The 121896-nt window shown below is 39.9% G+C and overlaps 2 protein-coding genes and 1 non-coding gene across 3 annotated transcripts; 2 read left to right on the top strand and 1 right to left on the bottom strand.

Annotated features, from left to right (window-relative positions):
• Nucleotides 1–41923: 41923 nt before the first annotated feature.
• TRNAD-GUC lies at nt 41924–41995 on the bottom strand. Its single transcript has one exon. It is a non-coding gene; the product is annotated as a tRNA-Asp (tRNA).
• Nucleotides 41996–42485: 490 nt separating this feature from the next.
• LTA4H (leukotriene A4 hydrolase) lies at nt 42486–79528 on the top strand. The gene is made up of 19 exons (XM_031940960.1): nt 42486–42731; nt 50555–50685; nt 54160–54280; nt 55686–55754; nt 56955–57059; nt 61403–61455; nt 63670–63742; nt 64098–64238; nt 64956–64979; nt 65750–65820; nt 66682–66793; nt 67779–67923; nt 68792–68895; nt 69697–69767; nt 70954–71008; nt 73739–73834; nt 76057–76139; nt 76961–77065; nt 79256–79528. The coding sequence occupies exons 1-19, from the start codon at nt 42573–42575 to the stop codon at nt 79371–79373; spliced, it is 1836 nt and encodes a 611-aa protein (XP_031796820.1). The 5' UTR covers nt 42486–42572; the 3' UTR covers nt 79374–79528.
• A 3221-nt stretch (nt 79529–82749) lies between these two features.
• HAL (histidine ammonia-lyase) lies at nt 82750–121526 on the top strand. The gene is made up of 20 exons (XM_003771045.3): nt 82750–83144; nt 86141–86201; nt 86289–86316; nt 87590–87664; nt 87759–87831; nt 87931–87997; nt 88407–88444; nt 88538–88663; nt 90996–91135; nt 93151–93198; nt 94412–94559; nt 97096–97191; nt 97279–97337; nt 100302–100382; nt 107753–107818; nt 107900–108065; nt 114307–114441; nt 116270–116378; nt 116593–116662; nt 118556–121526. Exons 1-20 carry the CDS (start codon nt 82898–82900, stop codon nt 118715–118717), a joined length of 1995 nt encoding a protein of 664 aa, XP_003771093.1. The 5' UTR covers nt 82750–82897; the 3' UTR covers nt 118718–121526.
• The last annotated feature ends 370 nt before the right edge of the window (nt 121527–121896 follow it).

Genomic DNA, 121896 nt, shown 5'->3' on the forward strand with positions numbered 1-121896 from the left:
AATTTTTAAGCCATGTTTTCATACGTGGCCTGTCAAAGGCCAAGCTGATTCAGTCAGATTTTACCGATGTTATCCTGTGGAACTCAGTCTTGTGATATATTAGTGCCTGACATCCTGACAGAATATATCCTGAAAAAATCACTTGCTATTTGAACTCTGAAAAGGAAACACATCATCTTTACAAGGTGCCTCATGGGCATAAGTAGAGAGGGCAGGGAGGGGGTATTTTAATCATTTGCTCCTGTCAAATTGAGGGCTTTCAGCAAGGCCATTTTCATATCGAGCCAACTGAGGAAAACATACTGTCCTGTCAAAAACACTCCCTTCATTGTCACAATGTAAATTTCCCTAAAATCTATTTATCCTACAGAATGAAGGCTCTTGAATCATAGATCTAAAGGTCAAGTAACTTCTCCTACATGAGGAACATCCTAATTCCTTCTGTTTAGTGTTCTGGTCAGTAAATACTTTGTATTTACTTTGTATAAAGAGCTCTGTGCTCACTCCCCAGTGCAGCCTGGGTCCCCCGAGGTGATGGACTATTACTCTCCCACAATTCTAGGGGTAGCCCTGAGGGCTCTGGTACTATCCTCATGAGCCCTCATTCAGCATGTTCCCCTATTCCTGATTAACCTGTTGATATCCAAAATAATATTTACTGAAAAGGGATAAAAAAGTGATAGAGATTATAATCCCCCCACCCACCCACACACACAAATGAGAACACATTTTTCTTTGGGTACATAATCAGTTCCTGGAGAGAGTGGGTTCCAACTTGGATCCAAAAAGTGGCAAGGCTCCGGAAGGTCACCCCTGACCCTAGAAGTCCGCTATAATATCCCCATCCAGTCCATTTCCGGATGTGGCAGAGCCAATGGCCAAATTATTTCCTTGTTCAGCTATTTCCTTTCAGGACTTGTCTGAGCTGATGGATCAGTCAGGTCAAACTCAATTCCTGCTGCTTTCTCCTCAGCTGTTGTCCGCCCTTGACTCCAGCGGCTAAGGAGACCAAGATATCAAAGCTTATAGGTCCTAACCCTATGGAATTCTTTCTTGAGATACTCACTCACCTACAGAAGGTAAGGTGAAGGGCCACATACAAGTCCCTGGCTTGGCCGTCCACTGCAAGCTACCGAAGAAGATCTCTCCTTGAACCCTTACACACAAAGATTATGATACACTAAGTTATGGCTCCTAGCCTATTAGAAGAACCTTCCCCCGGTTCTGGTTTTCTCTTTCCTCTGTTCACAATCTACCTCTGAACACATGCTCTGCCTACTTTGTTTTTAAACAGTTTTTGTTCTTACCTCCTGTGGCTGCCCCTGGTTAGCTATTCTCTGTCCTTCTCCCATCCATCCTGCTTACCCTCCAGTCTTTACAAGGAAGGGATCAGCATTATATACTTCAACAACAATACTAGATGATGACCAGTCCTGATGGATCAGGCCATCCTCAGCAACGAGATCAACCAAATCATTTCTAATGGAGCAGTAATGAACTGAACTAGCTATACCCAGAAAAAGAACTCTGGGAGATGACTAAAAACCATTACATTGAATTCCCAGTCCCTATATTTATGCACACCTGCATCTTTGATTTCCTTCACAAGCTAATTGTACAATAATTCAGAGTCTGATTCTTTTTGTACAGCAAAATAATGTTTTGGTCATGTATACTTATTGTGTATCTAAGTTATATTTTAATATATTTAACATCTACTGGTCATCCTGCCATTTAGGGGAGGGGGTGGGGGGGGGGTAAGAGGTGAAAAATTGGAACAAGAGGTTTGGCAATTGTTAATGCTGTAAAGTTACCCATGTATATATCCTGTAAATTAAAGGCTATTAAATAAAAATAAAAAAAAAAAAAAAAAAAAAAAAAACAAGGAAGGGATCAGGATGAGGATGGGGAACATGAATACTAATTTATTAAAATACATTATGGAGGAGGTGAGGCTTCCAAGGGAGTTTCTCACTCCTTTCTATATCTATCCTTCTATCACACTCCATCCTCCTTCATTAATCTTTTAGTTAGGAGGGTTAAGAGGCAATCCAGCTGAAGTGGGGGGAGGGATGGTCCCAGAATATCATAGGCCTCCTATTCTGGTTTCCTATTTGCAATTAGCTGAATAAAAATAAATTCCTTTTCTTTTAGACACTCACAAACAGTTCTAGGCTCTCAGTCACTTGTAGTAGGAAACTGACCCCCTAAATATCCATATGTTTGATTGAAACCAATTGAAAAACAAAAAATAGTAGTTACATGATGTTTTAAGGTGTACAAAATGCTTTACAAATATTATCTAATTTAATCTTTTAAAAATATTTTCTTTCTTTAGTTACATGAAAAATCAATTTTTAACATTTTTTAAAATGTGAATTCCAAATTCTCTCTTTTCCTTCTTCCCTGAGACAATAAGCAATTTGATGCAGATTATACTTGGGCAATCTATTTAACCTTTATAAAAACCCTGGAAGGTATGTGCTATTATTATCCCCATTTTACAGATGAGGAAATTGAGGCTAAGAGGTCAAGCAGTTTGTCCAAAGCCACATAGCTGATAAGTATGTGAGGCAAAATTTGAACTAGGATCTTCTAGCACTCTATCCTCTGGGTCACCTACTTGCCTCTCACATGTGCCAATAAAGGAGTATTTGCACAAGCTCTAAGGATGGGGTCTCCATTGACTAACTTGTCATTATATATATTTTGATATTTATTTGTCTTATTACTTATTATACATACATATATACAGACATACAGAGACAGAGAGAGATACAGAGAAGAGAGAAAGGAGAGGGAGGAAAGAGAGATAGAGAGAAGAGAAGAGAGAGGAGGAAAGAGAAGAGGATACAGAGAAGAGAGAGAAAGGAGAGGGAGGAAAGAGAGAGAGAAGAGAGAGGAGGAAAGAGAAGAGGAGAGAGAGAAAAAAGAGAAGAGAGAGAAGAGAAGAGAGAAAGAGAAAGAGGAAGGGGAGGAGGAGGAGGAGAGATACAGAGAGACAGAGTTAGTTGATATTTATTTGTCTGATTACCTATCATTTTCATCCAGTAAAACACATGCACCACAAGTATGGTGGTTGTTTTCATTTTTGTGTCCTTCCTATCTAGCACTATGCTTGGGATAAAGTCAGCATTAAATAAATGTTTATTGACATGTCAAGGGAGAGAACAGCCACCACAAAAACAAACAAATCTGAAGACCAAGCTTAAAAAATGTTAATTGACTTGGAGGACTATGGGTACAGAACATTGAATAGACTCTCACATTTAGAGAATGGGTCAGTTCTTTTTGCTGACTTTACTCCTCCCACACTTTCTTTTTTCTTCCTTTCTTCCTTTTTTATTTTTGTTTTCATTTTTGTTACAAGGGATAGCTTCATGGGTAGGGAATGGGGAGAAATATTTCCAAAAATGAAGGTTTTTTAAAAAAAAGATTTCAATTTTTAAAAAAAATTTAATGGCTGACTTGAATTAGACTAAAATGATAAGAATTCAATTGAATTCACAATAGGCACAACCTTAATCAGCAAAAGAGCTGTGTTAACTGATGGGTCAAATTTGAGCTCTTGCCTCTGAGAAGGCAACTCAATATTCTGACCTGGTTACAATCCAAGGATGGTAGAGGAGAAGCAAAAGACAGAATGCTGGCATTGGAAGGAACGTCAAAACTTAACCAGTCCAGTTTGTGCCTGAATGCAAGTCCCCTCTACAATATGTTTGCCAATCAGTCATCCAGCCACTATGTCCAAAGGCAGGGAACTCACTACTTATCAAGGCAACCTATTTCTTTTTTAACTATTCTAATTGCTACTCATGTTATCATATTGGTATTATTATTGCTAATGATAGTAGCAGATGACACATATATGTGTATTTATCTACATATAATCCACCTATCTATGTTATAATTATCTGATTTTTGCCTTTCTAACTAATCTATAGATACTGTTATCCTCATGTTACAAATGAAGAAACTAAATAAATTAACTGCCCTAATATTAGAGCTGTCTAAAAATGGAATGGGATTCTTTGAAAGGGAGTAGTTTTCCTTCACTCTAGGTCTTCAAGTCACCTCAACAAGCATTTATTAAGCACCTACATTTTTTGGTTTTTAATGTTAACATGTGGTTTTCTTTTTTAAAAAATATTTTGTCCCCCCAAAAGTATATGTAAAAACGATTTTTAACATTTGATTTTTTTTAACTTTTGAGTTACATATTCTTCCCCTTCTTTTCTCCCTCGATGAGACGGTAAGCCATATATGGGTCTAATTAGAGATAATTTCAGAGGAAAGATATTGTGATAGAGGAGACTGAAGGACCTCTTGTTAGGTTTGCTATGGTAAGGGACATTTGTGGGTGGGATATGCTTTGGAAGATGTGACCAGTGAACTGAGAGTCTGGATTCTGGGGCTGAGGGAGCAGATGACTTATCCAGAGTGTCATACAGTCAGGGAGTGTCAGTAGCTACTTTCAAACTTTCAAAATCTCTGAACTTGAAATTCAATACTTTTCCCACTATTTTAAACTTTTAATTAAAAAAAAAAAACTCAAACTCTGATTTCACTGACAGTGAATTCCCAGTGTAGGTGTAGCTTTCACCTCTAAACTCTGTGATGTGGAAGGGATTCACCCCTAACCCCTATAATGTGGAAGGGATAACTGCATGCTAAAAATCCCAGGAGGCAGTGAGGGGTAGCTGCTATAGAGTTGGCTTTAGAGGCAGAAAGACCTAGATTCAAATGCAATTTCTGATATTCACCAATCATTGACTCTCTTGGTGACTCCGGACAATAAAGACAATCTATTGTAGGGTAAGGGCCAACCCGCGTGGTAGAGGGAGCTCGTTACTCAGAGTTCTTTCCATTGATTATATCACAAATCTAATTTAAAAAAAAAAATAGAAAGTGATTGCATCTGGCCTAAATTTGCCTCTAGCCAGTTTCCATGCTAGGAACTATGGTTCCTAGCACACCTTCAAAAACCCGCTTCCCCTAAAACTCCTGAGTTATAGGAAGTTGCCTGGCCCTCTCAGCAGGTGAAAGCTGCCTCTGCTTCAGTTAATCATCCGAGTGGTATGGGCATTTCATAGCTTGGCCGCTATCCCTTCTGTCCACCCTCGTCCTTTCCCACACTCCACCCACTCCAGAAGTTCCCAACGGGAGCCAGAGCCCAGAGCTGACAAGGCTATAGTGCGAAGGTCGCTTTCCTGTGACACCTGGCTTCCTAGCCGGGTCCCAGGGGGACAAGAAGCCCCAGCAGCATCCTCTTAACCACAACATCACAGGAAGCCAGTAGGAGTGGAGGCAAGGATGGGGACCCTCTGTCCACGGCCCTGAGGAGGCCCTTGGTGAGCAGGGTCAGTGCCTTTTCCGGGCCGTTTCCCGATCGGCTGCTTAAGGCCAGGTGCTGTTGAGATTGGCTGATTAGTGCCTCCTCAATCACTTTTTCCAGGAAGGGGTGGTCAGGGACCCGGCAGTAGCCAGGGACCTTGTCGGCCATTGAATGTTGGATTTTTTTTGAGTGGGGGCCAGATCATTGTGTGGTTCTGGGGCTGGCAAGCTGCCTCGTCTAAGAGAGACACATGTAACAATAAGGACAATTGTCCCTGCCAGTAACAGGTTTGTTTGAACTCTGCTGGGTGGGTGGGCATGTGCTTTGGTTCCCATCATGGGGGACTGAGTCTTTTTCTGTATCTTATGGGACAAAGGAACTGAGGGGAAAGTTTGAGAGACTGGTCAAAGACTGCCATGCTTTCACGTGGGTCATTTTATGTGGATCATTTCCAGACATGGGATCTGATACGACCGATCATTTTTTGTAGAAAAAATGGGTAGGGGCAGTACATAGAACACCAGTCCTGAACTCAGGAGGACCCGAGCTCAAATCTGGCCTTAGACATTTAACACTTCCTGGCTGTGTGACCCTGGGCAAGTCACTTAATTGCCTCAGGAAAAAAAGAAAGAAGAAATAGGTAGAAGGATCAGAGTATAGTTTCAAAGTTATGAGTTGGATAATAATTAACAAAAGTAACTTTCATTTACGTAATTCTTTAAGATTTGTGATTTTTTTACATTTGTTATTTTGTTTGATCCAACCTGGGGAGGTAGGTGGTATCATTTATCCCCATTTTACAGATAAGAAAATGGAGGCTGAATGATATTTGTGAAAATACGTATGAAGAATTGCACATGTTTAATATATATTGGATTACTTGCCATCTAGAAGTGGGGGTGGGGAGAAGGAAGGGAAACATTTAGAATACAAGATTTTGTAAGGATGAAAGTTGAAAATTATCCATGTATATATATTGAAAATAAAAGGCTTTAATTAAAAGAAAAAAAAAAAAAGAAAATGGAGGCTTGAGATAGTTTAAATCAGTTGCCCAAACGTTACCTAGTTAGTGATTGTTTGAGGGAAGATTCAAACTCGGGTCTTCTCCCATGTTCAGTACTCTTGTCTATTATGCTATCCAGTTGCCATGATCATAGAAGTGGGACCTAATTGTTTGATATTCACTCCTTCCTTACTTCTTCCTCTTAGAAGCTCTAGCTTCCAGACCAAGCCCAGAACTTAGATAAAGAGTTAGAAGGAACCTTAGACACCAACTAATCCATTTTACAAATTAGGAAACTGAGGCTGGGACAGGAAAAAATTAATTGCTTGAGCTCACATGGCTTGTGTGTATCAAGAATAGGATCAGACTCAGAATTAGGGTAACTAGGATTTGCCTCAAGGCACCACTTTTAAAGGATGTTCAGTTTAGAGAGATGGTGTAGAAACCACAGCCTGCTTCTTGGGAGGAAGAAAGGATTTGTGATTTCCTCAGCATAAGGAGAACTTCCCATCGAGGAAATGCTGTCTATCAATGCAGACAAAGATTCAGCGATTTATAATCATTCAGAACTGCCTGTGGACATGAGGCAGGGGACTGTTTGATATGATACTTGACCCCAGGCCAGCCTGACTTGGACACTATACCATACTGCCTCTCACTGCACCAAGTTAAAAAGAATAGTTAAAATAGTAAAATTATAATATAATTAAAATACAAAATAGTTAAAATAATAAAACTAGTTCAAATAGGAGCAACCAAACTGGGTTGCTCTTCCTTCAAACCGCACTGCCCCCCCCCCAACTGAGGGCACTTGCCCAGAGTGTAGTTAGTGATCATTGTCCAAAACCCCAAAAGTCCTAAGTGTGGCTCTGGTCTGGATTCGAACCCAAGTACTCCAAAGCCTGTGCTCTTCCCACAACCACACCCTCTCCTCCCTCCCCTGGTTGCTTCCCTCTGTCCATCAACACTCCAGAAAAAGGAAGCAGGACTTACTCAACACTTAGCCAGAGTGGACTCTGCCAAGTTCGATGGAAAGCGCTCGAAGGCTCCTGCCCTCGCTGTGTTTGGGAGTTTTATCATCCCACCTAGCTCTCATCGGAGCCAGGGAAACTCCCAAAGCACCTGTTGGCACCCACATCTTCAAGGCTGGCTCTGCCACCCCCTGAGCCCACATGGCTGGCTTTGCACAAGAGGCGGGAGCTGGCAGCCGGTGCCTCAGGTTGGTTAGACAGATTGCAGGGATGCAGGGGAATCACTGCCTCTGCCTGGATGAAGATTGAGTCACTAGGTTGTAGCCTGCCTTCCACGCTGCGGAAATCTCATTGAAAGGGCTGTTGCTGCCACCCACAGGTCACTGGCCAACAGCCTCGGAGCCAGTGTGCCGCTTCCCACCTCCCTTTCCAGGCCCATTTCATAACCTGCCTCCATCTGTTCCCCATACAAGGCATTCACCTCCAATGGGCGGTCCCCCACATCTGGCACACATTTCTACCTCCACTCCAATTCTTAGAACTCCCGCTTTTCCTCCAGGCCCAGCTCAGGAATTGCTACCTAGACCTAATCACTGACTGGGAGCAGCCTCAGGCAAACCTGTTGAAGACCTTAGCTTAAAAAGACCAAGGTTTCCCATTTCACCTAGAGCCATCTCCGGTCATCTTGAATGTACGCTTGCCAAAAAAATTATGGAGAACTTCCACAGGGCAAGCACTCAGAAGGTGATCAGAAAAGCCATGCAAGGATATTCTCAAGAACTTTAGAACTGATTGTATGACCCGGGAGATACTGGCACAGGACAGCCCAGCATGGTGTGCCCTCATCAGAGAAGGCGTTGTGCTCTGTGAGCAAAGCAGACTTGAATTGGCCCAAAGGAAATACAAAATACACAAAATTAGAGAAGCTGCCCCAAATGTTCATGTGGATTGTTCGTGTTTGACCTGTGGCAGAGCATTCTAAGGTTGTATTGATCTGATCAGCCATAGTCATAGTAATTCGATTCTAACATAGTGATGTCATTTTGATCCTCTTTGAAAATGAAGAACAAGAAGAAATATCTTGCCACGGGACCAGGTGGCTCTGGAGGGGAAAGTGAGGTAGGTCATCCTCCCTCACTTAAATCCAACTCACTTGCATGTCAGGGCATCACCTCCCTGATGTCATGGTCTTCTTCCAGAATGAAGGACAAACAACAATCCTATAGGAGGTTTTTCTTGATCCTCCCCCAGATATTAGTGTTGTCTCTCCATCTTGAAATCTTCTTATTTATTTGCATTACTTTGTATTTACACAATTGTATATTTAATTTTTAAATATTTACATGAAGGGCAGCAAGGTGGCACAACACATAGAATATTAGCTCTGTAGCCAGGAAGGCCTGACTACAAATCTAGTCTTTTATACTTACTAGCTGTGGGACCCTGGACAAGTTACTTAACCCTGCCCATCTCCCTCCTAAAATTAAATAAATGAATGAATACCTATGGGAGATGTAATGGGTTCTCTAAATATCTAGTTGAGGCTTGGGGATGGTGGATGGATGGATAATCCTCTGCAGAGGATTAGGGTGAAGACCACGTCAGAATGGCCTGTGGCCTGCTTAGAACAGAAGGGGAGGAGTCAGGTTCTCCAAGGCTGGGAGATCCCTCACTTCTCCAAAAGGAGCACTGGCCTAGCAAATCTACATGTACCACCTCTCACATATCTCTAGCCTAGGGTTCAAAGTCTGAGTTTTAGATGAAAAGTTACTAGCCTGATTGTTCTCAAAAGGGAAACCAGACCTTAACTGATATTTGCCAGCTTAGCCCCTTCCCAATAAATGCTGGCCACCCAAAAGACCATCTCAAGAGCTAATGGACCTCTTTCTCAAAGAAAGCAGCAAACACAAATTGAAGAAATTAAATAGATTAGAACATACCAAAAATCACATATTATCAATGGAATGCTTCATCCTGAAACAAGACAAAACATCTCAACCAACCAGGGAGAGAGGAAGCGATCTCATTGTAGCAGTCTCTGGGACTTCAGGTAAGGAGGTCAAGGGACAGGAAAGGAACTGGGTCCTTGACATATCTGCAACTCTGGGACTCCAGCTTACTATTCAAAAGTTTGTATTTTAACTTTATTGAACCATATCTTTTGAGATTGTGTCTCAAAGTATGCATCCAATAAAGTTGAGTGAAGTACCTTTCCCATGGGCTGTAAAGAACAACCTGATGTTCTCTCAGCCAATCAAGAGCTGGTCTTCTTACATGTATATAACACAATATCATCAGGGCAAAACTGCTCACCTTGCCTGGGAGGGAGGGGTATTGGGTATTAAACATATATATATATATACATACACATATATATGTGTATATATATATATATATATATATATATATATATATACATGCCAGTTTCTTCAATAGAATTTAAGGTCCTTGAGAGCAGAATCTGATTCATTTTCATCTTTATATCCCAGTCTAGTCCTTAATAAATTTCTGTCAAACTAAACTGAATTGGATGATCAAGTCTAAGATCTTGTTAGGAAACAATAGTCCAGGGTAAGAGAAGTTTATCCAAAATATTTATGAATTTTAATCAATCTTTAGAAAGGAAATTGAATGTTCCTAAAATTTTGATCCAGGGGCAAGATATCCTCCAAAGTCTGGACTGGCCACAAGAGTCGCAATCAATGTGGACCTCTGTATTTCGGTAAACACTCTTTGAATTCTAGACCAGGCTCTTTGACAAGAACCGAGGAAGGTGCTTATTTATAGAGTGAACAAACCAAATTCAGGAGAACCTATAGGATCCATTTTTGTGAACACCTGCCAAAGATGCCCTTTGTGAGGAATAAAACGTGGAGCTCAGTCACCAAAGCTGGGACTTGCATGAAGCTTTGCCCCAATGCCAAAATGATGCCCTGTTTATCTTTCCTTCATGAATGAGTTGACAACAAATTATATGCTTTCCTTAAGTCTTCCTAGGATTTTGAGCTGGAAATGAGCCTAGAGACCTTTGGTCCGATGGTGTCACTTAATAGATGAGGAAACAGGCCTAAGGAGGTGAAATGATGAACCCAGAGTCACATAGAAAGTAAATAGCAGAACTGAGATTTGATCTCAAGGCCTCTGTTCTTTTCACCACAATGAATCCAAATCTATTGTTTTGATTTGTTATCCAGATTTAAACTTTTCCCACCCGTAACCCTTTTTCACCCAAGAAATTCTAACACAATCCCAAGTATATAAAATAGATATAATAAATCAAACATTTATTAATAATAAATCCTAATTTTGTGATCCCCACATTATTATGAGATTCCATATAGGATCATGAATCACAATTTAGAAGCTGAGATCTAAATCATACTGCCTTTTATCAAGCACATTCAGTCAGTCAATAATCATTTATTAAACTCCTATTATGTACTGGAAATTGTTCTAAGCATTGATGTGACAACAGAAAAAAAAAGTCATTACATATGCTAATGGAAGAGACAAAGTAAAGAATCTAGATATTTACAGATTAGTTGGGAAAAGGAAGGCACCCCTAGCAGCCGAGGCATTGGGGAAGTATTCCTTCAGGAGGCAGAGCCTGAGCTATGTATGAAAGGAAACCAGAAAAAAAAAAAAAGACAAGAGATAGAGATGAAAAGGAAGAACTTTTCATGCACGAGACACAGCCAAGGCAAAGGTACGGAGGAGGGAAATTGTGTGTGTGTAAGGAACAGCAGGTAGACCAGTGTAGATAAAAGATCAAGGAATACATGGAGGGGAGTCAAGTCTAAAAAACCAGAAAGGGAGATAAGCACCAGCTTCTGAAGGGCTTTACGCTCCAAAAAATGGATTATATAACCTCCTCCAGAAGTCCAGGAGGCATTATGTTCCTTAGGCTGAGTGGAGCCCCCACCCTCACAGCCACAAAATATCAGAGCCAAGATTCCAACCCAGGACTCTAACTACTGGGCCACACTGTCTCCGGTGCTTTGTATCGGCTGTTCTTACACATGAATAAATAGCCTTTCTGAAGGCTGATCAGACTGGGCAGAATTGTGCGCCCTCATTCTTTCGGTTACTCTTGTACACAACCAGCAGTGAATCAAATGAGTGAACTGGATCAGGTGATTTCTGAGCGTCTTTTTGTCAGATCCAAATCTTGATTCTCAAGTTAGTTAGTCAGTCAACAAACGCGTATCAAGAACTAAAGACTGGGAAAATGCAGAAAGGCACAAACACAGTCCCTGTCCTCAAGAAGCTTGCATACTTGTGGGAGAACGAACGCGTGACTGGGCCACCAGGTGGCACCATAGTGCACGAATTCAGGGATTCAGGATTCTGTGCTCAATAAGGTGCAGTTAGCTCATCCACAAGCATCATATAGTGGTGCTATGTATAGCCCACTGGGCTTGGAATGATCAAGAAGACCCATCTTCCTGAGTTCTAATCTAGCCTGTGTGACCCTGGACAAGTCACTTAACCCTATTTATCTCAGTTTCCTCCTCTGTAAAATGGGCTGGAGAAGGGAACTGCAAACCTCTCTATTATCTTTGCTAAGAAAACCCCAAATGAAGCCATGAAGAGTCAGACAAGACCAAAAAAACAACAAAAACATGTGAATAACTAGGTTATTCCTAGTATAAAGATATAAAGTGCAATATATATAAATATATAAAATATAAAACATATTTATATGTGTGGTATATATACATAATTATATATAAACATATTTATACAAATAGAATATATATGTATATATTACATATACATAAAAAGTATAAAAATAAAGAAAAGATGAAAGATTCAGAAGATCTCCATTTCACAGGGCAGGAAACCATCAGAGGGTTAAAGGAAAAAGTCAAATCCAGAGTCCAGTGTTCTTTCCACTGAACCACACTGTTCTTCTCTTAAGAAACCGCTACTGTATTGTCTTTGAAAGAACCAAGCGACTTTGGATTTTCGTATAAGAAAATGAGAAATGGCAGGGAGCAGATCCGAGTATGGAAGGGCATTGTTTAATGCACCAAATGAAGGCTTTTGCAGAGGGAACAGCTCTGGAAAAGCAGGTGTGCAAACGGAAGTGGGCCCCAACAAAGCCTAGGGATTGAATGGGCTTTGATGTGGAAAATCTCCAAAGAAAAAGAGCTCAATGCAGGTGTGAGTAGAGTAACTCCAGGAACCCTGTGCGCCAGAAACATAAGGTAAGCCATCATTAGGTGTCTTAGAAAGGGGTGGGGAATAGTTTCTAAGATTGGATTGGGGGAAGCCACAAGAAGGTGAATGGCTCAGTTTGGCCCTCCAAGTGATTCTTAGGAAACTAATTTGTTTTGGCCCCAGGCAGGCAGATGGGAGTAATAAGTGGTTATTAATGTAATCTTATTTGTTCATCTCAATCATGCTAGGTTATGACTGTTAGCCCATTTTATAGATGAGGAAATGGAGGCAGAGAAAGATTAGAAAGCTTGCCCATGACCACACAGCTAAGTGACTATCAGGGACAAGATTTGAATTCAGGTTTTCTCACTCTAGAGCCAATGTCCCTCCCACTGTTCTTTGGTGCAACTGTTCTTTTGAGGCAAAGGACAGGATTATGGGGCCCTTTCCCATACTCAGAGCCCAACTACTCACCTTCAGAGTGGCCTGGAAGTTACTGTCCTTCCCAGGCCTGAACTGATTCCTCTTCCTCTGTTAAGGGCTATACACAAAGTCTGATAAAAGTAAACATTTGCTTTGCTCTGGTGTGGAAGAAGACTACTCCTTGTCACCAGTTACAATGACCGGCCCTTGGTGTCCTGCTTCTGGTTCCTTTCCTTCTCTGGCAGTTGCCACACAGGAGCAGACAGTCTGTAGTACAGTGATTTCTCTCATTTTCTTTCTTTCCAAGATTTGGAATAATCATTGGAGCTGACATTTCCTTAGGAAATTACAGTTGGCAGAGTCCTTGATATAAGTTAATGATATAATGAAAGATAAAGCATTAGACTTGGGTTCAAAAATCCTTCCTCTGATAATTAAGTGCTTACTTGTGTGACCTTGGGCAACTCACTTAACTTTTTGGACTTCAGTTTCCTCATGTATTAAATGAGAGGGTCAAACTATAAGATTTTTGAGAGCTAGAAGAGGGCTCAGTGACCTAGATAGATGGGCGTTGGAGCCCAAGATCTCTATCTAAATACTGCTTCAGAAACCTTTATCAGCCTCAGTTTACTCATCTGTAATCGGGATACCTTACAGGGTTATTGTGAAGATAAACTGAGGTAGCACATTTAAAGCTCTCTGCAAAGCCTCAATATTGTATAAATGATAACTACAATTATTGCTATTGTTATTATCTCTTACTATTAAAAGTAGCTAATAATAGGCTGCTTCTATTTCTAGGTGGCACAGTGGATAAAGCACTGGCCCTGGAGTTAGGAAGACCTGAGTTCAAATCATACCTCAGATATTTATTAGCTGCATGACCCTGAGCAAGTCACTTAATCCTGTTTGCCTCAGTTTCTTCATTTGTAAAATGAATTGGAGAGGGAAATGGAAACCACTCTAGTGTTTTTGCCAAAAAAAAAAAAACCCCCAAAAAAACATGGACAATATGATCAGAAAGAGTGGAGTCACAAAGGGGTCACAAAAACAAATTGTTATTAGTCCAATCTACACATGAATGGAATTCCCACTATAACATCCCTGACAAATGGTCATCCAAAATCTGCACGAAGACCTTGGAGGATTTCTCAAGGCAGCTGATTCCACTTTTGTCCATCTTTAATTATTAGGAAGTTTTCTCTTATATCCAACCTAAATTTGCTTCTTTGGAACTCCTCATTGCACTTGGTTCTATTTTCTAGGGCCAAAAAAAAAAACCAATTCTAATCTTTCCTTCATATGATGGTGGTGGTGTTCTATCATTTCAGTCATATCTGACTTTTTCTAACCCAGGTTTTCTGGGCAAAGATATTGGAGTAGTTTGCCATTTCCTGCTCCAGCTTATTTTGCAGATGAGGAAACCGAGGCAAGAGGTTACATGACTTGCCTAGGGTGACATGTCTGAGGCTGAATTTGAACTCAGGTCTTCTTGACTCCACATCTGGGCTCTATCCACTGTTGACACTGGGCTGAGGTTGGGTTCTAGCTGAGCCCCAACATAGAACCCCTTCAAACATGATCTATCATATATGCCCCTCCTGAGTAATCTCTTCTTGAGTATAACCATTCCCTTCAGCTGATCCTCATATGACATGAATTCATATGATCATATACTGGTCCTCAGATGACATATGGAGTAGATACTATGAGCTTCATTTGTTCAAGCTGAGTCTCAGTCAGTATCAGAGGCAGGATATCAAGTTCATTACCCTTTCCCCACTAGTTCTACATGCCGTCCCCATGGTTTTATGGGATCAGAGACCTAAAAGTAACTTTAGAGATCATCTAAGCTAACTGCCTCATTTTACAGATGAGTAATCTGATTCCCTGGGAATTTAAGTGACTTGCCTATGATCACAAAGGCAGTAAGCAATAACGAGGTGGATTTGAACTCAGGTCCTCAGACTCCAAAGCTACTTCTCATTCCACTGTACTGTGTTCCCTCCTAACAGGGGCAAGACTATTGTATAGCTAAGAGATGCTGAATTTTTCAAAGTTGCTTGTCTTTACAATATTATTATTTTATAAACTATCTTCCTGGTTCCACTCACCTCACTCTGCATCAATTCAAACATTTCTTTCCAGTTTTCCTTAATACTATCCCTTTCATTATGGTCTTTCATCATTTCTTTTTTTTAATTTTAATAGCTTTTTATTTACAAGTTATATGCATGGGTAATTTTACAGCATTGACAATTGCCAAACCTTTTGTTCCAATTTTTCCCCTCCTTCCCTCCACCCCCTCCCCTAGATAGCAGGATGACCAATACATGTTAAATATATTAAAGTATAAATTAAATACAATATATGTATACATGTCCAAACCGTTATTTTGCTGTACAAAAAGAATCGGACTCTGAAATATTGTACAATTAGCCTGTGAAGGAAATCAAAAATGCAGACGGGCAAAATTATAGGGATTGGGAATTCAATGTAATGGTTTTTAGTCATCTCTCAGAGTTCTCTCACTGGGTGTAGCTGGTTCAGTTCATTACTGCTCCATTGGAACTATTTGGTTCATCTCATTGCTGAAGATGGCCAGGTCCATCAGAATTGATCATCATACAGTATTGTTGTTGAAGTATATAATGATCTCCTGGCCCTGCTCATTTCACTCAGCATCAGTTCATGTAAGTCTCTCGAGGCCTTTCTGAAATCATCCTGCTGGTCATTTTTTACCAAACAATAATATTCCATAACAGTCATAGACCATAACTTATTCAGCCATTCTCCAATTGATAGACATCCATTCAGTTTCCAGTTTCTAGCCACTACAAACAGGGCTGCCACAAACATTCTTGCACATACAGGTCCCTTTCCCTTCTTTAGTATCTCTTTGGGGTATAATAAGCCCAGTAGTAACACTGCTGGATCGAAGGGTATATACAGTTTGATAACTTTTTGAGCGTAGTTCCAAATTGCTCTCCAGAATGGCTGGATCTTTCATCATTTCTTACAGAACCATAGTATTCAATCATATTTATATACCATGACTTGCTCAGTCATTTTCCTTTTGGTGGGTAGCTCCTATGTTTCCAATTCTTTATCATTGCAAAAAGAATTGCTAGAAATATTTTTGCAAATTTTTAGTTTGCTTTGTTTAGGATTAATCCCTCCATTAATCTACTTTCTTTCTTATTCTCCTTCCCTTCTCCCTTTTTCCTCATTTTCCCACTCAGCGAATTGTATTTATGCACCTAGCTTTGTGTGTGTTTTTCTCTCCTTCAATCAGTTCCAATGAGAGTGACCTTCAAATTTCTCCCCATCACTTCCCGTTTATACATCATTGTTTAGTTGTGAGCGACTCTATCCCACTGCTTGGGTTTTCTTGGCAATGACACTGAAGTGATTTGCCATTCCTTCTCCAGCATTTATTAGGATATTGAAGCAGAGTTAAGTAACTTGCCCAAAGTCACACAGCTAGTCAGTGTCCAACGTCAGATTTCAACTCATGAAGATGAGTCTTCCTGAACAGGCGCTCTAGCCATTTGCCACCTAGCTGTTCTTTATTTGTTTGTAAGGCTTCAACTAAGTCCAGTCAAGTGAGATCATTTCCCCCATTCTCATCTTCCTTTCTCCCTCCTAGGGTTTTCCTTTTTTCCTACCTTTCCATTCTTCTAACATCAACAGAACCACTTCCCAGTCCTGTCTAATTAGGCTCCCTCTACAATCTCTCACAACAACAGGAATATAAGGGGACACATCTTCCCACACTAGGATGGAAACAGTTTAACCTTTTTTGGTTCCTTAGGATTGTTACCTCATATTCATCTTTTTATGTTTCTCTTGACTCCTGTATTTGCATTTAAAACTTCTTCACTGATCTCATCTTTTCATCAAGGATCCTTGGAAGTCCCCTATTTCATTAAAGATTCATTTTCACTTCCCCCCAGAGGATTATACAGAGTTTTGCAATTTTGGTTGTATATCACATTCTGAGTTCTTTGCTCCTTTATAGTAACAGCTACTATATTGCACTTGATCCTGATTGTATCTCCCTGGTACTTGAATTGCTTTTTCCTGATTGCTTGTAATATTTTTTCTTTAACCTGGAAACTCGAGGTTTTACCTTTAATTTTTCTGAAAGCTTTCATTTTGTGTTTTTTTTTTAGGAGGTGATCTACAGATTTTTTTTCCCACTTTGCTATCTGATTCTCAGAAGCATGGGCAGTTTTCTTTTATGATTCCTCAGAATATCATATACAGGTTCTTGTTTTGCTTGGGACTTTGAGGTAATCTAATGTTCTCCTAGATCCACTTTCCAAGTCAGCTATTCTTCCTATGAGATACCTTACATTTTCTCCTATCATTTGAGCCTTATTACCTTCATTTAATATTTCTTGCTGTCTTTTATTTGATGTACTCTAAGTTTTAGGGAATTTGTTCTTGGGAAAGATTTTGCACCTCTTGTGCCAAACTGTTAATTTCCTTTCTAACTTTTCCTTCTAAAACCTAGGTGGTTTTTTTCTCCTGTATTTTCATATAATTTATAAATTCTTTTTTTGGAAAAAAAATCTTTTGCTTTATATTTTCCAGGAATTCCAGTTGAATTTGTGCCCAAATTGTGCTGTTCTTTTAAGTTTTTACTTGTTTTGGAATTTTGGGGGGAGATGTTTGGGAATCATTCTTTTTTTTTTTTTCATTTGTGTCTTTGGTGTCCTTATCACTATAATTTACTTATTTTTTTTTTTTACATTCTCTAACTTTGTTTCATGAATTTGGACCTCACTTCTGGAGGGAATTTTTTGGGCTGATCCTGCTATGGCTTGCTTGAAGTATTAAGTATTGTGCTACTTTGGGATGTCAGGGACAATTCCAGGTGCCTACATGCTTTCTGTAATCCCAAAGTGGTCTGATTTAAAGCAAAGTTTGATTTCTGTTTTTCTAGTTTGGACTCTCTAAATTCCTGACCTGGGTTTCAGTCTGAGCAACATACTTGTGGGTTTCAACCTTGTCTTATTTCCAATAGACTAATTTAGATGGACTCAGTCACTATTAGCCAATTGACTCATCTTAATTCCCCAATGACCAAAAAGTGAGGGATTCAGCCAATAAGTATTTATTAAATACTTACTATGTGCCAAGAATTGCGTTAAGCCCCGAGGATAAAAAGGCCAAAAAAAAAAAAAAACCCAAAACAAAACAAAACAAACAAACAAACAAAAAACCCAATTCCTGCTCTTAAGGAGTTCACAATTTCATGAGGGAGCAATATGTAAATAAATATGTACAAATAAGTTATATAGATGATAAATTGGAGATAAACAACAGAGGAGAGACATCAGCATTAAGATGAATCAGGAAAGACTTCTTATAAAAGGTAAGATTCAATCTGGGTCATGAAGGAAATGAGGAAAGTTTGGAGATAGAGATGAGGGAAAAGAGAATTCCATTTGTTTGTCCATTAGGGACAAACAGTGAAAATGTCCAGTTTATGGAGATGGAATTTAAGGAGGCACGATTAGTGTCAATGGATTGCAGAATATACAGTGGGAATCAAGGAGTAAGAAGACTAGAAAGGTGAAATGGGGCCAAGTTATGAGGAAAGTAAAATATAGGGTTTTAAATGTTTATCCTAGAGATAATAGGGAGCCATTGGAGTTTATTGAATTAGGGAGGCATAATATGATCAGATCTGTATTTTAGGAAGATCGCTTTGTCAGATGAATAAAGAATGGACTGGAGTGGGAAGACACCAAATAAAAGGTCACAGCAATTGTCTACTGTCTACATGTGAGGTGATGAGGGCCTGCACTACTTTGGTGACAGATCCAGAAAAAAGAAGAGGCTGTATAGGAAATTTGTCCCAAAGATAGAATTGGACTTAGCAACAGATTGGATGGGGTAGGGAGGTAAGAGTGAAGAAATATGGATGACACTTAGATTATGCGCTTGGATGACTAGGAGATTAATAGTACCCTCAACAATAACAAGAAAATTAGGACAAGAAAGGGGTTGGGGGAAAAATAATGAGTTCAGTTTTGAACCAATTGAATTAAAGATGTTTACAGAACTTCTTGTTCAACATAATCATTTGGAATTGATGATGAAAGACTGGAGATCAGGAGGGAAGGTTATGGTTGGATAAACAGATTTGGAAACAATTAGCATAGAAATGATAATTGAATCCATGGAAGCTGATGAGATCATCAAAAATGCAAAATGATCTAAGATGAGATCAAATTACCAAGTAAAATCTAGTTCTTCACAAAACAGAACTCACAAAAACATATTCTATAAGACCTTAATATTTAATTAAGATGACCAATGAATTAAATAAAACTAACCACAACTACTTTTTGATTCAGAATATTTATTTTAACAGACAATTGAAATCACAAGCTGCTCATTATTCACAAAGACTCTGATGGGACTATGAGCCAGTGGTATAACTACTGTTCTAACTATGCCATCTTAGTAAATGCTTTTGTTTTGAGCCATTTATGTCTGTTGAGACTTACTATTAAAGGTAAACTAAGTAATATGGGTTCTTGAACCCACAAGGTACCTTAGAACCTGAGATATTTGACTTCAGGAACTCAGCCTGCAATTTGTGATTTGATTTGGGGGCTAGCTCAGAGAGTAGAACACTGTAGGAAAGAGAAGATGGGATATACATCCAATATCTGAAATAATAATTATTTCCAAAATCCAAGTATTCCCTCCATTGGGAGGCCACTCTTTATGCCTTAATCTTAGGAATCAAGGTTAACAACAACAACAACAAAGTTGCAAAATGTTCGGCAAAGGAACTTTTCTGAACCTAAGTGATTCTCAGTTGACAGATAAGCTTTCTGTCCTAGAGCTAGTAGTCAAAGCCTTTCCAGCTCTATAGCACATGCTATATTTGTGTTCTTCCAGCATAATTATAAACAATCTCTTAATTACTAAATCCAGTGGCCTTTTCTCAATCCTATTTCTTCTTGACCTCTCTCAGTCCTCAACACTGTTGATCACCTCTCCTCCTTATACTCTCTTTCCCCTAAGTTTTAGTGAAACTATTCTCTCTGGGGGTTTCCTCCTGGCTCTCTGCCCTATCCTCAGTCTCCTTTGCTGGATCTTTGTCCAGGTCATGTCTGATAACTGCGAGTGACCCCAGATCTCTGCCCTGGACCCTTTTCTCTTCTCTATACCCTAGCTTCTTGAAACTGTGGTTCACAATCCCACATGACTTGTAACTGAATGTGGTAGGGGTCATGAAATTATGATTTATTATCAGTAAATGTTTGCTATGTCTATTTTATATACCTATATACTAGGGGTCATGTAAAAATTTCTTGGGAGAAAAGAGGTCACAAATGGAAAAAGTTTTAAGAAACTCTGATCTATTCTATCACACCTGGTGGTCTCATTCAGTTTCCATGGATTCAATTATCATCTTTATGTTGATGAATCTCAAATCTTTTTATCCAGTCCTACCCTCTCCGTTGACCTCTAATCTTACATATCTAACTCCCTTTTGGACATTTTGTACTAGATGTCCAGTAGACATCTTAAAACTCATTATCTTTCCCCAAAAACCCTCTCCATTTTCCCTATTACTTTTTTAGGAAACTACCATCCTCTCAGGTACCCAGAATAACACATAGATGCTATCCTTGACTTTTTACTCTCTACCTTTTTTCACATTTTTCACATTGATTTTCCTCCATATCTAGACTGTTGCCAAGGCATGTTGACAGTAGCTTTGCACATAATTCACCCCTCTGATAAAGGCTCATTTATCAGGATTGCAGTAGCCTGCTAGTTGGTCTCCCTACCTAAGATCTCTCCCCACTACAGTCAAAGTGATTTTCCTAAAGCACAGGTCTGTTCATGTCATCCCACCCCCATTCAAAAGTTCCAGGGACACTAAACCAGGGGTCCTCAAAATTTTTAAATAGGGGGCCAGTTCACTGTCCCTCAGACTATTGGAGGGCTGGACTATAGTAAAAACAAAAACTTTGTTTTGTGGGCCTTTAAATAAACTTCATAGCCCTGGGTGAGGGGATAAATGTCCTCAGCTGCTGTATCTGGCCTGTGGGCCATAGTTTGAGGACCCCTGCAACCCTCTGAGATCACACAGAAAATCCCATCTGGCATTCAAAGTCCTTTGTAACCAACCCTCCCCCTACTTTTTCAGTCTTATTACACTTCTACATGTATTCTGCAATCCAATGACACTGGCCACCTTGTTGTTCCTCAAATGAGATACTGGCATTTTCACTGACTGGGCTGGACTCCTGTGACCCACACTGGAGTGGCAGCTCCATGGAAAAAGAACTGGATATGGCACTGCCCAAAGTGGCAGTCACTGTCCTTGGGGCTGAGGTAAAGCCAAGAACTACACACCTGAGTCCAAGGCTGGCTTCCCTCAAACCGGTTTCAGCAATCCATAAATGTGTGCTGCAGAAAGAAAATAGAGATCTGGGGAGAGAATGAGAAGATAAATAGACTGGCTGGCAACAATGAACTCTGAGTCTAAGAGAAAGAGACAGATATCAGCAGGAAGCAAATAGAAATTTATCTTCAAAGCTGCCCTTTTAAAAAGTGAACAATAAGCCCTTTTTGTAGTGGCAAGGAACTGGAAACTGAGTGAATGCCCATCAGTTGGAGAGTAAGTTATGGTATAAGAATGTTATGGAATATTATTGTTCTATAAGAAACAATCAGCAGGATGATTTCAAAGACACCTGGAGAAACTTACATGAACTGATGCTAAGTGAAGTGAGCAGAACCAGATCATTGTACACAGCAACAACAAGACTATAAGATGGTCAGTTCTGATGGACGTGGCTCTTTGAACCAGTGAGATGATTCAGACCAGTTCCAATGGCCTTGTGATCAAGAGAGCCATCTGCACCTAGAGAGAGGACTATGTGGATTGAGTGTGGATCACAATATAGTGTTTTCATTTTTTGTTGTTTGCTTGAATTTTGTTTTCTTTTTCTTTTTTTCCTTTTTGAGCTGACTTTTTTTGTTCAGCATAATTGTGGAAATATGTATGGAATAACTGCACATGTTTAACATAAATTGGATTATTTGCTATCTAGGCAAGAGGGTCAGGAAAAGGGAGGGAAAAAATTTAGAAAACAAGGTTTTACAAGGGGATTGTTGAAAATTATCTATGCATATGTTTTGAAAATAAAAAACTTTAATTTAAAAGAAAAAGAAAGAAAAGATAGGTTGTAGAGGGCCACAGACAGTTGGGAACTCTGGGTGAAGTATAAGACCCTCCAGCCCAGAGGGAACCTGCTAACAATATGTGGTTCGGCTCCCCATCTCCCCTAAGGGCTTTCAGCCTTCCTGAGAAGTCAGGGGGCAGTGACAACCTGTGTTGTGATTGAAGTAGAGTATAGCAGGTGGAAGAGTGATACCAGGTAGCAAACTACATACAACTGCAAGTTGTTCATGTGGTCCCATGTGTGCAGTATATATTTATTTTATTATTATTTTTGCATTTTTTATTATAACTTTTTATTGACAGAATCCATGCCTGGGTAATTTTTTTTTACAACATTATCCCTTGCACTCACTTCTGTTCCGACTTTTCCCTTTCCTCCCTTCACCCCGTCCCTCAGATAGCGAGCAGTCCTATACATGTTGAATATGTCACTGTATATCCTAGATACAATATGTGTGCAGAACCGAACAATTCTCTTGTTGCACAGGAAGAATTGGATTCAGAAGGTAAGAAATAACCTGGGAAGAAAAACAAAAATGCAAACAATTTACAATCATTTCCTAGTGTTCTTTCTTTGGGTGTAGCTGCTTCTGTCCATCCTTGATCAATTGAAACTGAGTTAGATCTTCTCTTTGTTGAAGAAATCCACTTCCATCAGAATACATCCTCATACAGTATCGTTGCTGAGGTATATAATGATCTCCTAGTTCATGCAGTATATATTTAGCATATGTCCAGTGATGTTTTGATTACATAAGGATATTAGAGTATATAAAGGGAGAAGACCTTAGAATAAATGGACTCCATATTTCCACCATCCTCAGGAGTCCTGCCTCAGCACTTCTCCACTAGGACAGTATATTTTAACTCTGGCATGGGGGCTCTAGAAAGCAGGATACAACAATAGGTCACTGAAATAGTATTCCTATTGATAGAAGCAAATAAATAATTTATTTCAATTGTAAAAAAATAAAAATAAAAAGTGAGCAATAAAATACAATAAAAAATTGAGGAATATAAGGTGGAAGGGGACCCCCCCCGGGTTCTATACCCCTACTAAGCATGGGTCTCCCCAAGTTAGGTTCCTTTTTCTCTCTCTCTCCTTTCTCTCCCTTTCTCTTTCCCTTCCTTCCTTCCTTTTCTCTCTTATTTCTCTGTCTCTCTATTTGTATCTCTCTGTCTGTCTCCCTTCTTCTTTCCCTCTCTTGCTTCTTGGTCTGTTTTACATACATACATACACACACACACACATTTTAAGACAGACAGAAAATGCCAAGAATATCTCTCAATAAAATATATTCACAACAGGATATTTTTTCATAGAAAAATTTTGCCTCCATCAATCGGGGAACAAATAGCTAAGAAATCATAGTGCATGGAGGTAACAGAATTTTCCTATACCAGAAAACTGAGAAATAGAAAGAAGACAAAGAAAATCAGGATAATTTATATGAAATGATGCAAAGGGAAGAAAACAGAAACAACAGAGCAACATAGCTTTGGCTAAGATAATATGAAGACAACAATATCAACAGAACCCAGTTAAATTAAGAGAAAAGAAGAAGTTCAAAAAGAGTTACAAAAATCAAATAAGATAATTTAGGGATTATCTTATAAAAGTTATTCTACCATTTGTGTGTGTGTGTGTGTGTGTGTGTGTTTGCTTTAACCATCCACAAATAACATTTACTACAATATTTGATTTATAAGCATCTGATATAACCAGGTCTAAGAGCAAAGAGATCCCCCCTCCCCCCAAAAAAGGCTCCAAAATGCTAAGGGAGTAGACAAATGTTGGAAGCCTATGAAAATTCATCTTAAAAGTTGCTCCTTGCAGTTCCAATAGGTTTGTGATAGAAAGCCATCCACATCCAGAGAGAGAACTATGGAGACTGAATGTGGATCAAAGCATAGTATTTTCACCTTTTTTTTGTTGTTGTTTGGTTGATTTTTTTTTCTTTCTTTTGTTTCTCTTTTGATCTGATTTTTTTTTTTGCTCAGCATGTTAAATATGGAAATATGTTTAGAAGAATTGCTCATTTTTAACCTATATCAGATTGTTTGCTGTCTTGGGTAGGGGGGACAGAGGAGAAGAGGAAGAAAAATTTGGAACACAAGATTTTGCAAAAATTGAATGTTGAAAATTATCTTTGCATGTATTTTGAAAAATAAAATATTATTAACGTAAAAAAGATACTCCTTAGAGAAGTAGGTAGCTGGGAGACTGGATAATCCAGGGTAGAGATGGAACAAATAGCTTTATCTAAATCATCTGCCAAGAAGGATAACAAAAGAGATTTTCTTTCTCCCTTTCTTAAAAATCAACTAAGCATTTTTGGCACAATAATGGCTAAGGAGCTTTGGCCAGAAGGTTGAGAGGGTTGGCTCTCAGTAGCTGTTACACAATGGAACAGGGAGGGGGTGGGGAAAAACTATAAATGGAATAGATTCAATTTGTGGGGTTCTTTTGCCTTACAGCAGGGATTCTTAACCTTTTTCTGTGACATGGTTCCCTTGGGCAGTTGACCCATTCTTGGAATCATGTTTTTTAATGTATAAAATAAAATCCATAGGGTTACAAAGAAAATTGGTTAAATTGAAATACAATCATCAGAATAAGGTCAAGGACTCTTGATTAAAAATTTATATCCTCGAACATGTGTGAACCAGTGCTTGGCACACAGCAAGGGCTTAACAGATGCTTATTAACCCAGTGATTGATAACATCGGTTTGGTAGATGCTCCAGTAGCTTGACCTAGAGTTTGAATCCCCTCTCTGCAGTAATTGCCTATAATTCCCTTGACAAATCAGTTCATCATTCTAGATCTCAATTTCCTTCTGTGTAAAATAGATCGTAGATTCATATATTAAAGCCATAAAGGACCTCTACCTCTAGTTACTGTTCCTTAAGTCAGTTAAACATATCCCCTGCTAATACTATTCCTTTAATAAATCCTTTTCTTCCAACATCTCTAAGTATAAAATTAGTCCAGCCCGTGCTCAAATCAATCACACATTCAAAAGGGTCTAAAGTAATGAAATTCTACTATGTAATTTATTTAGGCTTAAAATTATACAATTTCATATATCACTCTATTGACCTATTTAGAAATAAGCTCACATTTGTTTAGGTCAGAATGCTCTAAATTTGGCTAAAAAGTTAATAATAAATTGTAGGTTCAAGTCTCACTCAGGATAACTTCATTTCTTTTCTTCTAAGAAGAAATGCATTCTTTAGAAATTTTACTTTCAAATCTGATATGTCTTGAGCAGCCTGTGTTCAATGACAGAACCTAACATCTTTTATCTTGCAGGATTAACTTCCAGCAAATGAAATAAGAAATTAAATATATACCCAAAAGGAAACAATTGGGGGAAAATTTGAGAAAAGGTTCTGGATTATGGCAAGCCAGGAAGAAAGAAAAGTAGGGACAAGAATGATAGCAAATCTCACTATTTTAAATGAGATTTTCTTTAAAATCTGAAAAAAGAAGTTTTGTCTAAGTTCTAAGATTGTTGCATGAGGGAAATATTCCCACATCATGTTGATGTCTAAAGAAGCTTGGCAGGAAATTACAAAACAAGACTTGACCTGAGAAATGTATATTTATACATTTAAGAGGAAACTTACCCAGAAGCCAAGATTGCACATTCTCCCAGTAACGTTTTCCCATAAATTGATTCTGGCTCCACTATCACTGGTATGGGTTTGGATTTGTGAGGGTCATATAAAAATATTCCTTTTTACCCCAATTTTTTAAACATTTTTATTTAGTTTTGAATTCCAAATTCTTTATCTCCTTCCCTTCCCTCTCTCCTTCTTGAGATGGTAGCAATCAGATAAAGGTTCTACATGTGTAATTACGTAAAACATTTCCAAATTATTCATTTTGTGCAGGAAGACTAATAAAAGAAAAAAATGAAAAAAAAATAGCATGTTTGTCTATATCAATCAATATCACTTCCTTCTCTGAAGACAGATAGTATGTTTCATCATTAGTCTTTTGGGATTGTCTAAGATCATTGTATTGCAGACAATCACTAAGTCATTCACAGTTCTTCACTGAACAACATTATTGTTATTATGTACATTATCCTAACTGTTCATTTCACTATACATCGGTTCACATATGTCCGTCCAGATTTTCTCAAGTTATCCTGCTTTTTAATTGGTACAGCATAATAATATTCCATTACAATCATATATCATAGCTTGTTGAGTCTTTGATTTCTAATTTTTAGATACCACAAAAAGATCTGATTTAAATATTTTTGTACAAAAGATCCTTTCCCCTTTTTTGGATGTCTTGGGATATAGACATAGTAGTGTTATTGCTGGAGCAAAGATTATGCACAATTTTATAGACCATTAAGCATTATGCCAGATTACTTTCCAGAATGGTTGGATTAGTTCACAACTCCACCAACAATGTGTTAGAGTTCCAGTTTTTCTACATTCTCTAAAATACCCAACATTTTCCTTTTATTAATCATATGAGCCACACTTGATAGATGTGAGGTGGTATCTCAGAGATGTTTTAATTTGCATTTCATTGATAAATAGTAATTTAGAGCAAAAAAGAATATTCCTGAAGCACAGATCTGGCCATGTCATTCCTCTGCTCAATAAATCCCAGTGGCTCTCTACTCCCTCTAGAATTAATTAAAACCCCCTTTGTTTGCCATTTAAAGCTTTTCATAACCTGCCTTCTGTTCTGTTTGTCTCCTTCATGCAATTCTCTTTCTGGCCAAACTGGCTGCTTTAGAATTACTCACATAGGACATTCCATCTCCTATTTCCTTGCCTTTGCCCAGCTAAGAATAGAACAAGTTTCCACATCAGGAATTCCCTAAATTGATCTTCATCTTCAGTCCTCAAAATGCATACACTTGTATTTGTTGGAAAGAAAGCAATTTCCATTCAAGCTCATTATACTGTTATCCAAACCAGTGTTTAGTTTTCACAGTGTAGTGATCATCATACCATCATATTCCCCTATTTTGGGAAAGGTCCCTGAACTGAAACTAGATGACAACAAGTTTTTAAGAGGTAACATTTAAAAAAGTCAGCATAATGTGAGATAAAGAACAATAATATTGAATTTAGGGTCAAAGACCTGAATTTGAATTCAAACTTTGTTTCTCATTGCCTATGTGACCTTGAGCAAATTATTTAAACTCTGAGGCGGGGTTCAAGTTCCTCATCTACCACATGATGTTCAAAGTTTCTTCCACCACTAGTTCCTGTGATCTTATCTTTTGTTGAGGGGAAGGAAATTTCCCCCCTTTAGAGGGGAGAAAGCATTCTAGAAACTCTGGATCTGAGGTAGTTGGTGAACTCAGTATGTTTCTATTAGGCTCATTTGGCTAGAAAAAGAAATATAGACAATGAAGTCACCCCTAGCTTTAGGCAATGAAGAAAATAACAAAAGGAAACCCCCTTTCTCAGCAACTTTATACCGGTATCTTTTAGGACTCACCTAGAGGTACCAGTAGCCATCAGTGTCAACTATGGGGACAAAACCTACCAAGGTGCTCTAGACTTTCTAGAATTCACTAGTAGCTACTAGTCTGCCTAGTATCTAACCATTGATGTCAACTGACTGACCAATGTGACCCAGTACTAAGACTAATCAATATGTACTATTATCTACCAGTATCTGTTAGTACCCACCATTATCCACTAGTGTGCACAGTTCTTCAGTCATTTCAGAGGTGTCTGATTCTTTGTGACCCCATTTAGGCTTTTGTTGGCAAAGATATTGGAGTGATTTCCCATTTCCTTCTCCAGCTCATTTTACAGATGAGGAAACTGAGGTAAACAGGGTAAAGTGACTTGCCCAGGATCACACACCTGGTAAGTATCTGGGGCCAGGGTTAAATTCCATCTTCCTGACTCTAGGTCTGGTGCTCTATCCACTGCACCATTTTGCTGCCCTAATATATAGTACTTACCACTATGCACTAGTATGTATACTAGGAAACATAATGTACAACTGTATACATCAATATATACTACAGCTCGATAGTGAGCACCAGTATCTACCAATGAGTACCAGTATTCACTTCTCATTACTATTCAACAGTATCCACTAGGACCCATCAATATGACCAGGATTCACTGAGAACTATGAGTATCCACCAACAGACAAAGAGCCTGCAGCTTGTGTGATTAGGTAGTAAGGGGTAGTAAATTAATCAAGATCATATAGGTAGTAAGTAGCAGAACTGTGATTCAAACTCAGGTCCTGTAATTCCAAATCCCATGCTCTCTCTTTTATAACTCAGCTAGCTAAATAAGAGGGCTATAACCTCTTCTGACTTGATTTGTGCACTTCATGACAGCCATGTAGACAAGTGCTTTAAATGTCAAGGACCCCCTAAGGCATGCAGACTGCTGACCTGGGAACAAAATCCAGACAGATGAAGGGAAGAATTGAAAGTCAAGTTCTGGCTGGGCATGGATCAGGTCAGGAAGGGAGCCAGTGGAGATGGCGTATAGCAAGAGTCAGATGGAGTCAAGATGGACACAGATGGACCAGAGCAAGGTTTAAGCCAGACCGTAGGTCACTCACAGACCTAGTAAGTCCACTGAATCTGAGAGGTCCAGGTAGATGCAGGGCAGGACCCTGGATAGCTCCCTAGGCCAAAGGTTGTTCTGGTATATAAAATCCTTTACCCTCAGAACCCAAACTTGTCTGATTTCCCTTTAGATGAGATAGTTTCTAGGGATCAAGGGATCAGCTTCATCCACGTAAGATCTTTCTGTCTCTATATCAGATAGGAAAGACATATTTTCTGCCTCCATACAAGACTTCTTGTACATATCTCCCAGAGTTCTAAAAGGCTGGTCATAGGGATGCTTAGGGGACCACAGAAGCATCAATTTGGAGCTGGGAAAAAACCCTAGAGAGCCATCTCATCTAGACTCCTCATTTTATAGAAAATGAAACCAAGTTCAGATAGTTTGTGTGCCTTGGATAGGATAATACAGTAAGAGAGAGGGTGGAGGGTGTAGAATGCAGGTCTTTGTCTCCAGATCCAGGCCACATTCCAACTGCAACACACTGCTTCTCCTAAGAGGTAGGAATATAGAAATTTTATCTGTCTTTAGCCAGCAATAGAGAATCAATTCAATCCAGGTTTATATTTTGTCCTCATTTTCTCTTCCTGTTTATATTATGAGGAAGGGAAGAAAGAGCTCTGAGAAAAAGTAGCTGTAACATAAGGGGACAGTTAACAGGCATGATTCCTAATCCCAAAGTCCCAACTGTAGGCTACTGAGAAGTAAGTAGCCAACAATGATTTGATCTCATCATTTGAAGGTGGAAAACAAACATTAAGATGTTTCTTTGTCCATAATCAAATATTAAAGTTGAATTGATAAAGAAAATGTTAGAACAGTGAAACTTAGCAAAATGCAATGAATCACAGTAATTTATTTTTCCTGCTTTCTGATGTTATTTTTCTCTATTATATGTAAACAAAAATTTTAATATTATTATTTTTTAAATTTTGAGTTTCAAATTCTCTTTTTCCAGATAGAGAGACAGAGACAAGGCCAGAAAAAATATGACAAATCATTGTTGTTAGTCCTTCCTTTCCAAAAAGGACTAATGACATCATGAGTGATGTCTTGGCTTGCATGTGAATGATATTTAAGTGAAGCAGGGTTATCAGTCTCACTCTCTCTTCCAGAATCATCAAAGTCCAGTGGTAAAACAAAAGTCAACATGGCAGTGGCTCAGAATGCAGTGGATCATCTTGGTATCTTCAAAGATAGACAGGAAGTTAGATGTCTCAGTTTCCAATAAAATGAGGAGGGTACACTTGATGGCTTTTAAGCTTCCTTCTAACTCAATCTATGATTTTAAGACCTCTGCCTTTGCATTACTTCATGCCTAGAATGCATTCACTCCTCATTTCCACCTCTTAGAATTCCTGGTGTCCATGAAAACTCAGCTCATTTTCCATGTGAGACTCTTCTTAATTTTTTTTTTTTGTTTCTTAGTATCACCTTTCCAAATCACTTTCTACTTTTTGATTAGATGTGAACTGTGGCCCAGAGGGCTCTTTCACAGAAAAGGACTCCAGCTTCAGATTCAAGCTAATGAGGTTCATTCCTGGGAGAGCCTAAAGAGAGAGGGGCAAACTTTCTCTTATGCTCACTGGTTAATCATTGTTAACAGCTGCTGCTATTGTTGCTGTTCGTCATACATTTTCAAAGGGGATCAATGACAACACTTGTGAATTGGATTTAAGTGAGGAAGAGTTCCACAAAGTCATCCTCAATCCAGAGAACCCATGGAAATCTCTTAAACAAAAGTTAAGTATGGACCATGTGTAGGGTTTAGGAGTGTAGGAGAATTAAAAGTTCTTTTTCTAGAAAGATATTCACTATATAAAATAGTAGACATCAGATATAAGATAGCAATTTACTTTTTCTACCTCATATTACTCACAATTCTAATATCCAGACTTCTCTTTTTCATTATCCCTCTTCCTACTCTAGAGAAACTTAAGGCCCCTCTCTCCTAACAGGTGATCACTTTCAGGAGGGGTCCAAGTCATGATCCACTTATGACTTGATCTTCCACCTCCTTTCCATCAAAGTATAGCTTCTTGAGGAGTATTTAGCACACTATGAACATAGTGAACATTTAATAATAATAATAATAAGCATTTAATAAATGTTCTATCTATTTATCTTAGTTTCCAAATGCTTAAAGAACTGCTTAAAACCCAAATGATTCATAAACATACTTTAACAAAAAATGGGTGAATGAAAAAAGATTCCAAAAAGTCTTGCCAGATTAGAACTTGATCTCAAGATTTGATGGTTGGGAGAATGGTCACTTAGAACACTGGGACAGCTGCAGGGTTAGAGACACAAATAATATGGGATGTTCACTAGCCTTCAAATCACACCATTGAGACCTTCTGCCTTAGGTACAGAATCAGCTCTGAAGGACACTGAGGAGGAGGAAGGATGGGGAAGAGAGAAAAATTGGGGAGGGGGTGGAGAAATAGCAGGAAGAAGGCAAGATGTAGAAGAGAAAAATGCAAAAATGATGGCTTATGAGGAGTTCTTAAGAAGTCTAAAAGAGCTATAAAAATGTGTCATTAAAATTGACAGGAAGTAATGAAGGTAGGGATTAGAAATAAGCAGGCAATGAAAAAGTTAAACATAGTGGAGGTTGGAGGGAGTGTGGTAGGGAAGGACTGGAAAGAAGACAACTCTAATTATCTCTAATTCTTCAGGGGTTAAGTTCACTAGCTTTGTTGTAGTTCTTCCCTTCACACTGTGGGCTTCATGTTTCTATAGTTTCAGTCAGTTAACTAACGGGTATGTTTTTAGTTTCTGAAGCAGCCCCAGAATTCTGCCTCATTTGGCTTTGAGAACTGGCTGCCTAGAGGAGTTCCCATCCCTAGGGGGAAAAAGCTTACAGGAAGTGAACCATTGGATAGAACCTATCATCTGGGTGGTATGTAATAGGAAACGATTCTTTGAATTGGTGGGAAAGGAAGAGAAAGAAGAGAACTGGATTTGGAGAGAAAGAAAGGCAAGGAGAGAGTGGAGAGAGACAGAGAGAGACAGAGAGAAGAAAAAGAAGAAGGGGGGAGAGAGGGAGGGAGAAAGAAAGGGAAGGAAAGAGAGGGAGCAAGAGAGAGGGAGGGAGAGACAGAGAGAGAGAAAGAGAAGAAGGGAGAGAGAGAGAGAGAAAGAGAGAGAAAGAGAGAGAGAGAGAGAAGAGAAGAGAAGAGAAGAGAAGAGAAGAGAAGAGAAGAGAAGAGAAGAGAAGAGAAGAGAAGAGAAGAGAAGAGAGACTAGGAAGGGGGGACAGAGGAAAGAAGAAGAACAGAAGAAAGAGGAAAGGAGGGAAGAGAGAAAAGGGAGAAATTAAAGGAAAAAAGGGGAAAAGGTACTTTTCCCCTTGGATTTTATATTGTTCTATAGTGATTTTCCTATTCCCTATCTAATGGTGCAGCTAGGAGCACTGGGCTTAGAATCAGGAAAACTCATATTCCAGAATTCAAACTTGGCCTCAGACATTTAGTAGGGATATGACCCTGGGTAAATCACTTAACTTTATCTGTCTCATTTCCTCATCTATCAAATGAGTGAAGAAAGAAATGGCAAATCATCTAGCATCTTTGCCAAGAAAACTCCAAATAGGATCATGAGGAGTCAGACACAGATTAAACTGCAACAAAAATCCCTACTCTAGAGCCAGAAGTCTGGGGTGTTACTGAGAGTATTTTGCCACTCAGTCTGAGGAGCAATCACTCCCAATCCATCCTTGAAGCCGTTTGCCTTGCTTTGGTGATCTCTAGCATCTAGGATCCATCATAGGATTAGAACTGGAGGGGACTTTAGAGACTAAACCAACCCCTTCATTTTCCAGATAAGGAAACTGAGACCCAGGGAGATTCAGTGATTCCTACAATGTTGGGTAGCTTAGAAAGTACAGTTAGGTTTTGAAGCCAGGTTCTAGGATCCTTTATCTAGACCTTGAAGAACCTCATTTTACATATGAGGGAACCAAAGCTCTAGGGGGTAAATGGTTTGCCCCAAGATCATCTGGAAAATCATGGTGTCAGAGGAATAATTTGATTTTAGATCCTTGGATTCTAAATCTGTTGCTCTTCCATCTCCACCATACTGCCTGAGGGAGAAAATGGGGGTGTGGAGGGGAGGAGAATGATAAGTCATAGACCATTTGCTATTAAAAGGTCACAAACTCTCAGGACCTCACTTTTTTCCTCTGTAAAATGGAATAGAAATCGTACTCTACCAGTCTCACAGGAAGGTTGTGAGGATCAAGTGAAGTGATGCAGACTGTTTTGTTCATCATTATTCTATAGACATGAAGAGTCATGGCTTTCGATTTCTTTTAGCCTTTTTAATATTTTTGATCATGAATATAACAAACATAAATTAACACAAACAGTTTCATATCCAAAGGGGGGGGGGACGAACTATATATGGAAGTGGTAATCTCTATTACCCATGGATCATTTATTTTTTAAAAGTGTATGTAAAATTTCCCAGATGCCTCATGGAAACCAGGGAGATCCAGGATCAAATCCTCCTTTTGATACATATAGCCTATGTGATGCTGGGCACATCATTTAATCTTTCACTGCTCTAAGCAATATTCTACTACTCTTAAGTCAGAAAAGGAGGTTCAATGGAGGGCCTCTCCTCACCTTAGAATTCCCTGTTCTAAAGAAATCACAGGTTCTGTCCCAGTCTCTATCACTGGTCCCACTACTCACTCCATCCCCATCCTGAATTCACATTCCTTGTATTTTGTAAAATTATTTTGCCTGCCTCCTTCCCCTCCTCATTTCCCTCAGCTGTCTAGGCCAATTGGAAATCTTATTTCTTTCCCCTAGGAAAACTAGGAAAAGGTTCCCACAGCAGCCATTTGTTTTCTAACACTCCTTGCATGTAAACAATTCCAGCCCTCAGAACTCCACCCATTTCAGAGCTGAGGTTGCCAAGAAAAACAAGGACTGTTTTCCAGAGGTTTGTCTCATATATGCAGTCCTAACTGAATGAAAGCCAAGCCTGAGGGACCTCATGATGCACTGGAGCTGCGGGCATCCCCATACCATCTGCTTCTTGGCTCCTTCCTCTCCCCAGCACCTAGACTCTTGAGGTATTTAGTTTAGCCTCGATATTAATCTTATTTTTTTTTATATATGAACTCTAGCTTGAAGGACAGGGATGTGGGCACACTTAGTCTGTAATTATGCATATCTAATAAAGCTTTTGTATAATGTTGATAGTAAGGAGGAGAAAAATTCTTGCTTCCACACAATACACTAGGTTCCCTTGCATATATTTTTCCACTCATGAGAACTTGCCAGAGTCTAAGCAATTCCCACAAAGGAAATAGATATCAAATAAAATGCATTTTAAACTTGAACTGGCTCTTAGACATGGAAAATCTTCAAAATAAGAACCATTCAACCAATCTACCCTGTGAGGACTGCCTCATTCAAATAGATAGACAGACAGATGGAGAGAGAGGAAGGAAGGGAGGAGGGGAGAGAAAAATGGATAAATGGATGGCTTGATGGCTAGATGAGTAGATAGTTGGGATTTATAGTCGGTTATGTGGATAGATAATTCATAAAAAGTGTGCTATGTGACAGGCATTGTGCTAAGTATTGGGTATAAAGATAAAGACAAAAAGAATTGTATCTACCCTCAAAGAGCTTACGTTCTAATCAGGAAAACACTTAAAAGGAAGCTATAAAGTAAGGGGCAGCTAGGTGATACAGTAGCTAGAATGTCCCACTTGGAGTCAAAAAAATCTGAGCTTGTGGAGGATTCTGGGAAGATGGTGGAGTAAGTCAGTAAATTTCATGCTCTCCAGATTTCTCTCACAAACAGAACATATTTGCGCCTCAGGTTAAACACAGACTGGTAAAAAAATCATGAAAACTTGGGGCAAAATAGGGGTCCTTCTGGCATACCCCAGAAGATCTGAAGAAAAACCTCAGGCTGGGGGTGCAGCCCCCACCTTCAGGAAGTGCAGACACCTCCGGGCTAGCTCTGCAGGAACACCAAGGGGGACCCCTGGAACCAGCTGGGTGTGGCTGGAGGCTCCACAGCAATCAGAGGAACTTTCATCTCCTGGACTGTTTCTGGAGTCCAGGTCTGAGTCCAGGAAGATAAAGTGAACCTTGGCTGATTGGGAATGCCAGGCCCACTGTGGGGCTGAGAGGGCCCTGAGCTAGAAGGAACCAGCACCTGGAGAATAAAAAAGCAGCAAGGCAGGGAGGGACACTGCTGTCTGTGAGCACTAACAGGAGGGTGGAGCTCTTAGTTTGGGGTTCCAGGGGAAAGGGGAAAACTCAAATGAAGCTAGAGGTACCATCCCTGTACCCCATGATTAGAGGAGCTTACATTAATACCTTTTATTTAACAAAAATGAGCCATCAAAGAAGAAACCTCCCCCTCCCCTCCCCCCAGAAACTTAATATGGGTACTATGGGAAGAGGGAAGACCGAGGTTAGTCTTCAGAGGAGAAAGTAAAGTAAAAAGTACTGAAGTAAAAAAAGCTTCTACCCCAAAGTAAAATGACACCCTTTCCAGTGAGAATTTATAGAAGAACTCAAAAAAGAATTTAGAAGTCAACAGAGAGACACTGAAGAAAACTAAAAAACTAAAAATAAAAAATAAAAACCATTCAAGAAAAGCAAGAAGATTATGAAAAAAGTCAAGCAACTAGAAAAAGAGATACAGTCACAAAGATGAAAATAACTCTTTGAAAATTAGAATTGGGTAAGGGGAAGCCAGTGAAGCTAGGAAAGACCAAGAAATAACAAAACAGAATACAAAGAATGAAAAAATAGAACAGAATATGAAACATAAGAAAAACAACAGATCTGGAAGCCAGGACAAGAAAAGAAAATATAAGAATAACTGAAATTCCTGAAAGTTGTGACCAAAAAAGGACCTTGACACAATAAAGAAAGAAATAATCCAAGAAAACTGTCATGGAATGATAGATAGAACATGAGGGGAAAGTAGAAATAGAAAAAAAAAATCCATTGATCACCACCTCAATGAGATCTTTTGTGAAAAATACATAGGAACATTACTGCCTAATTTCAAAATCCCCAGATCAAAGAGAACATTTTGCAAGAAACAAGAAAAAAAAAAACAATTCAAATATGCTGGACCTATAATTAGAATTGTACTGGATTTATCAGCAGCCACAATAAAAGACCACAGGTTCTGGAATTATATCTACCAACAATTAAAAGAACTAGGCTTGCAGCCAAAAATATCATATCCAGCAAAATCATCTATAATATTGAATGAGAAAAAGTGGACATTCAATGAATTTACAGATTTTCGGGACTTTCTATCAACCCTATCCAAACCTAAGAGAAAATTTAACATGTAAGAAGCAATATCAAAGATCAATCACAAGGAACTTAACATGGACAAATTGTTTTTTTTTTTTTTTTTTTACATGGGAAATGTATAGCATATGTTTAAGACAGACATCAACAATAGGGCAGCTCAAAAGAAAGACTGGAACAGAGTTAAGGTAAAAATAGTAATTATGTCATACAAATGAGGTACAGAGGAAGAACAGATACAGAGGCATGGGGGGGGGGAGGAGAGATTATAATTCTGAAAACCTACTGACATAGGAAATAGCGCCCTTCAAAATCTATAAAGAAATAAGGGCGGGGAGGGATGGGTATACAGGGAAGCAAAGGGTACAGGAAGAAGACAAGGGAAGGATCCATGAGGGGAGGGAGGTTAAGTAACTTTCAAAGCAAGTTAGGAGCAGAATTACAACAAAGGATCAACAGGGATAGGAAAGATGTGTGTGTGTGTGTGTGTGTGTGTGTTATCTACATCATCTCTAAATATCCATCTATAGATATATGTATATATCTATATCTAGATATCTAGATACATATACCCTTTCTTAACTATAGCCCACTTGGTGGTGAGGAGGGGGATGAAAGGGGGAAAAATAAATAAGGTGAGAACAAAAGCAGAGAACAAAAGAATAATTTACAAGGAAGTAAAGAAAAGATGGACACTCATGAATATAATTTCTTCTACATATATATATATATATATATATATACACACACACACACTTTCTTGAACTTTATTGTTATATATTTTGAATTCTCCCTGATATTCTGCCAGGCACATGACAATGTTTTGTTTTGTTTTATTTCATTTCATTTTATTTTGGTTGGGTTTTTTTTGTTTGTTTGTTTTTTCTTATTCTGTTTCTTTAAATAAAATAATTTTGAGACAAAAAAAAAAAAAAGATCTGAGTTCAAATCCAGTCACAGATGTTTACTAGTTATGTGAACCTGGGCAAGTCATCTAACCCTGTTTGTCTCAGTTTCCTCCTCTGTAAAATGAACTGGAGAAGGAAGTGGTAAACCACCTCAATATCTCTGCCAAGAAAACCCCAAACAGGGTCACAAAAAGTTGGCCATGACTAAAATGACTGAATAACAAAGTGGGAGGGAGTGGTGGTCTGGGAAATACAGTTGAGTTGCCTTTTTAATTCTGACTTTCTAATCTTTTCTTTCAAATACCTAAGGATGGCTATAGTCTTTCTCTGAGTCTTTCCCAAACTGAATACCCCCATTTTCTTTATCTGATATTGCTACAGTCATCATCATGGTGCCATTTGCCATCTAGGCAATACACTCAAGCTTATCAGCGTCCTTCCTGAATTAATCTTTCCCCTTCCTCAAATCTACCTTCCAGCTTCTCTAGCTCCCCTTGGGTCTCAGCCAAAGTCTCATCTTCTGGAAAAAGTTTTTCTCAGTCCCCTTCAATCTTAGTGTCTTTCCTCAGAGATTAACTTTCATTTATCCTCAGTGTACATGTTTGTACGTAGTGGTTTGCATACTGTCTCTCCCTATAGACTGTAATTTTCTTGAGGGCAGGGACTATGTTTACCTTTGTTTCTCCACTTCTTAACACAAGGCCTGACACACAATATGATGCTATTTGACTGACTGACTTGATCTGGAGACGGGGGATCTAGATGCTACAGATCTATCATTCAGTGCCAACTTTAGCCCTTTACTGAGCTATGGGATCACAAATTTAGAACTAGAAGAAATCGAGAAAATCATCCGGTGCTTCCCCATCACTTGACATACAGATGAGGAAACTAAAGCCCTATGAGGTTGAGACTTAACCAAGATCACACCAATAGTCTGAATCAGAAGGTCACAGGTAACAGGACCTCAAAATCCAGCCCAACCTTTTTCCCACTGCTACCTTCCATCTGATACCACCATTGTTCCTGTTTCCTATATGAACCAATTAGAAAAACACAAAATAATGGGCTTCCTGTTGGTTCAGGCTCTTATTGCTGTTTAGCTAGACTATGTTACAATGGCCTCCTAATTGGTTTCCCTGTCTTAGACCTTTCCCCTCTCCTATCCATTCTCCCACAACTGTCAAAATCATTTTCCTAACTATTTCCTCTAGGGTCAAGTACAAACTACTTGGTTTGATGCTTAAAGCGCTTTACAACCTGGTTTAAAACCACCTTTTAACCCTATTCTACATTATTTTCTTTGGCACACTCTATTTTACATCAAACTAGCCTTTTCTCTCCTCATATACAACACTTCTCACTCCATGCTTTGCCATTAAACATCCCTCATGCTTGGAATCCTTCATTCTGCTTCAAAGAATCCCTCACTTCCTTCCTTAAGCACCATCTTCTACATGAAGTCTTCCCTGATTTCCCCCATACCGCTAATATTCTTCCTCCCAGGCTAACTTATAATCAGCTACCTCATTTATTCTATTTATATAATTATATATATATATATATTATATATATATATATATATATATATATAATTGTTATTTGGGTATATATTCACATTTATATATGTACATATATTTATATATATTTGCTGTGCTCCCAGTTAAAGTACAAGATTATCTTTTCTTCCTAGAGGGCAGGAATTGTTTAATTTATTTGTATAATGTACTTATACCAGCACAATGCATGGCACACAGTAAATGCTTTTAGATTGAAATATGTTGGAAATATACTTCAAGGACACCAGCAAAGACCTTGTGGAGAAGGTTGTACTTGAGCTAAGCCCTGAAGAGAGCTTGGGGTTCCAAGGAATAAAGATGGATCAGGTGCGGAGTGAAGTCTATCCTCTCTCTCACTGATACAGGGCCGAGAGTTATTAACTATTAACTGATAGCATGTTATATTGCCCCTTGCTAACTCCTTTATCTCCATTGCTCAATAATGTTTTTTCTGTTTATACCACACCTTCCTTCCACTCATTTATTAATTTTCCTAAAGGGCCAAATTGTCCAGATTACCCTCCTTCTTCCTATTCAGTCAACTCCAATGGCTCCCTATATTACATTAAAGATTAAATAAAATCCTCTTTTTGACACTTAAATCCCTTCCTAACCTGCCTCCTTTCTACCTCGCCAGTCTTCTTCCACATTTCTTCCTTTCTTGTTTTCTTAATCCCATGACACTAACCTCCTTATTACTGCTCACACAAAACACTCCATTTCCCAATTCTGCCTTTTCATTGGAGGTTCCCCACGCTTGGAATTCCCTCCTTTTTCACTCTCTCCTCCTCCTAGATTCTCTGGCTTCCTTCCAATTCCAACCAAAAGCCTTTCAATACTAGTATCTTCCTTCCCTCTGCAATTACCTCCAAATTATCTTTTCTATATCTTGTTTGTACATAGTTATTTTTGCATGTTGTCTGCCCCATTATTCTAGAGCAAAGGGACTGATTTTGGTTTCTTTGCATCTTCAAAGTTCAGCACAACTCCTGGAACAAAGGAGGCATTTAATAAATGCTTGTCAGCTTAACTTGATACACAATATGGGTCTGATCCATTCATTAGTCAGGCTAGATTTTTTTTTTTTCCAACGTGTGCAAAAGAGAATGCAATTTTGAGCAGAATATTCATAGCTTAAAGTCCAAATCCTACAGGAAAAAGTCCTTTTTCTGAAGAACTTGAGTGGAATTCCATATGGCTTTCTGAATGTCCCAGAGCTGACTTCCTGTTTGTCTGAAAGGGTTACTGAAACCAGCAGCAACTAGAAAATCGTCCCAGCAGTGTTCTCAGCCCTGAGACACAAGTAGGAGATCATGGTTAAGAATTTTCACCCAGCCCAAAGATCCCAAACACTAAATCTCTCCCTTGCACGGCTCATCGTTGACTATGATTGGAGAGGGCAGCCTTAAGCCTGCCCAAGGAAGAAGCTACTTGTTGAATTGGTCCAAATGGAAGCTTGGGGGAAAGGGGAAAGTATGGGGGTCAGAGAGAGGAGCAAAGTTGCATGTAACCCTAGGCTTTCTCTCCCTCCACTTTCTCTTTTGGCACTCTCATAGCTTCAAATAGTACCTCTAAGCAACAATTCCTAAATATATTTATCAAGGTCTAATCTCTCCTGAGCTTCAGAGGGCATCCACAGATACCAGTAGTTTTAGAGACCTTTTCCTCTGTACTTGTTCTTTCCAACTTCACATCTTTCATTAACAGGACCCCCATTCTATTCAGTCTGCCACGTTTGAAAGCTGAATGTTACTGCTTATAGTCAATTGCTTACCAAGTCCTGTGGATTTCACCAATGTGATATTTTCTTTCTCTTTTAAGTTTATTACTATTTTTAACATTCTTTTTTTTTTTTTTTTATCTTGAGTACCAAATTCTCTCCCTCTTCCACTCATTGAGAAGCTAAGTAACAAGTCATCAGCAATATTTTTATATCAAGTCTATCCTAGTAAGGCCTACCAATAATAGACCATTCCCTTCTCTTTCTATTCATCCTTCAGACTCACCCACATGCTTGCCCTCTGCTAAAAAAATATAGGAACTCACTCTTGGGTTCCTATTGTTTAATGAGTAAAGTTCAGCCTCATTAAACTGCCATTCAATTCTCTTTGTAATTTGATCCTCCTCTGCCCTCCTAGTGTTAGCTTATATGATTTCCCTGGTGCATTCTGTGCATCACATAAATTGAATGACCCACCAGCCTTAGAAATATCCGAGTCTGATTTCTAATTGCCTTTGTTCAAGATACTTCCTATATTGAACGCCCTTCTTTCTTTTCTTGGTCTTTTGAACCCTTTTTTATCCCTTAAAACACAACTGATCCACAAAGAATAATTTGATATTTCCTCCTAATTAAAACTCACACACAAGCTAGATACTTCCTTATTGCACCTGTAACGTATTATTTTATATTGCCGGGATCTCTTTATGTGCATAGGATTCTTGAAAGGAACAACCATGCAGCATTTCCTTTGTTGTTACCCCCAGGCTCTTGCACAGTTCACTGCACACAGTAGGTTCTTCATAAATGTTCATTAAATTGAATTCCTCCAATCAACAGAAATCCATCAAATGCCTAGTGTGTGCAAGGAATTTAAATGTACTGAATCTCTCTGTGTCCTTGGAGCCAACTATAAATACTGGGTAACTACCAGCTTCTCTAATTTACCTAATCTCACTAATTAGCAGTGAGGTTAATTCTCTGTACCTCATTGCTATTTGAACAAGCCAACGATAGAAAGGACTAGGCCAGAGTTTTACAGCCTATTTTCAAATTTTTCTTTTAAATTCGCGGTTAAATTTCAGTTCAGTTGTTTAACTATTAAAAGCGACAAGGTGAAAAGGGTAGTTTTATTAACGATTAAATGATAATTATTAATTAAATAATTAATTAACATTTTTAAAGGGAAAGATTAAAAAGGTAGTTTTGTTAACTATTAAAAAAAGAAAAGGCAAGATTTAAAAAGTAGTAAAATTTTAAAATAACTATTAAAAAAAGAAAAGGCAAGATTTAAAAAGTAGTAAATTTTTAAAATAAATAACTATTAAGAAAAGAAAAGGCAAGATTTAAAAAGTAGTAAATTTTAAAAATAAATAACTATTAAGAAAAGAAAAGGCAAGATTTAAAAAGTAGCAAATTTTAAAAATAAATAACTATTAAGAAAAGAAAAGGCAAGATTTAAAAAGTAGCAAATTTTAAAAATAAATAACTATTAAAAAAAAGAAAAGGCAAGATTTAAAAAGTAGTAAATTTTTAAAATAAATAACTATTAAAAAATAAATAAATAAATAAATAACTATTAAAAAAAGAAAAGGCAAGATTTAAAAAGTAGTAAATTTTTAAAATAAATAATTAACTATTAAAAAAAGGAAAGGCAAGATTTAAAAAGTAGTAAATTTTTAAAATTAAGTTAAATTATTTTTAAAAATAAGGAAAAGAAGTCGCGCCTCCCCGTCGGGGAATCGAACCCCGGTCTCCCGCGTGACAGGCGGGGATACTCACCACTATACTAACGAGGAGTACATGCAAGGACTCGGGCAATTGGTTTCATAACCTGGCCCTTGTTTCCCCGCCCACGCCGACCAAGGACCAATGAGAGCGAGGGCTCGGTTCCGGCTGCCAATCCAATTCAACAGAGGCCCCGTGTGACACGTGGGAGTAGATCGCGGGAAGGAGAGCCACAAAGCCGATGTCGTTCATTGTTATGCTTTTTGCAGCCTCCGTTCTGTGGTCTCACACAGAGGGCCGCCTTCCCCTGCCGGGCTCTCTACCCGCTGCCCGAGGCAGACATCTTTTCTTTAGGGTCCCGCAGCGGTTACCGGAGGCAGACATCTCCCCCTTAAACAGGAAAAGCCCTCCTCACTCCGCCTCCGAGCACTCATAGCCCCTCCCAGGCGCGGTGCCTCACGGGATTTGTAGTCTGGCTCCCGCCGACCCGGCGCTCCCGGCAGCCCGCCAGGACTTCCTTTCCCGGCATGCCGCACTCTCCCCTCGTCACCCCTCCCCCGCTTTTCCCCGCCCTCCCCAGGCGCCGAGAGGACGCGGGCAGGCTGACTGAGTTAGTAAAGCTCCCGGCTTCTCCGGAGTGGACGAGCCATGGCGGAGGCTCCCGACTGGTGCTCCTTGGCCTCGCCGGCTTCCGTCTGCCATATCACGCACCTGCACTTGCGTTGCGCCGTCGACTTCGCCCGGCGGGCTCTGCGGGCTACGGCCCAGCTCACCGTGCGCTCTCAGGAGGACAGCCTGCGCAAGCTGGTACGCTGGGGCCCCGGACTCGCGACCCCTGACCCCCGGGCCCTCCCCCTCCCCCTCCCCCTCCCCCTCCCCGAGCTGCGAGCCCCGTCTCCGGCGCCGGAGCCCCGTGACCTTGAGCCGGCCGCTGACCCTCCTGGTCCTCAGTTTCCCCGTCCGCGCTCTGACCCCCGCCCCCCTTTTTTCATTTATGTCACTTCCCTTAGTTACATGTTATTTTCTTCCCTTCGGCCTCAGTTTCCCCAAATAGTAAAAACTAGAGGGTAGGACCAGAGAACTTGAGAGGTCCCTTACAGCTCCGTGACATTTCCCCCTTTATAGGTCATTTCCCCACTTTCGGCCTCAGTTTCCCCATCTGTAAAGTGAAAAGAGCTGGAGTGAAGGGTCTCCACAATTCCTTCCCGCCCCAGATCTGGGCTCTCATGACCTCCTTTGCAAGTCACTTTCTCTGCTGGGCCTCAGTTTCCCTATCTGTATAGTAAAGGAGCCTCTTAATCAGTCATTATCCATCCCTGGACCCCCCTCTGTTTAAAAAAAAAAAAAAAAAAGTCTCTGAGGATCCCTTCCAACTGTCAGCTCCTCCCTTTGCACCTGCAGACTCTGAAACTCTGCACCCGCGCACACCCCCATCATACCCTCTCCCTACCTCAGCTCCCCTCTCAGCTTCCTCTTTTTGCTCCATCCCACCCCAGCCTCCCGTATCCGTCCCCAAACCACCCAAATGCCCCTTGCTCCCAGCCTTTACAGCCTCCAGTTCCCTCCCACCAATCCTTTCCATCATCTCCTTCCTAACTCCAACTCTATTTCCTGCCCAACCCCCAAATCGTGAGCGCCCCATCCCTCTCCAGGCTCAGAGCCTTTCCCTGCCTTCCCAGCTTCCATTTCATTTAAATGATTCGGACACTTCCTTGATAATTTGTTCCCCACCCCTCACCCGTGTTCCTGCTCCATCACCTCACGTCCCCTGAGCCCCATGGGAGACACTTCCTCCCTCCAGTTCAGAACGCCTCCTCTTTTCCTGGGGGTCTGTAGCATTTTCTGGTCACCCTGTGTCCACCAACTTCCTTTCCGTGGTCTTCGTGCCAGTCCTGGCCAAAGCAACTCTTGTCATCTGTTCCTGATCCATTCCGGCTACATGCACACAATATGGGGGCTCTGGGTGGGGAGGGCTTTCTGGGAATTCCAGGATCCGTTTGCTTGCTCGGCCTGACGGCCACTTTTTGTGCTTGCAGTTAAGGACCGCTTTCTAGGGAAGACGAGCAAGACTTTGCCAGAAAACATCGCATTTGTACTGTGGGCCGGACCGGCAGTGGGGTTTGCTTAGCAGATTAGAGTGGGTCTTTGCCATTTCTTTCTCCATTGGATTAAGAGAGGGAAGTGACTTGCCTCACATCACAGGGCTGTTACTGTTTGTCTTTTATGGCATTCAAGTGAACTGGATTTAAGGGAGGGAGAGCCCTGCCAAGTTACCAGCTCACTTCCTCCTCCCGGGTCACACAGGTAGCAAGGGTCTGAAGCCACATTTAAGTCACCTCTTCCTGGGCCTCAGTTTCTCGTCTGGTACACAACTGCCTATTGTTGGAAAAGTAGCAGGTTTTTAACTATTGTCAAGAGTTTCTGCTCATTCATAATTAAGAAAGTACCTTTTATTTGAAGATTTCAGAGGAGAATTTTGGAAGTTAGAAGCAGATAAAAGGACCCGCTCCATTTACCACAACTGGCTACAAAAAAGATTTTTTGGCACATTATAACCCAAACCCCTAAATAATAGTGATAAGCAGAAGATTCCTGTGCTAGAGCAGACTTCTCAAACTTTTTCCACTTGTGATTCCTTTTTGCCCAAGAAATTTTTACATGACTGGATATATAGATATATATCATAGGTATACAAATCAAACATTTATTGACAATAAATCATAAATTTTCAATTCTCACATTCAGTTATGACTCACAGTTTAAGAAGCTGGACTATTGATGGGGGCAAGATCAAGGTTAAAACAAACTGGACAAAGTAGTCACAGCTAAGAATGTTTTCCCGAGTCAGCTTCCTTTTCCATAAGTTTACTGTGGACCAATTCCTTTTATTAGGGTCCTAGGTTTCTACTTAGAAGAACCATGGATACAATTTCCTTATTTTAGAGAAGAAGAAATTGAGACTCAGGGAGGATGGTTAAGAAAGTGGCCCAAGTTGACCTAGGTGGTAATTAGAAGCCAGGTCCTAGAACTCAGGCCACTGAAGAGACCATTCACGATGGCCTCTGGACTTCCAGTTCTAGGCCCGTTAACCTAAATGTGCCCCTTTTGTGCAATGTTACCATGAATGAAGCTCTTCAAGCACCAAGATGGGGTACTTCTCCCAGGCACCCCAGCTATCTGGCTTAGGCCTGAGTTCTAGCAAAGTACACTTTGTTCTGAGGGTCAGCTTGAAGTAAGGTATCTTTTGCTAAGATAGCAACGTTGCATGGGTAGGGCTAAAGCAAATTAGTTTCAATAGATCGTTTCACTAATGATTCATAAAGCATTTTAATAGTTTGAATTTGCCTACTGAAATTAAGAATAAACACGTTAACTGTGTATTTTATGACTGTCTTTTCTCATTATCTGGTTGTAGAAAACAGTCCACCTATTACTCAATTAAATATGAAAAGTACTCAGCCAGAAGGAATATAGTTAGCAATGCTTGAGATCTAGATGAGTGGAAAATAATGATTTGTCTGTTTCTAACAGTGGTGGTCTACCATAGCCAGAGCCCAAAGCTTGCATGATGCTTAACTGCAGATGATCAAGAGTGTTGGCAAGAAAGTTAAATCTTTTTTAGGTTTCTTTTTTTTTTATTTTTAAGTTTCAATTTTTGTTCATTTCTCTTTCTCAAGAACAGTTCAAGGATTATTTCTAAAAGTTCAGATCTTTATTTGAGAACATAATGTTAAAAAATCTTTATTAATTGTAATGTTTAATAATTAATCTTAATTGGCCTATTATCTTTCAGGTGAGTTCAAACTTGGTATTCAAGGTTCTCCTCAATCTGAGACTACCCTTCCTCCTCCTTCAGCCTTATTTATCTCTGTGACCTCCCCATGCAGGCTGGAAGGGTCCGCCATCACTATTCCTCAGCATCTCCCCAACAATCCCTGGGTGTCTTGTATTTTGGCCCCTTAATGTCCAGCATGCCCTCTCTCCCTCTCAAAGCTCTTTGAGTATCTTGTTTATTCTCAAATTTCAATTAAAACATTATGATTTCTCCTTGAAGCCTTCCCAAACCCTGTGGTTTGGGAACTTCTGCAGATTTTGCATTGGAAAGAGGGCAACTCTACAACTTCCTTATGCAAAACTGGGCAATCTATTTCTGCAGATGGCTTCTTATCCCCTAATTCTATTGTATCCCTGGGGGCATAGAGGATAGCTTACCTAACTGTGAATCTCAGCCCAGCACATGACTGTGCTTTTTACACATGTCATTTACCAAATCATTGTTCATTCATTCAACAGTTGAATGAATGAACGGCGAGAGCTGTCGAAGACCCCGGGAAGAAGAATTTAGAATGGCAAAATTCAAATATTTACTGTCAAGTAAATATAGTAAAAAAAAAAAAAAACCTTTATAAATTATCTTGTTTAATAATTCATCTTAATTGGCTCATTCTCAGATAAGTTCATACTTGATCTTCAAGACTTTCTTCAGGCTGGCACTACCTTCCCTCCTTGTCCAGCCTTGTAATTTTTATCTTGGCCCTGAAGAACACTTAATGAAGGCTAACTAGTCCATTAAATTTCTTAAAATTAATATTTAAAACTTATAAATTTAGGGTCTAGAGGCTTTGTGTAGATGTTCTAAAGATAACATCTAATCATTTGTTAGGACTTCCCACTTTTTAAGGACAGATCCAATTCATTGGAAAATATATTTATTAAATACCTCCCCTGTACAGAGAGCATTGTGCTAGCTAGACTTGGGGAAGATAGCTAAGAAGGAGGAATGTGGCCCAGTCTGCCATTTTGTTGGGTAGGACAGTACCCTTTACATTTCATTGGGTGGTCTCATTGCCCCTTGCATCCGTGCTGGTCCTGAGATTCTTTGAACTTGGACTGGTTCTCTGAATGGGCCGTCCGATGCTCCCCAACTCCAGCTCCTGCAGCTTGGTGGGACCTGCCCTTGACCTTCCCTTGGAGACCTCAGGGTATCTCGTGTGCCCTCTGATTGGAATCATAGGAGAGGAACATACACATGTGCCCATGATTAGAAAGTAAAGCAGGCAGGGCAGGCCTGCACATCTGGCCTCAGACCCTTCTAGATCCAGCATAAGCCCCTTCCCCTGCCAGCCCCCTCATCTATAACCTGAGCTGGAGAAGGAAATGGCAGACCTCTCCAGGATCTCTGCCAAGAAAACCCTAGGTGAGCTCATAAAGAGTTGGACCGAGCAACAAAACTACAGACATGGAAGGTACTAGAGAAGGTCTGAGGAATTTCTCACTTTCTGGGGAACCGGCCCTTTGCTTGGGGGACATTGTGTCGTTGCCAGCATCAGTTCTTAAAAGTCAGTTGGTCTGATTCCCAGGCACTCAACTCAGTCTTCTAAGAAGTGAGTCTCCTACTCAAAGACTCTTTCAATCCCGAGGTGCCTGGAGGGGTAGGTTTCACATACAGCTTTCTAGTCACATCTGTCTTCCTTCAGTAAATACTTCCTGTGTGATCCAAAGGGCTGAGCTAAGTGAAAATAGAGGAGGAAAGGACCAGGTGGGTTTCCACCTTTGCAGAATTTACAAGATAATTGGGTAAATGAGAAATAACCTGCATAGTCAAAGAAGACCAGAATTAGTTGTGGGTAAGTACTATTATGGAGAATATTACTTGAATATATGATCACAGGATCAACCCTGGAGATCTGGAAGTGAACTTAGAGGTTGTATCAAATACAGTCCCCTAATGTTACAGATGGAGAAACTAAGGCTGGGTGGGGGAGATTTGTTTGGTTTTGTTTTTAAACTTGCCCAGGGTCACTCAGCTACTAAGTGTGGGAGACAGGATTTGCACTCAGATCTCTCTCTTTCTGTCTTAAAACAGTGTAATCTGTAACAAATGGGATTATGTTTTTAATTATATGGAACCTATTTATAATCATCAGATTATCTGGTTTGTAGACTGTCTAGACTCCTTTATTTCCCTTCCTTCCAGTTACCATTTTTTTTGGCTATGCGCTGCTTACTGTGATGTTAACTGAGCAGTGTGCCAACAACAGTTTATTTGGAAACTTCCTGTCACGTTTGGAGCTGCAAGCTGAGAATTGATTCCAAGAGGCAGCACAGTGTCAGGAAGACCTGTTTTCATAATCCTAGAGCTTGTGACAGCCAGCAGGTTACTTAACTTTTTGGGTCCCCCACAACTCCCTAAGACCGTGGATCTCAGAGTGTGGTCTAGGACCCCTAAGGTGGCCTGCAACCTTAAAATTATGTTCATAATACTAAGATGGCTTAATTTCTGACACAGCAAATCACTCTTTTGATATGACCTACATAAACAAAAGCTATTTGGGGTATGTGGGGTGGTGACCCCTAATTTTAAGAGTTTAAAGGGGTCCTGAGACTAGAAAGTTTGAGAGCCACTTTTCTTGCTACAACTTGTTGGAAGCAGATGGAGGGTAGGGGAATTTCCCACAGGGAGGAAAACACTGGCCTAGGAAAAAATCATTATGGGAATGCCTGACAGAATAAGCTTTTAATAAAAGGTGATTGATAGAACTAAAAAGATGTCAGGACTAGGGAGAGAATACTAGCCAACATTCTGTCGTGTTCTAAGGTTTGTAAAGTGCCAACATTTATCATCTCAATTTGGTCCTCCCAGGATTCTTTTGTAGTAGGTACTCTTTAAAGGGTGTTATTGGAGAGGAGAACTGAGAAAAACCGAAGGACCCCGGCCTTCAGGGGCCCTTGTTAGAGGGGGTGAGAAGGAGAAGCAGGATAGTAGTGTCACAGAAGCCAAGGAGAAAAGGGGGTTTTAAAGAGGGCATGGTGTTAGATGTTGGGCATTTAGAGGAAGGAGTTAGTGATTATATCAGTGATAGCCTTCCAGGATACCTTTCTGATAGAGAGGATGGGAGGTCAGACGGGAGCCTTGGTCACAAGGAATTAAATTGAGAATAGAGAAGGACTTTGACCCACTACATGTACACAGTCCATTCAAAAAGGTATGACTGTGAAAACAGAAATAAAATAGCAACTAAAGAGGGCATCAGCATCAAATGAGACAGACTTTGAAGGCAGAGAGGGAAGAACCAGTAAAAAGGGAGAAATTGGACTAGTTGACCAGTTCTAGATCTGTGATTCTGTGACTTAGCATATACTAAGTGCTAATGTGTGTAATGCCCTATAGATATTTCCTTTCTTCATAGCTATTTTTTAGCACTATCATCTTTCAACATAAGGATATAATGGAGTCAGGAAAGTGGAACCTGGAATATCTGAAACCTAGGTTGGTCAATTTAGTGAATATATCGAAGAACCAGACAGACAAATAACTATACAATTATGGGAGGATTGGGGAAGCCAAGGCTTTCCTAAAAGAAGCATTAAAGGTTAGGAGGGAGGAGTTAAAATCTTTACATACAAGATATATAATTTTCAACCTCAAAGTTAGGAAAACCTTTCCTCTGAAACATCCTGCTTCCATATTCAGAGAGAGAATTGTGGAGACTGAGTGTGGATGAAAGCATAGTACTTTCACCTTTTTTTGGTTGCTTGTGGGTTTTTTTTTTTTCTTGAGTTGATTTTTCTTGCACAAGATGACAAATGTGGAAGTGTGTGTTTAGAAGAATTACACATTTGCTGTCTTCAGGGAAGGAAAGGAAGAAAAATTTGCAACACAAGGTTTTGCAAAAGTGAATGTTGGAAACGATTTTATGTGTATTTAGAAAAATTAAAAGTTATTATTTAAGAAAATTAAAATTTCCCCGTCACCCAAAATGGTAACAAAAGATTTTCCCAATAAAGTCCTATTTAATCATGTCAGGAACAAATTTTTATTTTTGTACATTTTAATTGTATGACTTCAAGCAAGGCAGCTCTCTCAAACCTTCAGGGGCCCTTGTTAGAGGGGGTGAGAAGGAGAAGCAGGATAGTAGTGTCACAGAAGCCAAGGAGAAAAGGGGGTTTTAAAGAGGGCATGGTGTTAGATGTTGGGCATTTAGAGGAAGGAGTTAGTGATTATATCAGTGATAGCCTTCCAGGATACCTTTCTGATAGAGAAAGATTGATAGGGGGAATTTACTCCTGTGAGATTTCCCTATTCCAGTGAAATTATCTGTTCCCTAATCCCAGTATTTGCTTAGATAATTCAGAATTGTCATTGATTGTCCATCTAGGGTGTTCCCCAAATCTCAGTGCATTTTTAAAACTTAGCTTCAACAGCTTACAATTATACTAAGCCCATCTATGTGTCCCTCCTTTGTTACATGCTGGCTGTGTAACAAGTCACTTAACCTCTAAGAGCTCTGGTTAATTCTCTGAGATCAGCACCTTCTCTGAATTGCTAAAAGGAGTTTCCTACCCTGGGAGTTCTGTATTCTGGTGAATCAAAGATTAATTCTGTAGCTATGTCTATCTGTATCCGACCTGTAGCCAAACTTTTTCCAGAAATTTACATTTAAATATCTGTTTAAATTTCGAATCATATTTAGAACAAATATGAACTCATTGGCCCCATTCATTTACTCAGCATATAACTTTATTTCACAATCAGTTAGATGTCATTCTCATGGTACAAATCTAATCTTCAGTTATTTGGGTACATGAAATAACATTTGTAATGTTTTAAAATATTGATTTTATTCCAGATTTTGGATACAAAGGATCTTAAAATAGAAAAAGTCGTGATTAATGGACAAGAAGTTCAATTCACTGTGGGTGAAAAGCAGAGCTTCAGAGGATCCCCACTGGAAATCGTTCTTCCTGTGGCACTGAGCAAGTATGGTCATCACTTTCCCTTGTAGTTCATAGAAAACAGGGTCTTAATTTTAGAAGAAAAAAATTTTTAAATGGGGGTGCTTGATTATTTTGTTACTGTAACCTTTCTCACTTGTTGGTTTCTGGGTCAAATGGAAATTTCAGTAGTAAATGTAGGATTTTATGATAAGCCAAATGAACTTGAATTTAAAGATTTGAGATAGTTAAGTCAACAAATAAATAGCTTAGTAATAGTGGGAAGAAATTTTAAGAACATTTAAACCTATGGTCAAATTTTAAAGTAAAGTCAGAGGGGAGTTCATTTAAAATATATGAGCTGATGCCCGGAGAAAGAACTCTGGGAGATGACTAAAAACCATTACATTGAATTCCCAATCCCTATATTTATGCCCACCTGCATTTTTTATTTCCTTCACAAGCTAATTGTACAATATTTCAGAGTCTGATTCTTTTTGTACAGCAAAATAACGTTTTGGTCATGTATACTTATTGTGTATCTAATTTATATTTTAATGTATTTAACATCTACTGGTCATCTTGCCATCTGGGGGAGGGGGTGGAGGGTAAGAGGTGAAAAATTGGAACAAGAGGTTTGGCAATTGTTAATGCTGTAAAGTTACCCATGCATATATCCTGTAAATAAAAGGCTATTAAATTAAAAAAAAAAATAAAATAAAATAAAATAATAAAATATATGAGCTGGAAGCAATCTCAGAAATCATTTAGTTCAACCCCCATTTTACAGCTAAGGAAACTGAGTGTTTAGTTGTATAGCTGTGTGGTAGAACCAGGATTAGAACCTGGGTCTCTTGATTTCCATCCCAATTCATTGCCATTTCTGGCTGTTGTCGAGTTCATCCTTCCACAATTCTTCTGTTTCACTGATAAAAATATTCATGTATGATCAAACTACCAGCTGGACTCATTTCCCTCTTTTCATTGTGAAGATTAAAGCCACCTGAGTTCCCTTTTTCCACACCCACTCTCTGCTCCTTTCTAGTTACAGAAAAGGTCTCCTCCCTCACATTGTCCGATCTTCCCTCTCTGTGCGCTTAGTCCCATCTCTTCTACCTCTCCCAGGCCCTGGATCTGGCGGCACTCATTGCCAGAGCAGGGCATGGTGGTACATGCCTGCAATCTTGGCTCCTGGTGAGGCTGAAGCTGCCAGATCTGTTAAGCTCAGGAATGCTGAGGTGCAGTGGGCCGGGTCGACCAGACGTAGGCACTATGTTTGCTATGAATGTGGTGAATTCCAGGGAACAGGTGAACCACGCCAATGAATAGCCCCCATATTTCCAGCCTAGACAAGATGGGTAGAGCCAGCCTGTGAGGAAAATCATCCCCTTACTGTCTATTCATTTTTACAACTTTAATTTTTAAATGAATAAAAATTAACTTTCTCTCCCTTCTACTTCCTTCATCCCTTAAAAAAAAAAGAAAAGAAAAGAAAAGAAAATCAACCTTTATAATAAATACACATAGTCAAACAAAACCAGTTCCTACATTGGCTTTGTCCAAAAAATATACATTAGGGTGTCCCAAAAATCATGGTGTAGTTTTAAGTTACTAAAACTATTAACAGCTAAAACTTCCTTGTCACTTTTGGGGTACTCTGTATGTCTGTACCTGAACAAAAATTAATTTCCTCTCTTCTACTTTTTTCACTTCTTAAAAGACTAAACCCTTAAAATAAATATGCACAGTCAAACAAAACCAGTTCCTACATTGACTTTGTCCAAAAAATATATACAGTGATGTCCCAAAAGTGTAGTTTTAAGCTACTAAAACTGTTACACCAAAACTACACCGTCACTTTTGGGACACTCTACCTCAGTCTGTATTTTGAACCCATCACTTTTTTTGTTTGGAGCTGGATTGCCTGCTTCATTATGGATTCCCTGGACGTGGCCTGAGTTGGCCATTGCATTGATCGTAGTTGTTAAGCCTTTCAAAGTTTTGTGTCCATATGATGTTGTGGTGCAGATTTTTTCTCCTGATTTTGCTCATCTTCCTCTGCATCAGTTATTCGCGTCCTCCTAGATTCCTCTGAAACCATCTCCTTCATTATTTCTTATGTCACAGTGGTATTCCATCATATTCATATACCATAATTTGTTTAGTTATTCTCCAATTTTGGGGTATTCCCTTAATTTCCTTTGCCACCAAAAGGGGGAGGAAACAGCTATAAATAATTATATTTTTCATTTTTATGCCCCTTGAATCTCTTCCCTCCCTGACTTCTGTCTACCCATAGACATGCTCAGGCTTATGCACTCTCAAGGAAATTCTGCTTTTGGTTCTTCTTCCCTGCTCCCATACTGGGTTCTGTGACTTTGACTGTTTGTTTCACTTGTAACAAAGTAGTTTACTCTCAGTGCCTCGAGTTCCTTTACACCCCTTCTCTTCTCAGGAGCCTGGCTTCTGTTCCCACCCCTCGAGTTGGACTTCCCTCTCAGAAGTCACCACTAACTTCCTTCTAATGGTCAAGTCCGCAAGCTACCCTTCAAGTTCTCACCGCCTTGACCTCTCTACAGCCTTCAGTATTGTTGGCCACATCCCCTTAGTGAATCACACCTCTTCCCTTGGCTCCAGAGACACAGACCTTCCTGGGTGGGCTTGGTCTGATCCCTGAGCGGGCCTGCTCCGGCAGAAGTCACAGTTTCAATGAGAGGGCGAGGGGTAGATCTCGATAATGCTTCCCGTAATTAGCTAGCAGAGCTTTCTGCACATTTGTTGGCTTGCACTGAGTGCTGCTTGATGCCCTAAGAATCTGCTTTCTACAGAAGGAATGATCCAAGCATGGTTTCTTCTTTCTTTCACTTTGAATGTAGCATAGAGCCATATGCAGAGGGGACTCCTTCGTGTTTGCTTTGGGCCGTAAGGAAGTTTGGTTTTAATTCTTACTGGTGGGTGGTAAATCATGATCAAACATTATTATTCCTGCTTAATCTTTCCTATGTGGCAGGGATTCCTTACTTTTCTTGAGACATGGACCCCTGTGGCCATCCAGTGAAGCCTGTGAAACCTTTCTCAGCGTTATGCTTTTAAGTGCATAAAAAAGTTTATGGGATTACACAGGACATAATTATAGTGGAAGATAGTTATCCAAATATCTAAAAATTAGGTTCATGCACCCACCTAGGGCTAAGAATCTCTGTGGTTTGATCATTCTCCAATTTTTGCACTTAATAAAAAATGGAACTGAAATTTAAAGAAATTCCTGATGTGGGGCTCTCCCAAAAGAGACATCCCCTGGAAGCCCCTTTTCTGATTCTCCCTGCAAAAGGACTTAAGTGCAGTTTCGAAGGGTCCTTTGGGGTTTGAGGTTGTTTTTTGTTTTTTTTTAATGAGTTGGAATGTTTCAAAAGCTATCATGCTAGCTTAGTAGTTATGCTCTCAGTCCCAGAGTTCTTTTCTAGCTGTGGCCACATCGCAGCTATAGGCCCTTCATATGTGTACGTTTTGTTTGCTGCAGAAAACAAGAAGTGGTTGTAGAGATTTCCTATGAGACGTCCCCCCAGTCTTCAGCTCTGCAGTGGCTCACTCCTGAACAGACGTCTGGAAAGAAACATCCCTATCTTTTCAGCCAGTGCCAGGTAAAGGAATCTCAGGATAGTTTGTCAGAGTCACTCAGCATTTATGAGGTGCCTGCTGTGTGTCAGGGATTGTGCTGAGCGCCAGAGGTACAGAGAAAGGCTCAGTCCCTGCTCCTCAGGAGCTCGTGGTCCGATGAAGGAGACAGCACGCAAACGGCTGTGGCCTAGCCAGCTGGAGGAAGGCCTTTGAATTAAGGCTACGGGAAAAGAGGGTGGGCTTTGAGTGGCTCTTGAAGAAAGTTGGGATGCAGGGCCGAGGAGGGAGAGCACTCCGGGCATGGGGCAGAGCAAGAGAAAATACCTGGAAAAGGCCACTGTGGAAGGGTCCCAGTGCGCATGGGAGGGGAAAGGGTACAAGATGCATGAAGACAGAAAAGTGAGTAGCAAGTTGGGAAGGTTGCTGAACACCAGAGTGCTTTATGTTTGGTCTTTGAAATACTAGGGAGCCACTGAAGTTTGCAAAGGGGAAGCGTGGCAGAATCAAGTCCATGCTCTAGGAAGGTCCTGTGGGCAGTTGAGTGGTGGGTGGATTGGAGGGAGCCTGGAGGGGCTAAGGCAGAGTCTGGTGGAGGGGGATGGCCCTTTGGCAGCCCCTTTTTAAATGGACAGTTTCTGCTTCATCTCTGAGTTTTCTTCCAGGTCTCAGTAGAGGGGCAGGATGGCATTTGGCTTTCCTGGTGGAACCTGGGACTGTTACTTGGCTGTCCTGAGAGGTGCTGGGAGTCACCCTCTCCTCCCTTTCCCCCAAAATGGTGATCTACAAACATGACATGGTGGGGTCTAGAAGCGGTTTCCGTTGACTTAATATAGGAGGATTGAGTCAAAAGGGTTACAAACCCTTAGACCTTAAAGGAAGTACTGGACCAAATGGCTGTGAGAAGGAAGGGCCCATTTTTAATAAGATAAAATGTGAATGAAGATGTTAGGATTAGGGAAGGTGGGGTTCAGGCCCCCTTATGTTCCATCCTAAGGTTGACCCTAGGATGGAAAATGAGCCAGACAAGCAGTCGCCCAGCAAACATTTATTAAGCACCTACTGTGTGCCAAGCACTGTGCACTTCAGATACAAAGAAAGGCAAACAGATGGTCCCTTGCTCTTAGGGAGCTCATTTCCTGTGGGGGCAGACAACATGTAAAACACCGTAAAATATACACAGGGAAAATGGGACCTGATCAATAATAGGAAGGATGTTGTTGCTTTAGTGGAACTGTGAAAGTTCATCCATGTATGAAAATAAAGGTTCCATTTCCATTTGTGGACAAACCAAATTTTGACAATTTGTCAAAATCCCAAGTTGCCATGAAACATGACTTCGGTTTTAACAGTCCAGTTCTGAATTGTCCCCAAGGTCTTCTGGAAAACACTGGCAGCTAAAAGTCTCTCCTTTCCCTTCCTCTGCCCCAGGCCATCCACTGCCGAGCGATTCTCCCCTGCCAGGACACTCCCTCTGTGAAGCTGACCTACAGTGCTGAGGTAGGAGAGTGTGCCTTCCAGGCAATGTCAGGAGCTGTCCCCCTGTCCGGGATTCTCGTGGAGTCATATTTTCTGATTGTGATGGATCATTACATGAAGATCTGATAGCTAAAAGAGGATTTGCCGTATTAAATCCAGGCCCAGGGCTGTGAACAGAGACTTCGGCTTTCAAGTGGAGTGAGATCAGTGCCCAGTACTCTGAATATAGAAAGGAAAGGACAGTTCTGAATTAAGAATAAGGTTTATACCCTTGGAGCCTGTTAAAAAATATCCAAGTAGGGAAAGGTTTTTAAAATAGCTAAAACTTAGAGCACCTTTTCAACATTACATTTTTTTTAGGTTCAATTAACACGGATATAGGGGTATAGAGATGTCAGAGAATATGTGCAGATGTTTTTAGTGGTAGAAGTTACAGAATTACGTAACATATAAGCATTTCTGACAGGCCAGTTCTTCTGGAGCTCTCCCAGAATCAGGAATCAAACCAGCTTAGGCAAATAAATGGGATCTTGTGTGGATCCTCCTGGATTTCTGATAACTCCAGGATCTTAACACAAGCAATTTAGTGGAGAATGCATAGCACCAAAGGTCTGGAGACCACCATTCCTGACCCTTTAGGATCTTTCTGGTTCTCAGTGTTTCATTTAAATAAGAGAGCTGGTGTTTTACATAATTGAAGATTGACTCTGGACTATTCTCTGCTCTTAGTTTTAAACCAGATGGTGGCCCATGATCTCCAGCTAAGAGATCCTGAAGGCTCATCACTTGGTTGGGCATGGAGTAAACCTTTAAGGCTAAAACCTAAATTCTGGTGTTTGTAGGAAACTCTGAGAATTATGGTGCTATAATGCCTCTGGAGAAAGCTGCATTCAGAATATGTCTATGACAGCTTGCTGTCTTTTTCATATGTGGCCAGAAACAATGTCTCAGTTATTTGCAGGCCATTAAATACTTCTGATGTCCAGAATTTCAATTTTGGGTTAACAGGGAATACGGAAGCCTGGCACAGGGACGGTCTGGTTCTTTGTCAGAGCTCAGGCTGGGTTTAGAGGTTCGTGTCCACATGGGTACAGATTTCAGATGATGAGTGGCTAAAGAACAAAGGAAGCAGGGAAAGGGAAACTCTTTAATATATGTATGTTAAGTAATTGTGGGTTGCGTTTCATTGTTAATGGGGAGCTCATATTTCTTTTTGATTAGGTGTCAGTTCCCAATGAGCTGGTGGCTCTTATGAGTGCTGTCCGTGATGGAGAAGCCCCTGATCCTGCAGACTCCAGTAGGAAAATCTATAAATTCATACAAAAAGTAAGATCATAGTCCAGACTGTATATTTGCAAGGACAGAAATGTCCATCCATACTGTAATATAAATAGGCGGTCTTAAAAGTCTTGGTGCGGTTTTAAGCTTTCGTAATTTCAGACTGCACTAAGACCTTTGTGGGGCAGTGTTTGTGCACACACGCACACATACATATTTTTCTTTCTGTTTCTTTCTGTAAAATCATAATTGTTTTTAGTGCAACATTCTAATCTAAAATAAGAATGTTTTCCATTCCCATTTTCTTTTGAAATTTTTTTTTGCTATTTTTAATCTTCAGAAACAAAGGCTTAGATTACCAAGATAAAGGTGGTGGTTGTGGATATCATGTTGCAATTATCTGATAAGTCAGCTCTTCAGTGCTCATTGAGGAAATGAGGAAATGTTGAATCAGTGAAATTAATTCTTCCTTTAAGAGATTTAAGCAAAGGCAATAGGGACTTCTTTTTGTCATTTTTACAATAAATGTATTTGAATGTGAATTTGTAGATCACTAAGTTTATCATAGGGTACACTAATATAAAATATATTTTACCTTTAGTAGAGTACTTAGATTATGTGCTTCAACAATGGAATATTTTTTCATATAAAAGAAGAGAAATGTTGGAAAATTCTCATCTGTGATTATGTATTCAAATTAGAGATCTCTTCCTGTTTCCTTCTGCCCATCTTCTCTCTTACTCTTCCCTGCCAACTGTCACTTTGCTAATCTCAGCTGGCCTGGATTCCAGCCTCAGCTTGCCTGCTAACTTGCTGGGAGAGCTCGGGAAGTTCTTAAGGGATGACCCGAAGACCTCTGCTATTTTTTTTAGGCCTCTGCTTCCTCATCTCCAAAATGAAGGGACTGGACTAAGTGATCTTGGGCATTGATTTGGGAGGAAGTTTCATTTTCAACTGTGAAATTCTAATTCTAGTATTTCAGAGTAAGTGGGATGGTGAGGGGAATGTGATCTCTGCTTAGAGAGAAAATAGCCATTAAGTGAGAAATTAAAATTGAGGTTCTCTCTATAGAAATATCTGTTCACGTTGTATTATAGACAGTGTTTTAAAAAGTCTTGGCATGGTTTTAAGGTTTCATAATTTCAAAGTGTACCAATGCTTTTGGGACGTGTGTGTGTGTGTGTGTGTGTGTGTGTGTGAGAGAGAGAGAGAGAGAGAGAGAGAGAGAATTTGTTTTAATAATGCAGACAAATGTAAACAGAACTAAAGCAAAGTATATACCCTAATGACAGTTAAGTAAAATGATACAAAAAAAGAATGAGGATTGATTAAGCACTTACTATGTTCTTACTCTTGTTAAACTATGAGGATCCAAAGCATTTCCTGCTTTTAAAGAGCTTGCATTTTAAAGGGGAAGGTGATGAATGAATAAATGAAAAGGTATTTATTAAAAATATTGTGTACCCAGGCACTATGCTAACTGGTGCCTGCCCTCAAGGCCCTTTTTTTTTTTTTTTTTTTTTTTTTTAAAGGGGAAGACAATTGCATAAAGTTGGAAAGGTGATGGGGAGCTGGATGGAAAGCTAGTGGGCAGGCCTATTGTTCGGAAGGGCACAGGAGTTGATCTGGTGACAGAACCATGTCACAGAGAAGGTTCCTCAAAAGCCCAGGGCACATCACAATCAGCATAAGCCTTCCAAAACTTTGGTCATTTATTTGTTCAGAGCAAGTAAGGCTTTATACCCTCACCTTTCCAAGGTAGCAGCACCAATACTGTCTGACCTATTTGGCTGGAGATTTGTTGCTGTTTTGTGTTGTCTTGAATTACTTAGAAGCAGTGTGGTATAATGTCTGCTCCAGGGAAACCTGTATTCAAGCTTTGTCACAGCCTGGCTTTGTGACCTTAGACTTCGGTGTACCAGATGGCTCTCTCAAACTATAAAGTAATGAGACATATGGGTGGTACAATGGATAGAGCACTCAACTGGGAGGCAGGAAGACCTGAATTAAAATCCATTCAGACACTTAGTAGGACAATTCATTATCCAGATTAACTGTGAACTAGCTGAATCTTATTGATCAAATAATATTCAGCTAGTTACCCAGTTAATCTGGATAATGAAATCTTCAAGAGGTCAAATTATTTGAATTCTCACTCCATATTTCCATTAGAAACCAATCACTATATTTTATATAAATATAACTTCACAGAGAAAAAATTAAAAGCCATGTACCCACTTTAGTATATTCCTTATTTGCACTAATAAAAATTGTATTGTAATCTATATAAAATACTGAAGGCATTATTAGCTTAATTTTTTTTAATTTTAGAGAATTTTAGATGTGCATTGGGAGAAAGAATCTCCTCATCCAGGAGTACCAGTGCAATCCCAGATCTGGCTCTAGTCCCTTTACCTTTGCTTTTTCCATTGTCATTGGTCTGTGTTTTGTTCTTCTCTCAACATCACTTGCTAACTCTTACCTCCTTTCTTTGAAGTCTTTGTATTTGTTGTGACTTATAGCCCATTAGAACTGTGATCTCATCAGTGGGTGCATTCCCTTCACACATGCAGATTGCAACTCATCCTTTCCTGCTCACACTGGGAGGCTATTGTTCATCTCATCCTACAGCTCAAATGCAGGAGGCCCGCTAGCAGCGCGCATTCCAAGACCTTTTGTCATTGAACGGATACCAGTTAATATTCTTATATGGCATTCCATTTATTATGTGCCAAGACAAGTCTTGGGAATGCTGGGAGAGAGAAAAGCATAAGCCTGTTTATGAACATATCAAAGTTAATATTTGTATTTATAATAATCTCTTCTTTTTAGCTATGGTTCTGGGCTATAAATTTTCTTAAATAGAAAATTCTCCTGCTACTTCTGCTTGGATCAGGAAAGGGCTCCCAGAATCTCAGCTTTGGAAGGTACCTCGGAAGCCATCCAGCCCAGACCCTCCCTGAAGCATACATCTCTATAACATATACTTCCGAAAAGAAAACTTCCTTAGGGCAGCCAGGTAGTACAGTGGCCAGAGATGCTTCCTAGCTGTGTGACCCTGGACAAATGTTTCACCCTGTTTGCCTCAGTTTCCTCATCTGTAAAATGAGCTAGAGAAGGACATAGCAGACCCCTCCAGGATCTTTGACAAGAAAACCCCAAAGGGGGTCCTGAAAAGTGGGACATGACTGAAAACAACTGAACAGTCACCTCCTCTCACACTTCTAATGATGGCAATTTCTTTACCTGCAGGTTGGTTGGGGGAGAGGGGGATTGTTTTTCAGATTGCTCCCATTGTTAGGAGGGTCTTTCTTGTATTGGACCAAAGGACTGGATTGCTGCCATAACCCCAGCGAATCCCTTATGTGGATTCAGCTCTGCGCAGAGTGTGTTAGGAAGGACATTGTCAAACTAGAGCATTTCTGGGGGAAGGGGGACAGTACTGGAGATGGGAAAAGGATATCTGTCCAGAGGAGGAAAGACTTCAGGGGGCCTGATAGCTGCCATCTTGGAAGAATCAGCCAAATGGGGTGAAAGACCTAGAGCAGTTTTTTAAACAGTGGTTGAAAACTTCACTTTACAACTGGGTGTAAGGCAGAAAGTTGCTATTCGTGAGAGCTGTCCCAAGTAAAAGGGGCTTCTTCAGGAGTCTGAAGATTCCCCATCCCTCGAGGTCTTCCCATGGAGTCTTGATGGGCTCCTAATCCTTCCTTTAGGCTGGGCTTAGCCTCCAGGACCTCACTGGTGTTTGTCAGATCTGAAGTTCTACATTTCATGTTGAAGAGCCAAGCATATTTTAAAAAATAATACCAGGAGTCCTTTTTTAGAACCCTTTAAATCAAGAATTGATTATCCATGGTATCAATCTGCCCATCATGCCTCAAGCTAACATAAAAGAAGTTTTGTAAAACCAGAAGTGCTTTAACAGGAAGTGGGTCTATCACTTCAAGAATTCTGGAAATATTTGTGTTCCTATGCTAATTAGTAATAAAGTAACAAGAGACAAAGGGAAAATATACCTTTGTAGATAACATTCTAATAAGACAGAGGGAAAATATATAATAGCCTTTTGTTTTTAAGAGATGTTTAAAGTGTGTTGTTACCACTAATGACATGAATTGCAAAATAATGCCCAGACAAGTCCATGAAGAAAAGCAGAACCATTCCTGGGAGGGGGAAGGAGAGAAGTCATTTTGAAATGGTTTGCACCCAGAGCTAGAGCAAGTTGGTCCCTCAAAAGGTGAATTTCTTCTGACAGACAGGTCAAAGACCATACTATGTGTTCCCCTAGAAAGGGGAATTTATTTATTTCATTTTAGGACATCCATTGTCTTGCTCATTGGTAATTTTTGGACTATAATGCAAGTGTTTGTCTTTTTGCTTCCCTCTAGGTCCCGATACCATGCTATCTGATTGCTCTTGTTGTTGGGGCCTTAGAAAGCAGGTGAATATTTTTGTATTTAGCTTGAAGTCAATGGGAAGATTAGACTTGGGGTAACAAGATGAATTAGCCCCATGAACTTTTCATGGGTTTTAATAATCAGCAACTGATTCATTTCTTTCTTAAGATATACACTACCCTTTGGGAAGACCTCTTCTCCTATTTAATAGTATTTTGTTGTTTCCATTTACATGTATAGAGAGTTTTCAGCATTCACTTTTCTGAGATTCTGGGTTCTTTGGGAAAGATCTTAAAAATCATCTTGAATATGAAATATAGATTTGGATGCACCACACATTGCAGTCTATCGTCCTACCTCTGGGACATTCTTTATTTGCATGAATAGCTACTTCACCCCCACTTCCACAATTTTCTCAGTATCTCATTTTTAAGAATAAATTCTTATTTATATTATTGTTTTCTACATCACCAGGATTTTCCCCAGTATCCTTCTGTCCCACATTTCAGAGAGCCATCTTATATAACAAATATTTTTTAAAGAAATGTTAAGAAAAGAAAAAACAAAACAGATCTGTCCATTAAAAAAGTCCGAGACCCATGCCTCTTCTGCCAAAGAGTAGATAGAGATATCTCCTCTGATCTCTTCTTTGAGATATAGTCTCATTTGTGAATCTTTCCAAGCCAATAATGCCAGTAACAAACCCATCCCTTTATATTAAGAGGTGCTGGAGGAGAGATTGGGAGCGTGTACAGACTTAATAAAGCCAAAAAAGATTATTTTTGTTTTGTTCTTACCATGAATACTCTAATCCATTTTAATAAGGAAGATGCTTCATAATTTATTTACCATTCAAGGAGAGACCCTGCTATCAATAATCCAAGTGGTTGGCCCCATTTGCCCCTTCATGTCTCAGTGGGATGGTTTCCTAGAGGTGTGGGAAAGAATTCATTTTCCTGAATTCTATTCCTATGTATTAGTTGGCAGAGTCTAGGGAAGCATAGGGATGGATTTTTCTGAATTATGCTTTTAAATGCATAAAAATAAAATACATAGGATTACAAAAGAAGTCAATTATAATGAAATATATTGAGGTGGGGTTTTTTTAAGTTCACAAACCCCAGGTTAAGAAGCTTGCTTTTAATATTCATAGCAGTTTTCTTCTCAGGGCAAAAAAACTCTGGAAATTGAGAGGATGACTATCAATTGGGGAATGACTTAGTAAACTGTGATGTGATTGTAATGGAATATGATTGTTGTATGGGAAATGATAAACAGGATGCTCTCAGAAAAAAAAAAATAGCCCTGGAAGTCCTCCATGAACTCAAGCAAAGTAAAATGTACTGTATACAAAGTAATAGCAATGTTCTGGAATGACCAGCTATAAATGACTTTGCTATTCTTAGTTAGTACAATAATCCACAACTGTTCTGAATTTATGATGAAAAATCCTATCCATACCCAGAGGTGAAACTGATTGCGTTTAAATACCAATTGAAGCATTCTCCTTCCTCCCCACCCTGCTCCTCTCAACTTAATTTTTCTTGAAGATTTTTATTTTTATTAGGCTGGGATCTATGTTTTCTTTCTCAACTTGACTCTTATGGAAATGTTTTGCATTACTTCACGGGTGGTTTCTTAATTGTGGGTGGGGATGAGGGAGAGAACCTAGAACTCAAAAATATTAAAAACCAATGTAAAAAAATTTGTTTTGAATGTAACTGGGGGAAAATATTAAATAAATCAAATCAAAAAAAAAAAAAAGAGAGAGAGAGAAGAAGAAGAAACTTACTTCTAGAGGCAGCTAGGTGGCTCAGTGGATAGAACATCTGCCTTGGAGTCAGGAGGACCTGACTTCAAATCTGGCCTCAGATACTTGTTAGCTCTGTGACTCTGGGCAAATCATTTAACTTATTTCCTCCACATATGAAAAAGAAGCAGCAGCAACTTCCTATTAGCTAGTTGCCTGCCTGGAATGGGAGGAGGAAGAGTGTGCCCCAACTGCTCTGGAATCCTTACTCAGCTTACATATTCCCAGGAAGGCATTTGCTGTCTCATCCTTCTTCTGAGCCAGCTTCTGCCTCCTTTAGAACAGTGTACCAGTGGCCATATGTAAAATATCAGCTTTGTGTGGAGAACCCACCTCTTCATTGTTTTCCCAGGCAATCCTACTTCCCCATTGTAGGATGGGCAGTATTTGATTCAATATCAGAAAATGTGCTTGAATTTTAAAAATTTATTAAAGTATGATTTTACAGGAAGATTGGCCCAAGAACATTGGTGTGGTCTGAGAAAGAACAGGTGGAAAAGTCTGCTCTGGAATTTTCTGAGGTTGGTGATTGAGTTCTTACTTTTGACTGTTGTGATTAATTTTTAATTATTTTCATGGTCGATGGGATTATGTAAACATATTTTATTTTCTTAAATAAAATTTTATTATCATCTTTTGTTTTTATATCATTGATATTTCCCTCCTCCCAGAGACATCTTATAGCAAGGAATAAAAAAGGGAGGCAGGATTCAGCAAAAATAAACCAACATGTTGAAAAAAATCTGACATTATATACAGTGTCCCATACTCATAGTCCCTCAGCTCTGTAAAGAAGTTGAGGGAAAGGAATATAGCTGTTAAGTATAATATTAAACAGGAGCCTTTGCAGAAAGCAATCTGAATTATTTTTTCCAGACTGAACGGATGTTGAAAATTGCTGAAGATCTGGGAGGACCTTATGTTTGGGGACAGTATGACTTGTTGGTCTTACCACCTTCCTTTCCGTATGGTGGCATGGAGAATCCTTGCCTTACTTTTGTGACTCCCACTCTCTTGGTAAGTACTAATACTGTGCAATTTGAAGCTATTAAATCGTTCTCAAAAATGTGCCAAAATGGGAAGAACCTTGGAGTCATAGAAACAAATATTCTCACTTATTTATCCAATTTTTGTTAACATATTCAATATGGATTATCACAGCTATTTATTACTGTTGTATTTTTTTTTTTAATTAAAACCCTCTATATTTAGAAGAGGAAATATTCAAAAGATTTTGGATTTTACTGGAAGAGTTAGTTTACAATAATATTCATCTCCCTTATTTGGGTATCTTCCAGACAGTGGAACCACACTGATCATATGTGGCTGATGATCATGCTAATAATGTGTCAGCTACACACAGTAGAACCAGGATTAGACCATTTACCTGGCTTTGTTGAACAAGTTCATTTGTTTATTTTCAGTACTTCTTATTGGAGAGGAGAGAAAGAAGAAAGGGAAAATAACCAATACAAGAAAAGCCCCGAAAGAAGGGGCTTTATACCAATGTTAGAGCCCACCCATAATAAGGAATATGGAGTCCAGAGCTCAGTGCTCTGCTTTACATCCCCTTTTTTCTTTCTTCAAGTATCTCCTTTATCACATGAAGGTCCCAGTCACAGAATTTCCATGGTTCTTAATTCCCCAACATGAGATAGAAATACAACTTATCTTTAGATCCCTTTGGGGATTTAATTTTTAGCCTGAAGGTAACTTTCTCTTTTTGTGTTTCAGGCAGGCGACAAGTCACTCTCGAATGTAAGTCAAGGTTTCTTTTACTGTGTTCTCAGTGTAAAAAACTGTTAAACGGCCAAACTGTGCTCCTTCATCAGGTTATAATAGTAGAGTAACATTAAAAAAGATGATTAGCAGTGTGGAGTTCAGAATACAATTGACTCTCTGCTTTAGTTTTTCTTACCTCTGATTTATGAGTTGAATTTACTAGTCAGAAAATAGGGTCAGAGTGTTTCAGAATGGAGAGCATTGAATGGAGAAAGTCTCCCTGATGTAGGTCCCATTTTGGGCAAATCACTCAGCATGTCTGGGCCTGTATTATTTCTGGGGTTGGATTAGGTGGTGTCCCAGGTCCCATTCATCTCTAAAATTTCATGTTCTTGCAGTCAAAATGAGAGGAAAAAATGGAAATTTTTCTGAAGGTCTAATGAGGCTATAGTCTGAACCCAGGGCTAGAATTGGACAGAATCACAACAGAATCAAGGGACATATTTGTGGAATCTGCCTCTCCCCTCAACTCTAATATAAGTAGATTTTAACTAAGAGAGAGCATCGTTAACATTTTTTAAAAAATAATTCCTTCCTCCTCTGAATGTCTTTGATTGTTTTTATATGTTTAAACTGTTCTCTTTCTACTTTCTTTTTGGTCAAATAATATTCTGGGTTTTTTTTAATTGACTTAATATATTTAATGAGGCTTTGAATATATTAGCTAGAGGCTGAGCTTCAGAAAATTTGGAGGAAGAGAAGAGAGTTCCCCTTGCAAGGTCTGACAGCTTCTCCCCTTCCCTCAGGTGATTGCCCACGAGATCTCTCACAGCTGGACAGGAAATCTGGTGACGAACAAAACTTGGGATCACTTTTGGTAGGATTTTCTTACTGGCCCTTATCTCCCTTGGTTTGTGCACCTGTTGTTGTGGACGTCTCGTATTCCCCGTTAGATCACAAGTTCTCTGTTGGACGTGGTGCCCGGCCCAGAGAAGGTGCCTGACTGGTCATGGGTTTGTTCCCAGGGTCGCCTGTCTTGGGTGTGGGCTGAGATGGGGTCCAGATGGTAGCTGGGGTCAAGTGGTACCCAGTGCTCTCAGATGGATCTGGCCAGGGGCTGGGCCCAGGCTGGGCCACCTGGCCCGCTGCCTGAAGCAGAGTCACTTTCACCAGAAGCCCTCTCCTATCCCAGGCCGGCCTCCACTTGACTGCAGAGCAATCTTCCTGGAGCGCAGGCCAGACCATCTCCTCTGCTCATTAAACATCAGGGGCCCTGTTCTCACCGGGATCAAATAGAAAATGCCGCTGGATTCCTACCCTCCATCACCGGGCCCCTTCCTGGCTGTCCAGTCTCCTTCATCCAGCAGCCCTGGCCTCCCAGACCCCCCCTCAGGACCCCCTCTCCAGAGGCCGGGCATCGGCACTGCTGGCGGGCACTCCTCCTCCTCCCCAGCCCCTGGCCTTCGTGGCTTCCTCCAAGAAGCCTCTCTCAGTCCTCCTGAACTGCAGCATCTGGCTTCTAAACTACTGCAGTTTGTCCTCTCTGTATCTTGTGTCTGTCTGTCTGTGCACATCCCTATTAGAGTAAGGTTCTTTCATCTGTCTTTGCAGAGTGCCTGGCACACAGGAGACACTTTATAAGTGCTTGTTGATTTTGAATCAAAAAATATAAAGAAATTTGTTTCAATGGAATGTTTTCTTGCCTCTGCTGTTGAAAATTGATCTTTTTCTTTTTTAGGTTAAATGAAGGACATACCGTGTACCTGGAGCGCCATATTTGTGGTCGCTTATTTGGTGAAAAGTTCAGGCATTTCCACGCTTTGGGAGGATGGGGAGAATTAAAGAACTCGGTAAGATGATTGTCCTTCAGAGCTCTTCTTCAAAGATCTGACCACACTTTGGCGAGACCCAGCAGCTAATTCTAGCCTTTGTGTAGAACTGGAAGGTCAGTGTTGTGAGAGACAAAGGATGTCTGCTGGGTCTAATCAGTGTCACTTGGTGCACGAGATTGAGAGTGATGGTGTGAGGTGGTGCCTTATGGACCCACCTGGGAGTAGCAGTCAGCCGGCGGGAGCACTGGCCCCCGGGGCTCAGCTCCTGCTGAGTTGGGTCATCCCACCATATCACTTCACCTTCTCTGCCTCAGTTTCCTCATCTGTAAAATAGGCTAATCACAGCACCTTCTTCACAGGGTGGAGGTGAGGATCAGGTGAGATAACGTCTGTTTAAAAGGTCTACTTTTGGTTCCTTATTTAATTTTCCTACGAAACAAATGAATTTGGATGCTCACTTAACCTCTGCCCTCCAAAAATAAAAAAAAAATGTGACTCATTTGTAGATGCAATAACAGTAAACTCCCCACCTTTGAGGAAGTATGTTGGTTCCCTCAGCACTCACTCACTTAGAGTACCGTGGGTGTAATAGCAGCCAGCATTTATGCAGGGCCTTCAGGTAGGCAAAGGCCTCTACAAATACCATCTCACTTTCTTCTCACAATGTAACCCTGGGAGGGAGATGCTGCTTTCATCCCCATTTACAGAGAATAATGGTGGTGGCAGCTAACATTTATAAGCGCTTACTCTGTCAGGCACCGTGCCAGGCGCGATACAGTAACTCATCTGATCCTCACAGGGACCCTGAAAGATAGCTCTTACTTGTCCCCATTTTATGGTTGTGGAAACTGAGGCAGACAGAGGCCTACACAGCTTGTAAGAGTCCAAGGAGGGGTTTGAACTCAGGACTTACTCCAAGCCTAACGTGCTGTTACCCTGCCCTCACCCTTCTGTTCTCTGGCTGTCTTGCTGGATCATATTTACTGGATTTTGTTTGTTTTAGATCAAGACTTTTGGAGACACCCACGCCTTCACCAAGCTAGTGGTGAGCCTGAAGGACGTGGACCCTGACGAGGTGTATTCCTCTGTCCCCTACGAGAAGGGCTTTGCTCTGCTCTTTTATCTCGAACAGCTTCTGGGAGGACCAGGTAATGCTGGACATTGTCTTCACTTTTCTCCTGAAGCATTTCTCTGAGAGCAGCTCTGCCCCATCCATTGTTTTCACAATTGCACGGTGGCTCTAAGATAACCTGTTCTCTTGGAACAGCATGGCCCTTGGACATTTACAAAGCAGAATGTAACGTCTCCTATTATTATATCTCTTTTCTTCATATGGAAGTTTATTGTTATATATTTTGGACCCTCCCTGACATTCTGCTGGGTACATGACAATGGTTTTTGTTTATTTTTCCTTTTTTCTTTCTTTTTTCAATTTTTTTCTTGTTTTTCTATTTCAGTTTTAAATAAATATTTAAAAAAATTTTTTTTAAGTATTTACAAAGCAGTCAGGCACTTTTTCTATAACACAGCCATAGTCACCTGGGCCACTGAGAGGGTTAGTGATTTCTCTGGATTCCCCCCCAGCTAGTCTGTCAAATGGGACTTGAACCCTGATCTTCTGTCTCAAAAGCTGGTTCACTGTGTTCTACTACTTCTGTTACTGCCCCATTTTGCAGATGGGGAAATTGAGTTTCATAGAGATTAAGTGCTTTTTCCAAAGTCACACCGTTAGTAAGTGCCAGCAGTGGCATCGAACACAGAGGTGGCTCCTGACTCCATGGCCTGTACTGCCCCACCCTCCCGGGGTGCTGTGAGAATTCAGTGAGTCTCCCAAGTCTTTGGGGCTGATGAATCCTCCCTGTTCAAATTCCTCTCCCACTGTTCCTGTATGGGCCCTTTCCTGCAGGCCTCCACGCCCATGCCGGCTCACAGCCTTTGCCTCTGTCCACACTCCCCCCCCCTCTCTCCTACGTGGCCACACCCTACCCCGCTTTTCCTTTTGTCTTTTTCTCCTAGAGGTTTTTCTGGCCTTCTTAAAAGCGTATATTAAGGAATTTTCCTACAAGAGCATAACCACCGATGACTGGAAAGCCTTCCTCTATGCCCACTTCAAAGACAAGGTGAGGGGGACACGGCGTGCTCTTGTTCCTGCTGCACATTCTGTGGAGGCTCTTTTGAGTCACTTTGTACCTGGGAGGTGTGGGCTAGAGGCATTTCAAGGATGAACTCACTAAATGCCCTCCTTATTTTTGGATTTTTAAAGTACATGCTCAAAACAATGTCAATGATTTTATAGAATTTTCCTCTGAGACTCAATGTGATGTTCCCCTTTTAAGAACATCTCTGTATCCTAGACCTGCTTATCATTCGGCTGGGCACTGTACAATCCATAAGGTCACCTGTGTTTGTTGGAGCTACCTGGAGAGGAGCTCGCCACGAGGCGCAATATTATAATTATGCATTATATTCTGTGCAGTGAAGGTAGTACGAGCCTCCACCTCCCAGGGTCGTTGTGAGAATCAAATGAGGGAATGTTTGCCACAAGCTTCACAAACTTTACACCACTGTAAATGCTCTTACTGTCCTTATAATACACATGAAGGACCTGCTCAGGGTGGGCAGCTCCTTGTGTCAGAATTCCCTCCCCCAGGGTAGATAGCAACCCACAGATGTCTTAGTAAATAAATCCATGAGGCCTGTCCAGGATCACCCACCAGGAAAGTGTCAGGAAGCAGGATTTGAACCTTCCTCTCTGAGTCTCGCCCACTCCGTGTGCTGTCCCACAGTGTCTCTTAATATTGATACAGTGATAATGTGCTCATGACCTCACACTTGAAGACGATGGCCCTCTTGTGGGGCCTGTTTTTGGCAGAGAAAGGTTGTCATGTGGCAGACTGAAGAATTTTCCCACTTGCTTGCAGACTGATGTTCTTAACCAAGTTGACTGGAATGCCTGGTTCTTCTCTCCTGGCCTGCCACCTGTAAAGCCAAAGTAAGTGTTTCCTTCAGAAGCCAGTGGGCCTCCGACCCAAGTCCGGCCTCTTCCCAAAGTCGCTGACAGGGGGAGAGGGGGCCTGCAGAAGGGAAGCTCGGGGCGCTCACCCTCATGCGCTCTGTCCCCTGGAAAGCATCGGAGCGCATTGTGCCTGGTGTGCTGGGGCTCCCGTCAACACTTCCAGAGAGCCCCGGCTCTTTTCACCCGCCCGTGGATCTCGAGATGTTCCCACACCTTCATGAGGCTTGATGAGCTTCGAGGCGCCCCCTGCTAATAACCAAAACAAGGCCACGGGACGTTCAGGCTCCCGATGGGCCCCTGGCCCATCCGGACCTTCCCCCTGTCAGGACCTGTGAGCACTCGCTCTCTCTCAGCATAGCCAGGACAGGCCATCCCGTGGCCTTTGGCTTCTGGGAAGTGACTGATTCTTAAAGAAATGCTAGTGGGGCAGCTGGGCGGTGCAGCAGAGTTCGGATCTGGCCTCAGACTCTTAGTGCTAGCTGTGTGAGCCTGGGCAAACGTCATCCCGATTGGGCAGGGACGGCAGAGGCTGCACGGGCCACAGTCCCCTCTGTGGCAAGTCAGCCAACCCCCCCCCCCACACACAGGCTCTCCCAGCCCCTTCTGGAGAGGTATCCCCTCACATCAGGCCTCTCTGCCCCATTAAAGGCCCGGGCAGAACGGACTGCATCCTCCCGGCCACCTCCAACTTCCCTCGAATGATTCAGAGCACTCAGGTGATCTCTGAAGTCGCCCCATGTACTCTACACCCAGAGACATGTCCTAGGAAAGCCCAGGACCAAATGTGGGCTCCAGGGTACAGACGGATGGAAGCCTGGGAGTCCAAACTTCCCTCCGATTTGCATGGAGCCTCCTCTGATGTTATGGGGGCTCACATAGCCTCCAGCTATTTTTACTTTTGACTCCCATTTGCTGAGAACTTTTGGCCTCCTTCAGGAACACCAGTTTGTAGTAATACTAGGTAAATTGGACGTGACACTTCATTTAGAACCATTTGTCAGTTTGGGGACTGTCAGAATTCCCTTGTGATTCTTCAGGCAGAAGAGTCCATATTTCCAATGCTTTCTAGCTCTTCACCTGGGTTTGAACTCAGGGCTATTTTGATGGGGAAAAAAGATAGATATTCATGTCTTCATAAACTCTTGTTTTTCCTTCTTTTCAGGTATGATATGACTCTAACAGAAGCTTGTATTAACTTGAGCCAACGGTGGATAAAAGTGAGTAGGCCTGAGGGATTCTGGGCCCTTTTTCTAATTGAGACATTTAAGAAAAAGATATACTTAAGTGCACTTCTAGCCAAAAGGCAAGGCTTTATGGGTAAATTACTGTTCTCTTCAATTAAAAAAAGTATTCCTTAAGCACCTGCTGTGTGCAAACAACTGTTGTTTTTATCATTGTAGAACAAAATGGATTTAATGCCCCTTCTAGCTAGTGAGAGGCATCACAGGGGAAGGGGTGCAAGAACTGGCTTTGGCTCCAGGGAGGCCTGGACACCTCTGACACATATTGGCTGTGTGACCCTGCACAAATCTCTTAAGGTCTTAGTAACTACAGACGAGTCTCTAAGACTGCAAGTGGTGGAGAAGCTGCCGGCCTGCATTGGCAGAGAGCCTTTCTTTTCCTAGAACTTTCTGCTAGGAAGTGCTGGTGAAATCAAATGCGGTCTGTGTGCCTCTACATGCTAGCTAGTTTATTCAATGGATAAGTAGCTATGAATTATATTTTCTTCCTTCTTCTATTGCATAAATTAAATATTTAAATGGTTATTAATGTAGCAATCATAGGTATTACCATAGAAAATATGCTAGTGCTCATAATAATAAGCTTACATTTCGGCATCTTTTTCTGGGTTTCAGAATGATTATTACTGCAGAGTAGCTTGGAGAAGAAAGGGAAACATTTAAGTATCATCCCATTTTACAGATGCTGCTTAACTCATTTAAGTGACTTGGTTTTCGATGTGTAACATAATATGTAATTTAAACATACTTTTGAAATCTAAGCAGTTTTTTTTTTCTTTTGGTTTGTGTACAAAACTTTAATTAAGTTACCATTATTAAATCATTGTTGAGAATGTTAAAAAAGATAATTAAAGATTTTGCCTTTTCTTTCTGCCCTAAAGCAGGTAACATAATTTTATCTGACCCTTTAGAATAATCATAATAAATTCTTGTTAATTGCTTGAATTAAGTTACTACTACTGGTACTACTACCAGCATCACCACCACCACTACTACTGTTAGATGATTTTTACTTAGTGCTTTTGGAAGTTTCAGGAGCACTTTACATATATTAGATCATTTGAATTTCCCAGTAATCACGGGAAGATAGGTGCCATTGTATTCCTCCTTTTACAGTTAAGGAAACCGAGGTCAACAACAAATAAGACTGTGTCTGTGACGTCACCTAGCTGCCTTCTCTGGGAAAATTGCTGCTGTAACTTTGGATCTCTCTGCCCTGGAAGGAAGCAGATCTGTCAGGGGGCCCTGAGCTTCCATCACTGCCTCACTGGGGATGCCAGGGCACATTTATAGGGTGGCATCTTGGCTACAGCCGTGACTTCAGTGACCAGAGGTTTGGACTTGGTCCTCAGCTTGGCTAAAAAATAAAATCCACCACGTGCTCTGACGGATTTAGTGTGAGAGCGTCAGCCAAAAGGAATCAACAAGGTGTAGTGGACTCTAGTGGTCAAATCCCGTCATAGACACGGCCAACTGAGTGATCCTGAACAAGTCACTGAATCAGTCTCAGTCTCAGCTTCCTTTTCTGAAAAATGGGATTAATAATAATAGCACCTTCCTCCCAGGGTTGTTGTGAGAATCAAATGAGATAATATATGTAAAGTGCCTTGTATACTTTAAATTGCTATGTAAATGTAAGTTGTTACTACAGACATAACTTTCCGGTTTATAAAGTGGACCTGTACGTGCACTTTATTGCTGAAGCTTTAGAAACCTTTGGATGATTCAAACTCCTGTTCCTCACATGCCCTCCAGTTGTTTTTAATGATGGGAGGAGGTCACAAATTTTTTTTTTTCTCAAAAGCATCAAAAGGAAACCAGCTGCCTAGTTAACAAATCCACGTACACTTATTAACATTAGTGTCCCAAGCATTGTGCTAAGCCTGAGAAGAGAATTACAGTAGCTGTATGTTTTCTCCTATTTTTCTTGTGCCGAATAACTAATCAGCAGAAAGAAGGAAGAGAAAACAGAACCCGGGGCAGATGGAGGGGATTGCCACAGTTACCAGTTCTTTTTCCTGTCCTCCTGAATTAAAATGATGTATTAAAAATGATGTTTTTGCAATTTTTGGTAAATTATGTTTAATAGCTATTAATCTTGCAAATTTCTGGAAAAGTATTTTCCTAGGAAATCTAAATATAAGCAATAATTTCATGATAATTAGAATTAAATAGATTATCCTGAGATAAAGGGAAACACTGGGTTGTATGTAACCTTTAACCAGTAGGGTATTTAGAAAAATATACAGTTTGGTCCTTGGCCCACATGTAAATTACCTTGTATACTTTTAATATACCTTATTTTAAAAAAATACTCCCAGTGGCAAAAAGCAAGGGAATGATTTATTTTTCTGCTTCTTGGGGCATTATAATTTCTTGGGAATTCTAGGAGCCAAACAATACTTCTACCCCAATTCTTTCATTTTCTGTTTGTTTTAACCTTTATTTTCATAGTTTCTCCCCAAGAGACTATGGATGCTGCTGATGTATCTCTTTGAGGCAGTAGAGGAAACAATCCATTCAAAATTCTATTCCCTCTTAAAGATATGTGGTAATAGCATCCTTGGTTCTTTGAGAAGTTCTAAAAACTAAAGTTATATTTATACAGGAAGTTGTATTTTGGATTCTGCTCAGATTCTTAATATATGTGATTACATATTACATTTAAACTTGAATATTAAATGAGCCTTTGGGATTTTTTTTTAGGCCAAAGAAGATGATTTGGGCACATTTTCTTCAGCAGACTTAAAGGATATGTCTTCTCATCAGTTGATTGAGTTTCTAGCATTGATGCTAGTGGCAGTAAGTGCTCTATGTCAAAGTATTGGAAATAAAAATGGTGGGTGGGGGGAGGGGAGGGAAGCCAAGAGCTTATCACAGGTAGAGGAACCAAAAAACTGGGGAAGAAATTATCTATAAAAGTAATTTATTCCAATAGAATTTGAACATGTGGTGTTTAAGTCCTGTTGATCTCTTTTCCTTGAAGTGTGAGCTCTCCAGGTGGAGGCTGGATGACCATTGGCCAGAAATGCTACAGAAAATGGCTTTTTAATCTTTACTCTTGTGTCCTGGACCCCTCTAGCCTTAACCCCTATTCAGAATGATGTTTTTAAATGCATAAGCAAAATTCAAGGGATTATAGAGGAAACTAGTTATATTGAAATAGTGTGATGGTAAGGGCTCATGCCTTTTTCCATGTGTCAGTGGCAGGTCCCTGACTTTGGGAAAATGTCCTTCCCAATGTGCCCTAGTACTGGAAGCCATCTTGTCTTTTAATGTAATTAGAGGCTGAATCCTGGCTTATTTTATTCTTAAAATATTCCCCTCGTGAAGGTAGCACAGATTCTCTGCCAAATACAAGGATAAGAGGCGGAAAGAGGCTCAAGAGAATTGGTCAACAGGATGTCATAGCTTGTGGATCACAAGAGAGAGCAGGGAGAGGTGAGGGGGAAATACAGAGGGACTCCAGGCACAGGCCAAATGGTGGCACGGGCAAAAACTACAGCAAGGTAATGGATAATTTTAGCAGAATTCCCAGGAAAAGGCTGGAGGTTTTCGAGGGAGGCCTGACAGGTTGAGGTTGTTGGGAGAGGGAATTCCTGTTCAGATCCCCCTTGGCCTTGGGGGCCCTCTGACGCCAAGTCAGTCAGTTGGCCAAGAAACACCATGTGGACCCCAGTCACAGGAGACGGATCTCCATATGTAACTGTAGGGAAGGCTTTTGGTGCTTGGTAGAATAGGAATAAGCCTCAGTCTTAAAAACCCGGTTGGAACATCAAGAAGAAGCAATAGTGATCTTATAAGAAACAGTAATTTGGAAAATAATTTGTAACCTTTCCATTACAATCATTGCACTTGGGACAGCTCAGTTTTGGGTCCAGTTTTGTACTCTGCTTTTTAAGAGAAGTATGGAAGATGTTGAGTCATTTTCCCCTCCCCCCCCAAAAAAAAATAACAAAAAAAACCCTATATAGATGCTTTGTTTCAAATTGATTTGAAAAGCATTTATGCAGTGCTTGAGCAGGCACAATAACCCCTATCCTCAAGGAGCTTACATTCCAACAAGAGAAGGCAGAGTTGGAAACCGGTCATCAGGCTCCTCTTGCCTCTCCCGGGAGCTCCCTTGGGGGGTCACGCTCCTCCTGTTGGTGGTACATGCGCGCGTTCCCTTGCTGTGACAGGGAGAGAAGAAATCCTGTGGCAAAGGGAAAGGAGGGACATGACCTGCTGGCCCGGTACCAGGATGATCCCAGGGTCCCAGGGGGAGAGAGAAGGTCCCTGAGGAAAGGTTTCAACGATCATAATCACTTACAGAAGAAAAGTGAGCTTCAGCTGCACAGCCGGTGTGTTAGCTGTAATCCATAAAGCTTTAGAGGGCATGCTGCCAGTCGTCTGTTTGAAGCGCTTCAAAACCAGTGGAACCCTCACTCTGTGGGCTGTCTCAAACATGCCAGTGTTTGGCGTATCCCTTCTCTTACATTTGGATTCTCTGATTCTTCCCTCTATATTTTTGGCTTTGAACTGTAAGACAGTGTTAAAATTACTTTTCCCAAAATTATTTTGTGCCCTAACTTTGAGAGCAGTAATGGACCTTTTTCTCCCCTAATTTACTTCTTCTCAGACTCTAAAGTGAAGAGCTTTCTTTCGACTGGACCTGTAATTTCATTCATGTAGGGAACTTGCAGTGAGGAAAGCCTCTCTAGCAATAAGATTGGCACCTGTCCTGCTGAGAGATGCCCAGGGCTCTGAGAAGCGGCGCGCATATCCAAGTCGTGCAGAGGCAGGCTCTGACCTGCGTTCCATGGCTTCACAGCCAGCTCCCTGCTGGGCCGCAGAATTCTGTTAATGATAAACTCATACAGAGCTTACTCTGTCCTGAATACATTGTGTCATTTGGTCATATCCAGCATAATTTTTTTGGTTTGCAAAATTCTTGGTATTTCAACTGAAGTCATGCTTCTCTCCAACTTTTTCTTTCCAAAAAACAGCTGAAGTGGCCTGTGACACTTTGTCTTTTCTTTTAGGCACCAATTCCAGTGTCCCACGTACAGCGAATGCAGGAGGTATACAACTTCAATGCTGTTAAAAACTCTGAGATTCGCTTCAGGTATGTGTACATATACCTCGAAGGAAGGGGCGTTCCACAGAGATGTTGGGAAGGGGGAGGCAGAGAAACTGGCTGTCAGGCTCCTCTCGCCTCTCCCGGGAGCTCCCTTGGGGGATCACGCTCCTCCTGTTGGTGGTACACGCGCACGTTCCCTTGCTGTGACGGAGAGAAGAGATCCTGTGGCAAAAAGGCTTTCTTCCAAAACTTATGGGATCCATCTTTGCTGTTATGGGACTTAGAGCACCTCATCCATTCCTAATTAAAATTCACACTGGTACTGTTAGATCCCAGTGACTTTAGGAAGCAGAATTTCATATTTCCTTAGCACCTGTACTGTGCATCCTCTTGGGAGCCTGAGGAATCTTCAAGGAAGAAAAAGTAGTTGGGTGGAGTACTAAGGGTTTTTAACAGATTTAGAAATTGTTTTCTGTCTGTTTTATTGCTATAAATAAGTCCATTCTGAGAATGAGCTGTTAGTACTTGACAGTGATTTTACACAAGAGAATTAGGGGGATAAAGTTAGGTACACTGAGATTTGAGCCTTGTTCTGACATCCATCAGAGTTTTCTAAACTGATCTTGTTCCAGGACTTAACTTTTTGGTACTTTGGTTTCCCGTTATGTCGGGTTCTTGGAAAATATCGGTAGTTCTAGTAGATCCTTACTGTCATTGAAAGTCACCTGGGGACAATGGGCAAGTTACTTCATTCCCCAGGGTTCAGTTTCCTCCTGTATAAAAAAAGGATTGGATTCAGGGCCCGGCAAAGGCCCTTTCCAGTTCTCCACCCCTGACCAAGCCTTGTCTGCTGCTTCTCTCATCAGGTGGCTGCGCCTTTGCATCCAGTCCAAGTGGGAGGATGCCGTGCCCTTGGCTCTAGAAATGGCCACAGGACAAGGAAGACTGAAGTTTACCCGGCCCCTGTTCAAGTAAGACCCCTCGATGTCCAGAATGTCTTCTGAGCACTAACAGCACAATGGCGGGAAGGGCCGATTGCATCGATTCTCTCCCCACATTTAGTATAGATTTAGTTGGCCAGCACACACTGCTTCCTGTGTGCAGGCTTCTGAGGGGACAAAGACGGGTCAGGGAGCACCTGTTCTATGGGGGAATCACAAGCTGAAGGGAGGCCTCAGGGGAGGGAGCCAAGGTAGCCACGTAGGGATGGGGATGTAAGTTTGTTGTGGCCCAGGGGTTATGTTTTCTAGTTCTGTTTTGAGGAAAGTCTATCCATAATGCTTTTTTAAAAGATCAGGTTTTCCCAGTGCTGTCATCAGGGGCATTTCCTGGCAATCCCCAAAAGGTTATTTAGAAAGTTTGAAGAAAATCCAGTCTGCTCTGTAGGTTCGGTGCTTCTCCAGAAGGCACCCAAACATCACCAAGACGGTGTAGTTTCCATCTCAGATGCTGGTGAGAACAAGGCTAGAGATGGATGCCAGAGCTCTGGTTCCCCTGATCTGGGCCACTCTCAGTCACCTACAATCTAGAGCCTGGCCCGGAGCCCTCCCCATGGGGGGAAGTGACTCTGTGAGAGTTATATGGTCTGCACATGTCAGGGGTGGAACTGGAACTTGGAGCTTCCTGATGCCAAGCCAGCTCTCCATCTATCAAACTTATTTCACTGTATGGAGAAGACAGGCTTTTATTTAGAGATCCAAGATAACAGAGATAATCAACTCTATTATTGCCCTCTGAGTTTGTAAGGATGCCAGAACCTGTAAATGAAGAGGGTTAGCCAGGTTCCCCAGGAGATTTGGAGGGAGTGAGAATGAGAAGTCTAGAATTATTTGCCAGGGTTGGGGGGAAGCCAGTCACATTTTAGAAATCTGAATATTCCCAAAGGGTTGAGGAGTACAGTTCTGAGCACTGCCTCTGCTGCTCATGGGTAGGGCGCTTCACTCTCAGGGACTCCAGGAAGGACTTAATCAATGCTTAATAGACTGATTAGGAGCTGTAGAAAGGAAAACCAGTCATTAGCAGGAAGCCAGAAAAGAAATTGTTGGAGACATTTTCTGTGACACCCCTCACTCCAGACATTGTATTTTTCCCAAAGACAGTCAGACCAGATGGTCATGGCTAATTTGTGGGGTGACTTAATTCCCTGCTGACTTAATTAAATTTAGTAAATGAAAACAACTCATTCAGTTTATGGTTTGGTAAATTAGTTAAGCCAAATTTGATTTATAAAGTCAGTTTTTCTAGAACATTGGGAAATTAATAACAGTGTAAGTCTTGCTTTTAAATTCTATCCCCGTGTCTCTTCATTCAATGGGCCATGACTCTGAGGAGCTTTGGCCAATTGTACCCTGAGCTGAGGAGGCGTTAGGGATGGACCTGGTTATGGCGGAAGATCTGACCAATTATGTCTACATAGATTCCTTGCCAACTTGACAAGCAAGTGGGTGATGGCAACACCCTGAGATCGTCTGAGAAGTCATGGGAAGGTTGCATGTCTCTATTAGGAATAGTGGACCCATGCCAGCTCTGTCACAAGTACTTTGAAATACTGGTATTTCAGAGAAGCCAGTCTTTGGAAATGGAAGCTTTCTGTAACCCAGACCTGCCTCCCCTTCTGGAAGGGTAAGGAAGGAATAGGCAAAAGGTTACAGAAAACCACAAAAATGTATTTTTCGTAGGGAAAAAACAATGCTTCCATAACTTTTCTATTTTGTGATTTAAATTCATTTGAGTCCAGTTTGACACAGAATATTAAAGACTGTATTTTATTCACCTTTAGGAATTATGCAAGCTTACAAATAAGCAGTGGTTAGTCACGTCCTTGTTGAAGGGTTTCCATTTGTCTTCAGCATTTAAGTTGTTGTGATTTCTCCTTTTTTTTTTAACTTTAATTTACTTGTTTTTTTTAATGAATCGTTTTTCATATTAAATGAAGTATTTATTAAATACCAGCTGTGTGCTGGACACTGGAGATACAAAGAAATAGAGCCTAACCTGCCTTCCTGGAATTTATAGTCTGCTTTTATTTTGAAAAGCAGTTGAGAATTTCATGGAGAAGATTAGTTTTTAAAAGTTGACACAAGCAGGTACACATTATCATTTAGCCTTGTGTTAAGTTCTATAAAATGTGTTATATAAAATTATGTAAAAATCTTTTGCAGGGATCTCGCTGCCTTTGATAAGTCCCGGGATCTGGCTCTCAGTTCCTATCAGCAACACAAAGCTAGTATGCATCCCGTGACTGCCATGCTAGTGGGGAAGGATCTGAAAGTGGACTGAGGACCTCTCCTGCCTGCCGTGCAGTTTCATAGTGAATGACTGAAATACGTTCTGTGAATTGCTATTGTAATCACACATTCCCATTTACTCAGATTTGTATTCTATTGTATCAGTGATTTTTGCCAAAATAAATCAAGTTGAGATTTTTAAAGCTACCTCTCATTTGTCAAAAAAATTTCTGCAGCATTGGGGAACTTGCCACAACTAGTGGTTCTTAAGATGTCAGACCCAGGAAAGGAAGAAAGCCATCCAGGCCCGACCCACTGTCCTTAAAAATGTTCCTGTATTATTATGATCAATACATGACTTGGGTTGTGTTGTTGGAAACTGCTGCCATCCAGAACTTCAGCACAATCTAATGTCTAGTTTTTTTTTTTTTAATAAACTTGAAAGCATGGGCACCTTTTGCTCTTGGTCTGTTATCACCTTACTTAATAATAAACTAATACTGTAACTAATACTGTAACAAAATTAATTAGGGTCAGGAATCTTCCTGGACAGAACTCTTTGTTTTGCCTAAGACTGGCACTGCTCAGACTTTGATGTGTTCTTCCCATCTGACAAAATCCTGACCACCTTCGGCTCCTCTGGTAATTTTGGTGGTTGTTTCCAAAGCCAATAGCTTTTGGAGGGGGCAGATTGTTTATTATTATTTATACTTGAAGAACACTTATCCTTGGTTTTCTCTCCCACTTGGGGCTCCTCAGTAAGAGTCTTTTGATGAAACTTTACAAAGATTGGGAGAAAAGTCCCAAGGGGAATTCAGATCCAAAACATTGGAACAGAAATTTTATATTTAGGAGATCTGATTTCCATTATTTAGTTCACCAGTTACACGCTTTCTTCATCAAAAACACTTCATTTGTCATGCACTAACCCCTTCTAAGTAGAGAATGAATGCCCCATTCCTTTTCTTTTTTAATGCCTGCAGTGATTTTTATTTAAGGAAAAGTAATTGTCTGGCCATATGTGTGAGAGGCACCCCTGTAATCTCCACGAATGGAGAAACTGAGTCAGATGGGTTCCTTGAGCTGTGCAGAGTTCTTAGCTATAGTAAAGGTAAAGTCAGTTGCGGGGTTCTGAAGTAAGTCCAGTATCACTGAGGGAAATGGGGACGGACATAGGCTACCTAAAGAGGGACAAGCAGTTCATTATGAAAATGGGGCAAGTCAAAGGGAAGAAGGGAGAGGGGAGCAAGAAGGAAAGAAAGGGAGGAGAAAAACTGAGGGAGAAAAAGAAAGGTAGAGAAGAGGGGAGGAAGGCAAGGAAGAAAACAAGGATTAAAGTAAGGGAAGGAGAATGGGAAGAAGTAAAGGGAAGGAAAGAAAATTAGGTATTAGTTATATTAATATTATATATTAATACATATAATTTAGGCTGTCAGTGAAGTTATAGGTATATGGGGCAGCTAGGTGGAGCTGCAGTGGATAAAGTACTAGTCCTGAGTCAGGAAAACTCCTCTTCCTGTGTTCAAATGTGACCTCAGAGCTCAGTGACCCTGGCCAAGTCCCTTCATCCTGTTTGCCTCAGTTTCCTCATCTGACAAAAGAGCTGGAAAAGGAAATGGCAAACTTTTCCAGCCTCTTTGCCAAGTAAACCCTAAATGGGGCTATAAAGAGTCAGATACTTTTGAAACAACTGAATAACAAAATGCTATGTGCTAGTCAGCATACTCAATAATACAGGGAACATGACTTCTCTCCTCTAGGAGCTTAATTGAATTAGGAATAAACTCACCAGATCAGATGACATTTATAAAGGGTTATTATTATTGTTATTGCTCTTGCTGGGGTTGTTGGGTTTTTTGTTGTTTTTTGAGGGGAGGGGAGATTTAATTAAAATAGGGAATTCCTAATAAGAAATCTCCATCTACCAATGTTACAAGTAGAGAAACTGCCTTAAAAGTCTAGTCTCACCTCTAATGTGATTGCTGTGTGATTGTGGGCTAATCATTTAATCATTCAGTACCACCAAGTGACTCTAAGGACTATAAATCACAGCGTATATGCTGATCTATGCTGGCAAACTCATGCATGGTCAGTCAAAATAAAATTAATTAAAACTTAATCAATTAAAATATTTTCCCCATTAACCAAAAAAAATGTTTCTGTCTCCCTGCTCCTTCCTTCACTTCTAACAAATATGCCCAGGCAAATTCCCAAACTTTCTATGAAAAATGCAGGGCATCCCCAAAGTCTTAGTGAAACTTAGCTTAAAGACTTTTAGAACACGCTGTAAGTCTCATTCTGTGCCAAGAGTCCCTCATGTCACAGTAGGTAGGTAATGTGTAAAATCATCAATCCTCTGAAATCTTGATTGGCCAATAGCTTGGACAAACTTATTATTTCAAAATTGTCTTATGCACAGAGAGTGCCTATGGAGATACATATTTTGGGGACTTGTGTAAAACTCTGCCTTAATTCCAGGATAGATATCAGAAGTTTCAGCCTGGGGGTGGATAGAGCTGTTTCCAAACAGTGGCCTAATCAATCTGAACAAGCAAGAGGAAAATGGTCTCTCTGATTGGCTTCCAGAGAGAGAGAAAGAAAGAAAGGGAGGGAGGGAGGGAGAAAAAAATTGCATGCTATATTCAGTTCTTTGGAAGCAAATTACTTTTTTCATCGTGATTCCTTTGGGATTCTCTTAGATCGTTATATTGCTAAAAAAGAAAGGAAGGAAAGAAAAAGAGAGAAAGGAAGAGAGGGAGGGAGGAAAGAAGGAAGGAGAGGAAGAAAGAAAGAAGAAAAGCAAAGGAAGGAAACGAAGAAAGGAAAAGAGAAAGCATGCTTCTGTTCTTTACTCAGTTTTTTCCTCTAGAGGTGGATTGCATTTTTCATCATGAGACGTTTGGAATTTTCTTGGCTCATTGTACTGCTGAGAATACTTAGGCCATTCACAGTTCTCCATCACACAACGTTGCTTTTACCATGTACGATGTTATCCTGGTTCTTCTCCCTTCGCCCTGTATCAGTTGACATAAGTCTTTCCCGGTTTTTCTGAAATCGACCTGCTCCTCATTTCTCATTGCACAATAATATCATATAAAATATTCTTTTTTAAAACACAAAATATTCTTATTTCTTTCCAGGGGTAGCTCATTCACTGAATTACCTCTGAAGCCTCGGGTCCCCTCTCTTGCTCAGATCAGGCAGGCATTTGATTGCACGGGATAGAGCAAAGGGCAGAGTGAGAGAGGACTTCTTTTTAAAAAATCAATTCCTTCCCTTCACATATTACCCACCCCCTCATTTGGTCCGTCCTGGGTTAAAACATTTCTAGAGGGAGATAACACCTCAGCCTCTAGTTCTTTCGCTCCCAGCCTAGATAAGGAGGTGTGTCTCCTGACCCAATTGGGGAGTGGATGGAGCGCTTTCCCAACAGTGGCCTAATCAACCTGAAAGGCAAGAGGAAAGAAGCTTCTCTGATTGGCCTCCACCTCTCACAGGTCACAGCCTACACAGAAGCACATAATCCCTGTCAGCTCGTCCTCCCGGGCAGAGGTGACAGCCTCCGGGAGAGAGAAGATGCCCAGATACACGGTCCACGTCCGGGGTGAGTGGCTGGCCGTGCCCTGCCGGGGCGAAGGCCTCACGGTGCTGTGGCTGGGCCGGGAAGCCCTGAGGAGGTACATGAAGAACAAGCCCGACAACGGAGGCTTTGCCTCGGTGGATGATGTGAAGTTCTACGTGAGGAGATGTAAGGGGCTGGGCCTGCTGGACCACGACGACCTGCTCGAAGTCGCCTTGGAGGACAACGAGTTTGTGGAAGTCGGTAAGTGGGAGCTGAGCAGGGAGAGACCGCCCGTGGAGAGGGGGGAGCGGCTACCAGCACATCCTTCAGAGTCTGGGAGATAACAGGATCATTGGCCCAGAGGGGAAGGGATGAGGAGGCTGACTTAGAGGCTGGCGATCTTCCAGCCTCCTGACTATAAAGAAGCTGGCTCTCAGAGACAATCAATGGGAGACCCTTAAGAATTACCCAGCCCAATCCCCTTATTTTGCAGATTTCTCTTTAGAGTAGAGGCTACGGAAGGTCGGGTGTCATTGCTTAATTAATGGTTCTTGGAAAAAGAGAAGGTCAAAGGGAAGAAATCTATTTTATTTTTTATTTAAAGAAGTATTTTAAGTCTCACTTACTATGCCTTAACACTTTTTGCCTTTTACTTTCTCTTTCTTTTTGAAAATATATTATTGATGTCTTTTGTTTGTAGTTCATGGTCATTTCTGGGCATAGTTCCCTTGCCCTACGCTCCTCAGATTCAACTTTCCTTTATAGTAAAGAAAAATGCCCATAGTCCCCTTGTCCTGCCCCCTTCAGATTCAATTGTCCTTTAGAATAAAGAAAAATGCCCTTAATAATGTGTATAATCAATAAACAGTTACTAAACACCTATTTATGTACCAAGCACAGTGTTAAGTACATATTGAGTAATTTGTGTTTAACAACATACTGGCACATGACAGGAGCTTAATAAAAGTTTACTGATTGTTTAATTATATTTTACAGATATAATATAACATACATATACATAAACATATACAATATATTTATAATTACATGTATACATAATACCTATACATAATACACATATACTTACATATAAATATATATTTATAATTATATATTTTATATATATATATATTATGATACATTTTTAATACATACACATCTCTTTCTGTCCTTTTAACTATTCACATCTCTGCAATGGGGATCATAGATTTTAGAATCCATCTAGTACAACTTCTTCATTTTAAGTGACTGGCAAAGCTAGGGGGCTGAGTCGACTATTGACCGAGAAGCATCTTAGTATGGCAGAAAGAACGCTGGCACTGAGATCAAGGGACCTGGCTTCAAATCCTGCCTCAAATATTACCTTGATGACTTTGGTCAATTACTCGATCTATCTTTTTTCTCGTCTTTAGAACAAAGGAGTTTTAACTTTGAAGCTTTGTAATCCTCTGATAATTTGTCCCCCAATACTGTTATTGATTTCTGTCATTCATGGGCCTGCCTTCTATTTGTATAGACATTTTGGCTGTGAATTGGAATCTGTGCTTTTGCAAAAAATGCACCTGAGCCTAAAGAGGGTCCTAAGAGCTGAGAATTGAGCTGAAGTCTGTCGATGAATATTTATGAAGTGCCTACTATGTGCCAGGCACATTACTAAGCCCTGAGTATGTAAAAAGAGACCAAAGCAGTCACTGCTTTTAGGGAGCACATAGTCTAATGATAGACAATGTACAAACTAGATAGATTAGGTAGATAGATAGATAGATAGATAGATGATATAGATGGATGGATAGATAGAGAGATAAATAGATAGATAGATGAGAGATGGATGGATAGATAGAGATAGATAGATGACAGATGGATGGATAGATAGATGAGAGATAGATGGATAGATAGATAGATGAGAGATAGATGGATAGATAGATGATAGATGGATGGATAGATAGATAGATGATAGATAAATGGATAGATAGATAGATGGATAGATGAGACAGACGGACAGATAGATCAGACAGACAGCCAGATAGGTAGACACATATAGAGAGATAGATGATAGACAGACATAGATAAATAGAAAGACAGACAAATAGACATAGATGATATACACACAGATAGACAGAATCAGACAAATAGACAGAGATGGGACGTAGAGAGATAGACAAATAGATAAATAGAAAGACTGACAGATAGATGGACCCATAGATAGATAGATGATAGACACACAGATAATCAGACAAATAAACACACACAGAGATAAGATACATAAATAGGTAGATAGATAGATAGAGACTACACAGACATAGATAAAGAAAGGTAGACAAATAGTTAGATGGGTAGAGAGAGAAATAGATGGATGGATGGATGGATGGATGGAGATACAGATAGATGTATACAGAGATAGAGACAAAGGGAAAAAGAGAAAAAGTCAGAAAAAAGATAGAAAGAAACAGAGATACAGAGAGAGGAGAGAAATGTTTAATAGAATAAAGGGGCTATCAAGAAAGACTTTCTGAAGATGGGAGTTAGCTGGGACTTGAAGGAAGTCAGGGAAGCTGGGAAGCAGAGACAAGGAGGGGAACTTTTCCGGCCTGGGGGAGAGATAGGAAACATACTCATAATCATGAGCTGGGAATGTCTTGTGGGAGAGATAGCAAGGAGGTTGAGGTCAGACTGGACCAAAAGGACATGGGGTATAAGGTGTAAACAGACCGAAAAGTTGGGGAGGAGGCAGGGAGAGGAGCCATACCTGTGAGGCAAGCTGAGCAGCCTGGGCCAGCTGGGCTCAAGGAGAACAACATAAAAACACCATGTGAAGAGAAAACAATAATAACAATAACAACAGCAGCAACAGCAACTCTCATTTACATCCTGTTTTAAGGTTTGCAAAAATACTGTTTTTCAAGTGGCACATTCTCCCATTTGATTAGACATTGGGACCCTGCAGCCTGAAAATGTGAAGCCATAAGGCCATCTGTGTTCACTAAACGTGTCCCTTTCTACTATCTTCCCACTGTTACCAGGCCTTTTTTGTGGGAGACTGAACCCCCAGTAGTAGGGTGTTTGATCAGATTCACACTCTATTATTTCAGCAAACACCTTTGTTTTAGGGGAAAAAAGAGAGGCAGTCACAGTTTCTATTATATTAATTCAGTTATTGATGAGAAATGTCCCGGGTCATGGCTTTACCTTATTTTAACTGTAAGATTTGAGGGTGTTTTGACTTTGCTCTTTAAGACCCACGGGCCTTCTCATTTCAGTGATAGAAGGTGATGTGATGTCTCCAGACTTCATTCCGTCTCAGCCCGAAGGATTTTATCTGTATCCTTTTCCAAGCATCGTCTTATCCTTCTGTAAAAACATCATTGCTCTATATCCTTCATGTTTCCTTTAACAAGCTTTTTCCAGATACAGCAAATACCGGGAACCGGACAAGGTAGGATTTAAGCAATAGTCTTTCTGGTAGAAGTCCACTAGGCACTGGGTCTGAAATCAAGAAGACTCATATTCCTGAGTTCAAATCCAGCTTTAGATGCTTCTAGCTGTGTGACCCTGGACAAGTCATTTTACCCTGTCTCAGTGCCCTCCTCTATAAAACAAACTCTAGCATCTTTGCCAAAAAAACCAAATAGCAGAATTTTAGCTCTGGAAGGCACCTCAGTGGCCATGTAGTGCAACCTATATTAGAATATCTAATAAGTTGTTTTTCAGTCTTTATCTGCAGAATTTCAATGAGAAGAAAACCATTCAAAGTGGCCCATTCCCCCTTAGATGACTTTCATTACAGAGGAGATTTTTAATCCTGAATTGACCTATTGGCCAACATCTACCTACAGCTCCTAATTCTGTCCCTTAAGGTCAAATGGAACAAATCTAACCCCTCTTTCCACATGATGACCCTTGGAACACTTGAAAACAGTTTTCGCATCCTTCCCTTCCTTCTTCTTCAAGCTAAATAGCCTTGATTCCACAACACTTAAATGCAGGGGTGTGCTGGTAAATATTTAACTACCACCTCTCTGAAAACAAAATGTATGTAAAGCAAACTTAAATTGTGATTGTGTTAGCAACATTTTCTCCATCACTTTAGTCTAGATAATCAACAAGATAAGAAATCAATTTTCAATTCATAGTTTGCTGATTTCCAAGATATAAATGCTCCCAATGAAATTTATCTATTTATTTGTTCATTTATTTTTGGTCTTTATTTCCTTTTTTCTTTTTCCCTAGTTACATTAGACCATTTTAAACATTCATTTTTTTTTCATTTTAAGTTCCAAATTGTTTTTTCTCTCTCTCCCTCTCCTCCCACTCCCTGAGACAAATAGCAATTTGATATGGGTTATACATATTCAATCGTGCAAAATATATTACTGTATTAGTCATCACAGTGAAATTTAACTTATTCCAACGCCCTCTGCTTATATGGCAAAAGTCTTTCTTCATTTCATTTGCTCTTCTCTATATACTGTCCAGCTTTCATCAATGTTCACCTTAAGGTCCTTAGAACCTCCTACAATCCCCTATGTGTGATCTGACCAGGACATAGCACAGTGGAACTTATCACCTCCTTCTCCCAGAAATTATTGCCTCCTAAAAAAGCCCAAGATCGCCTTGACTTTGGGGGGGAAGCGCTACCATCTCAACCTGCTTACTTGTAATCTACCCATTGAGTTCTTCCCTTACTAAAATCTGCTTCTTTTGACCAGTATATCGCCTTAGATGGAGACAGTCTGACAACTGAGGATTTGGTCAATTTAGGAAAAGGACTCTACAAAATCAAGGTAAATATATTGGGTAGTGGAAGACACTCTGAGATCACTGTTGCCCTGCCTTGGGAAAATATCCCAACCCAGCTCCTTAACTATTGTTTCCTAGCTTACTCCAGAGGCTGAGAAGAGAGTGCAAGACTCCAGAGAGGTTATCGAAAGTATCGTGAGAGAGAAAACTGGTAGCCATTCTCCTTTGGGTCTTGAGATCTTATAAAGTTTTTTTTTTAATGAAATTATTATCTATGGCTAATCTACCCTATATTTTTTTCCCTTTTCAGTTGTCTATGGAATCACTACTGGATTTGGAAAATTTGCCAATACTGTCATCCCCCCTGATAAGCTAAAGTAGGTGGGAGACATTTTTTCTGAGTAATTTACTCAGGTTTTTTTTTGTGAATTCATTTCATAATGCTCCTAGATCACTTGATGGCATATTAGATTGAGCAATGGATTTGGAATCAGGAGGAAATGAGTTCAAATCTTGCCACAAGTACTTAATAGCTGTTCATCTGCCTCAATTTCTTTATCTTTAAAATAAGGATAATAGTAATGGAAATTACCTACTGAATTGATGGGAAGATGCAATGAGATAATATTTGAAAAACATTTAGCAGAGTGCCTGGCACATAAGTGCTTAGCAAATGCTTGCTGATTAATTTCTATAATTTTGGTGGAAATTGTTAAATAATGAGATCCAGATTGGATTTTAAAAGAGCTGATCTTTCTTTTTCTTTTTTTCCCTCTCCTCTCCTAGGGAACTCCAGTTCAATTTAGTGCGTTCCCATTCCTCAGGTAATGAGAAATTACTTGAAACTTCTGGTTTCTGACAGAAAGATTGGGGTTGATGGAGAAGACAAAATATTTATTCTGTTGATGTCCTCATAGGTGTTGGGAAACCACTGATCCCAGAGAGATGCCGGATGCTTATGGCTTTGAGAATCAATGTCTTAGCCAAAGGATACAGTGGAATTTCCCTGGAAACTCTCAAACAAGTTATTGAAATGTTTAATGGTAATACCCTGGATCCTCTGTCGACTAGAAGTTTAGTACAAAATAGAATATTATCAGGCTAGTCAATGGGATGATACAGGAAGGATGGGAAGAAGATCAAAAGTGATTGAGACAGGAGGAGGGAAAGGGAAATGAGGAAGGTGAATGTTACTGGAGATGGGGTTCTATTCTTTGCTGACAAAATAAAGTCTATAAAGAAACTTTTCTATAAAATACAGAGTCAGGAAGTCTTGGATTTGAATTCCACCTCAGATTACAACTGGCTTTGTGATCCTGGACAAAGCCTCATCTCTAAATGTACATCTCTAAAATGGGAATAATAGCACCTCCCTTCAGCAACAAGATTTATTGAGATAATGAAATTACATAATGTGTATAAAATGCCCTTGATACATTGAGGAACTAAATACATCTGAACTATTATTATTATCTGTTTTTAAAAGATAAGAACAAGTTAGATCAGATTAAAATATTAAAACTTTAGACCCCATAGTCCCAGTATTGTAGAGCTAAAGCTGAAAGGTACCTCAGAGGCTGTCCGGAACAACCCCTTTGTTTTACAGATGGGGAAACTGAATACCAAGGAGGCAATTACTGACTAGCATAAAATAACAGAGCCACTTAGGAAATTGTGATGCTGTTAAATTCCTTTGCATAGAAAATACTTTGTACTTGCATTGCAGAAATTCTACTGTGAAGCAATATTGAACAACTTCCACATAATGAGGCTGCAGAACCAGTCCCCTTGAGCATCTCATTTTGTAGGATTTCAGCTGTATTATCTCTGTTCTGCATCTGATTCAGCCATTGGCAGTTGTACCATTGATCAATGTTCCTCTGACTACGTGGAGAGATTATAGAATCATGAAATCTCAGAATTTAGCAGGAATTCTCCAAAAGAGACAGGGGTATAGGGAAAAAATACTAAATTCAGAATCAATGAACCACAGTTCAATTCCTGACTATTCTACTTATTATCTATACATTTGAGGAAATCACTTCTCTGGGGTCTCACTTTCTGTAACATAAAGAGCATAGCATAGAAGCCTCTGAAGTCCCTACTAGCTCTAAAGCTAAGCTTCAGTAAATAATCCCAGTCAATCTTTACCTAAAACATGAATTCCTTGTACAAATTACATAAGCTTAACATATTAGAAGTTTAGTCCCTTTAGTCATGGCGTCATAGGACTAGAGTTGGAAATAACCTGACAGGTTGACTGATTATTCAACCTCCACATAAAAACACCCATGCTGAGCTTCTCTGTACCTCCTGGATTAACCTTCTACAGTCTGAGATAGTTCTAACTATTGGGAAGTTTTACCTGACATCCACCCTAAATTTATTAATAAGATTAAGTCCTTCTTTTACACAAGAGCCTTCAGATACTTGAAATGTTATCACGATCTCCTTCCACTCCCTTTTTCTCCAGGCTAAACATTGCCAACACTTCCAACCAATATCCATAGAATATAATTTCAAGTCCTTCCTCTATTCTGATTTCTTTCCTTTGGTTGTATTCCAACTTGTCAAGGTTCCTTCTAAAACATGGTTTTTGAGAACCAGAGGTTTCCAGATCTAAAAGAGACTCCAAAGGTCATCTAGTCTCCATGTTACAGAAAAGGAAACAGACCCACAGAAACGGAATGATCACAGATTTAGTGTTGGAAAGGATCTCAGAGGCCATGTAATCTAATCCCTTATTTTTACAGATGAGATAATTAAGTCTTAGAGAGATAAAAGGATTTTTCCAAAGTCACGCATATAGTAAATGGTAGAAAAGGGTCTGAACCCAGATTTTTTTAACTTCAATGCAGCAACTATACAATTTTTTTTTTTAGAACTATAGCCTTGCTTTTTATTTTTATTATTGGTCAGTTTGGAATTTTGGGAAATTTGGAAATGCCCAGTTTTATTCTAACTTGGAAGTTTCCTATGTAGATGGGAAGACAACTAACTGGCTCTAGAGTCAAGAGAGCTGGATTCAAATCCTGTTGATGGAATAATAGGAAAAAGTGCTGGATTTGAAGATAGACAACCTCAATTCAAATCCCACCTCTGATCATCACTATCAGGGTGATCTATGGCTAATCCCTGATCCCCAGTTTCCTCAGCTGTAAAAACAAAGAAGTTCTAGGACTGTGAGGACTCAAATTTTAATATTTAAAACTTACTTTGTAAAACATCATGATAATAACGATAGTTCATATATATTTAGTTCTTTAAGGTATGCAAGACAGAAGGGAGGTCTCTCTCCATCAGGAACCATGTGGTTAGAAACCTGTTTGTCCCATGTACCCTAACAGTAGCCTGATTTCTCTCTGTCTCTCTTAGCATCCTGCCTGCCCTACGTTCCAGAGAAAGGAACAGTCGGAGCTAGTGGGGACCTGGCCCCCCTTTCTCACCTTGCACTGGGACTTATAGGAGAAGGGAAGATGTGGTCTCCCAAGAGTGGCTGGGCTGACGCCAAATATGTAAGGACTCTCTGGGACTCACACGGATTGCCAGGCTTGACTCAGGATGTACCTCTAAGGCCCAGGATTGGATCCTGGTGGGGAATTTAAATTGTTTTAGCAGCTACCTCCTGTAGAATTATAATGCTATGCCAGGGACTCAGATATAGGCAGAGTAAGGAGGTCCTAGATTCTAATCCTACCTCAGATACTTAGCAGATCCCTCTGGCCCTCAGTTTCCACATCTGTAAAATAATGAGGTTGGACTAATGGGCTTCTAAGGTTCCTTCCAATTTTAAATCGATGATCTTATGACCTTTATGTCTACTGCTGTTCAGTCATATCTGATTCCTTGTGACCCCATTTGGGATTTTTTTGGCAAAGATACTAGAATGGCTTGCCATTTCCTTTTCTAGGTTATTTTACAGACAATGAAACTGAGGCAAATGGGGTTAAATGACTTTCCCATAGTCATACTAGTGAGTGTCTGAGGCCACATTTGAACTCAAGAAAATTAATTATTTTAGAAAGAAGAGAAACTAAGGGTGTGATCAGTCTACAGGGTAGATAATGGATTCCTAAGAAATTATGAATGCCTAGAATTTTAGAACAAGGGACCTCATAGAGGACCTGTCATCACTGAACAAGTGCTTAATAATTGCTAGTAAAATTTAATTTAGAAAAAAAGAAGTACTCAAGGCTTGAGCAGTTTCCACTTGGATAGTTGTTCCCTGAGCAATTCTGAAAATTTAGAATTTTAAAGCAGAAAGGGCCTCCAAGACCATCTAATCCAATCCACACCCAGTGGAAATTCCCTTTACAAAATCACCCACAAGTGGTTATCTTTCTTTTGTTTAAAGATCTTTAGTGACAGGAAACCCAGTAATTCACAAGGCAGCCCTTGAAACAGAGTTAAGGAACAACTGCCTCTAAACAGCTCCAATTGTTAGGAAGTACTTTTCTTACTTTGGATTAAATCCCTGCATCTTCCTATTGCTCCTAGCTTCTTCTACACACACACAAAAAAACCCTAATTCCTTCTTCATATAACAGTTTTCAGATACTTGAAGATAATTATCATGTTTCCTGGATGAGTCTTAGTTTTAGCACTGATTTTAGCATTCATTTCATTCCTTCAAACCACACTTTATTTTGTAGCTTTATGCTACTTCTACTCATGTTCCCCACTTAAAGAAAAAGATTTGGGGCCTCTTCTTTGCCTGGATCCTTTTTGGATATGATACCATAATTCTGTGTTCAACAATCAGCAAGTATTCTTTGGACACCTTATGTATGCTAGGCACTTGACAGAACCATAACTAGGGCAAAGTGATCAGACCTTTGGTCCAATTTGCTAAAAATTAGAGGATGCTGAAATACCTTCAGCATCACAGAACCAACTGAATTGAACAGAACCAACTTAGAAATGAAGCAATAATTAGAGAAAACAAGAAGCTACTAAATAAGTTTCCTTGTGATCTTGCTTTCCAAGTCAACATCTCTCCCTCATCTAATCAGTGTCATTGAATTCTAGACCCTTTGTCTGTTTTCTTCAATCTGATTTATGTTTAAAAGTTGGCAGGTGGTTATATTATATGATATTTTCCCCAGGCAGAAAAAGTGTTAGTTATGACTTTGGTGTTTAATGCAGTAAGATGCACAGCTAATTGGCCAACAAATATTTATAGGTGGTGCTATGTATAGAAAACTGGGCTTGGAATCTTCATGAGTTCAAAACTGTTTGCCTCAGTTTCTTCATCTGTAAAGTCAGCTGGAAAAAGAAATGGTAAACCACTCCAGTATTTTTGCCAAAAAAAAACCCAAAATAGGGTCACAAAGAATTGGATATGACTGAAAAGAACAGAACAAGAACAAAAACCAAAGGCAGGATGGGTTGGAGAAAGGGTAAACCAAATATGCGAACCCACACAGGTCCCCTGATACCTGAAGATATCTTTACCAGCATAAACGTGGATACAGAATAAGGCTTTATTTTCTTTCTGAAATCTTCTTACATTTTGTCAATCACTCCACAGGTCCTGGAAGCCCATGGATTGAAACCAGTTACTTTGAAGCCCAAAGAGGTAATGTATTTTAAAGCCACCACTTAGAGAAAATTATCAGTTTATAAGCTCACCTCCTACTCCCGTCATACTTCTAAAATGGTAATAACAGTAGCTTTCTGGGAGGTTGTGAAGATAAAATGAAATAAAATCTGTAAGATGCTTTCCAAACACTCTATCAAAGCCAGCTTGCTATTAGTATAGCTCTCAATCTATTAAGTATCAGAATAGGGACCCAAATGAAGATCTTATGAGTTATTGATCTAGAGAGGGGGAGGATCAAAGAGAAAATGGAATCAAATTCCCTTGCTTTACAGATAAGTAAATTGAGATGTATTCTTTTTTCCCTTTTGATCTGATTTTTCTTGTTCAGCATGATAAATGTGGAAATATGTTTAAAAGAATCGCACATGTTTAACCTATATTGGATTGCTTGCTACCCAGGGGAGGGGAGAGGAGGGAAGGGAAGGAGAAAATTTGGAATACAAGGTTTTTAAAGGATGAATAGTGAAAACTATGTTTGTATGTATTTTGAAAATAAAAAGCTATAAGGAAAGAAGGGAGTAAGGGAAGGAGGGAGTGAGACAAAGAAAGAAAGAAAGAAAAAAGAAAGGAAGAAAGAGAAAGAGAGAGAAAGAAAGAAAGAAAAGGAGAAAGAAAGAAAGAAGAAGGAAGGAAGGAAGATCAAAGACATTGAATGATGTGAGCAAGATCACCCAACTAGGAAGAATTAGAATTGGTATTTCAGTACAGGTATTCTATGTAGCTAAGTGGCACAGGGGATCAGGAGAACCTGAGTTCATATCTGACTTAGATAATGTGACTCTAGGTAGGTCACTTAACCCTGTTTCCTCATGTATAAAGTGAGCTAGAAAAGGAAATGGCAAACCACTCCAAGAAAATCATAAATGGGGTCACAAAGAATTTGACATGATCAATAGACCAAAAAAAGTTCTATAAATAATTGATAGTTCTATGCTGAATCAAAAGTAGAGAATCTGATAGAAAAAAATAGGTGAAATAAAGTGAGCATTGACTCAGAATTGGAAAGGATCTTGGAAGTGAAATAGTCAACCTCTTCATTTTTTAGATGAGAAAGACCCAGAGAGGTTATTTAATTTGCCCAAAGTACACAGACAGAAAATTAATTTGAACCTAGGACCCTCCAATTTCAAACTTTCCACTCAATATCACATTGCTTAGAACAATTGGGCTCATGTATCTTCCTCCCAAGGGTCTGGCCCTCATCAACGGGACCCAAATGATCACATCCTTGGGCTGTGAAGCCGTGGAAAGAGCGAGTGCCATCGCGAGACAGGCTGACATTGTGGCTGCTTTGACCTTGGAGGTGCTGAAGGGCACCACCAAAGCCTTCGATACAGGTTGGTACCAATCTCTTGGGGTCGGGCCAGCCAACAGGAACTGCATAGTTCAGGGATCAGTGATGGAGAAAACATTGGGACCAAAATATATCAATTCATGAAGGGGATATTGTGGATAAATATGTTTTTTGGTCAACAAATCCTCAAATCGGAGCCAGGGGATCTGGTACTACCACCTTATTATCTGTGCAACCATGGCCACACCATGTAATCTTGTTGGGCCTTAGTTTCCTCATCTATAAAATGAAGGGATTGGTCTAGTGAATCAAAAATTCATTTTTTAAAATCTCTACATCTGTGACTCTATGGCTGCTCTGGACAAATTACTTCATTAAACCTCAATGTCCTCATCTGAGAAAATGAAAGAATTGGACTGGATGACTGGCTCTTACATATTATATTACTCCTTCATCGAGCCCTACAGCCTATGATCCTTCTATCTGATGAACTTAAGAAAGATGGAAAAAAAACATTTCTTTGTACAATCAGGACAAAAACGGAGATTTCTTCCTCTTATGAGGAGGTAAACATTTCTGGATAGATTAGACCAGGTCTCACCCAACATATGGAAATGAGAAGAGAACAGTTGGAATGACCAATGATCCCCTTGAGGAATTCTACCTCCCCCCCGCATTTCTCCTTAGCTGGCTTGCTTACTATGGATTCTTGATACATTAGTAAAAGGTTTCATCTGCAAAAATGTCCTTCCCATCATTCATTGCAATAAGCTTTTATTAAGTGTCTGCTATGTCCAAGGGAAGGGGCAGAGTGTACAAAGGCAAAAATCCAAATTGTACCTGCCCTTAGGAGTTTGTATTCTCCTGGGAGATACAACATCAATCAACTGATTAAGCAATAAGTACTTAGTAAATCCACCTACATTGCTCCAGGCTTGGAATGTGGTAGATGCTGGGGATACGAAGACAAACGTGGGAAAAGCCTACCCTTCATAATCTGATACGCCTTATTATGGATATATAGTGTTTTTGAAGTAAACACAAAGTAATTTTTTGTGTATGTAAGGGAGATGCACAAGCAGTTGGAGAGATCAAGGAGGAGAAAGAGCTTGTAATGAAGTTATGAAGAAAACTAGGGATTCTATCCCTCAGTGAGAACATTGGGCATCCCAGGCCTGAGGGATAGGCCATCCAAAAAACTTCCTCCAAGTTTTTAGAAGAAATCTCTCAAATTCTAAGAGGAAGGAGCATGGGGACTCACTCTGCTAATATCTGAAAGTGTAAGCCTGGGACGATGGGACTGGAGCCAATCAGAGGACTTTGTGTTTTATCCAGAGGTAGAAAGGGGTTGCCTGAATTTCTTGAGCAGGGAATGGCAAAGGTAGACCTATGATTTAGGAATATCAATATGGTACCCACATGAAGGTGGACTATAGTCCATATAGGCTGGAGACAGGAAGGTCAGTTAGAGATTGATGCAAAAGGCTTGGCAAAAAGTGATGAGACTTGAACTGGCTTGGTGGTTCTGCAAGGAGAGAGAAGAAGGTGTGGAGATGAGAGATGGTTCTGTGAATATTCACAGGACCATCTCTCATCTCCACACCTTCTTCTGAATATATATATTCAGAGTGAACTGGCTTGCTTGGACTATCAATTTTATTCCTGCTTTTCTCAGAAAGAAAATTAAGATGGAAACACTGAAGACTGAGATACTAAGGCCTGGCTAAGACCTTAGCATAAGAAGGCTAGGGATGGATATCCTTAAATCTTCCCATGTTTTTGCCAGAGACATATTTGTATAGGAATGGGGATAGTCAACCAATCAATAAACATTAATTAAGTATCAGGCATTGTGCTAAGTAATGGAAATACAAAAAGACAAAAGGCAATCCCTCCCCTTGAGGAACTTAAAACCTAATGGGGGCAACAATAAAGATGTACCAAAAAAGAGTCATATACAAGATAAGTAGGAGATGATGAACAGAGGGAAGCACTGAAATTTTAAAAAGAGCTATATGCAAGATAAATAGGAAATGATGAATAAAGGGAAGGCATTGGAATTAAAAGAGATTAGGAAAGTTTTTCAGTGGATGATGGGGGTTTTAGCTGGGCCCTGAAGGAATCCAAGGAAAACAGAAGACAGATAAGGAGGAGCAGCCTTCCAAGCATGTAGTTTCAGTGGGTAAATCCCTCAGTAAGGAAAACTATGGGACCTCAGGGAAAATAATCACATCATCCCACAAAGCATCCCTTGGCAGATGTCGAAGAACATCATTTTAATTTATATTAATATTATGAATAATGGCATCTCACAATTACCTAGAGCTTTATAGTGATGAGAGCACTTTCTCTGCAATAAGCATTATTTTGTGACCCCCGTTTTGCAGTTGAGAATTAGAGATCACATGCTCTTCTGACAGTCACTGGGCTGTGGAACATTAGTTCTTGGACTCAGCCCAGGATTTCCACATCCTGAACTCGTTATACTAAGGCAGAACAATGAGTTCGACCCAATACAACCATTTTCCCACTTGGAAAGAAGACAAAAGTCTCAGGGTGTTTTATCTTCTTACTTCCAGACATCCATGCTGTGCGCCCTCACCGTGGGCAGATTGAAGTCGCCTTCCGATTTCGGTCCCTCTTGGATTCTGACCACCATCCATCAGAAATAGCAGGTGGGAGATGCTGTGTATAATATCCAAAGAACATCAGCCTATCAGGATCTGTCTCCCTCTGTTTCACGCTCTCTTTCCTTTTTGCAGAAAGCCACAGATTTTGTTCCCGAGTACAGGATGCCTACACGTTGCGCTGCTGTCCACAGGTAAACCTAGCATATTTTCTGAAAAAGAGAGTGACTAGAAGAAAAAGCAAGAAAAATACTGTGTAATGGACCCTCCTCATCTTTATTTAGTTGGAACCTGTTTTGTGCATCTAACACGGATTATTAGGATGATTTTATTTAGGTTCAGCTGAAACCTAATGCTTCCAAAGTCATTAAAGTCCGGTGGTAAGACATAGGTCAAGATGATTGATAATGGCCCCAGACTCAAGGGGAGACCTTGGCCTTCTTAAGCTAAGGTCTACCCAGGTCTCAGAATGTCTGAGGCAACACCCATTCAGTGGTTTAAAGCTAGCCTTTCTAAAAGAATCATTCTGGGAGGGGTAGACCCTCAGAGTTTCTGGCTGGAACAGAAAATAATTGCAATCCACACTTATTCGGAGCCATCAAAACCCACTCTTAGAGGTCAAAGAATGGTGAAATCATATATTTAGTTCTGGAAGGGATTTTTGGTGCCTGGGAAAACAGATTTAGACTTGGAAGGCACCTCAAAAGCCATTTAATCCAACTCCCTCGTTTTATAGATGAAGAAACTGAGGGGGACTTGCCAAAATCAACAGGGATGTTGTCAGAGGCAGGATTTGAACCCAGATCCAATGATATCAAATCCAGCCTCTTTTTCATTGCATCTATCACCTCTGGTTCTAATTCTGTTCTCTGGGACACAGAAGAACAAGTCCAATACCATCTGCAAATTTCAACTCTTTGGCAATAATAGCCTTTATCCCCAATCCCTGCCCTTAACCTCAGCCCCAGACAGAAAAAAATCCCCAATTATTTCAATTGGTCCTTGCATGGGCAAGTACAATGGGCACCCACCCTAACCAGGAAATAATTCCTTTCTCTGACTTTCATAACATTGGGTTGGTTCTGTTGACCTAAATACCTTCTCTGTTTATAGTTCTCATTTTATACAGTGAAGGTGTTTCCTTTTCCTTGTTCAACACCTCTGCAAGGCAGACTATTGGTTGACTTTCTCTGATGGTTTGGTGTCCTCATTTTTCAGACCCCGACTTAGGCTAATTAAAATATTGCCTTGCCCATCTAATTGAGAAAGTGTCTCCTCCCAGTGGATCCTGCCAGTAACAGAATGGAATCTTTTAATGTCTGGGAGAGAAGGACTGGTCTTTTACATTTTTAAATTCATATGTATCATTTCCCTATTAATGACATCTGATTGATATTGTGATTCTTCAAAATAAAATAAAGGGGAAAAGTCAAGGATGGCATCTTCTTTTAGGAAAGTAATCCATGCAAGCCCACAAAATTCAGTTTAACTAAGAAACTCCTTGATGGGTTGAGAAGATGGGACCAAGTCACCTCTACTCCATCATTAACTCAAGGCATTAGATTTTATAGAGGTCAGTTGTCTTTCAAATGCATGTTTGTAAGGAATGATTCTTGGCTTAATGCCAAGAAGAGACATAATGTGGTATGGTGGATATAGAAATGGCTTCAGAGTTCAGAAAACTTGGGTCTGACATGTGGGGAAGAAGAGAGCCAGGAAGAGAGGAAAGACAGGAAAGAAGGAAAAAGGAAGGAAGGAAGGAAAGAAGAAGGGAGGGAAGCAAGAAGAAAGGAAAGAAGTAAAAAAAGGGAAAAAAAGAAAGAAAGAAGGAAGAAAAGGAGAGAGGGAGAAAGGGAAGAGAGGAGAAAGAAAGGGACAGAGGGAAGAAGGGAGAGAGAGAGAAAAGGAGAAAGGAAAAAAGATGGAAGGAAAGAGAAAGAAAGAGGAGAAAGAAAGAAAGAAGGAAAAAAAGAGAAGAAAGGGTGGAAGGAAGGAAAGTTGAGGAAGGGAGACATTCACACACAAAGACAGAAGGAGAAAGAATTCTTGCCCTCAAAAGAGCTTACATTCTATTAGAAGAGTCAGTCAGTGAACAAACATTAATTAAGCAAATTATGAGAAGAGATATAACTAGAGATGACAGAGAATGAAAACAGAAAACTACTTCTATAGTTACTTGAGAAGGGAGGGAACAATAAGGGGGAGAGTTGGGGGAACTGGCAGAGTTTTCACCCTGGAGTGGGTACATCAAATGAATCTGGAAGAAAACCATGATTTCTTAAAATGGAGATGAATAGTGTTTTCAGACAGAGGGGAAAATATGGGCGAAAGTATGGAGAGAGAACATGGAATACTGTGTTAGGGGATTCCCAGTGACCAGTTTGGCTCGACCATGGAATGCACAGGGAGGAAGGACATTTAGACTGGATCCAGATTGTAAAGGATTTCCAGTGCCATCCTGAGGGCAAAAGGGAGCCATTATCAGTTTTTGAGCATGGAAATGACATTGTCATTAGAGTCCTAAGGACTTCCTTGCAGATGATCACATCTATAATGACATATTATGATGTATTAGATGTGGGATCAAAGAAGACTCCACGTTGGTGTCATGGCAAGATCCTTGTGAATTTATAAAGTAAATTGAATTATTTTCAAATTGCAGCAATGTCATGATTTCCACTGGCTAGATTTCATTGCAAAGTCTCAGATTTTCCTTTCTCTCCCCCAGATTTTCCTCAAGCACTTTGGCTGGCTCTGCTCCCTCCCTCATTTCAGCCTTCTTGGTCTATGTGCCAAAGACCCCTTCTGAGACCGTAAACCTCTTCAGTCTAGGGATTCTGTCGCTTCCCCCTTTGCATTTGTAGTGCCTAGCCAAGGGTCCGTAATAGGCGCTGTATGTTTTCCTTTAGTATTTTATTCCCCCCAATAACACATAAAAGCAACTTGCAGCATTCCTTTTTTAAATTTAGTTCCAAATTTTCTCCCTCCTTCCTCATCCCCTTCACTGAGAACGCAAGGGATGTGATATAGAAATAACTGGTGCTTAAGGATTGGATTTTTTTCATCAGGGAGCTCTAAAATATCCTCAGGAACTCTTGGCTGCCAGACAGAGGGAAAAGTTCTGTTTGAGTCCTGATTCCATGTTTTGTTTCTGCTAGGTCCACGGTGTGGTAAACGACACAATAGCTTTTGTGAAGGATATCATCCTGACCGAGATTAACAGTGCAACAGACAACCCTGTATCCTTTGAGGACTTGCTGGCTCCGAGGAGGCTTGACTCTGAGGAAAAATGAATATTTTAGATGTGTAGCTTAAAATAAATGATGAGGATGAGGCGAGAAAGTGCCTGCATGAAGTAGGTGCTATAGACATATTAACTATTTCAGTAGTAATAGTAGCAAAAAAAAAAAAAATAGTAGTAGTGGTGGTGGAAATGGTGGTGATAGTAATAGTAGGGGTAGTAGTAATAATAGTGGTGATGGTAGTAGTAGTAGTAGTAGAAATAATAGTACCAGTAGTAATAATACTACTAATAGTAATAGTAGCAGTACTAGTAATATAGTAGTACTAGTAGCAGCAAGAGTAATATAGTAGTAGTAGTGGTAGTAGTAGTACTAGTAGTAACAATACTAGTAATACTAATAGGTGCAGTAGTCGTAGTAATAGAAATAGCAGTACTAGTAGAATAGTAATAGTAGTAGTAGAAATAGTAGTACTAGTAATAATAGTAGTAGTAGTGATAGTAATAGTAGCAGTAGTAGTAATATAATAGTAGTAGTGGTAGTAGTAGTAGAAATAGCAGTACTAGTAGTAATAATAATAGTGGTAATATAGTAGTAGTAGTAATAGTGGTGATGGTAATAGTAGTAGTACTAGTAGCAATAGTAGAAATAGCAGAACTTGCAATAATAATACTACTAATAGTAATAGTAGCAGTAGTAGTACTAGTAGTAGCAGTAATAGCAGTAGTGGTATGTAGTAGTAGTACTAATACTATTAGTAGAAATAGCAGTACTAGTAGTAATAATAGCAGTAGTAGTAATATAATAGTAATAGCAGTAGTAATAGTAGTAATAATAGTCACAGTAATAGTAATAGTAGCAGGAGTAGTAGTAATATAGTAGTAGTAGTAGTAGTGCTAGCAATAGTAGTTATAGCAGTAGTAATAATGGTAGAAGTAGTACTACTAGTAGTAGTAATAGTAGTAGAGATAGTAAAAATAGCAGTACTAGTAGTAATAATAATAGTAGTAGTAATAGTAATAGTAATAGTAGTAGTGATGCAGTAGTAATTGTGGTTACTGTTGTTCTTGTCAGAAGTGGCTTTTGAACCCAGAGGTTCTGGGTTCTGGCTCTGAGACCATTCCACCACAGTGCCCCCTATAACACGGTGACTTTCTGTGTGGAAGATGGGGTTTCATTCGTAAAGAAAACCCTCAGATGAAGAAGCTTCTTCTACTTATACAAAGGGCACTTTCTCTGAAACTTCCTCTTAGAGAATAGCGTGGGGACACTGTTGCATGTGTCAGAGGCAAGTCTTGGGGTCTCTGAGCCAGCTTCCTCTCCATCCTCAGAGACCATCTAGTTCAGGGTCCTACTTCCCACCAACAATATCCCCTGACAAGTGGCCATTCCTCCTTCACTGGAAGACTTCTGGATTCCTTTTTTTAAATCGATTGGGGTTAAGTGACTTGCTGGGGGTCACACAGCTGGTAAGCGCCCTCCTGACTGCCCACTGTGCCCCCTTCACTGCCCCTGAACCCAGGGTCCCCCGAAAGGGCTTCGACTGTTATTCTTTGCCACAAGCCAGAATCGGCATCCCTCCAGATTTCACCCATTGCTCCTAGTTTAGCAGGGCCATGGTAAAGCCATGAGTGAGAGCTAATATAAAGGGGCTGGCCTCTTCAGCGCTCCCCTACTTATGTTCTGTGTCTTGATTAATGGCCCCAACACTTGCTGTTATAAGATCCGCAGTCACGAGAATGAAGACTGGAGCTAGTAAGAGGACAATAGCCAGACTCTGTCTGCAGCTGCCTGGTCATGGAACAAATCAATTTAATGTTTCTTTTCTTTTTTTCAGGATTCTCTGATGTGTTTAACAAAAGGCCATTAGTACCAATTTTGAACATGATTTCTCTGGCTAGATTTTTTTTTTTTAAACTCAATGTTTTATCCTGAGGCTTGATTTCTGAAACAGACTTGAGTTGATTCAAAGCGTAGGTGGTTTTCAGCTTGTATGGAAGTTTCCATGCTCATACAAAAAGGGCACTCTTCTTGCCTCGGTGGTCTAGAATTTCCACTCTAGGGACTATTTTTCATCTTAGACACACAAAGGGACTGCAAGGGAAATTCTGCAAAACGTCCTGCAGTGGCTTAGGTTCCCAGGAGTTAACACAGTCAGTCAAGAGTCAGACTGGCATAAATCTTTTTTGGAAACAGTGCAAGCTTTGTGAAGAAAGCTGCCCCTGAGTACCCCGATATCCATATTCCTTCTCTCTTTGTCTCTCTGTCTGTCTTTGTCTTTCTGTCTCTCTCTGCCTCCTTCCCTTTCCCTATTTCTATTTCCTCATCCCTTTCTTTTTCTACTCCCTCCCTCCCTTCCTCTTTCTTTCTTTCTTTCTTCCTTTTCCTTTCTTTCTCTTTGTTTGTTTGTTTGTTTCTTTCTTTCTTTCTTTCTTTCTCTTTCCTTTCTCTGTCTCTCTGTCTCTAGCCCCCATCTCTATCTCTGACTCTGTCTCTCTCTCTTCCTGTCTCTTTCTCTTTCTGTTTCTCTCTTTGTGTCCTCCTCCCTTTCCTTCTTTACTCCCTCCTTCCTCTCTTTTTCTTTCTCTGTCTGTCTTTGTCTTTGCCTGTCTGCTTTCTCTGTCTCTGACTCTGTATCTGTCTCTCTCCCTCTCTTCCTTCCTTCCTCCTTTTCCCTGTTTCTATTTCCTCCTCCCTTTCTCTCTTCATTCTTTCCCTTCTCTTTCTTTCTCTATCTGTTTTTCTGTCTCTCTGTTTCTCTCATTCTCTCTCTTCTTCCCTCCTTCCCTCTTTCTCTCTGTCTCTTCATATCTCACCTTCTCTCACTCTTGCTTTCAAGTGAGTATTTATGGAAAAATACAGAACAGACTAAAGTCCTCTGTTTATCCCCCAGTCCAGGTTAGCAAAGGGCCAGGCACCACCTGTATGAATTATCCTGAAAGGCTTTGCTATAATGTTCCTTCCCTGGGGCTTCTGGGGCCTCCCCTAGAAAGGAAGAGGGAGGAGAATGTTTAATGCCCTGTTTGATTTTGCAGCTAGAATTGCCAACTTTTGCTGATGATTGGCACAAATTATTCACAGTGGAGATATTCATATGTCATTAAGCTAGACTGGAAGCCCCAACTCACTGGCCCTACAGCTATTAGTCGATAATCACTTATTAAGTACCTACTATATGTCAGGCATTGCGGGAGACAAAGAAATTGGAGCAGGTTCTGTCTTTCAGCATTTACACTCTAATCCCACCTGGCTTCCATCTGCCTTCCCAAATGTATTACCAATGGCTCCCCTCCAATTGTTCTCCCATCCTGTCAAAATGATCTTCTCAGTGTTCCTCACATACTCGCCTCCATCGCCTTTGCATGTGGTCCCTCTTGCTCAAAATGATTTTCTGAGCTTTTTAAAAGTTTCCTTTAAGCTTGGACTTGACACATGGCCAGCCTTGCTGGCTGTTTTGGCTACAAAGACAAAAATAAATAGAGCCTGCCCTCAAGGAGCTTACATTCTATTAGGTAGAAATAACATATAAACATGAGTAAATGTAAAATATGTACAAAGCACGCTCTACTTCTTTGCCTCTGAATCCCTTGTCTTCTTCCTTCAAGGCTCAGCTCAGGGGCCACCTTCTCCATGAAGTCATGTCTGATTCTCCCCAGTTGTTAGCACTCTCCCATTCCTCAGTTTATAACATGAGAAGCTCAAAGTTTGTATGTTCTTTCATGCTGACTGAAAAGATATATATTTTTTTACTTATTACTACTTCTCACCAGAAACTTACTCTAGGGAATCTAGGAATTTGGCTTATCTAAAGCTATCTATTTATAGATATATTATAGATAGTACATACACAGACAAGAAAATGTGGAAAAATTGGAAGAGAAATTGAGCTCTCATGATTGGAGAGCAGGGAGTGAGAAAGGAAGTCCTCAAGGAGGAGGTGACCTGAGCTCTAGAAGATTATCAATCCAAAAAAGCCAAAATGAAAAAGGTGTGAATTCTAGGCAGGAGAAGCAATCTGTGCAAATGTATGCATATTTGTATGAATGAATAAATGAGTGAGTGAATGAATGAATGAAACAAATATCTGTTTATTAGACCTTTACTATATACAAAGCATTATGCTTAGTTGAACAAATAATAATGAAAAAAAACCAATCCTTCCTAATGATCTCTTGTTCTGGGACAGACCTACGCGTAGGGTGAGGTTTCAGTTACAAGTCAGATGGTAAGGAAATAGCAATGCCTCATGTTTCATGTTATTTCCATCGACAAAACCATTCCCCTTTCTGATGTCAAACCATTGGATAATTCCAAGTACTTGATGCTGAATCCCAGAAACAGCTAATTCTCCAAACTGGCTTTTTAGTGGTTGTTAAATATTCAGTGAACATTCTTTTGCACAATAGAAGCTTTGCATGGAGATCAGAGATTTAAAAAATATCTAGTGTTCTCTTTGCGTTGGTATTTTTAGGCTTAAGTGAAAAGTGGGTGGTCTGGCAATTATATCATGCCATCTTTGGTGTGGCAGAGGGAAATTTTTTTCTCAAAATTGAAGGAAAGTAGATGCGTGAGATCATAGTTCCTAGGAATTGGCAATGCATTAGCTAACAGGCAACGTTGAGAATGGGGCAGCACTGGCGATTATTCTAATACTTTGGCTTGGTATTTAATTGGAGATTTGTCCCCCAGTGCCCACTGGAGAAATAACATGAAATGAAATCACTGTTCCTACATCTATTATGAAATTAGGCATGGAAGATTTTGCAAATAGTATCAACTTACGACTGTTAGCAATGATAATGATGGCTTGGATCTCTCTTTTTTTCTGTCAAATGAGATAATGTTTGTAAAGTGCTGAGCACAAAGCTGGTACATAGTAGATATCATATAAATGCTTATTAAAAATGCTTCCCCCTAAAAAAGAAAAGTAAAGAATTCCGTGAATCAGGCAAGTATTTTTTTCTAATACTTAGCACAGTACCTGGCACAAAGTAGGCATTTAATAAATGTTTATTGATTGATTTTCTGAATCTGTGATTTTATCATGTAGAGAACTTTCAGTGTGGTAACTCCCTTCAATAATGTAGGTCAACAACTCACCTGTCAGTCAGTCAGTCAGTCAGCAGTCATTTATTAAGTCCTTAATGTCTGTCAGACTCTGAGCTGTTTTAAGGATACAAAGAAAGGCAACAAGACATTTATTTTATTTTATTTTTTAATAGCTTTTTATTTACAAGTTATATGCATGGGTAATTTTACAGCATTGACAGTTGCCAAACCTTTTGTTCCAATTTTTCCCCTCCTTCCCCCCTTCCCTAGATGGCAGAATGACCAATACATGTTAAATATGTTAAAGTATAAATTAAATACAATATAATTATACAGCAACAAGACATTCTAATGCCTAAAGTCTTACAAAGGCACTAGCAATTATGATAGCTGGATTCTTAGATCAGAAAGGGCTTCTATATACATGATTTCACTTGATTTTCTTAAAAATCCAGTGAGACATTGGGAAAATCTTTTACCTTATCAGTATCTTCATATATAAAATAAGGAGTTTGATCTGCATAGATCTGCCAATTCTAGACCTACATGCTGCGATCTCCATTTACAGATGAGGAAATAGGCTTGGAGGTTACAATGATTTGTCCAGGGTCCTGTAGGGAAGATCAAGGGGAGCTAGTTCAAAAGCCAAGTATCACATTTGAGAAATGCTACTAACAGGGAGGGTGGAAATGACATTGAGACCCACTGATCCCATTAATGAGTTCTTGGTTCTGGCACACACATAGTTTGTGGCATCCAGGTTTTGGGGAAGTAATGTAGCCTAGTGGGTAGAGAGGCTGGACTTGGAGTCAGGAAAAACTGGATCAGATCTCATCTCTTTATATTTACTAGTTATGTGACCATGGGCAATTCAATTTGCTTTATTTCAAATTCCTTATTTGTAATATTGGTGTAATAATGAGAGAATGCACATAAAGCTCACATCCAGAATGGGAAAGAGTAGTTTTTTTGGATGATTTTTCTATGATTCTCTAAGTATATCATCATATCATCTGCAAAAGTGATAGTTTTATGTCCTCATTACATTCTAATTCTTTTACTTTCTTTTTCTTTTCTTATTGCTAAAGCCAACATTTCTAGTAAAATCTTGAATAATAATGGTGATAATGAGCATCCTTGTTTCATCCCTGATCTTATTGGAAATGCATCCAGCTTCTCTCCTTTACAAATAATGTTTGCTGTTAGTTTTAGATAGATAGTGATTGTTATTTTAAGGAAAGCTCTTTTTATCCCTATGCTCTCTAGTGTTTTTAATAGGCATGGGTGCTTTATTTTGTCAGAAGCTTTTTCTGTATCTATTGAGATTATCATATGATAATATGATAGTTTTCCTGATATTGAACCAGCCCTGCATTCCTAGTATAAATCCCATTTGGTCATAGTGTATTGTAAAATTGCTGTAATCTCTTTGCTAATATTTATTTAAAGTTTCATTAGGGATTCGTCTGTAATTTTCTTTCTCTCTTTTGGCTCTTCCTGGTTTAGATGTCAGTGCCATAATTGTGTCATAGAAGAAATTTGATAGGACTCTTTCTTTCCCTATTTTTCCAAATGGTTTACATGATATTGGAATTGACTGTTCTTTAAATGTTTGGTAGAATTCACTTGTGAATCCATTTAGCCCTGGAGATTTTTTCTTAGAGAGTTCATTAAGGGCTTGTTCAATTTCTTTTTCTAAGTTTCTATTTCCATTTAAATTTCTATTTAAGTAAGTTATTTCCTCTTGGGTTAATCTAGGCAATTTATATTTTTATAAATATTCATCCATTTTGGTTAGATTGTTGTATTTGCTGTCATACTGTTGGACAAAATAACTCCTAATTATTGCTTTAATTTCTTTTTCATTGGTGGTAAATTCACCCTTTTCATTTTCTGAGGAAAGAACCTCAGAGGCCATTTATTCCAACCATGTTATTTTATAGCAAAAAAAAAAAAAAAACAGATCCATGGATTGTCCAAGGTCACACAGGTGGCAAATGAGAGGATTTGAATCCAGATCCTCTGATAACAAATTTAGTGTTCTTTCCATTATACATGTTTTGTAAGCCACAAAGCACTACATAAAGTGGCAACTTTTATTATTGACTGTAGAGAGACCACTGGCATAATGGAGAGAGAACTAATCTCAGAACCAACAATATTTGGGTTCAGTCTTTGTCTCCAACACTCATTGTCTGCAAGTCATGTCTTTTCCTGATTCCACAAAATGCTGTAATTTGTGGAATGGTTCACTGGAAGCCCACTTTTCAAAGTCTGTACTCTATTCTCCTGTTCAAGCCTTGACCTACCTGAAAAAGATGGTTTTTGCCAAGAGAGGAGAGACTATTTCTGGGGGAAATTTCCATGGTGAATACCCAGCAAAAGTAAGTCTTGAGCATCCTTTTCTTCCCAAGGAAATGTCATTAAGCATAGACAAAGTAAATTAGCAGAATTTTTTTTTTTAGGCTCTGGACTACTTGGCCATAGCTGTCCACGAACTTGCAGCCATCAGTGAGCGGAGAATTGAAAGACTGTGCAATCCATCACTCAGTGAGTTACCTGCTTTCCTGGTGGCTGAAGGGGGCCTGAATTCTGGCTTCATGATTGCTCACTGCACAGCAGCAGCTCTGGGTAAGAACCCTACTTCTCTGGGACTGGCACATGGGAAAGGTATTGTGTCCCCAGGCTCCTGGCCTGACCAGATCACATTCGGAAAAGAGACAAGCCCATGGGCTTTGTATCTAGACTGTATCACAATCTCCTGATTGTGAAATAATGTCTTATGAGGAATAGTTAGCAGAAGGGAAGGGAAGGGAAAAGGAGAGAAGGGAAGAGAACGGAACAGGAAAAGGAAGGGAAGAAGAAAGGGAAGGGAAGGGAAGGAAAGAGGAAAAAGAAGGGAAAGGAAGGGAAGAAGGAAAGGAACAGAAGGGAAGGGAAGAGGGAAGGGAAGGGAAAGGAAGAAGGAAGGGAAAGGAAGGAAAGAGGGAAAGGAACAGAAGAGTAGGGAAGAGGGAAGGGAAGGGAAGGGAAAAAGGAAGGGAAGGGAAGGGAAGAGGGAAGGGAATGGAAGAGGAAAGGGAAGGGAAGGGAAAAGGAAAGGGAAGGGAAGAGGAAAGAGGAAGGAAGGGGAAAGGGAAGGGGAGGGGAGGGAAAGGAATAGAGGAAAAGGAAAAAAAAAAGGAGAGGAGAGGAAAGGAAAGGTCTTCCTGAGTTCAGGCCCAGCACTACATCCACGGTGTCATCTTGCTGCATAATAATAGCCATATTTATATAGGGCTTTAAGATTTGCAACATTCCTGACTATGGGCCATCCAGCTTCTGTTTGAATACCTCCAGTGACAGGGAACTCCCCACCTCATAAAGTAGTTCATTTCATTGATGGTTAACTCCTGTTATAAGAAAGTTCTTCAACTGCTCAATAGGCACTTATTAAGTACCTACATTGTTCAAGGTGCTGTTCTAGAGACACATAAATACTACATAGACCTTTCTGAAGGAACTTCTAAACTTAGAGCAGTATTGTGGCATAATGGATGGATCGCTGGGTTTGGAGCCAGGAAAATTTGGGTTCAAACCTGCCTAGGACATTCACCGACTGTATGATCCTGGACAAGGCAGTTCACCACTATAGGCCTCAGTTCCCCTTTCTGTAAATGGAGAAAATTGGAATCTCTGATCTCTTAAGTTCCTTTTTAGTTCCTAAATCCATGATCTAATTTAAGGGGGGTATGAGTAGATGTGTACACAAACAGCTCTGTGAAGAGGTAGAGTGTGATAAGTACAAAGAAAAGGTCAAGGCAATGTGCAAATATTTGTAATACTTCCTGGGGTAGTTGTAAAGAAAATGCTTGGGAAAGCTCAAGGTGTTTTGAGATCATATGTTTAAAATGTGTTGTTAGTTTTAAAATTCTCTCCTTTTCTCTCTCTCCATTATATATATATATATTATACTTAGATATTATTTATCATACAATATATTATAATGTTTTTATTTATAAAATTATGTATTTATTATCTTTATGTGTTATAATATTATCTATTTGTATAAATTATATATTTATATATTATATGTGTGGAGATTTATATATAATTTATAGAGAGAGAGCACAAGACAGAGAGGGAGTTAAACACAATCTATATATCCATATACATATAACTCACAAGCTTATGTAAATTTGTACTGTGATCATATACATATATATATATATATATATGAAAAGGGAAAAATTGGAGAGGAGAGGAAAGGTCTTCCTGAGTTCAGGCCCAGCACTACATCTACTGTGTCACCTCGCTGCATAATAATAGACACATTTATATAGGACTTTAAGGTTTTCAACATCCCTGACTAGTGACCCTCCAACTTTTGTTTGAATATCTCCAGTGACAGGAAACTCCCTACCTCATAAAGCAGTTCATTTCATCATCAAAAGATATAGACATATATATGTATACATATATATATATATATATATATACACAAAAAGTATGTATATATATATTTGATATTGATTTATATATTTCAATACAATAATATCCATTAGCTATTACAATCACATATATAACATTAATAGTATTGAACAATTAATACAATTACCAATTACCATTATTGCTATAACAATTCCAAAACTCAATCTAACTTTTTTCATTAATGTTGTCTATCTGTTAATATTCTTAATCAACGTAACAATAACATCTATTTTGGCTGTTATATTATCATATAACTTATGATAATATAGTTATCATATTATATTATGATATAATATGCCGTCTTAACTTCCTTCCCTTCTCTTCTGTCTCGTTTCTTCCTTTCTAATCCTCTCAGACTTTCAGCCTTGCTCTGGTCTTCTCTCCCTCTGGTCAGGTCCCTCTGGTGACTCACTAATTGGAGCTCACTTTAATGGCCTCTCTTCCACTTTTCAATGCTTTATCCTTCTGGCAACTCCAACCACCCACTTCTTCCCAAGATTATGTCCTTCACCTTTCTCTCTCTCTCTCTGCCTCTCTCTCTCTCTCTGGTTTCTCCTTTCCTGACTTTCACATCCATATCTTTAATATTCACTTATATAAATAACTCTCTACTTTATTTCTCCATCTCAGTCTCTTTCTGGAAGTCTGATCTCCTTTTTCCCCCAACTGCCTCCTAGATTTCTCTAATATTGTTTCAGTCATTTTTCAGTCACATCCAACTCTCCATGACCCCATTTGGGATTTTCTTGTCAAGGACAATGGAGCATTTTACCTTTTCCTTTTCCAGCTCATTTTACAGATGAGGAAACTGAGGCAAGACAGGGTTAAGTGACCTGTCCAGGTTCACATTGCTAAAAAGTACCTGAGGCCGGATTTGAATTCTCCCTAGATAGAATGCACAGTCCTTAAGGACAGAAACCATTCTCTCTCTGTCTTTGTGTTCTCAGCACTGGTTTATAAATGGGTGCTTAACAAATGTTTGACAATTGGTTGATTGGATGTCTTGTCAGCATGTTTAACACAATATGTCAAGAACTCAAATAAAAAATTGAGTTTTTGTCCCAAAATATGTACCTCCCATTATCTTCATTGAATCACAAGATTATAGATTTAGACAATTCCAATCCATTCAATTTAATAAGCATTCATTAGTCACCTACTATATGCAAGGTACTATGCTAAAAACTGTAGATACAAATAAGTAAAAAGCAAGACAGTCTTTGTCCCTGGGGACTAATCTAAGGTGGAAGACGATAAAGGAAAGGAAGCCAAAAGGGAGTATGGGATCCCAGTAGGGACCTGGAGAGAGGGCAATGTCTAATTTGTAGTGTCTAAAACGAACAGATCAGCTGATGGAAAGGGAGGAGACAGAGGAGTTTTTAAAAAGCTCAGCAGAAAGTAACTCTGGATGAGTCATGTTCAAGAGAACTGTAGCTAAGCAAAAACAACTGTTTTTGAAATGTCAGTTGACTTTTCAGCCTCAGCTTCTTTCCCCAAGGTTCCATGTTGTTTACACCAGCACCAAGAAATCCCATTGCTACTACTTACAATCTGTGTGTCCTTAGTCACTCCCGCTCTTTGAGACTCTTCATCTGGAAATTCTTGAAATTGGAACTAGGTAGACTTAGCTAGCATCAAAGTAGTGCAGCAGAGAGAACAGTTTAGAATCAGGAAGAATCATCTTTATGAGTTCAAATCCACTCTCAGACACATGTGACTCTCTCTGGGCAAGTCACTTAACCCTATTTGTCTCAGTTTCCTCATCTGTAAAATAGTAAACTATTCCAGGATCTTTGCCAAGAAAGCCCCAAATAGGGTTTTGAAGAGTCAGACAACATTTAAAACAACTAAACAAAAACAAGTACTAGAGTTCTCAAGAAGTAAATTGGTTCCATGGTGGGTAATCCCTGAAAAATGTCAGGGATGACAAAGCCACAAGTTTTGATTCCAGTTTAATTCCAACACTTGGGGCAATCTTGGAAATTCCCTTCTCTTCCATCCCTCAGGGTCCATCCCATGCTTCCTGTATTTTGTTACTAAAGAATTCCTCCTATGTTTTGGTTTCAAGGTTTATTTATGTATAAATTATATATAAAATCTTCACATATATAATATGTAAATATATATATTTATACAAATATACAATATTATAACATATAAAGATAATACATATATAATTTAATAAATAAAAACATTATACTATAATACATTATATAGTAAATAATATATAAGTATAAAATTTATATATAAAATTGAGAGAGAGTAAAGGAGTTGTAAAGGCTCGGGAAGAACCAACAATCCTACATCCCAACATCAAACACATACTTGTTCCCTTGTGAAATCCCCTGGCATTATCTTTACAAGGTGGAGAAAGAGTACAGACCTTGTAGTTATTGAGCCTGGGTTCAAATTCTATTTGTTGCACTGCCCATATGGCACTACATCAACTTGGATAACATGAGGGGTTTGGATGAGATGGTTTCTTTTTTTTTTATTATAATAACTTTTTATTGACAGGACCCATGCCAGGGTAATTTTTTTTACAACCCCTTGCACTCACTTCTGTTCCAATTTTTCCCTCCCACTCTCCATCCCCTCCCCGAGATGGCAAGCAGTCCTATATATGTTAAATAGGTTACAGTAGCTCTTAGATGCAATATATGTGTGCAGAACCGAACAGTTGCACTGAATTAGGGAATTGAAACTGAATTAGGGATGAGATGGTTTCTGAGGTCCTTTTCAGGCCTAGAATTATTATGATCTTATATCTGCATTTTTATGGACTTCTTGGAGACTGGAAAAACTTGAGGACCCAAAGGAGTAAATCCCTAACAGTTAAATTTTAGGCCCTCCAATAAAGAGTGGAGGAGACATTTTTGAGCAGAGTGGTCTGCTCAGTGTTCTTCACATCAATATCCTCATCACAGTTTGAGTATTTTAAAAAGTGACTTTTTCAGTTTCAATTGATCAATGATGGACAGAAGCAGCTACACCCAAAGAAAGAACACTGGGAAATGAATGTAAACTGTTGGCATTTTTTGTTTTTCTTCCCGGGTTATTTCTACCTTCTGAATCCAATTCTCCCTGTGCAACAAGAGAACTCCTCGGTTCTGCACACATATGTTGTATCTAAGATATACTGTAACCTATCTAACATGTATAGGACTGCTTGCCATCTGGGGGAGGGGGTGGAGGGAGGGAGGGGGAAAAATCAGAACAGAAGTGAGTGCAAGGGATAATGTTGTAAAAAATTACCCTGGCATGGATTCTGTCAATAAAAAGTTATAATTATTAAAAAAATAAAATAAAAAAGTGACTTTTTAAAGCTCCAACTGATAAACGATCAAAAGATATGAACTATGTCTAAAAAGCTATAAAATCACATATATCTTTGACCTAATGATACCTCTACTAGGCATGAATCCCAAAGAGATTTTTTAAAAAAAGGAAAAGGATCTATATATATGAAAATATTTGTAGCAGTTCTCTTCTCAAGGCAAAAAATTGGAAACTAATCATGTGATGGCTCAGTAAATTATGGCACATATTTGTGTTGGAATGTTATTGTTCTATGGGAAATAATGAGCAGGATGTTCTCAGAAAAACCTGGAAAGTCCTCCAAGAGCTGAAGCGCAGGGAAATGGACTGTGTACAAAGTACTAACAACATTGTGGGATGATCACCTGGAAATTCTCATCTATTCTCAGCAGTGCAATGATCCACAAGGATCTGAAGGATCCTGAAGGACTTAGGATGAAAAACGTTATCCATATCCAGAGAAAGAACTGATCATGTCTGAATACAGACTGAAAGAAGCTACAATCAGGGGTCCTCAAACTTTTTAAATCGGGGGCCAGTTCACTGTCCCTCAGACTGTTGGAGGGCTGGACTATAGTAAAAACAAAAACTTTGTTTTGTGGGCCTTTAAATAAAGAAACTTCATAGCCCTGAGGGGGATAATCATCCTCAGCTGCCGCATCTGGCCCACGGGCCATAGTTTGAGGATCCCTGACACATGATCACCTACCATAAATACTGTAGAACTTTCATTAAGTTCTTACTGCAGATAAAGGTATAAGCTGGTGGAAATGCAAAATTTCCTGCCCTTATGGAGCTTTGAGTTTTATAGGTGGATAAGACACCATCACAATTATAATATACAGTATTACATAATAAATTCGTTGTTGTTCAGTCACAACCAGCTCTCTTTCTTGGCAAAGATACTGGAATGGTCTGCCCTTTCCTTCTCCAGTTCATTTTACAGATAGGGAAACTGAGGCAGACAGGTGATTTACCCAGAATCGCACAGCTACCAAGCCAGATTTGAATTCAGGTCTTCCTGACCCCAGAGCTGGCACTCAGGGGGAGTGGTGTCTAATTTATTCCCCTTGGATTTTTGCAGTTTCGGAGAGTAAAGCCCTGTGCCATCCCTCCTCTGTGGATTCCCTCTCAACCAGTGCCGCTACCGAAGACCACGTGTCCATGGGAGGGTGGGCTTCGAGAAAAGCCCTCCGAGTCATCGAGCATGTGGAACAAGGTAACGTACGTGGGCCCGTTCCACGAGGCGAGAGAAAACGGGGCGGTGGGACCAGAGCGGGGACTCAGGGTCGTTTATCAGACAGCACGTTGGAGGTGGGGTCTGAAAGACTCATCTGACTTCTGACCTTTACATTCATACACACACATGTAAATAGTATGCATACATGCACATGTATACACATACACACGTGTTAAAATATATAAATACACACATATAAAATATAATATAAATATACACATATGAAATATATAGATATGAACATACATATACATAAAATATTATATAAACACGCAACATATACATATACACATATAAAATATAAATATACACATACACATAAAATATATAGATATGCACATACATATACATATAATATAATATAGATGCACATATATACACACATAAAATATCATATAGCTATGCACATATATATACATAAATATATAGATGTGTACATATATACATGTACATACATACACATATATAAATATTATATAGATATAGAGTTTCATAGGTGGATAAGGGGGATATATATATATATATATATATATATATATATATACACACACACACACACATATACATATAGACATATGCTTGTACAGAACAGCTAGATGGTGCCATAGTGGATAGAGCCCCAGGCCTGAGCTCAGAAAGACCTGAACCATAGTCTACTTTGTTCTGAGCAAATTGAGAGCCATCCTCCCTCTGCTTCTTTCCTAGCTGGGTGTCCGTGAGCAAATCCCTCACCCTCTCCAGACCTCACTTTGCTCATCTGTAAAATGGGGGAAGAGAGGGTCAACGAGATAACTTCTGGAGTCCTTTCTCCATCCCCAGATCTATGACTCTATGATCCCAAGTCCTGTTCTCTGGATCTCAGTTTCATTTAAAATTAAAGGGTTTAACCAGAATTATGATCTTCAAGACCCCCTTCAGCTCTGATGCCAGTTATTTTACGTAGAACATTCAGTCCAATAAATCAACACTTAAGAGATTTATTGTAAGCCTACTGTATGCTGAGCACTGTACTAAGCGCCAGGAATACGATGAATAAAATGGTAGTCCCAGCCCTCACAGAGCTCACATTCTAATGCAGGTTCAGGAGGGGAGACAACACACGTTAGAGATACAGGTGTTGCCCAGAGAGGTAGAAGTTGCAGTTACAGACTGGGCTGATGCAATATATGAAATGTAAAATGATTTCCTTCTCTGGCTTCTTTTAAGTTTCATCTAAAAGTCCACTTTCTCCAAGAAGCCTTTCCTCTGAGATTACCTCCACTCTACTATGTATATATCTTGTCTGTATATAGTTGTTGACTTATTGTCTCCCCCGTTCATATTCTGAGAGCAGAACCTGGTTTTGCTTTTCTTGGAACTCCCAGTATTTAGCATGATACCTGGAACATGTTGTTCACTCATTTCAATCCTGCCTGACTCTGTGTGACCCCATTTGGGATTTTCTTGGCTGAGATACTGAAGAGGTTTCCCATTTCTTTTTCCAGTTCCTTTTACAGATAAGGAACTGAGATAAACATGGTTTAAAGACATTACTGTTATTTAGTCATATTTTGACTCTTCATGATCCCATTTGGGGTTTTCTTGACAAAGATACTGGAGAAGTTTGTCATTTCCCTCTCCAGCTCATTCTACAAATGAGGAAACTGAGGTAAGTAAGGTTTAAGCCCATAGTAGGTACTTAATCAATACTTTTCGACTTGACTTGATTAATAATGACCTTCACTTCAGCCTCTGTGAAAATGTAACTTACCTTGAGTTAAGCTTTGTAAAAATTCATCATCCTATTTTGCACAATTCTGTCTTCCAGTGTTAGCCATTGAGCTCCTCGCCGCCTGTCAGGGCATCGAGTTTCTACGCCCCCTGAAAACAACCACTCCATTGGAGAAGGTCTATGACCTTGTGCGTTCTGTTGTAAGGTAAAATCAAACAAACACTTTCCCAGGGGTTAAAAACCACCAACCATAGCAGCAGTTAATGTTTGGCCAATGTTTGACCTTCTTCCCAACTTTATCATGAGGAGCAAATGAGATAATGTGAACAGGGCCTTGCAAACCTTACAGTGCTCTCCAGATTCTATTATTATTGTTTTTGTTGTCATGATTAACACACCATCGTTTTTCTTCTCTCTAGACCTTGGATAAAAGATCGTTTCATGGCCCCAGACATCGAAGCAGCTCATCGTTTGCTTGTGGATCAAAAGGCAAGGTCTTCAGTTTGGCCTTATCAATTCGTCATAGAGTAAAAGATTTAGAATTGGAAAGGACCTTAAAACTCCGCTAGGCCATCTCCTTTGTTTTATAGATCAAGGAGGAAATTGAGGTCTAGATTAGTCAAGAAGCAACTTAGAATCATCGGCAACACTGGAAGGGATGTTGGAGGGATGTTGGAGGTCGTGTTACTCATTTCACAGATGAGGAGACTGAGGTCCCAGGATCTAAAGTGACTGCTCAAAGTCACACATATAGGAAGTATGACTTGATCTCAGTACCTTAGGCTTCAAATCCAGCACAATTTCTAATATACCACACTGGTCTTAGTCATTACAAGGAAATAAATGGCGCCATTGTCAGTGGTATCACCACATTCTACCTGAGCACAGATTCCTCACTGGAAGGGATTAAGGAATATTTGGAGACTACACGAACATTTTTTGACCACTGAGGAATCATTTGGCAAATTATTATTTCGGTACATTAAACAAAGACTGATCATGAGATACACCATTGTATAATGGGAATACTCCTGGACTTGAAGTCAGAAGACCTGGGCATGAGTTCTGGCTCACTTATTTAGCTGTGTAACCTTGGATATGTCCCTTAATTGCCTCATCTATAAAATGAAGGAAATTAAGGGATAATAGCACACTTAGACTAGTAGTCTCCCAAAGCTACTGTGAGAAAAGTGCCTTATCAATTCTATATGTTTTCAGTGAAGATCACCTGTTTTTCTTTAAAACAAAGCAATCTGAGAGTTGCCTAGAGTTGTCCAAAGTATTTTTGGTGGTTTTTGGTATGGACTGGTGATTTCACTGGTTTAAGGTGAAGGTATCAAACTCTGGATGAACCAGATTAAAATGTAATTGGGAAATGTTTCACAAAAATACAATATGACATAAATGATGTTCATTTGTAGTTTTCTAAGTCAATATATGACCCAGAGGAATCCTTCTGTTTTAGTTTAATATCACAAATGCCCTTCTATGGTAAGGCTCTTTTTTTTTTTTTTTTTTTTTTTAACTGGAGATAGAATTTGAATCCAGCCCTTCCTGACTCAAAGGATGGTCCTTTATTCAAAGGACATAGGAAAAGGGAATGACAAGTATTTTGAATTTATTCTGTATCCACGTAAACCATACAGAATGGAGAAACTGAGACAAACACAGTAAAGTGACTTGCTCAGGGTCAAGTGTATGAAGCCACATTTGAATCCATATCTTTCTAACTCCAGTGCACTGTGCTTTATGATGCTACCATCTGCCTTATCAGCTAGACATTTTACATATATTTGGCTTCACTCTAGCCAAAATGACCTGCCAATTATTCCCCAGATTTGATAGTCCTTTTCACCTCCATCTCTTAGATCTTTAACTTCCTTCAAGACTCACATTCAGTACTGTCTTTCAAAATTTCTTTTCTAAACCCCTGTATTACTTATACCCTCTCCCTTATATTTGCCTATCTGTGTAGTTTTTGACTCCTCACAGTAGAATGTAAGTTCTTTGAAAGCAAGGACTGTTTTTTATTTTATCTTTTTCTCCCCAGCATCTTATATATGGCAGATACTTAATACATGTTCAATGAATGAATGAATCTTGAACACACTTACATCTTCTCAACTTTATTTTTTAATTAAAATTCTTTTAGACTTGTACTTTAAGAGATTATTGATATAGTGAATATTAGTGAATAATATAGTGAATAGTATGAGTGAAATGAGGAATACGAAAACTCAGGATAACCATAAGCCACTAGTTGCTAAATTTCCAGTCCCTTGTAGTTTCTAACTCTGGAGGTAGTTGGCTTACAACAGGGTTTGCAAAATGAAATGCCTTTCAATGTTGTGATTTTGTCTTTATCTTTCCTATCCCTCCCAGGTTTGGGAAGTTGCTGTGCCTTATATTGAAAAGTACAGAACAGAGCAGAATCAAGAACTCTTCCAAGAATCCAGGCCTATCTCTCCCACTGCATTCTCATTGGGCTCATTGCATAAGAAAACAGATGACAAACACACTCATCTTGAATCTGAAGATCTGTAAGAGATCAGGTTCTCACCATGGATCAAGCAGATCACAAACCAATACTATTCTTTCTCTCATATCTATCTAATCTATTTGTTGTCAGACTGGCTATGTGGTTCAAACACACATGGAAGTCAGGGAAATTTCTAATTAGAATGATAACTGTAGATGGACACTGTCCTTCAAGAACATGTAATTTTTATCCCTGATAAAAATCTCTTAGGATCATAGATTTAAAGCTAGAAGGGCCCTTGAATCCAACCACCTCATTTTTACAGTTGAGGAAACTGAAGCATGGAGAAGATAAGAGACTTTCCCAGCACCATATAGTGTCTGAGGCAGAATTTGAAGTCAGGTCTTCTTGACTCTAAGCCCATCATTTCAGTCACTGCACAATATAGCTGCCTAAAAATCATAAGGTCTCTACAAGTCTTGAAGACCAGTCCAAATACTAAGTTCAGAAAAGAATCGACCTTGAGAAGGGGGTAAGATGGGGAACGAATTGGAAAATTTTGATTGGTCTACCTAAATTGCTCAAGTTCCTGGGATATTTGTTCAATTTTCCCTTAACTTTATGTCTTGTTGATTTGAAGTAAATTTCACAAATATATTCTATTCTAATGAAAAAATAGTCAGTACTTAATTCTTAACATTGGGAAAGAGTTTACCTCTCAAAACTTAAATAATAACAAAGGTTAGAGAGCAGATCCCTTTTCTAATCTTAGCAAATATTGAGTGAGTTCAAGTCTGAAATAACTAAGCTTTATCAATTACTGAACAATTACTAAGCACCAGCTATGTTCCAGACAGGGTTAGGCATTGGGGAATAAAAAAATCTCATTTGACTTAGTTAGAAACAGAAGACAATGAAGGAAGAAAGCGGGCTGAAATATGGAAGGAGGACAAATGCATTAAGTCAGAGATAAGAGGGATAAGGAATCCATTCCTGGAATGAGGGACTGATTAAAATGAAGTTTTATGAGAACAAAAAAAAAGTTTTTTATAGAGCCTTGCCTTAACCTCACACTGTTATAATGAACTGTTTTCTAGTAATAGCTCATAACTAAAGAGTAATGTGAAATTTAAACCTACATACGAGGTGAAGAATACCAAGTGTTATTACCCTCATTTTAACAGATGAAAACAAATGGGTTTAGAAACCTCAAATGATTTATGCAGGGTGATCCAACTAGTATCAGAGTCCAGATTAAAACACTTGTCTTTTGACTCTAAGAACATTGTTCTTTTATGAGCACACAGAGCCTTGAAATTATGTTTTATTGATGACTTTTGCCATTAAATCACAGTGATCACCTACTTTGTTCCTCTTTTTTGGTCCAAAAAGAAATAATTAAGCAAGAATATTTGAAAAAGAGACCATTCTGACAAAATTCCTCCCCAGTAGTCATCTGTTTCTCCGTAATGAGGGAAAGAAATATATTCCATTATCTCTTCCCTGATTTTTATAATCCTCAGAGTAGTTGAACTTGCTTTCAGAGCACATTACATGATGATGATGATGATGATGAAGGTTGACAATTCACTAAAATTTATTAAATTATAACACCTACCATGTGCCATGCCTGGCACATGTCTTAAGTGCTGAGGATGAAAAGAAAGGAAGAAGACAAGGATTCATAATCTAATAGGGAGATAGCATGCAAGCAACTAAGCACAAACAAGTTATAAACAGGATAAAGTGGAGACAATTGACAGAAGGAAAGCACTAACATTATGGAGGATTGGTAATGGCTTTTTGCAGAAGACAGGACTTTAGCAGAAGCTTGAAGGAAGGCAGGAGTTGGGGGGGAGGAGGAAGAGGATTTCAGGAAATGGGGGCAACATGTAAAAAGACATAGAGTCGAGAAATGCAGTGTGTCAGGAACATCAAAAGGGTCAGTACCATTGGATTTGTCTGGGGTAGGATCAGTGAAAGTGATAGATTGGAAAGGGAGTTAGAGGTCAAGTTAGGGAGGACCCTAAAATCCAAACCAAGAGTTTTATGTTTGATCATAGAGTCATTAGAATTGGGGGATGTTTTGGGGGGAGATGATGAGACCCACTATGAGGAATCATTAGAGATTGGGAGATGGGATGACATGGGCAGACCTGCATTTTAGGCAGATCACTTTGGCAGCTGGGAGTGGAGAGGTCTGAAGCAAAAACACAAGAAGCAGATAATTAAAATACTCCAGGGGTGAGATATTGAGGACCAGTACCCGGATGGTATCAGTGTCAGAGGAGATAAGGGCATCAATATGTGAAGGGTTACCAAGGAACAGGCAACTCATTTCATATCAGGAGTTAGAGGGAGAGAATAATTAAAGCCACTAGATCTTATGTGTGCCTCAGTTTCCACATCTGTACAATGAACTGAAGAAGGAAATGGCAAATTACTGCAGTATCTTTGCCCCTTAAATGGGGATCACAGAGAGTTGGACACAACTGAAATAACTCAACAAAAACTGGGAGGATGGTGGTACCTTCTACAATACCAGAGAAATTAGGTAGGGGGGAGGAGGGAGAGGGAAAATAATGAGTTTAGTTTTGGGCGTGGAGTTTAAGATGTCTATGGAGCATTCAGACTGAGATGTCCAATAGGCAATTATGTGATGTGAGACCAGAGGTCAGGTGAGAGTTAGGGCGGGACAAAAATCTGAGTCATCTCCATAGAGATGATGGTTGAACCATTGGAGCTTATGAGATCACCAAGGAAAGAGCGAGAGCCAGAGTGAGAGCAAGAGCGAGAAGAGAAGAGGTTTGAGCCTTGGGGGACACCAAAGTTAATGGGCATGACTCGGGTGAAGATCCAGAAAAGGAATATAGGGAAGAACAGTAAGACAGACAGGAGGAGAACGCAAGAGAAAGAGAACACTTCTGTGTAGTTTAAAATATGCTTTACAAATATTACCTCATTCGATCCTCCAAACAACCCAGGAAATAGGTGCTAATATTGTGCCCATTTTACAAATGAGGAAACAGAGCCAGTCAGAGTCTCTGTTGTCAGAGAACCAGTAATTGAGGCTGGATCTGAAGTCCTTCTCCTGATTCTACCCCCTTTTCACAGACCCAAGGAGTTGGGGGTCTGGCTTTGTGCCCTGCAGCAAGTGTCCCTGGCAACTCTCTAAAATTTCAGAGACAAATACTGGTCTGCTTTTTTTTTTCTAAGCAAGGAGAATGGGGTTAAGGGAGTTGCC

Source organism: Sarcophilus harrisii, chromosome 5, assembly GCF_902635505.1.
Source record: "Sarcophilus harrisii chromosome 5, mSarHar1.11, whole genome shotgun sequence".
In the NCBI taxonomy this organism is placed as follows: Eukaryota; Metazoa; Chordata; class Mammalia; order Dasyuromorphia; family Dasyuridae; genus Sarcophilus; species Sarcophilus harrisii.

Excerpts from the sequence above, each read along its gene's own strand:
- LTA4H (XM_031940960.1), top strand. The coding sequence starts at position 42,573 with ATGGCGGAGGCTCCCGACTGGTGCTCCTTGGCCTCGCCGGCTTCCGTC. Across the intron at positions 68,896-69,696 it reads ATGCCCACTTCAAAGACAAG|ACTGATGTTCTTAACCAAGT; the intron begins GTGAGGGGGACA and ends ACTTGCTTGCAG. Across the intron at positions 69,768-70,953 it reads CTGCCACCTGTAAAGCCAAA|GTATGATATGACTCTAACAG; the intron begins GTAAGTGTTTCC and ends CCTTCTTTTCAG.
- HAL (XM_003771045.3), top strand. The coding sequence starts at position 82,898 with ATGCCCAGATACACGGTCCACGTCCGGGGTGAGTGGCTGGCCGTGCCC. Across the intron at positions 88,664-90,995 it reads AGTTATTGAAATGTTTAATG|CATCCTGCCTGCCCTACGTT; the intron begins GTAATACCCTGG and ends TGTCTCTCTTAG. Across the intron at positions 108,066-114,306 it reads CTGCACAGCAGCAGCTCTGG|TTTCGGAGAGTAAAGCCCTG; the intron begins GTAAGAACCCTA and ends GGATTTTTGCAG.